The sequence below is a fragment of the Papio anubis genome, chromosome 6, assembly GCF_008728515.1.
Source record: "Papio anubis isolate 15944 chromosome 6, Panubis1.0, whole genome shotgun sequence".
Lineage (NCBI taxonomy): Eukaryota > Metazoa > Chordata > Mammalia > Primates > Cercopithecidae > Papio > Papio anubis.
The window spans coordinates 41,586,872-41,726,198 of record NC_044981.1 but is presented as its reverse complement, the minus strand read 5'-3'; the positions used below and the strand labels follow the sequence as shown (position 1 = coordinate 41,726,198).

The following is a 139,327-nucleotide window of genomic DNA, read 5'->3' as shown; positions in this document are numbered from 1 at the left end:
CAGGGCCTGCCCTTCTGCTCTCCCAGCCCCTGCTGCAGAGCTTCTGTGGAGGGCCTGCCTCCACTCCCACTTAGTTCTGGACCTGCTTCATGGGCATCTCTTCCTCCTGAAGACTGGTTGGGGCACTAGGGAGGAAGGAGTCGTGAGCAATGGTGGGATTTAATCCCCGAGCCTACCACCCCAGCCTGCCCCATCAGGGCTGTCCCAGGGCTCTCCCTAGTTTCTGATATACAAATCCCTATACAAGTGACTCACACACATGCTTGTGCACACCCCTGATGTGTAGGCATACTTGAGTGTGCACACATACACGTCTTCCTGAACAGCCTTATGTATTTGTGTTCATACACACATATGGACTCATGTACACATTTATGCTTGCAGTTTACATACCCCCCAATCATGCACCCTGAAACACTCACCTGTGCACACTCACATACATGCACCAAGTACATATGTGCATATATTTTCCTGTCTGAATCCTAAAGTGTTAGGTATCTGAGCACCTGCATCCATAAGAATGTGCTCACACGTACACAGACACAGTCCTGTGCACACACCTCTTTCTCTCCACGTCCTGGATGGTCTCTGGCAGCTGTGCCTGCCTCGTCTCTGGCAGCAGGAGGGCGGTGCCGGCAGCCAGCAGGGCGATCCCCCCATAAGCAAGCTTGGGCAGTGACAGCCACACTCCATCCAGCAAGGCCGCCAGTGGGGCCAAAGAGCCCCCCAGCCGGCCCACCAGTGCAGTCAGCCCCATCCCTGTCTGTCTGTTCAGAGAAAGAGGATGAGGGAGGCAGACAGTGTTCACACCTACCTGGGGTCATGCTCCACAGGGCTTCTCTCCAGGGTTGGCAGGCCCTGATACTCCCTTCTCCCCATATAGCTAAGAAAACTAGGACTTCTTTCAGTTGGTTTTCCCACCCACCTTCAGGCCAGGAAACCCCAAGCCAGCACCCACCAGAGGACAGGGCCCCCATTCTGACAGAGTACCAACCAGGTACCACTGAAAGAGAAGACAAGGCACCAGACTGGGATAAGGAAAGAGTGATGTGGAAAGAAGGTGGTCAGTAGTTTGTACAGGCCCTGCCATGACCAGATGCTTAGAAGTTTCCTTTTCCTACCTCCCAATAGCTAGCTGAAAGACCCCCCTGGGCCTTTCAAGGGGTTGCCCTTGGGACAGTCCTCAAGGGCATCTCTGCCTTCCAGGGGTGAATGGGATGGGGGTGGGCAGAATGGGGCTTCTTGGGGCTGTTTTCTTTTTATTATTATTCTTTATTTTAATTTTTTTAAATTTATGTGTTTATTTGAGACAGAGTTTCTCACCCAGGCTAGAGTGCAATGGCATGATCTCGGCTCACTGCAACCTCCATCTCCCAGGTTCAAGCGATTCTCCTGCCTCAGCCTCCCAAATAGCTAGGATTACAGGCATGCGCCACCACACCCAGCTAATTTTGTATTTTTAGCAGGGATGGGGTTTCACCATGTTGGTCAGGCTGGTCTCGAACTCCTGACCTTCAGTGATCCGCCCGCCTTGGCCTTCCAAAGTGCTGGGATTACAGGCCTGAGCCACAGTGCCCGGCCTTGGGGCTGTTTTCTTAAGGAGGCCCAGAAAGGATGTCTGATGTGGCTTAGGGTCACATAGTGCAGAAGATAAGATGCCCTGCCTTCTCCAAGACTAGGGCAAACACAGAAGGCCCTGATTAGTTCTGTATTCTGGGTGTAACGTGAAGAATGAGTGAGAGGCTGGGTGCAGTGGCTCATGCCTGTAATAGTGCCTGTAATACCAGCACTTTTGGAGGCTGAGGCGGGAGGATCGCTTGAGGCCAGGAGTTTGAGACCGGTCTGGGTAATATAACAAGACCCCATCTCTACCAAAAAAAAAAAAAAAGGACTGAGAGAGACCAGCCTGTGGCGTGTGTATGTAGAAGTGTTGGTTAAGACACGTGACTAACAAGCCCCATACCCCAGGTTGGTTGCAGGTTTCCTTACCTGAGCACCGTAGGGTACAACTCCGAAGTGAACAGGTAGACAGTGGTGAAGGCAGCTTCAGAAAAACCTTTCCCCATCACTGCCAGGACGGTGCTCCAGGACTTCATGTCTGGAGGGAAGCGGGTTCAGATAGTGAGAGGGCCTTGGAGGAGAGCCAGGGTGTTCTGGATAGGGTGCAGAGTCTCCAGAGTGGGCTGAACTTAAGTTGGAGTGAGTCTGAGCTCACTGGGTAAGAGTGGGGAGCTGTGGGGAGGAGTGGATTCTTGGCCAGGAGGTAGGTCTCTGGGGAGTGGGCAGGGTTCCTGGCCCAGCTTCTGGGGTGGGCAGAACCTATGGGACTGGGCTCACCGGAGGACACTAGCAGTCTAGTGCCAAGCGCCAGGGCCGTGCCCAGCAGTGTCCCGGCTTGCGTGAGGCGGCGTCCTGCGTGGCGCACCGACAGGTAGACCAGCAACTTGAAGGGCAATTCCACGGCCCCAAACAACAGCTGCGTCTGGTACACATTCAGCCCCAAGCCTGACACATCCAGACTCAGGCCGTAATAGGAGAAGTTCACTCCGAACCTGAAAGGAGTTGCAGTGCCACTCGGGGGACCCTCCTTCCCATCCCTCTTTGGCCTCTCTTCTTAGGAAGACTTGGCCTTTTATAAGGGCAATCTCCTTCCGTCTCCGTGACCCCCCTCCCACCACCAGGACCTTCCCTGACATCCATAATGCCCTCCGAGTGTGCAGCAGGCGCCAGTGGTCAAAGCGCCTTTACCCTAATTTTCACAGCAACCCTGACATGGAACTGACAACAGTCCGTTTTACAGAAGGGACACTGGGGCTCTGAGTGGCTAAGTGATCCATCCCTTTCCAAGTAAGGAAGTGGGAGTCTGAACTTGAACCCATGTGCCTCTGCTGCCTGCTTCATTTTCTGACTTCCCCGGGCAGATTGCCCACCGAGGCTTATCCTCCTGCCGTCCACCGTGACACTCTACTTGTCCCTCAGAGCCTTTCTCACACTCAGCACCAGCCTGGAGTTTGCTCCTCCCTCCTACCACACCCACACCAGCCTCCTCACCACACCACCATGCAGCACAGTGAGATGTGTCGGAGCCGTGGCGTGCGGAACAGGTCTAGGTATGAAGGTCTTCGGACCACCCGTTCCTCGGCAGCCACTTTGCTCACAGCCTGGTAGGGAAGGAGGTGAGGTTGTAATATCAGAGTTGGCTATGTGATCTCAATGGGATACAGTACTCTCCCCCCACCCCTCTCTATTCCTCCCATATGCAGTGGTAGGGGTGGAGATGCACATGGCAGCTGAGAAGAGTAGGTCTCAAATGATGGATGTGGCCCACCGGAGCCAGGTAGGACATCCTAAAGAGTTCGGAACTCTCCATGGGGGCTCAGGGGCTTTTCCTGCCATACATGGTGGGCTGTGGGAGGGGACACTTGACACAGCCCACCCCCCACACACACATACATGCATGCTCACAAACACATTCACCCTCACCTCCTGGCTGAGGCTGTCCTCACACACTGGCCGCCCATTGAGCCTGGCACAGTGGAGCAGGTACCTGTGGGCCTCTTTCACACGGCCCTGAGTTAGAAGCCAGCGTGCAGACTCAGGCACCCACCTAGGAATAGGCAGGAGGCCCTTCAGCCAGAAAGTCATGACCCTAAGCCACATGTTCCTGGACATACTACAGGCTCTCAACTTGCAGGGTCTTGCTCATGCAGTCTTCTCAGCCTGGAACATCAGCCCCTCCCCAAGCCCTCCACACTTGATGAGCTTTTATTCATCTTTCAATGCCCAATTTAAAAGCCACCTCTGGGCTGGGTGCAATGGCCCATGCCTGTAATCCCAACACTTTTGGAGGTCAAGGCAGGAGGGTGGGTTTGAGCCCAGGAGTTCAAGATCAGCCTGGGCATCATGGCAAGACTCTGTCTCTACAAAATATCAAAAAATAAATATTAGCCGGATGTGGTGGCACACGCCTGTAGTCCCAGCTACTCAGGCTAATGCAGGAGAATCACTTGAGCCTGGGAGGTTGCGACTTCAGTGAGCTGTGATTGTGCCACTGTACTCCAGCGACACAGCAAGACCTTATCTCAAAAATAAATAATAATAAAGACAATAAAACACCTCTTCCCACACTTTCTTGCCCAGGCCCAGGTCCTCCATAGCCTGGGAGTCCCTTACTCAACTGAATTGGCCTTACCCTCAAAACCAGCTCCCAGCACCAGCCACTCACTTCTCCCATGGGTGGCAGGAGGGAATAGGATGAAGGAGGGACAGACATGTAGACATATCCAGAAGGGTCACCCAAGGTCAAATCATCTTTGGGAGGCAATGTAGTACCCACGCTACCTGTCCTCCCACTCTCCTGCCTGAGTTCCCCACCCCCATGCTGGCCCTGCCCCTATCCCCAACTCTGCAAGATGCCAGCCTCAATTTATGTTTGGCTCTTTGTCTGTCTGTATCTATCTTGTTCTCTGCTTCTCACTGTTCCTTGCCATCTTCTTTCTGTTGATCTCTGTCTCTCTGTCTCCTTTTCTCTGTCTCTTTCTGTCTCTTGCTCACTTACTCTGTTTCTCTTTCCCTTCATCTCTCAATCTCTCTATCTTCAAATCTCAGGCTCTGATTAATCTCATCTTTGACTTCCTGTATCTCCCGCTCCTCAGCTGCCTGCAGTCCTCACCAGAGGCTGAGGATGCCTGGGGCACAAGGCAGGGTGACAGCTAGCAGAAGCCATCGCCAGTCCCGTATCAGGTACCCAACCAGTGCCAGCAGCATCACGCCCCCTGTCCAGAAGGTGCTGCTCAGGACTCCGGCCACAGTGCGGTGCTCCACATCCAGCCACTCCAGCTCTGGCCCAGGGCAGGAGACAGGAAGATGGTTAGTGAGGACCAGATGGGCTCAGTCTCACTCTGACAACTGCCTTCTTCCAGCCCTCTAGGTCCTGCCTGTTTCTTGCCTGCCTCACCCAGTGGCATCACGATGATGGTAAAACCAGCCAGGGCTGAGCCAGTGAGGGTGCGGGTGATGGCGAACATTACATAGCTGACGGAGGCTGCAGATGCCAGGCCCAGCACCAGGGTACTCACGTAGGCCACCAGCAGCAGACGCCTCCGCCCAAACCTGCAAAGGGGTCATGCAGGATCAGTTCCCTGTGGAAGGAGGTTCTAAGATATAGTAGACTAGGCTCATTCCCCAGCTAGTGGGAGAAAGTTCCCCCAGCCAGTTTCTTATTGGCCCAGTGCCTCACCCCACCTGTCAGACAGATATCCAAAGGCCACAGCCCCCACCAGCACACCGGCGAAGAAGAAAGTGGATGCAGCTCTGTTCAGGCCTTTCTGCTCACACACCAGATCCCACTGCAAGGACAGGCAGAAAGGGACCTGCTGTGAACATCAGCCCTCTCCAGCAGGTGCCAGCTCCTCCTCTCCAGACCCTGGAGCCTTCTGAGGCAAGCTCTGCCGTTCTGGTACCTCTGTGCCAGATAATAAACCTCCCAGCGATTCATGCCAGTTTGGGGAATAGGAAAGTTTGTCCCTCCCCAGTCCTGCAGCCTCAGCTTCTTCCCAAGGAAGGCCTTGACCTGCTGCCTCCCAGGGAGACTCTGCCTCCACCGACATTCCACCTCCAGATGGATTATGTAAATACCGACCCGGGACTGGAAAAGAGGAAGGGAGAAAAGAAGGCCTCTATTGTTTCTCCACCTCTTGCTACAGAAATCGCCTTCTCAGCTGTTTGTCCCAACTCTGTGAAGCCACTTTAGCCCTTCCCTGCCTTAATCACCTCCCAATTAATGATGATGATAACAGTTCTTGTGTAGGAGCCTGTTACTACAAGCCATGAACTAAAAGTGCCTTATATTCATAGCTCCCATCTACAGGTTGGTAAGCTGAGACTTTACAAGGTAAAGTAATACATCTAATGCCTATACAGTAACCACCCAAGGCAATGGCAGGGCTATCCCTCTCACATGTCTCTCAACTTCTGGGCTTAAGTACCTCAGTTGCAGTGGTAGAGGAGAACTCTGAGTGGTCGTACTCCCAGCCCTGAGAGCAGGGCACTGTGGCAGGTTCATCCTCCAGCTCCCCACGGCTCTGCCTTTCTTCCCCCAGCGTGGTGTTGGGGAGAGCCTGGGGGTAGGCAAAGCGGAGGCAGGAGCTAAGCGTGCCATCGGGCTCCCGGGGAATGTAGGCCTCCAGCCACGCATCCTGATGGCTGAAGTTGGCAGGGGCACCCGGCAGGGCACATCGGTGGGCAGGCACAGCAGCCAGGAAGATGGGCAGGAGGAAATGCAGTGGTAGCAGCACTCGGGGCAGGGCCAGCAGTGCCACATTCCGCAGTTGGAAGGGCCCAAAGCCGCCCACCTGCTCCAGCAGCTCCTCAAAACTCATGCTGCTCACCCACCAACCGTTTCAGGTGCAGTCTCCCTCTAGTATCCAGCCAGCTCAAACTGCCCACCGCATAGACCCTTGGACTCTGGAGGCGGGAGTGGATGGACTGAGTGGAGAGCCTGCAGCCAGAATCCAGCCCTCAGGGGCTGGCCCAGGACTGGGCCCTCCCCAGCCACCAGATCTCCAGGGACCCCTACCTGTCTTGCCTGGTGCCTGGGGGAAGGGGAAGCCATCCATTCAGAGGTCACTGGCTCGTGGCTCTGGGGCTTACCCATTAGTGTTCAAGGACCAAGGCTACCATGATGAGGTAACTGGGTGACAGCATAGGAGGTGAGCCCCTACCCCCTTGGTCAGCAGAGCTCCCAGGATCCCTAAGAAGAGGAGGCCCCTGGGGCCTGGGGCTAGCTCTCCCAGGGTGCCCTTTGTCCTATGAGACCTTAGATCAGCCTTGCCTATTTGCAGCTACAGCCATGGCCTGGCCGACAGCCCAGGATTCAGAGCTGAAAGCTGGATCCTAACCAGGTTTCCTTCTGCTGAGCCATGAGGCCTCCTCGCATCCCTCTCCCCCGCTGGGAGCTGATGCCTTGGCCTGAGACACACCTGTGATCACACTGGGCAACTTGACCTTTCTGAGGGCCCCACGCTCGTCCCATTCCCACTTCACTCAGGGACTCTCCCCATACATATGGTTCCAACTGCCTGTCCCATTCCCCTATTTCCAGCAGCTTCCTAAATTACCTTTTGGAGGGATAGGGAATGGCAGGGGGTGCATTGCCAAGGTCTTGCCATAGGTACCTGCAATGCCTAAGATTACCTTTTGGAGGGGTAGGGAATGGGGGAGGGGGTGTTACCAAGGTCTTGTCATAGGCACATGCAATACCTAAGACTCAATGTTCAATCTGACCTTCCCACTCAATTCTCAATCATGGTCCCTGCAGAAAAAGTACAGCAGAGACCAGCAATGTCCGATTTATTCTCATCTGATTCTCCAAACACTTGGCTGGCACACCCACTAGTTTAATCCAGTTCCTACTTTGAACAGGTCAGAAAACTAAAGACAGGGTGGGGACCTGCTGGGGTCACACAATGACTCAGCAGCAGAGCTGAAGAAAAGAGCGGGTCCCCTGACTCCAGACCAGGAATCTCACTTTTGATCCAAGCTGCTGAGCTGGTGATGTCCCAGTCTGCTCCAGGCTGGGCTCCCTGAGAAAGCTCTGGGAAAGGAGCTAAATCGATGGCATGGCATGTGTTAATGGGGGTGCTGACAGCCATGGAGTGAAGCAAGAGGCAGCTAATGGTGGTGACAGTGACAGGGGGTGACAATAAGAAGAGACGTTTGAGTCTCTAGTGCATCCTTGCCATTCTGAAGGGTACATAGATGCCTCAGACACAGTCCCTACCCTTAGGGAGCTTACAGGAGGGTTAAAATAAGCTACCCCTCCCTGTCTCCAGTGTCACCCCTTTCAACCCATTCTCCACACACTGGCCACAGTGAACATTTAAACACAGATCTAAGAGGGTCATATTCCTGTTTAAAACCTTTCACCAGATTCTACCGCCTGAGGGGGAAAGTCCAGCTCCTTCGCTTGGCCCTTATGACTTCCCTAGGACCAGATTCTCTCCCCCAGTCCACCCCTGACCCCTCTCCAACATGCCCCCTTCCCTCTAGTTCTCTGCACACACCAGCTCATTGGCATGTCACGCCTTAGTGTGGTCCCTTGGACAATGTGGCCTCCTCCTCATTCACCAAGTGAATGCCCAGGCCTCCCTGAAGACCAGCTCAAGGGGAGATACCTCCACCCCTCTCATCCCCACTCACATGTGACCTCACACTGTTGGCTCCTCCCTCATTTAGTACTATGTAATCATATTATTAATATAAAATGTATACAGCACCATAACACGTTGCAGCTCCTGAGAGGTAAGTTTTGTGGTCACCCCATCTCCATGTCCCATCCAGTGGCTCCACAGGGTAATATTCTGAAGTTTTTCCACAGCCAGAGAGGACAGCTAACGAGGCCAACCTCAGCCATTGGCTGTGACCCCTTAGTTTTCACAATGGGAATTTCTTTCCTGCTTTAATATCAGAAATAGCTGATAATCATACAGTGGTTACCTCTCCCCCTTGACATTGGCTCCTAGGAAACTCAAATCTAAATCTGCAGCCCCGGCCAGACACAGTGGCTCATGCCTGTAATTCCAGCACTTTGGGAGGCCAAGGCGGGTGGGTCACTTGAGGTCAGGAGTTTGAGATCAGCCTGGCCAACATGGCAAAACCCCGTCTCTACCAAAAATACAAAAAATTAGCTGGACATGGGGGCAAGCGCCTGTAATCTCAGCTACTCAGGAGGCTGAGGCAGGAGAATCACTTGAACCCGGGAGACGGAACGTTGTAGTGAGCCGAGATCGTGCGACTGCAGTCCAGCCTGGGCAACAGGAGCGGAATTCTGTCTCAAAAAATAAAAAATTAAAAAATCTGCAGCCTCTTTCCACAGAGAGTAATCTGGCATTAATTTTACTTCTGGCTCCATCTTATTCCCTGGCCCTACCCCATATGGAAGCTCTCGTCTCTAATGTCATTGAAGAATGATGGTGACAGTGACCATGATGGCTGATGATGGAGCTGGACAGGCAGGTATGAAATGCTGAGTCTAACCAGAGGATAGATAGATCAACTCCGAATCACCAGTTAAGAGCTGATTTTGATTGTATTTTAACCATCCTCCAACCCCTCCAACATGGGAATTCTAACCTGAGCTCAGAGGCCAAGGTAGAGACCTTCATTTATACCCAACTGGATGGAGAGGAGCCTTGTGCAATGGAAAAATAACAACTCCTGGCCAGGCATGGTGGCTCATGCCTGTAATCCCAGCACTTTGCGAGGCCAAGGCGGGTGGATCACTGGAGGTCGGGAGTTCGAGACCAGCCTGGCCAACATGGTGAAACCCCGAATCTACTGAAAATACAAAAATTAACCAGGCATAGTGGCTCATGCCTGTAATCCCAGCTACTCAGGAGGCTGAGGTAGGAGAATCGCTTGAACCCAGGAGGTGGAGGTTGCAGTGAGCTGAGATTGCACCACTGTACTCCAGCCTGAGTACAGTATAAGAATAAGACTTTGACTCAAAAAAAGAAAAGAAAAAGAAAAAATAACTCCTTAATTGGAATTATTACTAGAAATATTGGAGGGTTCAGGAAAAAATACATTCTTGGAATAACCAATTTGAGATTGCTTGCAATAGGGAATTCTTACACTTTAGGCCTTTTACTATTTTGCCCCCTCCCCATTAAGTGACCTCAGATGACCTACCCATCTTAACTGGAGCTTCAGTGACCATTAACCATTGCTGCAACCCATGTAATCATTTCCTACACTGTTGATGGTGGCAATGACAAAATCAATTGCAGTGGTAAGTACGGTGATGGATGGATGGTATAATAGTAAGGGAGGGTGGGGATCCTGGTGATGGAAGTGATGGTGACGGGGTGATTGAAGTAGAGATGAGAGGATGGGGCCAGGGCCACTGGTAAGTGATGTCGTCATGAGGGGTAGTGGTGCTGATGAGGATTATGTGACAGATGTGGTAATGCTGGTGACAGTGATCTGGTGATGGTGGTGATGACATGATGGTGGTAAGGATGGTGGTGGTGATGTGATGGTGGTAATGAGGGTGATGGTGATGTGGTGATGGTGGTAATGGTGGTGAGTGAATATCTGTCATGTAAATAAATAATGCATCGTCTCTCATGTCATTCTATCATGTCATGTCATAAATATTAAATATGTCTGTCATCATATGTCTCATCACTCACATCGTAAATAATATCTAAAATGTCCATCGTAAATAAATATCATAAAATAAATGTAAATAAATAAGTAATAAATATATAATAAATGCGTATGTCATAATAAAGTAATATAATAGTAAGTAAGTAATATATTATCGTAAAATATAATACTAATAAAAGTAATGTAATAAGTAATAATGTCAGTAAATGTCCCAATAATAAATATATAATAAAATGAATTATATGAAAGGTGATGGTTGTAATGCTGATGTGAGTGATGATGTGGTGATGGTGATAATGATGATGGTGGCGATGTGAGGGTGGTAATGATGGTGGTGGTGATGTGATGGTTGTAATGCTGATGGTGATGATGTGATGATGGTGATAATGATGGTGGTGGTGATGTGATGGTGGTAATGATGGTGGTGGTGATGTGAGGGTGGTAAAGATAAGGTGGTGGTGATGTGAGGGTAATAGTGGTGGTGGTGTGGTGATGGTGGTAATGGTGGTGGTGATGTGGTGATGGTCATCATGATGGTGTTGGGGATGTGATGATGGTGGTAATGATGGTGGTAATATGGTGATGGTGGTAATGGTGGTGATATGGTGATGTGGTGATGGTCGTCATGATGGTGTTGGGGATGTGATGATGGTGGTAATGATGGTGGTGGGGATGTGGTGATGGTGGTAATGATGGTGGGGATGGTGATGGTAATAATGATGGTGGTAATGATGGTGGTGGGGATGTGATGGTGATAATGATGGTGGTGGGGATGTGGTGATGGTGGAATGATGATGTTGGTGATGTGGTGATGGTGGTAATGATGGTGGGGGTGATGTGGTGATGGTGGTAATGATGGTGGTAATGATGATGTTGCTGATGTGGTGGTGATGGTGAAGGAGGTGATGATACTGTGTAAGCTCCCTGACAGCAAGGACCTTGTCTTTTGTTTATCATTATGTCTTCAAAGCCTAGTGGTGGTGATGGTATAGTTTGGGAGAAGAATGTCTATGATCTGAGCGAAGATGAAGCTAGTAATGGTGGATAATGAAGACAGAGGTGCGGACTATGGTAAAATTGGTGATGGTGATCATGGATGGTGTTACACCACTTCCGGTTTAAAGGTGAGGAGAAATGCAGAAGATGCCACCTGGAGTTGCTGAAAACGGGCTTACGTCATATTACCTCTAACCCATGACCATGCAGACACTCTCCTTCCATATCACCTCATCACCTTGGGCAATAAGCAGGCTCCTGAAACTCCTGAGGACTTAGAAAGATGGTTCTAAGTCCTTTAGCCTTGGGTTGGCCTCATCTCTTGTCCTGGCCTTGACTCATCAGTAGCCATGGGAAAATCTCAGCAGGCCCCAGTGTGATCTCTGATGGTGATCAGAGACACAAGACACAAGACCCTCCACATTCCCACCCCTGTCTCTTTTCTGAGGGGCCCCTCTCTATCAACAAAGGCTCATCTAAATGTCCCTGGTCTGTGGCTCCCATCTAGCCCCTGACAGAGCAACCTTGCTCAAGCCGTGTATTTCTCTGTGCCCCTTCCCTCACACCTCTCTTTGACCATGGGACAAAGAAATGTCTTTCTGTGGGGGAACAGGGAGAAGGTTTGCCAGGGACCAGGGAGGCCCTCACATGCAGAGCATCAGGTAGTCCCTGACAGCCAAGCTGGGCCTCGGGAAGTGAATGTGCCTGACAAGTCTCAGGCTGCTGGGGGCAAGAGGTAGGCAGAGTGTCTCTGCAATGCCTTAAAGCCTTGTTCCTTGGCACAGCCTGCCCTGGCTCCAAGCCTGGCCCTGCTCCCTTGTCACTCCTCTCTTCCAGTCCATGATTTATGCCTGTGACTCCCCACACTGAACTCCATGCAGTCTCGCCCCCCACACTTTGCCCATGCTGCTCCCCTGTCCCCCGGGAATGTTGTCTCCTCTCTCTGACCAGCTCCTGTTTGTTTGTCCTTCAAAATTCAGTCCAAGAGGCACATCTCTCTCTGGGGGTCTTCCTTGAGGCTCTCAGTCTGGGCTGGGAGTTCCTCCCTATGTATCAAGGCACATGCCAGATGCAAAATGAAAGTTAATTTCCAATCACTGGTTTTTTTTTTTTTAGAGACAGGGTCTTGCTCTGTCACCCAGGCTGGAGTACGGTGGCATGATCATAGCTCAGTACAGCATCGAACTCCTGGGCTCGGGTGATCCTCCTGCTCAGCCTCCTAAGCAGCTAGGACTGCCGGCGCATACCATCACACCCAGCCCCAGCCACCTCCTTGAGGGCATGCTGTGCTTCGTCTCAATGCCTGGTCAGTGCCCAACATCTGGCATAGCCTCTAGCACATGTTGGGCTCAGCAATAGTCTGCAGAATTAGTTAAATTAATGGGTTGGATGAATGAAAGATGGATTAAATAAATAATGAATGAATAATCCATGACATTCATTCATTCAATCTCAATAATCGAGAAAATTTAAAAATACAATAAGGTACCATTTTTATCTATTTAATTGTTTGGGGGGTTTCTCCTAGAATTAGACTTGAAGAAGTAAGATAGGTTGGAGCCAAGAAGTTCTAGCGCCAAGTTTAGCACTATTTGAAATAGTGAAAATAGTGAAAAGTCAGAAAGGTAATGAAAAATCAATATGGAGCTGGTTAAATAGATTATGGAACATTCATGCCATGGAATATGAGTAGCCTTTAAAAAGAACACAAGGATTCTCATCATTGCTGGTGGAAGTGTAAAATGATGTAGCAATTTTGGAAAAGTTTGGTAATTATTCAAAATGTTAAACATATCTGTACCATATGATCCAGCAGCAATTCCACTCCTAGGTATATACCCAAGAGAAGTGAATGCATACATCCACACAAAAACTTGTACACAAATGTTCATAGCAGCATTACTCATCATAGTCTAAAGCAGAAACAACCCAAAGTCCATCAACTGACAGATGGACAAACAAAATGTGGTATGTCCATATAGTAAAACATTATTTGGCAATAAAAAGGAATGAAGTACTGATAAATGCTACAATACGGCAGTACTTTGAAAACGTGCTAAGTGAAAGAAGATAGTCACCAAAACATCATATATATACATACATATGAAGGGAGGACCACCCGAGCCCAGGGCTGGGGAGGGGCGTCGAGGCTGCAGTGAGCCATGATTGTGCTGCTGCACTCCAGCCCGGGTGACAGAGTGAGACCCTGTCTCAAAAACAAAAACAAACAACAAACAAACAAAACAAAACATATTTCAGAATAGGTATAATATGTTCTTCTTTTTATTTATAATAAATATGTATATATAGACAGAAAGAGAGCTATTAATTACAAATAGGAAAAGGAAGGTCTGAAATGGTACACACCAAGCCATTTGCAAGAGTTACCTCTATGTGGTCAGCTTCGTGGATAGGGAGGGGGCTTTTGTTTTATAAGCCTTTAGCATTTGCCTTTTTACCATAAGTACGTCCTGCTTTTTTGACAGTTTCAACAAGAAGGAAAGTGAAATCATATGGAGATTCCACTGAAGGCTGATGAATCAGGGCCTAGAGCACACTGGCATCCACGCCAATGGAAAGAGTGTCCCAGGAGCCATGATGTTTCTCTAATGCCAGGGAGTGGCCTTCTTGGAGGGACAGCTGGACTTTGCGAGTGTGGGCCTTTTTCCCTTGGATCTCAGGCAAAGCCAGGAGCCTGGCCTGGAACCAAAGTTGTTTATATATTGACGAGGTGAAAGATTTACACCGAGTGAACCTAGGGTTCAAAATTCACAGACTCCTACAGTATGTACACTAGAGCAAAGCTTCCTTTCTGCCCAGCTCTCCTGCCCCACGGCGGCCAGACACCTCTCACTCATTTCACCTCCTTTCCGGATATAAAGTTGTACATTATATGTATGCTTCTTTTTCTTATTCTTGGTCTTGGAGACTGGTCCATAAGTATATACTATACAAAGAGACAACTCCTCATTTATTTTTTTAGAGAAAGAGGTCTCATTATGTTCCCCAGGCTGGACTCAATCTCCTGGGCTTAAACAATCCTCCTACCTCAGCCTCCCAAGTGGCTAGACTACAGACACACCACAGCACTCAGCTAGCCTCCTTCATCTTAGAGTCTCACATCACCCTGTGGTGGGGGCCCCATTTTATGGGTGGACCATGCTCTACTGAGCAGCCCCAGTTGGGCATTTAGATTTCTTCTGAACTTTTATAGGTCCATAGTCTCTTATCCAAACTGTTGGGATCAGAAGTACATACATGTACGGTTGACCTTTGAACAACATGGGTTTGAACTGCACTGGTCTGATTTTTCTCCATAAAAGTCACAAGTTTTGTGCCTGCCTCTCCTGCTCCCCTTCCATCTCTTCTACCCCTGCCGCCTCTGCCACCCCGAGACAGCAAGACCATTCCCTCCTCTTCTCCTCCTCAGCCTGCTCAATGTGAAGACAGCGAGGATGAAGACCTTTATGATGGTCCACTTCCACTTAATAATATATTTTCTCTTCCTCATGGTTTTTTAAATAACATTTTCTTTTCTTTAGCTCACCTTATTGTAAGAATACAGTATATAATATATATAAAACATATAAAATACGTGTTAATCGACTGTTTATTATTGGTAAGGCTTCTGGTCAACAGTAGGCTACTGATGAAGTCTTGGGGGAATCAAAAATTATATGCAGAGGTTCAACAGCAAGGGGCTCGGTGCCCCTAACCCCTGTGTTGTTCAAGGATCAACTATATATATATATATTCAGAAAGGCAATTTAGCACATATTCCATATATTATAAAATACCCTAATGGTGGGCTGGGCACGGTGGCTCAAGTCTGTAATCCCAGCACTTTGGGAGGCCGAGGCAGGCAGATCACCTGAGGTCAGGAGTTCAAGATCAGCCTGGCCAAAATGGTGAAACCCCGTCGCTACTAAAAATACAAAAATTAGCTGGGCGTGGTGGCAGGCACCTGTAACCCTAGCTACTGGGGAGGCTGAGGCAGGAGAATAGCTTGAACCTAGGAGACGGAGGTAGTAGTGAGCTGAGTCCACACCACTGCACTCCAGCCTGGGCAACAATAACAAAACTCCGTCTCAAAAAAATAAAAAATAATAAAATAAAATACCCTAATGGGACCTACCCCATCATCAAACATGTTAATGTTTCTATTGCAAATATGGATGATAAGTGGAATTAATAAACATTATAAATGGTCTTGTCAGTTTTTTGTTTTTTTTTTTTATAACAAGGGAGTGTGTGCCAATCTAATGGGAGAAATCCCAGTTTTCAGAACTTTCTGGGTTTCACAAGTGCAGATGAGGCTTTCTGGAGCCATACAAAGAAGACTGCAGTGAATAATTTTGGACGCATGTAATTTTGCAAGTGTACAAGTACATCCATAGGATGCATTTCTAAAGTAGAGAAGCTGGGACACAAGCTATGCTCATTTGTGATTTTGATAGATGTTTTCATAATAATAACGTTGCCTGTGAGCTGCTACACTGCGTGGTTTTCCAAACACTCTCACTTTTGTCTGTTAACTTTGGGGTAATGAAAATTCTTCCTCGAGAGTGGCAAGGAGGAAGAGAAGTGAATTAAAGGGTACAGGCAGGGTGTGGAGACTCACCCCTGTAATCCCAACACTTTGGGAGGTCGAGGCAGGCCGATCACATGAGGTCAGGAGTTCGAGACCAGTCTGGCCAACATGTTGAAACCCTGTCTCCAGTAAAAATACAAAAATTAGCTGGGCATGGTGGCGCCCATCTGTAATCCCAGCTACTTGGAAGGCTGAAGCACAAGAATCACTTGAACCTGGGAGGCGGAGGTTACAGTGAGCTGAGATCACGCCACTGAACCCCTGCCTGGGCAACAGAGCGAGACTCCCTCTCAAAAAATAAATAAATAAATAAAAATAAATAAGGGGTATAAACATACAGTTAGATAGAAGGAATAAATTCATTGTTCAAAAGCAGAGTAAGGTGACTATATTTAACCAAAATGTATTGTACTTGGGTAATGGATGCTGTAAACACCCTGGCTTGGTCACTACACATTATATACATGTAACAAAATTTCTCATGTACTCCATCAATTTGTACAAATAATTTAAAAAATTCTTCCTCCTGGCCTCTCTGCACAAAGCCAGACTCAGTCTCTGGCCCTCAGGAGAAGCATCCAGAGGGCTGTGAGAGTGTACGCTTTGCAGTCAGAATGACAGCAGGACAGTCCCCTTCTTCCTCTGTGACCCTGAGCAAGTTACCTGTGTCTGTCCTGAGCTTTCATTTCCTCCCCTGCCTCCAGGACAGTCCCTCTGCACTTGCCCACCAACCTGTGCTCCGCTTTCCTGCCCAGCCCCGGCCCCAGGAACTGGGTTTTGCCTGCCCTCCCGCAGGGAAGAAGAGTCCAGGCCAACAGAAAAAGGTCCACAGGCTTTTTAATGGTGTGATGGCTACTTCCCTTCCGAGACCCGATCTAATCATTGACAGTGGCTTCCAGGGTGTTGGGGTGGGGTGGACAGGTGCAGGATGGGCAGAGGCCATGCAGTGACTGGGAAGGGCTTGGGGAGGGGTGTTACATTCTGTTTGGCATGTAAACATTCTTAGGTGGCTTCCCGAGGGAGGGGAAGGGCAACTTCCTGCTCCCCACCCCATGCCCACCAGGGCTAGTCCCTGGAGTTGAGAAGACTGAGCAAACCAGGCCCCTGTGAGGAGCTGGGAAATGGGGAGCCTGGGGCACAGCCCCTCTCCTCTCCTGTGCCCCCTTCGTGCACGATGCGGCTGGGGAGGGAAGGCATGTGTTGGGGTGAGCAGACCCTGCATCTGAGTCAGTGACATAGGTTGTTCTGACAGGAAGTGCTGAGGGAGGTGGTGTGACACTTTTACAGAGGAAGGGCTCAGGACCTGGAGGCCTGGTGGAGAGAATGAATGCTCAGGGGGAAGAGGCTGCAGCTGGGGTTGGGGGCACTGGGAGATGTGGCTTCCTCTGCCCTGGATCCTTCCTGGGGAGAGGCACAGAGGCAGTCCCCTAGGTGACCCCCTCCCCACTGGCCCACTTTACCTCTCCCACCTCACCTGGTGACATTCAGAGACTCAGAGGCCTGAGGTCAGTTGGGAGCCCTAGGGTGGTTCGGAATCCCAAGGGAAGACTGGGTTTTGCGTCTCTGCCAGCTCCAATGCTGAGTGAAGCTGGGGGTAGAATGGACCTGGGGCTCTCTCAGGTCCCCCTCTTCCTCCCAGCTCCAAACCAGGGTGTTGTTGGTCCTGGGGCAGAGGTGAGGCTGGGGGCCCTACATTCACGGTTCGGTTGGTGGCAAGGAGCAGGCCCAGGGCCTGGGCACCAGGAGTCATGTCCTGGTCCCCACCTGGCACGAGCTGATTGTCATTCGGAGAAGCTCTAGGTGAGAGGCAGTGGTCCCTCCTCCACTCCCTCTGCTGGACCCAGAGGGCAGTAGAGGGCCTTGGGAGGGCCTCAAGTTGACAAGGAGGGCTCTGTCCGGAGAAGTTTCCTGAGTGTTCTGGGAGCTTCTGCATCAGCGTAGGGTGGATATCAAAGACTGTCCACCCAGGAGTCCTCCCCTCGGCTGGTCTGCAGAGAAGCCACCACCGTGGCCTGAAAGTGGCTGCCCAAGCTGCTGACTCTCCATGAGGGGGAGGGTGCTTTCAGGGTCAGCTGCCTCATGGGCATCCTTCTGGGTGATGGTGGCTGGATGCAGCCAGACCGCTGGGGCACACTAAGGCCTTTCTTCCTCTTTCCCTGGATGTCTTGGCTTGCTCTCTGTGACTCAGGGAAGGACAGAGAGGCTAGGCCAGGGGACAGAGGCTGCAGGGGCCTGTCCAGATAGGCAGGGCTGGCTGTCCCATCTGCAGCCGGTGTGCTGCTTGCCCCAGATGTAGGCAGTTGAGGCTCATGATGAGGTGGGGTGAGCTATGCAGGAGCCAGAACCCAGGAAGAGTCCCCACATCCATTCCTGGAGTAGAGCGGCTGCACAGGCTGGGGTCGGGGCAAGAAGGAACAGGCTGAAGGGTGAGCTGAGGGAAGAGTGGGCTTGGGCTGAGGACCCATCACTCAAGCATTCGATCTGGAAGTTAGAAGGGCCTTTCTGCCTCCAGGGGCCAGCTGTCTGTTGGTCGACCTCTCTCTGCTCTCTCTGCCCATTGCGGGAGACGATGCCTGAGCCAGCCCTCCCTCCCTCCCACAGAAGGGAGGACAGGGAGAGTGACTCCACCAGAACTGAGTCCTCGAATCTCCAAAGGGCCAGTGCAAAGATGGTAACCAGCCACTTTCCACCTGCATTGAACTCAGGAAAGAGCAGGTTGGCTGGAACTGCAGTAGACAGGACTGAGGTTAGATGACAGGAAGGAATTCCTGATGGTGAGGGGTCCTGAGCACTAGATCAGGGGAACAGGGGAGGGAGTAAAACTTTGTTAAAGCCCCCTCCAACATCCCACTGGGAAATACTTGCCCGGGAAGGCAGCCCACAGGCTTCCTATGGTTCCCACAGAGGCACCACCCAAATTTAGGAGGCAAGAGGTTTCTGCACCCCAGAGGTGCAGGGGAGCACATCCCCTGCCCACAGAATCACCTGCCCACCCATCTCCAAGATCACTTGCCCACTGCCTCCCACCGAGTTGTCCAGGATGGAGTCAACTTTGGGGCAGGTCAGACCTGCCCCCTCACACCTGAGTAGACCGATATCCCCTGGGTCCCCAACTCCAGCCTGGCAGTCCAGAGGCCATCCCTGGCCACAGTGGCTCCCAGAAGACTGTGGGGCTGGACCCTCGGGGGGAGGCTGGAGCCTCCACTTCTGGAATTTGAGGCTACTTCTCTGAAGGGGTAGGGGGACTTTGGCTGGAAAGGGGCCAGAGGAGGGCAAGGCGCCGCAGGAGGTGTAGGCAGAGGTTGCTGGGGGAGCATTGAGAGCAGCCTAGGCCTGGTGGGCGAACGAACCGGGCGTCCCCAGAAGTGGAGTCCTCGATGAAAAGTGGCTGAGCCTTCCCCGGGGCGGAGAGACTGATGTGAGGCTGGCCGGCCTGACGGGCGGCAGGAGGATGAGAGGACACAGGGCGAGGAAGGGGACGCAGACCCTCCCCGCGGCGCGGTGCCGCGTCCCCCACCGGCCCTGAGGGCCGGTGGGGCGCCGCGTGTGCTCGCGTGCGTCCTCGCGGGTGCAGGCGGAAAGCTGGGGCCAAGGGTGGCGCGCGTCGGGCGCGTAAGGCTGTGCTGGGAGCTGCTCCAGTGTGACCGGCTGCGGGTGGGGGGCCGGGGTGAGGGTGGGGGACCGCGGAGAGCCGCGGGCGTCATTATCTGGCCCCAGCCCGGCCCTCCGCGCCTCCTGCCCGGCCTTTGGTTGTTGCGCGCTGAGCCTGGAGTTTCCCTCTGGGTCCTTTCTTGGAGCCCCCAGGGGAGGGGGTGCCATCAGGCTGGGCCCGGGCCGACGGGACGCCCCGGGGCGGGGGGACCCCGGGCCGGGCCTGGTGCGAGGGGGAGGGGCTCTCTCTGCGGGACAGCGACTGGCTCCGGGGGGACGCGCTGGCATTGCGCGCGGCGGAAGTGGACGTGGGGAGGCCCGGGCTGCGCGGGGCTGGGGGCCTGGCTCCGGCTTGGGCTCGCCCTGGGCCCAGGCCGCGGCCAGGAGGTTGTTTGGGGCGGAGGTCAGCAGCAGTGGCCGACCCCGGGGGAGTCTGCAGCTGGAGCCTGCTTGAGAGCAGAAGGCGGGAGAAAAGAAGAGGGCAAAGAAACAAGACAAGGAGAAATATTTCAGAATCCTCCTGGGCACTGAGCACTGGAGTCCTGCATCCTCAGAGCTGAGACTGAGACCATGGCACAGATGGGTAAACTGAGGCCTGGCATTCTGTCCTCCAGGGCAGGACCTTGAGGGGCCACACGCTCCCAGGCTGCTGCTGGAATAGCCTGCTGCTGGCTTTCTTTAGGGTCCTCATTTCATCTTTAAAATTCTCATGGATTTTGCATTCTAATCTAGAATATACCTATGTTTATATTAATATGAAATGTTTTCTCCCAAGGAGTCAAAGCACTGGGCTTTATCCTTTGGCTTCCAATGCCCCATGGCATACCAGAGGCTGCGTGTGGACCCACTGGCCCCCATCAGCTTTTCCTAAGCCTGGTCTCTCTGGCACCCTCTCCACACATGCTTACTGAAGCCATTCCCCTGAGCCCAGTAACAGGGCTGGAACCCGAATCAGAGTGAGGCAGAGCACAGTTGGGAGGTGCTGGACCAGAGGTGTCACTGAGGGTCCCTCCTGATCTTCCATAGCCCCTGACCTTGGTTCTGGAGAAGCCCCTGCTGGTGGAGGCCTGTGGCCACCCTCTGCCCACCCTGGAGCTGGCAGTGGTTTCTCACCTGCTGGTGATGGCTGTGTCCGATGCTGGGGCCGCGCCGTGGGATTTGCTGGGGAGCTGCTGGGCTGCAGCAGGCATGGGCATGCGGAGGCCAATGGGGCGGGGAATCCGGCTCCGGGTGGCGGCTGCCCGCCCGGCCTTCCTGGGCAAGGCCACTGCCGGCTCAGAGGCGGGCGTGTCCTCCTCGGAGCCCGTGCCTGAGAGGGTCTCAGAGGCACGGCGCTGCTCCTCACTGGAGGAGGACGAGGCCCCTGAGGCCAGCCGCAACAGCAGGCGGCCCTGCCTCTTCTCCATCACCAGCCGCGCCAGGTCCTGCTGCAGCCGGGCCCGCTTGCTCCACCGCTCTTTGGCCGACAGTGAGCCTGAGGGCTCGGAGCCGGTGTCCTCCTCAGATAGTAGGATGGGGATACGGCTCCTGGGGCGAGAGCCTGGCATAGCATGGTGTCTGGGGGAGATGGTGGCCACTTTCTCAGGGCTGGGCTCCAGTGGGGACACCGGGGCTGGACTGTCTGCAAGGGCCGGGCCATTGGGCAGTGAGTTTGTGGCCATCGCTGAGGGGGTTTCCCCGGGGGGCCCAGACAGGGCACAGCCCTCTATCTCGGCCCTATTCAGTCCTGAGAGGGCGAGGCCGTTCTCCAGGGGCGCTGGGGCCCCCTCCTCCACAGTGCCCCCATCAGAGGCCAGCTCCAGACCCAGCTCGCCCCCAGTGCTGAACTCCTCAGGCCGCAAGGCTTGTCCACTGGAAGACATGACGTTGAGGTGGGTTTTCTCCGCAATGTGCACAAAGGTCCTCTCAACTTTGGTGAAGGGTGAGGAGGTGACTGCCACGCCCCCGGCCCCTGTGGTCACTGTCCCGGCCCCCGGCCCTGCCCCAGGCCCCGGGGGTTTGGGCTCAGACTTGAGGACAGAGGAGAGGGTGCCTGGCTCAGATACGTCCAGCTGGCTGCCCGTGGGCTGGGGCCGCTCATGCTGAGGAGTGAGGGCAGCCAGGGTGCCCAGGTCAGGGTCGGGGGCCAGTTCGGCAGTGACGGGCGACTTCTTCATGTCGCCAGGAGAGACGAGCACCAGCGTTTTGGAACCCTCCTCAGGCTCCAGGTCCCCATCGGCCATGGAAGCCCGGCCCCTGGACTCCTTTTGATCGTCTGCCAGCAACGTGGACGGGGCGCCCTCCTGGCTCCTGTCGGTGCTCCTCTCACTCCCCTCACTGCTGGAGCCACTGCAAGGCCCCAGCACCTCCCCCAAGGCAACTGCCGCCGCAGCCTCTTCCTCCTCCTCTTCCTCCTCCTCCTCCTCTTCTTCCTCCTCCTCTTCCTCTTCCTCGTCTTCCTCATCCTCTTCTTCCTCTTCCTCATCTTCCTCTTCCTCCTCCTCCTCTTCCTCCTTCCCATTAGCCTGAGGCTGAACAGGAGACAGCGGGACCTGGGGGGTGGTGAGCAGCATGTGGGAGAAGCCCACCCTCCGGACCCTGTTGAGCAACCGCGCCCGTTCTCGGTAATCGGAGAGGTCCCTCTTGAAGTCCTGGTAGGGCAGACTCAGAGGCACAGCTCTTGGGAGGCCATTCACCTCAAATGGGGGCGCCACGGAGAACACCTGCAAGGGGCACACACAGGGACCCTCTGAGGTCACCCACCCTCCTGGACCCAGGGAGACTTCAACTGCACCCACAAGCTAGGAGACTCACAGGCCTGAGTCATCTACCAGAGTGTGAGCTCCATAAAGGTAAGCACAGGCATTGGGTCTGTCTTGTTCACTGCTCTGTCCTCAGGGCCTAGAATGGTCTCTGGCACCTAGTGAGTGCTCAGCAAACCTCTGATGAATGACTGTCCATGCTCTAGGTCCCCTGAAGTCCCAGGCCCTGATCCTGGTGGCCTTTCTGCCTCCCAGCCTCTCCATGTCCCCAGCCCCTCTCATCGCCATGTGCATCCTTCACCTGAGTCAGCAACAATAACACAAAATGAAAACTGAAAGGAACCACGACCACCACGCAGCTCAGCCCTTCCTTTTACAGATGAGAAAGCCAGGCCCAGAGATGGGTGGCAGGTGTCTGCGCCACTTCCTGGATGGGCTGTGCCAAGCTGGCTCCTAGATGCCCTTAGTACCACCTCCGGGTGTGCAGTTTCTCTGTGGCCAGAGAGCTGGCTGCCCAGGGCCACCAGATCCTGTGCTGGACAAGGGCAAAGGTGTGGCTGTCCTCTACCCTTAAAAGTGCAGGCTGGGCCCCTGGACCTCCAGTCCATCCTCTCAGCCAGGAATTTGTCCAGCCCTCCACAGGTATACTTAAGCTCCATTCCGTTTTCCTCTTCAAAGCTTTGTGCAGAGCCTTTGGCAATGTGATGGCCAAACCAGTCCTTGGTTTTCTAGGCTCTTGCCATGTCCCCCTTAGCTTCCTTCCTTCCAGACTAGAAAGGTCTGACCACCTGCTCAGGACCTTGGCTGCTGCGTTTCCTTTGCTCTAGCTCCATCCACCCTGTTCAATACACAGACATCCCCAGGCACCTGCAATGCCCTGGGCCCATTAGGGCTGACACAGCTTTGTTCCATGGTGGGACGGTGCTGATGGTGTCCAGCACTTTGCTAGCGTTTTCTAACACACTGGGCTTCTGTCTGCCTGAGCTAGCAGAACACAGCCCATCCAGGCCAGAAGCCCTGGGGATATCCTGCCTCCCCACTTTCCTGCCTCCCCACTTTCCTGCCCATCCATGCTGCCAAGGAGTCCTGCCAAGCATCCTTCTTAAACCTTTCTGTGTCTGCTACCCCAGGCCCACGAGCACAGCCTTGCCCTCTCTGGTGGTTCCCCAGCCACCGGCCTGCTCCCTCCATCCTGTACTGCCATCCATCCTTTTTACATCTTCCTGAGTGATCTTCCTGAAACTTAATCTGATTCCATCTCTCTCTGCTTCAAATCTGCTATGGCTGCCACAGTCCTTAGGAGACAGTTCAGATCTTTTTTTTTTTTTTTGATACGGAGTCCTGCTCTGTCACCCAGGCTGGAGTGCGAGTGGCGCAATCTCGGCTCACTGGGCTCACTGCAACCTCTGCCTCCCGGGTTCAAGTGATTCTCCTGCCTCAGCCTCCCCAGTAGCTGGGATTACAGGTGCCCTCCACCACGCCCGGCTAATTTTTTTTTTTTTGTATTCTTAGTACAGACAGGGTTTTGCCATGTTGGCCAGGCTGGTCTCAAGCTACTGACCTCAGGTGATCACCTGCTTCGGCCTCCCAGAGTGCTGGGATTACAGGTGTGAGCCACCGCGCCTGGCCTAAGACAGTTCAGATCTTTAACTTGGCGCATGAATCCCCCACCCAACCCTATGACCTGCTCCTACCTGCTGCTGTGGCCTCACTTACTGCAACACCCTCGGTCCCCTGCCCCTGCCTACACTCCACCCATTCTGATGCTTCCAGAAGTTCCTAAGTGCATCTTCCAGCTCACACTTAGCCCAGGCAGTTTCCTTCACCTGGGGGTCCCTCTCACCCCCTCTCTGCACATGATAACTTGCTACCCTTCCTTCAAGACCAGCTCAAGCAGCTCCTGGTCTTAGCAAAGGAGAGACAAAGCCTTCCTGTCAACTTTCCTGTCCACCCACCAAGCAGATTTACTTACTCTCCCTTTTCTACTTGTTTTTCACATCTTTCCATGAGAGAATCTCCCACCTGTTGTTCTACATGCATTTATTTATAGGGTTCTCTCTCCTGTTACACAGAGATCCCTGAGGGCTTCTTCATTCACTCCTTCAAGACATTCAAAGTGGTCTTTGAATGTCTCTTGTCTTGGTCACCATGTTATAGTCTAAGAATCTGTGGATCAAGTATGAATGAGATAGAGATTGTCCTTAGTTTCTCTATATCAGGAAACTAAGTGGGGATATGCACATTCCACAAATGTTGTGATCATAAATGCGGTCATATAAGCAAAGGCATATAGCAGTTGCTCAATAAATGTTACCTTTCTCCCCACCTCACCTCCCACCTCCTGCTCTGCTCGCTTTGGTTTGAAGGTCATTGGCAGAAAAGCCTGGATGCCACACCTATGGGGAATAGGGTGTGGAGAAGGGAGGGGGCTCTGCTAGCTGAAGCCTCCATGCAAATAGCACAAAGCCAGGTGGAGAGAAAGGCAGAGACCTCCAATGCTGAGGGTCTGTCCAGGGCTGTGGCTGCTCCCCTTCCCAACTGCCATGATCTTCCCTGTAATCAGACCATCAGTGAGGGTTTGGTGGGGGTGATGCAAGAATATAGCTTCAGATTCCAACAGGACACCAGCAACCCTGTTTGGGCCAGGTAAGGAACTTTCTTAGAAAACTCTTCTTAGTCAGAAAGTTTTCTTAGAAAGCTTTCTCAGAAAGCTCCCTACCTGGCTCAAACAGGGTTGCTAGAGTTTCCTCAGCCTGGGGAACATGGCAAAATCCTGTTTCCACTAAAAATACAAAAATTAGCTGGGCGTGGTTGTGCACGCCTGTGGTCCCAGCTACTCGGGAGGCTGAGGAGATCAAAACTGCAGTGAGCTGTGATCACACTACTGCACTCCAGCCTGGGCAACAGAGCGACACTGTCTCAAAAAACACAAAAACAACAACAACAACAACAACAACAACAAAACTTTGTCCCCTCCACATATAGGCTGGAAGTGTCCAGAAGAATGTACTTTTTCTACACAATATTCGTTCTTATTAATCCATTCACTCATTTAGCAAACACTAAGCACCAACTCTGCGCCAGGCCTTGTGCTGGGACACTTTACCAGTCACCAATGTTACGGCTAGAGAAAATGGCTGGGTAGAGGTGGAGGGGCTGCTGTAAGCTCCCAGGTGAATGGGGACCATGGGGTGGGTGGGTGTTGGCACTGAGAGTCAGGGACAGGCAGACAGACAGAGAGCTCTGAGCATGTCTCTCTCCCAACCACCTCTGAACTCACCCAGCTGGCACCAGACACATCCCGCCCAGTAGGGATGGCCTTTAACTCCACCAGGCTACCCATTCTCCACAGAACCTTTGCCTGTTGTCCCTCTCTAATCCCTGGCACCTTGGTTAGAGACACCCTTTCCTTTGCTCTCTGGCCAGGTCCTGGATCTCTCTGAAAAGGCCGCATGGAGAGGATGGGATGCCCCCGCAACACAAACACACACACACACACACACACACACACACGGTGCTCACATTGGATGGTTGTAGGTGAAACCCTTTCTCCTGCCTCAAAGTCCTCCCCTCCTATTACCTGAGAGAGAGGAGGAATGAGAACTGGAAATCAATGATCAGTCATAAAATCAGACTGGGAAACTGAGGCACAGAGAAGGGCATGGATTTGGGCACTGGTCCAGGTTGTGAAGCACATCCACCAGGGTGGCCCAGGACCCAAAACTCTTTTCTTTTCTTTTTTTTTTTTTTTTTTTTGAGACGGAGTCTCGCTCTGTCGCCCAGGCTGGAGTGCAGTGGCCAGATCTCAGCTCACTGCAAGCTCTGCCTCCTGGGTTCACGCCATTCTTCTGCCTCAACCTCCCAAGTAGCTGGGACTACAGGCGCCCGCCACCTCGCCCGGCTAGTTTTTTGTATTTTTTAGTAGAGATGGGGTTTCACCGGGTTAGCCAGGATGGTCTCGATCTCCTGACCTCGTGATCCGCCCATCTCGGCCTCCCAAATTGCTGGGATTACAGGCTTGAGCCACCGCGCCCGGCCCCAAAACTCTTTCCAGTGTCTCCCACTCAGTCCCATGTGGGGATATCTGGAACCCTCTGCCTTTTGGGAGGAAGAGCCCTGAATCTCACGGTGAGGACAACTTTGCCCTAAAGATAACCGCCACCCCCACACCAACCTAGGCTTGCTGGCTTTTCGGTTCCAAAGTCCCTCTGCCCTTCCCCCATCTGGCTCTGTGCTGGGGAGGGGCAGAGCCTGGGCTCAAATTCCTCCCTCCTCAGAGAGTAGCCTAACCCTCTCCCTGCCTCTCCTGGATGCCCAGTGAATTATTCATCCATTTGCCCATTTGATCTTGAGTTCATTCACTCAGCCAGTGATCCACAGACACCTTCAGTGTGCCTGGCCCTTTAGCTGTCTGACAAAGTTCACACCTTCTTGCTTCCTTCTCAGGGCAGCAACCTTTATGATTCTCATCTGCTTATTGTGGTTCCCAGGCCTGGCTTGGCACAGCATTGTCCAGAGTTGCTTTTTAAAAATGCACAGTCCTGGGTCCTACCCCTAGATTCTGTAGGTCAGAGATGAGGCCCAGAAATCTGGCTGTTTTAAAGCTCCTTAGTGATTCAGAGTTCAGCCAAAGGCATATATGTGTTAAGGGTTGGGCTGTGGGGAGAGGAGGAGGACAGGTCAATCAAACCGATACCCTCAGAGAGAATGAAAGTCCCAGCCCTGCCCCTCCATCCACTGTGCTTTGTCTAGAGGGCTAGGCCTCACCAGCTCCAGAGCCCAGCCCAAGTCCATGTTTACTCCAGTCAGGAGGAAAAGTGAAGGGAGAGGATGGACCAGATTCTGAGCTTCAGTTGCCACCAACAAAACTGGGCTCTCATGCCCTTGGAGAAACTTTTCTGACACCAACACTGGAGACGGGGCTCCACATAGCCCCATCCTTAATCCCCACACAGGGTGCATGGAGCCACTCCTGTCTGGACCCCAGCCAGCTCCAGACTTCAGCACTGCACCCCAGCCCATGGTCCCGAAGTCAAAGATGCGGGGCTGGGAGGCGAAGTGTGGCGGAAGCAAGAGGGTGAGCCCTGGCTCCCCACTCCTCCCATGCTGAGCTGGGGGGCTTGTGCCTCTCACAGCAGTTCCTTCTCCTCTCTCAGAAACTGCCTCATGCACGCCTCCCATCCCCTCTCCTCCACTAAGGAAGAAGCACCCCCCACGCCCCTGTTCCACCTGTGAGGTGAGCTGTGCCTGCATCACCTCTGTCAGCTCCGCACTCAGCACCGCCTTTCCCAGACCCTACCTGCATTTGTCTGTCTGCGTCACCACTCTGCAAACGTCTCTGACAGGCCAAGAGCCCTCCCTCCACTTCACCCTACACCCAGGAGTGCTGCGGAAGGGGAAGGTGGCAGAAGGGGTAAGATGACCCAGGAACATGGCCACCTACTCTAGGTCTATGCAGAACTGCACACACTTGACCTCACATCTCTGTGTCCAAAACCCACCCTTGCCTGCCCCAGGGCAAGGAGCTGACAGCTTGTGGGGGGCATCTTCTAAATGCCCCGGGGCTTTGGGAATACAGCTGGAGCTTGCCCCTTTGCCTTCCTGTTTGTCAGTGTGCGGGGATGGGGTGGAGGCATGGGGGACTTCCTTTATTACATTGTCCTCCTCACCTTTCCCCTCTCTCTCCAGTCTCAGAAGTCTGCCATTATTTCCGTCCTAGTGCCCCACCCCTCCCGCTGACTGAGTTCTCCTTCAACCCACATTCCATCCCTGCACCCCCAACCCCAGCCTCTCACAGTCCATGCTCCAGTGTCCCTCCTTGGCGGACCACCCCCACCCTGGCACCCCCAAGGCCAGGGCTGCATCTCCCGTATTTCTCAGATCGCCTATCGTAGCAGAGGGCCAGGGGAGGCTCCTCAGTGCAGTGTCCTGTCACAGGCCTCTGGCATCCTGGCTTTCTAGTCCCACCAGACACTTGGTCTCAAAAGCCTGATCCCATAGAGAACTGATCACTGGGCCTGGTGGGTCCAGCCCCCTACTTCTACACACCCTCTATCCCCACCCGGAAGTTGGCAATTTGGAGTGGAGCCCCAGAGACCAGAGTCCACTCACCCCTTCCCTCCCAACCTGTTCAGTGAAAGGAGACTGCCAGCAGGGCGAGGGTGACTCAAGTCCAACTAGGCCCAAACCTCTGGGGTGCCCTCCTCACCCAGCTGCCTGGCTAAGGTGTGGACGAAGCTCATCCACTGACTTGGAACTTGCCCACCCCTCAGTCCCAGAGTCAGCAACAGACTAGCCCCTGCCCTCTGCCCAGCCGGGCGACCTCAGAGCCAGGGTCTACACTGAGAGTTGGGAAAAGAAGTGGGAGGGTGAAAGAAAGCAGGCGGAGGCGCAGGTTCCTGGAAGGCGTCTTTAATCAGGATTTGGTAGTACACAAGCTCTCCGGATTGTCTGCATTAACATACAGGGACTTAAAAAGGCACAAGATCCCTCGCACAGCGACGCGTGACGGCGGGGCGCCCCCTCCCCGCCCGTGCGCGGCCGTGTGCGCGTGGGTGCGTGTCCGTGTCCCACCCCCGTGGCGGCGCCGCGCGTGTGCGTGTCGGTTTCAAGTGTTGGATTTGTACAGTACTCGCAGTCTAGGGGCGGGGGTCTCAGTGCATGCTTTTCTACCCGGGCCTGGGGCCACCCCCCGACGCCGCTATGTACACTAAGGAGGACGCACCCCGGAGAGAGAGAGGAAGAAAAAAAGCGTCCCATCTTCGTGTGCGTGTGTGTGTGCGTGTGAGTGTGTGGTTTTGAGTTTTTCGTGCATGCTTCCGCTGGCCAGGGTCGGGGAATAGTGCAAGCGTATAATACAGTATTATTGCAGTACAAAAGGGAGGGTCGAGGGAAGAACTTACGATGGGAGGGGAAGGCTCAGGAATAAACCGACTGGGACTCAGGACCTCCGCGAGGGTCCTCTCGCTAATCCTCTTCCTATCCCTCCCCCACTCCGCCCCCACCCCCGCAATTAGAAAGCGTCTGCGGACGCCTGAAGGGGCTCAGCTAGGCCCCAGTGCTGAGTTTCTCTCTCCCACCAGTCCCAATTCTCGGGGGGCAGGGGCCAGCCCCTCTCCTCGCTAGACACTGAGAACTCTGAGGGCCCGGAGCCCCGTTCCCTCCCCCACGGAAGCCCCTCCGAGCGGGGGGCGGGGTCGACGGAGCAAGTGCAAAGGAAGCAGATGTTGGTCCCTGAGTTTTATTTTCGGGGGTGGGGGTGTGGGAAGAGCTGGAAATGGGGGGGGCATGTTTGGGGACCCCCAGGGCCCTCAGTGGTGGGATGGGGCAGGGGACGCGGACTGGGGCGTGGGCAAAAAGGGGGCTATTGGGTTGCTCTGAGAGACCTGGGCTCAAAGCTCTGCTCCCCCTCAACTCTGGGCTCTTTGGCATCCAATTGCAAGGCCAATTATTGGGGCGGGGGTAGGGGGCAACTCGACGGGCTGTGAGGTAACGGGAGTCAGGGGGGTGGCGCGACGGGGCCCTCCGAGCCTGGAGACCTAGCTGAACGCCTCCCCCCGCCCCCATCCGCACCCCAGCCTGGCAGCACTGAGGGGAGCCCCACTCCAGCCCGCCCCCGCCCCGGGGCCAGGGACCCAGAGGCCGCCAGCCAGCAGCACGGAAAAGCAAACGAAAACGGGCGCGAAGACGGGGGCGGCGGGGGCGGTGGGGGACGCGAACCCAGGGGAAGCCTCGGCGGCGGGGCGGGGCGGGAGCGCGGCGGGGCCGAAGTCCGGCGGGGGGTGCGGGGCGCTGTGTGGGGCGGGCCGTACATTCGTGGCGCTGGCCGCGGGGACGGGCGGGTGGACTGGGGCCCTGGTTTGGGGACCTGCGGGGGTCCGGCTGCGCAGTCCTCGTGCGCTCCGGGCCAGGGCTGCTAGTGCAGGGTCCGGAGAGTGGGCGAAGTGCGCGCAGCTACGGAGGGAGAGTGTGTGAGTGTGGCTGTGAGTGTGAGTGTGAGTGTGTGAGGGCCGGTTAATGATTGGCCATGTGGACCCCACTGCCCGCCCCCACAGCCTGTGCAGGGAGGGAGGGTGCGTGGTGGGACTGAAGGTGGAGCCGAGTGGAGGAGAGTCTAGGTAGGTTCTAGGAAGGAGTCCTGTGGGCTCCATTTCCCTCTCCTCTCCACCCCTTCCCCACCCCTCATTTGGAGGAAACGGGCACGCAGGCTCGGGGCCTCCCGGGCTATGACGCCCACTGGATGGCGTGTGGGGAACCAGAGAGATATTGGAGGGGTGTGGCCCTCAGACCTGGAGCCTCTCCCTTAGGAAGAAGGATGCGTGACATTTTCAGGGGCTGACTGTGTGGAGGGTGGGCTGGTTCCTGACTCTTGAGTTGAATGTGTCCCAGGTCTCAGTGGAGTTTGGGGTAGGGTGGGATGGGCCTCAGGCCCTCCTGAGAGATCTACACTTCCATCCCCAAGTACCACATCAACCCAAGGACAGCAGAGGATACAGCATTTTCCGAGCTCCCCACACACAACTGGACTTACCCCCACCCCCGGTCAGAGCCACACCCTCCCCAAGTATGGTCCCCTCCACTGCCCACTCCATATAGATACATTTACACAGCTCCTTCTGCCTATCCAGGGGCCCAAGGCTCCCCCCACCACTGCCTGAGCAAGACAGCACCACCCCTCCCCAGAAAAAGGGAACTAGGCAGGGCAGAAGAGAGAGCGAGTCCGAGTCCGGGGGTCCTGGGACCAGCATGGCTCAGAGGTGCCACCATCCCCCACCCACTGGGCAGGGAGGGCTGTGTCTGTTTTCCCCAAAACTGGAAATGCAAAGGGATATCATTGGGTTCAGGATGTTAGCGATTGGGATGAGAGTGTTCAGTGGTTATTGCTGTGACCCAAGCTGCCTTGAGTGTGTGGGGGATGTATATTAAGTTATCGAAAATTTACTAGCGCATTTGTCACAGACCCAGGGTCCCTCTCCCATGGAGAAAATACTAGTCCCACCAGGAGGCCCCCACTCACCACAAAAAGGTCCACTGGCCCCCGCACTCATTCAGGCACTTATGCACACCACATGCATACACACAGCACACACTACACATCCCCACTGGCCAGGTTCGAGTTCCTGGACAAGAACGCTGTCACCTTTGAGTGCTGCAGCCCTGGACAGAGGGTGGTGCGGGAAGTCCTCAGGCTCACAGTGGTTGCAAAATGAGTTTAGGTCACCTCTGCCTGTAAACCATTTTGGTTTGGTTCATACAGTGATTTTTCTTTTTAAAATTAGATGCCAACAATTAAAAATTGGGAGACTTCAAATAAAAATTAGAAGATAGTGGCAACAATTGGTTGAGCTGAGGACGGTAAGGGCGTGGGAGTTCCCCTGTTTACCACAGTCCCTGAACCTGCCACTTCCCTGACACTGTTTGGCTCTTGTTGATGTGTGAGTTGGTGACACCCATTCGGTGCCCACAGATGCCAGTGTCTTCCCATCTGTCAGCCTGACCCCTAGGACCTCACCAATCCCACTGAGGTCAGGTTTTGGAGCTCCTGCTTTCTCACACTAACTCCTCCTCTGCCCACCTGATCCCCAGAGCTGCTGTGGGCTGCTTGGGGCCATGTGGGACTGAGGGGTTGGAGGTCTCTGGAGAGACAGGGTTCAGCCATTTCAATCAACCCCAGTACTCTGGAGTGACTCCCATCTGGATGCCACCCCATGGCAAGGTGGGAATGGGAAAGGAAGGAAAATATGGCTTGCTGACAACTCCCCTCTTCTCTATAGACTGAGCAGGGAGCCCACCGCAAAGGACAATCAATCAACCAGCACACACAGACCAAGACGTTTCACAAACTCCTGTCAAACACGACCTCCAATTATTCGGCATGGGTGGGTTTTTTATATGTTCTGGTAAATAAAATATTCTGATTAATTTGTTAAATGCAGATAATACTGGGATCTACCTCATAAGCTATTATGAGGTTTAAATGAGTTAACGTTGTAAAGTGCTTAGATCACTGCCTGGCACATAATAAGCACTGTGTGCCAGTGGCTGTTGAATAAAATCACAAATAATTGTAAGCCACCACTAAATGCAGAGTGAGACTATCAAGTGCGAAAACACCACTTTCAAAATACAACAAAGACAGCTGTCTCTTTTCAAAGCTGACCCCGAAGAGGCTACGCACTTTCCCCAAGCAGGGTATCAATCTTGAAACGTTCTGGCCTCCTCTTGGGAAATGCTTCAGAAAACAAGAGTGACAATATGGCAGGCTCACAGCATCCCCACCTCGCCTGGGAACCGGAGACTGGCAACGCGACCCAAACCATGAGAAACTCTGCTGTGCTTCACGTGAACTTGATCCAACACAAGTGGCTTAGATGACCTTAACAATTTCCAAGAGTCAGAGCTACCCAGAAAAGATAATAATATTATTAAGATCACCTGTGAGCTCAGAGCTTTATGGCTTACAAAACACTCTCCCCTCCACCATGGAGGATAAACAAAAAGATGTCCCCCTAAAGGACAACATGCTTTGAACCATGGCCTTGCTTCAAAGGACACACCCTCTCCCACAGGTGTCAGTTCTGAGGTGGGGGGTGTCTATTTGAAAACTCAGCCACCTTCTCAATGCTGCAGGATCTCCCACTTCCAAAGGTGTTGGAAACAGTAATACGTACGTAATGCTAAAATGAGGCTGAAGCCAGTGCCATCATCTTTGATATATCACAAGGCACTTTGGGATCTTAGAGTACCTCAGGGTCACTGAGATGGAGCAGTGCTCAGGGTTGGGTAGTGGAACTCTCTAGAAGGGAATGCTGGATCACAGAGTGCTTGGTTTCATCCAACCCCAGATTGGGGGGGCGGGGGTCCCTGCCCACATTTCTACTGACTTACGGAGCAGATGGTGGGCAGGCTCCCTTCACTTCACCTCCTGCCACTACCTAGGGTGGATGGGAGGAGGGCAAGAGGACAGGGCTGGGGGAGGCAGTGCCAGCAGGAGGGGAGTGGGGCCACTGTTCAGCCTCACCCCCGCACCTTTGTGCTTTTTGTTTTCTGTCCCTTCTCAAAGGGTCCACCTTGACCCTCTCCTGCCTACTGCCTGAGCAGGGTGCAAAGCCGTCCAAAACAGCCTGGAGGGCAACAGAGGCTTGGGTTTGGGGAGATTCAAAAGTGAGCAGCTGAGATGGGGTGGGGGCGGGACACCAGTATTAGAACCCAAATCCGGCTTTTGTTGCCAGATGGAGAAGGTGCTCTTGGCCCAGACATCCTCAAAAATAAATAAATAAATAAATAAATAAATAAATAAGCAAATAAACAAATAAATAAAATGACTTACAAAGAAAGATTTTGGGGAAAAGAGTGTGTAGCTATGGAATGGCTTATGTGGATGGTGTGGATGAGCCATGGTGGTCCTCTGTGTGGACAGTTTGGCTCCAGGGCACTGCCCACCACACTTACAGCACCCCCAGGCTGGGGCCAGGGCCCTGAGGCCTCTACTCTAACCAGAGACATCTGGGGGATTGATGGGCCAAGCAGAAGTTATGGGGAGAGAGGGGTAGAAGAGTGAAGCTGGGATGAGAGTAGGTACATAGGAAACTACCAATGACTGCATAGACATCTTTCTGGCTCCCTAACACACACATGCATACACACACTCATACAGCACTGTGCAACTTGGGCACGTGCCAGTCATGTTGAGGTCTGCATAAATGGCACTTCCTGGAATTACACAGTGCACAGCCTGAGCATTCATCCATGGCAGCCCTTCCACATGCACAAACGCTCATTCGTAAGCACACTCTTAAGCACAAGTGTACGCGCATGCACACAAGCAAACATACAGACACAGTCTCACTGAAATAAACATTTTGCAAATCTTCGGGCCTCCTCCCCTCCCCATACAGGCACTGCCCTTTCTGGCATCCACTTCGCTACTACCCCATTCCCCAGGAAAACAAAGGTGCTGGCTGACATGGGCAGGATGAATAAAGGGAACCTTGGGCTCCCTGCAGTGACAGTTGGGGGCTGAGAAATGGGCAGAAGAGGCATGAGCAAGCTGACATCCTGACACTTCCCCACTCCCAAGTGTCCAGATCCCTATCCAACCTGCCTCTCTTCTGTTGTGTCTTCACTACCACCCTTGGGGGCTCACCGAGCACCTACAGGAAGGAGTCACCCTCTGAGAAGGGCAGAGGTGGGGCTGCTCCCGCCTGGGATTTGTCCTGAGACACTGGTTTTGCTGACAAGCACATACATGGTTTCTCGCCTCATCCTTAACAACCACCTTCGCTGCCACTGCTTCTAAGCTGGGTCTCCTCGTTGCTCAGTTCTAGCCTGCTTTGAGAGGTGGATCCCAGGTCCCTGTCGTCCATCCTCAGTTCCTGAGGAGCCGAGGACAGACATCCAATCCTACCAGGGAGTGATGGCACAGGTGTCTTTGGGGAGGGGCAGCCTACCATGGACTGAGCCTTCCTGGGGTAAGATGTGTGAGGAAGGAACTCTGTCCTCAATGACAATGGCCTAGGAAAGTCTCGCTAGGTCACAGGGCTGCCTCCCCCCATCGCTGAGCATTGAAACACTCCCCACCACATTCCAAACCTGGCTGCCCTGGTCTCCATCCCATACACAGAGCCGTGTGCACACACACACACACACACACACACACCCCCCACACAAGGAGGGTCTTGGTCTCCTGCCAGCCCCTCGGGGTGGATCAGACCCAGCCATGCCAAGAGATCACAAATTAAACAGAACAAAGCCCATGCCAGAGTGCCTCTGGCCCTGCAGGCCTCATCTCCCTGACACCTTACTTTCCACTGGACTCCGGACCCACCAGTGGCTCCAGCTGAGCGCCCCTGTCCTGGAAACTGTACCACCAGCCCCACCCCTCCCTGCACCATTTGGCTGGCACCTACAAAGGGAGCTGATGCGGGGGTGGGACGGAGACTCTGCTTGGGGTGGGAGTATTACAGTACCTTGGGCCAACGTTCTAGGGGGGCTGTATTGCATGATGGGGTGGGATGGGTGTGAGTGTGTGATTATTGCGTCCTGGGAAGGAACCATGGTCTCTGCCTGCTCCCCACCCCCCCCCCCCCTGCCCCCTCCAGGGGGGGGGGGGCCCAGCCTAGGTCTTGTGGGTGAACCGGGCCCACACCTGCTGCAGCTGGGACCGCGAGATGCGGAGCACCGAGGGCATGAGTCTGTGGTTGCCAGCAGCGAGGGGCGCGTGGCGCCGGTGGGGCGCCCGCACAGGGCTGCTCTCGGCCGAGCGGCTGCGCTGAATGAGGGAACCGGAGGAGCCCGAGGAGCCGCCGCCGCCGGGGTGAGGGTAATGCTCCGTCTCCAGCGTGGAGGAGGAGAACACGGAGGACGCCAGTCGTCGCAGGGGGCTGTACCGCGGGAGGGAGTGCCCCGAGAGTCTGTCCTCCTCCAACTGAAAGAGACCAAGAGAGTGGAGGGAAAAGAGGTGTCAGGCACAGACTCGACAGCTCCGTCTCCGGGGCCACCCACCGCTCACAGCCCCTGCGGCGCCGGCGTCCCGGGCAAGTGGGCGGGGTCAGGCAGGGTGGAGGAGGGTGCAAACCACCCGCCCCAAGGTCCTGCCTCAGAATCTAGGCTCTGGCCTCCAACGCCCTTCCCCCTCCTCCTCCTCTCTGGAACTTATCACACTATGGTCTCTGCAAGGAGACCATGGTCACTCACCTCCTCCGAGAAGCCTTCCCGGCTTAGTCCTACCTAGCTCAGGGTTGTTCTGTACTGGGGAACCCTTTCTCTTGGGAAGGTGGCTCTGTGCTCTGAGAGAGTTCCTTGCCATGTGTTGACAGCTGTGTGCTGCCTGTCTCCCCAGTTAGATTCCGTGCTACTCATTAGGTCTCAGAAACGTTCCCTGTACACCCTCCGCCTTGATACCCCCGTCCCATCACAGGGAAGTGTTGGGATCTGGGTGACAATGCGGCATAAGGTGGGACTCTAGAGCCCAATTACTCTGTTTGAATCCCAACTCCAACACTTAAAATCTGAGCAAGTTACTGCACCTCTCTGAGCCTCAGCTTCCTCCTCTGTAAAATGGGGGTCGTAATGGTGCCCACCTCAAAGGGTCGTCGTGAGGATTCAATGTTATAAGATGCAGCACTTGGAATAGCACCCGCCATAGAGTAAATGCTGCACTCTTCACTGAGCCATTTAGTAAATGCTGCACATCTTCACTGAGCCACTCTTCCAAATGAGGGAAGGGATGGACTCGTAGGAGGAGGGGCAAACTGAAGTATTTTCTTGAAAGTGGCTTTTCCCCTGCCCCCTCAAAGGCTGAGCCACCAGGCAGCCTGTGTACGGGGCTGGGCAGAGCTGCTTCCTCATCTCCTTCAGGAAGAATCCTGCCCTGTGTCCCCATGCCCTCCGAGTGAAGTGGATGTGTCCCAGATATGTGGGGGCAGAAATGGCACCCAGGGTGTTACCAGACCTCTCCCAGCCTGACCCTCTCTCTTCCTGAGACTGAGGCCAGTTGAAATAGCTTTTACAGTGGCAACAAGGACTGACTGGGCCAGCTCCTCCAGGAAGGAGGGGGCCTGCGACACTCAGCTCCAGCATCCCTTGCTGCTGTCAAGTGGGGGCACAAGGGACTTGGCATGGAGCCTCCAGCAGAGTAGGGAAGAGGGAGAACATTCTAATAGGACTGGCTTTGCTCCCACCTTGCTTTCCCTTTCATCCTCTTTTTGGCCAAGTCTAGGATCCTTCTGAGCTAGTCTCATCTGCACTAAAGTTTAGGGGTCTAAGGCCCACCCAGGGAGACCAAGGAACAGAGGCACCACTGTTGCCCAAAACCCCCTCTCACAGCACATGTGGGTGGCTTAACATTCCAGCCAGAGTTTGCTCAGCTGCCAGGCAGATTTTCATAGGATGGCATTGAATCCCAGAGTGCTCTTGCCCTTCAGACTGGGCACCACTTGTGGCCACCTGCTTGTCTTCACACCAGTTGAAATACCACCTGTGTGAGACCACTCCAGCTCCCTCCCCTGCAAGCTCCCAGCTTCTAGCAGATAAGAGTGCTCTGTTACCTCCCTGATGGACCTGGATTGTAAACATCTTTCTAGACCTTTGCACCTCCACCCTACCGCTTATGACCTTGAGCTCCAAAAGGGCAGGACTGGGCAGCTTTATTCATCTTTGTCCCCCAGCCCCTAGCACACTGTCCAGCACGTGGCAGGGAAATGCTTTGGTGCCTGCCGGGCAGTGTCTGTGTACTCAGGGCTTGCTGACCTGCTGTGCTATCGGCCAGAGACAACCGATAAAGGCAGGCAAACAGCCCTCCCCCAAATCACACACTTGCTAGCCTGCTTCACCCTTGCCCTAGCTTTTCCCACCACTCCTAATTTGCACCTTAAATTTCCTTGAGAAGAAAGCCAGGTGTGTGGGGAAAAAAAAAAAAAAACCCACACACACACACCATCACCAAAGAACAATAGATACTTTTAAATAGCCCCAATTGTGCCTGCTTTCACACTGTTTCCCTCCCCGTTCCCCACATGTGCAGGTGACAGAGTTGTAGGTGCTCATAGTTTAAATGATTGGTGTTACGAGGAAGTTCACACATCAGGCACTGAGAAAATTGAGCTAGGTCTAGAGAGGGCTCCTCCAAAAAGGTGGCGGGGAAGAGGGAATTCAGCAGAGAGTTCTTGCCTGCCCTAAGCCGCATAATCTCCGCCTGTGGGTGGAGAATCCCAAAAACTGTGATTCTAGGATGCAGCCAGATTTGGGAGGCCCTGCCATAGGCCCAGGCTGGGCTCACCACTTCCTTCAGGCCAGCCCAAAGACAGAAGAAAAAAGTAGGCTGGTCCATTTCTTCCTGCTCCTCTACCCTTGATGAAGGAAGATCTCTGCTTCACCCCGCTGTCCTGAAGTACTTGGCAAAACATGTTATACCCCATATGTTCATCCAGAGACACACACAGAGGCTGCCCTGCACACTGACATGCCCACAGGCACACCTGCTGATGTGGCCCAGACAGTGGGTATGCACACAACACACACACACACACACACACACACACACACACACACACACGCTCCAGGCTCTCTCTGATCCTGCACAAACCATCTGCTCTCTCTGGCCTGTATGCTTTCTGTTAAACTCACAGACCTCAGGCCAGGCGCAATGGCTCACGCTTGTAATCCCAGCACTTTGGGAGGCTGAGGCAGGGGGATCACCTAAGGTCAGGAGTTCGAGACCAGCCTCAACATGGAGAAACTCCGTCTCTACTAAAAATACAAAATTAGCCGGGCGTGGTGGTGCATGCCTGTAATCCCAGCTACTCGGGAGGCTGAGGCAGGAGAATTGCTTGAACTTGGGAGGCGGAGGTTGTGGTGAGCCGAGATCACGCCATTGCACTCCAGCCTGGGCAACAAGAGCCAAACTCCGTCTCAAAAAAAAAAAAAAAAAAAAAAAAAAACCTCACAGACCTCAGACGGAATGGCTCAGAGCTCAGATCTTGGAACGAACTGCCTGGGTTCAAGTTCTGGTGCTAACACTTACCAGCTGGTGCTCACCAGCTGGGCTAAAAACTTTGCTTCTATGAATCTTAGTTTTCTTACTTTTAAAATCAAGATTCCCTCTTCATAGTGTTGTTGTGAGGAATATACATATAAACATGAAAGTGCTTAGGACGGTGCTAACTATTGTTGTCATTATTAGAATTATTACTCCAATTGTTATCATCAATAGAAATGCCTTGACATTCTAGGCATCTGTGGTTCTGTACACACTTGCAGACCTGCTGCATATTCTACACAAATGCAGTAACATGTGCACCCACCTGCAGGCACATACATATGGACACATCCATCCACCAGTGCATGGCTCGAGCTCCACTGACACAAACGCACATGCGCAGGGGCAGAATGCTAACCAACCTTGATTCTGTACACTGTGGGGAACCTGAGACCCACAGACACCTCACCCCCAAAGACACACACAGCTCATCTCTTGCTGACACAGGTAGTGCCTGTCCCTGTCACAAGCAGGACCCAAGCCCAAGACTGACTGATTATAGAATCGGCCTGTGCTTCCCCATCCCACCAAATCTCTCTCTCCCCACCCTCTTGGCCAGAATTCCCCAAAGTGAGGATAAGTCCCAGGACACAGGTAGGAATCTGCAGGTAAGAAAAACTTTAGAGATGAACCTCAGAAGAACCTCAGCTCCCTCACCTGGAGACCCAGAAAGAGACACTGACTGGCCCTCAGTCACTGGGAAGGGAACGGCAGAGCCAGGTCCAGACCTCGGTCTCCTGACTTTAATTCTGGGCTTTCTCTCTTGACACTGTCTGTCACCCTCCCTAGACTCTGCACTTTCTGCGGGTACAACCTATTGTGCAAGTTGCCTCTGATGCCTGTGGTACATGGTACACAGTAAATGCTCAGTGAGTGTGGATGAATGAATGGGAGTGGAGCAAGGACCCCAAACACATTTTGCTCCCCCTCCTGCTGACTGGTGCTGGATGTGGTGGGATCAATGGCTAGTTACAACACAGTGGTACCAGCCCGCGTGACTGCCAGGTCTGCCAGGGCTGTGCCTCCAACTCAGGCCAGCTAGGGCCTCTCTGGGTGAGGACTCACGGGCCCCACTTTTTGAGCCCCCAGTTTCCAGTGTCCAGGCAAGGCCGGGATGCATATTCCCCAGGACCACAGCTCGGAGGTCCTTTCTTCTAGAAGGGACTTCTAGATAGGATGGGGTCTGAATGCAATCCTGCCCACAGCTGCTTTTCCCAGGGCACCCATGTGATCCCAAGCAAGGCCTCCTGATCTGAGCAAGTGGTAGAACTGGCCCCTGGCCCAACACCTGGGCACCTCCCAGAGCCACCAAGAGTGTACGCCCCCAACATGGGACCACTATGTGGAACGCGGCGCAGCCCCTGAGCCCCTTCCGGCATCCCCTCCATGACTCTCTCCAGCCCCTCTGCGGGTTCATGGACCCCATTTGGCACACAGTGCTAGAGTTTTCCTCCATTTCCCAGGTCAGAGGTCAGCCTCTGTCCCACAAGCGAAGCCTGGCCAGGCCAGTGGCTGTCTGCCTATTCTGACACCCTGTCCTGGTCAGAAGAAAATAACCCAAATAGCATGAGACATTTGCAATTTGGCCATCATCTGGCCCCTCCCTGCCCTTCCAGCCTTGTTCCTCAGTCCTCCCACACAAGGAGGTGCCATTGCAGCCAGACTGGGCCCTTCCAGGGCACCCAACACACCTGTCCCTGTGCTCAACTATAGTCTCTCTCGCCTTGGCTCCACTTCTCCCCATGGCCGTCCACCTGGCTCTCAGAGCTCACCTCCTCCATGAAACCTGCCCTGATCATGGAAACCCCTTCCCAGTCCTCCCCGCTGCCCTCCAGACATCTCCTGCCCTGATTTCGGGGACCTTCTCCCCCATGCTCCTCCCATGCTCCGACCTCTCCCTCTCACTCATCATGCAGAGCTCCTTCTCCTCTCATTCCCCCTAGATGTGAGCACCTCTCAGCTTCCACCCTCACTTTTGGGTTCCACACCCTGTACAGTCCTCTTGGGTAACATCACCCATTCCCATGGTTTCCCAAACCCCGAAATCTGTATTTCCAGCTGCGATCCCTCTCCTGAGCCTCAGGTACCTACACATGGAAATCCCTTAGATTCCATGAGGTCATTGTATTTTTTATTTTATTTTATTTTATTGTTTTTCTTTGTTTTTTGTTTTTTGTTTGTGAGACGGAGTCTCGCTCTGTCGCCCCGGCTGGAGTGCAGTGGCACGATATTGGCTCACTGCAAGCTCTGCCTCCCGAGTTCATGCCATTCTCCTGCCTCAGCCTCCCGAGTAGCTGGGACTACAGGTGCCTGCTACCACACCCAGCTAATTTTTTGTATTTTTAGTAGAGATGAGGTTTCACCATGTTAGCCAGGATGGTCTCGATCTCCTGACCTTGTGACCCACCCACCTCGGCCTCCCAAAGTGCTGGGATCACAGGCATGAGCCACCGAGCCTGGCCTATTTTATTTTATTTTTATTTTATTTTATTTTATTTTATTTTATTTTATTTTATTTTATTTTATTTTGAGTCAGGGTCTCGCTCTGTCACCCAGGCTGGAGTGCAATGGCACAATCTTGGCTCACTGCAACCTCTGCCTCCTGGGTTCAAGCAATTCTCGTGCCTCAGCCTCCCAAGTAGCTGGGATTACAGGCAGGCACCACCACGCCCGGCTAATTTTTTGTATTTTTAGTAAAGATGGGGTTTCACCATGTTGGCCAGGCTGGTCTCGAACTCCTGACCTCAGGTGATCTGCCCACCTTGGCCTCCCAAAGTGCTGGGATTACAGGCGTGAGTCACTGCACTGATCAGTTCATTGTATTTAAATCCAAATTCTCACTCCCTTCAAAACCACTCAGAGCATCAGCCGAGACACGAGAAGCCCTGGCCCCCACTCCATCACAGCCCTCTTGGCCTATCCCCAACACCCTTAGCACTATCCACCTTGCCCCGCATCCACAGCCCCACCCCAGCCCAAGCCACCGGGGCACTCTCTTGCCACTGTCTGCCACGTGGCCTGCCTGCATCTCGTTTCATGCCATTTCAATCCATTTTCCACACAGCAGCCCAAGGATCATTCAACAGTACCAATGTAATCATGTTGCACTCCTTTTTAAAAGCCTTCAGTGGCTCACCAAACCTGCAGCATCAAGCCCCGACCCCCTAGCGTAGCCCTGAAGGCCCTCTGTGGCGGGGCCCAGGGCTGACCTCGCAGCCTTGGCTGCTGCAGTGTGCCATCAGCTCAGTGCTCTCAGATCGCCCCCTCCCGGCCTGTGCAAAACACTGTACCCGTGGCCTGCGAGGCCCTTCTCCCGCCTTGTCACTTGGCTTAATTGCTCACAGTGCCAGACTCAACTCAGAACTGAGAGGGCACTTCCTCTGGGGAGCCTTGTCTGCCCCCTAAACATGGTTTCAGACCCTTAAGCCTGTCTACCTCCATCACGGCCCTGTGACTGCTGGGTTACTGGTCAGTAGTGCCAGCACATGTGGAGCACCCCAGGCCTACACACCAGGACTCTGGGCATCTGGAGATGGGAAGTGGGGTACAAGCCCAACCTTACCTGTCTCTGTGGGCCTGTGGGGTCCGACTCTCTCCGTCGAGGGCGGGGTCCCGAGTGCAGGGGTGAGTGGGAAGGGCTGCCAGGCGTGGGGGGCTGTGACGTCTCGGAACGGCCATCGGCCTGGCTCAGCTGGGGTGGCAGGGGCTGGGGCGGCAAATGCTGCAGGTCCTCCTCGGCCAGCACCTGCATGCTGCGTCCCCGGGGCCGGACGGTGGGCTCTGCCCCCAGCCGCCGCCGCTCTTCGCTCTCCTCGGGCAATGGCCGCAGCTCCTCCGGCTCCTCGTCCGTGGTGCCCGACGTGCTGGGTTCAGCCCCCGGAGGGAAGTCCTTGAGCTCCGTCTCCTTGTCAATGATGACCCACTCTTTGCTGTCGAAGTCCTCCTCCTCAGCCAGCGGCACCGAGCGGAAGGCATTGCTTAGGGCCTCCTGCTCCACAGAGGCTGACACGTCCATTCGGCCACTGGCCTGCCGGTCAGCGTGGCCTGTGTCCACTGACAGCATCTGGGCTGGCTGAGAGGAGCAGGCCTGGCGCGAGGGCGAGCCAGGCAGATCCATCCGTGACCTGCAAAGCCACCCCTCATGGGGCTCAATGCCCAGCCCCACTGGACCCCCAAGAACCCCATGCCAGTGGCAGGGTCGGGTGTGACTCCCGAAACCTGACCGCAGTACCCCTCCCACCTTGGGCCAGGCCAGTTACCTCTAGGTTGTCACCCTCCAACCTCACTTCCTATCAAGGCTTTGTTAGTTCGTTTGTTAGTTCATTCATTCATTCATTCATTCAACAAATGTTTTTGAATGCTTACCGTGCTCCAGGAATACAAACAAGCAGAAAATAAACTCGGGTTTCTGTGCAAGGAACGTTCTCTCCTGGGCCACCCTAGGGAAGCTAATCTTCCTCAGGCAAGCTTTGTTCTTGCCTCTCCAGTGCTCACAACCAGTGGTTGCTTCCTGCTGCTTCCAGGCAAACACACCCAACTGGCCCTTGAGTTTACAGAGGGCTTTCCAGCCTCTTCTGCCACCACCCTCCAGGCCTGCCTGGCTGGTTTCATCACTCCCAAGATGGCCTTGTTAGTCCCAACTCAACAAACTCCAGTGACTCCCCAGCCCCAACAACAAAGTCCACACTCCTTGGTCTATACTCTAGGCCTCTCACAGCCTGACTATGGCTGTCTCCCCATTTCCCTCGCCAGCCCCATCTTAGATTCCACCCTTACGGCCCACCCGGAACGTGGCCTCTCCCCATAGGACTTCTCCCCACACACAGCCTGTCCTTCTACCCTTTGCCGGCTGATACAGGTTGGTTGTTGCCTTGGGCAGGTAGCCTGCCTTTCCCATCCTGCAAGGATTAGTGCTCTGTATCTCTCTCTCATCACAGGGTGAACCTCATGTCTGTTCACAATCTGTCTCCCCAAGAGACTGTGAGCTCTGCTGGGCAGGGCCTGGGTCCCATCTGACTTTACCCCAAGGGCATTGATCCTGTCTTGGGACATCTCTTCTGTCGTTATCTTTTTTTTTTTTTCCTTTGAGACGGAATCTCTGTCACCCAGACTGGAGTACAGTAGCATGATCTTGGCTCACTGTAACTTCCACCTCCCAGGTTCAAGCTATTCTCCTGCCTCAGCCTCCTGAGGCTTACAGGTGCACACCACCACACCCTGCTAATTTTTGTATTTTTAGTAGAGACGGGGTTTCACCATTTTGGCCAGGCTGGTCTCAAACTCCTGACCTCAGGTGATCCACCCGCCTCGGCCTCCCAAAGTGCTGGGATTACAAGCATGAGCCACTGTGCCCGGCCTCATTATCTTGAACTGTGCCGTGAATCTCACATTACTTTCAGAGCTTCTCAACTTGGGGCCATGCCAACCCCAAGAGGAGGATATTTCTGGTTGTACAATAGTGTGTGGGAGGATGCTCCACAAGGAAGAATTGCCCTCTCCCGAATGCCAGGGTACCCACTGAGAACCACCACGGAGGCCTAACCTATCTTGGGTTTGTGCCACTGCCTCATGTTCAGGCTGTGGGCAGGGGGCTGACTTTCATTCTCCCCCAGCATCGAGCCTATGGTTCAATGGCTCTTCAGCTGCAGAGGCAGGGGTGCAGATCAGAACCGCCTGTGGGGCTTTCTCAAAATACTCCTGCCCCAGCCTGCGTGGGACCTGCCCAATCTGACTGTGCACAATATTTTTATTGACTTGTTAATAAAGACTTAAATAAAACATCCCTGAGAGAGGCCACCTAGGGTCTTATATTTATGCTCTCATGTAAATGGCTGATATCATTTCCTTTCTGAGGCACAGTTTGTTTTGATGGATGTAAAGCGGAGAAAGGGTGCCAAAGAAGGCTCAGGGCTAGTAGTGCTTGTGTGTGTGTGTGTGTGTGCACGCACGTGTGTGTTTGCATGTGTGTGCCTAGTGGGAGCTCAGACGAACGGTTAGAGACAGGAGGCAGTGGGGTGGGAAATCCGAATCCCAACTGCTTTGTACTGTCTCCTGCTCCCAAGTGCCCCAGAGCCCTAGAGCCCATCCAGAACCTCTGCTGTCTATGATATCCTGTTCAGCCCTCAACTTTCCCTACCATCCCTGCAACTGGGGTTCACTGTGAGCCAAACCAATTTGCTTCTTGTTCCCTAAAAGCAGGCAGCCCTTCAGGACTGTCTCATTCAAGGTATTTCCCACCTCTCTTCTCCATTTATACCCCTTCCCAAACTGCCTTTCCTCATTTCTCCGTCTCCAGGGAGAGGGACTCCAGGCTACCACAGACGAAAAGGGTGGTCTTCAGTCCCAGGTAAGCTAACCTGTGTGAGTGTGTAAGGACTGAGTTTGCTCACAAGGAGACACATGGAGTGGATGCCAGAAAGGATACCCCTCTTACCCCAGGACGGGGTCTTTGGAAGAGACCCCTTTTCTGGTGCAGAGAAGGCCCCAGTCCTACTGCGGAGTGAAGCCCCACTCAGAGGCCAAGGGAAGGTGGAAACATCTCTCAGGGGCCTCCCCACCTGATGTTGTCCCACCCACCACCAGTGCAGTGGGGACCGGGCCCTGGCCCATGTTGTCCACCCACCATCTGGGGTCAACAGATCACTCTCCCACCCTCCCACCTTCCCCTCCCAAAGGCTCACCTAGCTTCTAAATGCTCCTTTTCCCCAACTACGTTCCCCCTGGTCCCCTCCCCTCTATGACTTCAGATCCCTCAGCCCTAACCCCCAAAACTTGCCCTGCCCTCTCTTCCAGCAATTGCCAGGCCCTCTCCCCCAAAGCTGAAGACAGTCTACCTCGGCTGCACTTGAAGCATCTATAATTAGTCTCTAGAAGAGGTTCTGGAAGCACACACACCTACCAACCAACTCACCCCTCACCCTTCCTGGGCCCAGGCACCTAGCCTGTCCCTCCTGCAGCCTGCACTCCCCCAATTCCCTTTCCTGGCATGAGCTGGGACCTCTCTGGATCCCCTACTGGCTTTCCCAGGCCCTGTCTCTGGCCCCAACTGAGTCTGACCCCAGGGCCACGCATAACCCTCTCAGCACTTCCCAGGGTCTGCCCACCTCCGCCACACATCTGACTTTTCCTCCAGACCAGCCATGTGAAGGCGGAGGGGGCCTTGGGCCCCAACCATGCCCCTGGTCCCAGACCCACCTCCTCTCAGGTAGTTCCACTCGCCCGTCCGCCGTGGACAGCCTCTCTGACTCAGGGCTGTTCACCCTCCGGTAGCGCAGAGAACGGACTGGGGTTGTGGGGGAGTCTGGGGGTGCACGCACGGGGGAGCTGGGGACCCCCATGCCTCGGCTCTGTTCCTCCTCCACACAGGGGCTCTGCAGGAGAGGGGAGTGTCATGAGCTGGGGTTGATGAGGCAGCTGTGGGCGAATGGTCTCCTCAGGGTAAAGGAGACAGAGGACGATGATGATGGGAGACGCAGGGAGGCTAGGGCGGGAAGGGACCAGGAAACAGAGGCAGGACAAGCAGGCAGATGGTTGGGGACAGGGTGCTCAGGAGGAACAGGGCGGGGACCCAAGGCTGGGAATCGGGGTAAGAGAAAAGGCCACCCACGCCCTTCGCCCTGGCTGCAGTTACTTTGCCAATGTTGATCCGGAGTTTGTTCCGGTTGACATCTGTCTCCTCCCAGACTTCAGCCTCAGGACCCCCGGGGTGGGGGACAAGGTGGGGACTGGGGCCCAGCCCCTCAGAGGGCCTCCCGGGCAAAATTGGGGGTGCATTCTCCTGGTCACTCAGGTGCTCTCCCTGTAGCACATCCTCGGTGTTCTCCCGGAGCAGGTCCCCGGGTACTGGCGTCACATTGACCACCCTGGAGAGGACAGGAGGGAGCCATGAGCAAGGCTGGTAGGGGTGCCCTCTCCTCCCATGGCCCTCTCCTACCAGCACAGACCTGGAGACCACCCCTAGGAGCAGGCACAGAGGCGGTCCCGTCAGGGGTAAGAGTGTCCCTAGACCCATCACCATTGCTGGCCCACAAAGCCTCTGAGACCAGACCACCCTCAAGTTGGCAGGGGCCGCAAGGAGATGTTGCCATCTAGCTCTGTTGGCTTAGTGGATCCTACTGTCGTTCAAGAACCTGCCAGATTTCCATTGGCATTCACTGTCCGGCTTCCTCCTTTAGACCCAGGAATGGGTCTAAAAAGGAGAATCACTTTGGAGTTCCTTTTAAAATTAGTTTTCTTTTATTACTATTTTGCAGTCTGGGAGCATAGATGGAAGTTGCCCTGAATATACACTTAAATTTTTTTTTATTTAATCTTCTTTGATGATTAAACTTTAGAGTTCTTTAAGCAATGTCTGGGCACCGTAATGTGCTACCACGTCCTGTTAAGTCTCCTCCCTAAACATGTCCCCTGAAGCCCCTGCCCACTTCTCTCCTTGGCTCGCTCCTGGGGCTGGGTGGAGAGTCCCTTCTAACTCCAGCTCCTCCCTGGACCACCTGTGTCTTTGTGCCCATTACATGGTTCTGAAATTGCTGACCCATCGATTTCAAACATCCCAGACTCAGCTGAGAGTGCTTTGAGGAAAGGAGCTGTAACTTTCAGGGGTATGGCCTCAAGACACGGCCGTTAAATTCATGCATATGCATGATAAGAAAGAGATAAACTGTGGGCCTCAGTTAATTTCACTTGGGGTTCCCTGCTCTCCCAGGGACCCACTGAGGAAGACGCCCACTATATGATCAGATTGAGGGTGGAGATGTGGCAGAGTTTCCCGAAGTCCCGAACTCCACTAAGGATAGGAAAGACAGCCAAGCGAGTCCAGGTAGGAAGACAGGAGAGGAGAGGACCGCCTGCCCTCTTAGGTAACAGCTCCAGGCAGTGGCTGGTGGCTCCCCTTCCTGAGACTCACCCAAACATGGCTGCCGTCTGCCGGGTGTTCTGCTGGGGTGGGGTAGAGGTGCTCGTGGACAGGAGGGCATCGGTGCCTGCCTTCTCCCAGTCAAAGGCCTCATTCTCAGCAATGCCCCGTTCCTTCATGCTGTTCTCAAACACCGACATGATCAACTGCAGGGGGTGAGGGTGGTGGGAGGACAAAGAGGTGACCCGGGGGCTAGCCAGGAGGAAGGGGCAATTGCTGGGATCATAGGGGGGAGACAGGAACCTTCCAGGACAGGAATGGGCCTGGAGGGGGCATTGGAAGGAGAAGGGCACATTGATTTTAAATGAAAACATGCACATGATATGCAAATCAACATGCAAATTATCATCTTGGATTAAGCCCCACTGACTGGACATGAACCCTCTGAGATCTGTCCCCTGGTTACCATCTCCAAACCTCCTCTGCCATTTCCAGCATGTCGGCAACCCTAAACCACTGGGAGTTCCCAAACCCACGCATGGGTGCTGCCTCTACACAGACTGCCCCTCTGCTGGGGCGCCTCTCCCACTCATCCTCTCCTCTCTGCAGCTTCCCTTCTCTTCACCATATATTCTCTCCACCATACAGCTGCCCTACAGGGCACAGTGCATCCATTTGAATTGTCCACATGCCTATCTGTCAACTCTACATCCCCGGCAGCCAGCACAGGGCCCCAGCCTGGGGGGTGCTTGCAGCTGTGTGGCCTTGGGGATCCCATGAGGCTAAGCCAAGATCAAGGGGCATCTCTGCGAAGCTCTGGGTTCAGGAGGTGGCAGACAGCTATAGACCCTCTGAGGTCCCCAGAACACTCCACTTCTGGCTTGGCTGTCTCCAGAGCACAAGGCAGGTTCTCTCTGCTGACAGGACCCGCTTGATTGTGTGCATCCTGTGTGCCTGAGGCTGTCTCTGCTCCCACAGTGCGCAGCAGCGTGCCTGGTACATAGTGGATCCCAGGCAGAACACTGCTGATGTTTTCCCCATTCTGTGATCAGGGTCAATGGGTCCCATGGGGTGTGGTGATGGAGGCTTGGAAAGAGCACTGGATTCGGAGTCAGAAGATGTGCCTGAGCCCAGCCCTGCTCCTAACCACAATATTAGGCCTCAGTTCCCTCATCTATGAAATGGGCATGATCATCCCACTTGCCTCCCGCAGAGTTGTCATGTAAAGTACTTAAAAGCATTTGGCTTCATTAATTGTTTTTGTTTATTTGTTTGTTTGTTTGAGATGAAGTCTTGCTCTGTCACCCAGGCAGGAGTGCTGTGGTTTAATCGTAGCTCACTGCAACCTCCACCTCCCAAGTTCAAGTGATTCTTATACCTCAGCATACTGAGTAGGTGGGATTACAGGTACCCACCATCTCGCCCAGCTAATTTTTGTATTTTTAGTAGAAACAGGGTTTCACCATGTTGGCCAGGCTGGTCTTGAACTCCTGATCTCAAGTGACCCACCTGCCTCGGTCTCCCAAAGTGCTGGGATTACAGGTGTGAACCACTGCACCAGCCAGCTTCATTAATTGTTAAGAGCTGGGGCTGGGCACAGTGGCTCACGCCTGTAATCCCAGCACCTTGTGGGGCTGAGGCAGGTGGATCACAAGGTCAGGAGCTCGAGTTCATCTGGCCAACATGGTAAAACCCCATCTCAACTAAAACTACAAAAATTAGCCGGGCGTGGTGGCACATGCCTATAGTCCCAGCTATTCGGGAGGCTGAGGCAGGAGAATTGCTTGAACCTGGGAGGTGGAGGCTGCAGTGAGCAGAGGTCGCACCACTGTGCTCCAGTCTGGGTGATAGAGCAAGACTCTGTCCCAGAAAAAAAAAAAGAGAGCTGGAATAAAAATATAAGGAGCATTCATTATCATCAAAGTCTTGCTTGGAAGCTTAAATGAGTTAACACATGAAAAGCACTAAGAACAGGGTAAGCTCTTGATAAATCTTGGCTGTGACTAGTTTACAAGAGCATCCGTGCCTTTAGTGCAGTTAGAAGACCAGGAGGAGAGGCTTGGGGACAAGACGGAGCCATGGAACCTCAGCAGGAGCGAGGTCTGCTGGGGGCAGTCACCTACAGAGTGGTGTCTAGGGAGCAGGGGCAGGGTAGCAGACTCCCACCTGGTAGTCGGGCTTGGTAAAGTAGTCGAGGCTGGCAATGTGGTCCAGGAAGAGGTGGAACTCTGATGGCATGTGCTTCAGCAGCATCCGGTGCTCATACTTCTCCTTGATCATCCCTACCTGCTCCTAGAGGCAAGAGGCCACGGGGAGATGGAGCCCTAGCTGCCCCCAAACCCCTTCTGCCACTTCGGACCCAGCTGCCCGGGGCTCACCTTGTCCTTGATCTTCCTCCAGGGCAGCTGGCCCACCGCAAACTCCACCAGCATGTAGAATAGGGACCACAGGTCATCGTGGCGGCCCATCTCCTGGAGGTGGGGGGAGGGAGTCACCCGCAGCTCTCAGGTCCTTCCCTGGGAATGGACGGCTGACCCTTCTCTGAGGGGCATCTGTCAGGGAGGCCTGACACCCAGTCCCCTAAGGACAGAACTGGGGTCTCCCCAAGGCCACAGCTCCATATCCAACCCTCCAACACACACAAGAGTTCCACAGCCAAAACTACCGCATGTGCTTCCTCACCCGACAGGGGTCTGTAGTGAGAACAGAGAGGATGGGGTTCCCGAAACAAATGAAGAAGGGGATGCTGAGTCTGCCACAGAGGGGCCTTCCTCCAACCCAGGGTCTCTGGGGTGGCAGAGTGCAGCCCCCGCCCCACTCTCCTCTCCCCACCCCTCCCCAGCAGCACACTGCACCCTGACCTTGCCCCTCCCACCTCCACATCCCGCAGCCCGGTCTTTGCCACTCACCCGGTTCTTGTGGGCATTGACCGAGGCATAGCGAACAGTTCCTCGAAACCCGGCCACATTCCGAGGCTGCAGAAGGGACACCAAGAACGTCACCCACTATGCCCTCATCTCAGCCACCTCTCAACCCTGCCACCAAGTCTAACTCTTCACCCTGACCACCTCCCCTGGCTGAGGAGGCGGGCTTGCTCTCTGACCTTCCAGTCCTAAACCCGCCTGCTGACCCTGCTCCCTGCCCAGAGGGGGCAGGAAAATCACAAGGTATGGATGTGGCATCCCCCAAGAGTACAGGCTAACAGAGAGAGGGGACAGGCCAAGTGTGGACCCCAGAGCTGGGTGGTGCTGACACTGAACACAAGGCCAGGCCAGCTTAGGTAGACGCAAGAAAAGTGGGTGAAGGGTCCCCAGATCTGGGAGTAAGGGGGAGTCCTCCACTGTCCTCCCCGCCCCGACGGTACTCACGGGCCGCACATCCCCCGTGGTGTTGGTGTACTGCCGGGCCAGCCCGAAGTCCAGCATATAGCACTTCCTGTAGGTGGAGGGCAGCCTGCCCATGGCAAAGTTTGACTAGGGGAGACAGCAGCTGTGAGCCCTGGGGGCCCCAACCCCAGCTGGGCAACCTCAAGGGGCACCAAGAAACAGCTCTGCAGCTGGTGAAGGGCCTTCAGCCCCACATTCACTCGCCCACAAGGAAACGTCAGTATTCACATGTGTGCACCAGGTCACAGCCTCTCATCTGAGGGGTGGGGGTGATCATCCCCATTATAGAGATGAGGAAACTGAAGGTCAAAGGGCTTGGGGAGCATCTCTGAGACCACACAGCAAGTGGTGACTCAGCCAAGTCTGTCCAGCTCCACATTTTTGGGACTCCCCAGCAGGGCAGTGTGATTTGGTGTAACTGGTGTGGCTGCCCAAGGCAGCAGGCCTGCTGGGTGACCTTGCGCCATTCAACTAACCTTTCTGGGCCTCAGTTTTCATCTCTTTAAGTAGATTTTTCCTAGCACAAAGATTCAAGATGCCACAAAATCAGCTACTTGGAACTCCTTGTCAAGTCCCAGCCCCTCAGTCCCCTTCCCTCGATCCCTCCATCCTTTTCCAGCCCCCTTCACCTTCCTAGGTTCCAGGACTCTCAGGTCAGGGGCAAGGGATAAGGAACAGAAGGGAAGAACAGAGGAGAGGCCTGGGCATGGCTGAGGGGCAGGCAGGGGTGCATGCTCCTGGGAAGCAGGGGAGAGGAAGAGATGGGGCCTGGGAAGGAGAGCAGGAGGGGCTTGGGGAGAAGAGTCTGTCCCATCACAAGTCCCAACCAAGGTTTCAGAGGAGAAACCAGGAGGCCCAGGGAGAGATGTGGGGGTGTGTTCTGGAGGAGGGAACAGAGAGGCGTGTTGGGGCAGTGCTCACAGGCTTGATGTCACGATGCAGGAAGCCCACAGAGTGGATGGCCTCGATGGACTCCAAGATCTGCTTGCCCAGCCGCAACGTGGTGCTCAGCGTGAAGGTGCCTCGCGGCTGGCTGCGGCGCAGGTCGGCCAGGTTCCGGCCCTGCATTGGGGTGGAGGTGGGGTGTAGACTCACCCTCAGCCGCCATCCCAGACACCACCATTGTGATACTCTTCCCAGCCACACCCCAAAGGGTCGTGCCCACTCCCCTCTCCCAGGGCCACAGTCTCCCTTCCCTTCCCCTACCCTGGAGTCACAGCCCAAGCTCTTAGAGAGGGGAGGGAGGATGGGCCATGGGGACTCACCTGGAGCTGCATCACTACATAGTTAAACTTCTCGTTCCTGCCACAGCCAATGAACCTGCACACATGGTCCTTCCCTGAGGGGCAAAGACACAGATCTTCCAGCTGTTACTCTTTCTTCCTCACTTCCAACCCTAAGATGGGTTCCTAGTGCACTCTTGATTCCTGGTCCCTCTTGATTCCTGGCCCTGTGAGTGCCTCTCTTGCCACCTCCCTGGCCCTAGCCTCATCATGTCTCCTAGACTCCAGCTTCATCACTTCTTTGATCACCAACCTGGCCTTCTGCCCCATCACTCTCTTAGACCCTGGTCCCATCTCTCTTAGACTCTGGCTCCATCACCTCCCCCTTAGCTCCTGGCTCCATCCGCTCTTCCCTCTACCACCCCACATCTCCTCCCTCACCCTAGCTTCTGATCTCATCACCTCTCTTGGCCCCTGCCTTCATCATCTCTTCCCTCCCATTCCCCTGCCCAAGGCCCGAACCTTGCAGCTTCTTCAGCACGGCCACCTCCATCTTGAGGACCTGCTTGGGCTGCTGGGCTGACTCCACCTTGAGGGCCACATTCTCCCTGGTCAGCAGGTCCATGGCCTCGTAGATCTCACCAAAGCCCCCGCCCCCGATCTTTTTCAGCTATGAAGATGAGGGGATAGGGTGTTCAGGGATCAGTCTGAACAGCTCCTCATCCCACCCGCTGCTGAGTTGCATCCTTCATTGGTGGGGAAGGGGTGTATCTTTTTTTTGTCTTTTTTTTTTGAGATGGAGTCTCACTTTGTTGCCCAGTCTGGAGTGCAGTGGTGCAATCTCGGCTCACTGCAACCTCTGCCTCCCGTGTTCAAGCAATTCTCATCCCCAAGTCTCCTGAGAAGCTGGGACCACAGGTGCCTGCCACCACGCCGTCCTAATTTTTTATATTTTCAGTAGAGACAGGGTTTCACCATGTTGGCCAGGCTGGTCTCAAACTCCTGACCTCAGGTGATCCAGCCGCCTTGGCCTCCCAAAGTGCTGGGATTACAGGCATGAGCCACCACGCCTGGCCAGAAGGAGATATCTTTGAAGGGGAGAACCTCATGTCTCTCTTCTTTACCCCACCCCATCAGCACCCCACTCCTCTCCTAGTGCCCTGGGACAGACACCTCAGCTCCTGAGCAACCACACACACACACACACACACACACACACAGGGCCAGATGTCAGAGTGGGTAGTAGGAAAGGGTAAAAGACCTGTGACATCATATAGATATGGAGAAAGCCTAATGTAGGATTCTGAGGGGACCCTGGACTGCCCTTGACCTTTTCTTCTCTAGAAGGACAACAAATATTATGTTCCCCCATCCCCTGTGTAGACTGAGCAACCCCTATCCAGAAGGAAAACCAATTTCAGGACCTCCTATCCTCAGGGCGGATTGATTACCTGGGGAAGCAGGCACTTCCTGGGGTTGGCAGCCCCCCGAGAGTCACAAGAAGGAGAGAGTATTTGGGCAAGGGGATTCAGCAAAGGGTGTTCGTGGCCCATGCTCACTGTGGAAGCTCACATCACTCCCTAGGTCAGATGCCCACAACCAGAATGAGCCTCCTCTCCAGGGCAGGGGGTACTGTGGGAGCGTGGTGGGACCGGGGCCTAGAGGGAATGGAGCAGTGGTCTGACCCTCTTGGCCTCTCACTCCAGCCTCCCAAAGCAGGCATGAGAAAGGCGGGGAGGAGAACCGAAATAAAGTGAAGGAAGAGCTGGCAGGGAGCCGAGCAAAGCTGAGTTCTGGGGAGGGTCTCAAAATCATTTCAGCTCAGAGGCCCGGGGGTCCTGGAGGGTGAGGGATCTGCTGGCAGGCATGGGGAGCAGGGAGAAGGTGCTGATTTCCAAGCTGAGACTGGTTTGGTTTAAGAAAGATGTACATGACCTCAGAGGAGGTCCACTGAAAAAAAAAGAAAGAAGGATGGAGAGCTTGATGCTCACCCCCTCGGGGAGCTGCCTCAATGGGGGCCTGTCCGCTCTGTGCACCTTCCCAAACTCTCATTCTGTCCTGCTGGCTTATAACTCTGATCAACCTGCAGACTCTGGCCGCTCAGCCTCCTGCATCTCTGAACCTGCCCCAAACATCTGTTCAGCCCTCAGATGCCTTGTGATTGTTTAGTGGTGGTTGACACTGAGGAATGGAGGGAGGAAGACCGACTAGGCAGAGCTGGAGGGCTGGGAGTTCCCAGGTTACCACTGAACTCACTCCAGAAAGAGACAGGAGCAGGAAGGAAAGATTTGGAAAAGAAGCAGAATGCTGGGTGGGAACTTCAAGGTGCCTGTGTCTGGGAAGGAGACAGGGAAAGAGGAAGGAGGAAGAACAGTGAGAAACCAGAGTTCCTGTCTCCTGGAGACGAAATTTAAAGGCAGGATTTCAGAGCCAGGAGGGGACAGACAGACTCACGGGAAACAACAGCTTGTCTGCCTCTGGGGTACTTTAAACTCTGGGGAGATGCGAATATCTTCTAGATTCCTTTATGGTTTGCTTGTGCGAGAACAGAGGAAAGGGCAAAGAGGAAGGGACAACCACATATTTTTCTCACTGATGTCATCTCAGTTAATCCCCAAAGGCTCCTGGCAACACAGGTGATGAAGGTCATGTGATTCCCCATTTTGCACAAAAGGAAAACCAAGGCACGGGAAGTGCAATACCTTTTCCCACGTCACACTGCTAGTTAATAGCAAAGGCAGGTCCAAGCGCGGTGGCTCATGCCTGTAATCTCAACACTTTGGGAGGCTGAAGCGGGTGGATCACCTGAGGCCAGGAGTTTGAGCCCAGCCTGGCCAACATGTCGAAACCCCATCTCTATCTAAAACTACAAAACATTAGCGGGGCGTGGTGGTGGGCACCTGTAATCCTAGCTACCTGGGAAGCTGAGGCAGAAGAATCGCTTGAACCTGGGAGGCGGAGGCTGCAGTGAGCCGAGATCGCACCATTGCACTCCAGCCTGTGCAACAAGAGAGAAACTCCGTCTCAAAAAAAAAAAAAAAAAAAAAAAAGCAATGCCAAGTTTCATTTAAACCCAGGCAATCAAATGCAGAATCCATAATGTTGCAGAATCCATAATGTTGCAGAATCCATAATGTTACAGAAACTGTGGACCCATCAACATTAAAAGTGTGAGTGCTGAGATTCAAGCCCAGATCTGCCAGGCTCTGAAATCATTGCTAGAGATAAGTCAGGAAGGCTCGGGACAGCCAAGACATTTATGACACCTACTTCCCAATTTCCCAGGGTGCCCTGGGGTATTTCTCTACCACCTTCGTTTCCCAGCAGAGCCTATTTCTCCTTTTTTACTCCCCTCCTTCCCCACCCACCCCCCACCCATTATGGAACTTCCATAAGACAGGGAACTGGGTGTCTTCACCACCCACTCCACCAACATCCCTTCTCCTTTTCACCACAGCTAGGGCAGACTTATACATGAGACACAGTGACTAGGCCCCTGATACCTCTAGGGGGTCCATGAAAATGTTTTAATTTCTTTTAAAATCATAAAGGAGGCCTCATGGTGCCTCATGCCTGCAATCCCAGTTCTTTAGGAGGATGAGGAGGGTGGATTACTTGAGGTCACGAGTTTGAGACCAGCCTGGCCAACATGGGGAAACCCCATCTCTACTAAAAATACAAAAATTAGCCTGATGTGGTGGCAGGTGTCTGTAATCCCAACTACTCAAGAGGCTGAGGCATAAGAATTGCTTGAATCTGGGAGGCAGAGGTTGCAGTGAGCCGAGATCTCATCACTACACTCAAGCCTGGGCGACAGAGTGAGACCCTGTCTCAAAAAAATAAAATAAAATAAAAAATCATCAGGGGAAAAAAATGAACCTTTAGGTCAAAGAGAACAATCTAGTATATAATATTAATATATTCATCTTTATACCAATGCAGTCATAAAATACAATTTTAAGTACTTTCTTATGGAGGAAGGGGCCCAAGAAAGTCACAATGTGGCCTGCCCACAGTCCAGTAATAGGAATATTCTCTCAATCTCCCTTTTCTTCACTCCTGCTAAATTTTACATGATCCCAGGCCCTGCTGAAGGACCTCCCTAAACTAGAGGAGAAATATGACACAATAGAATCAGCATTGGTCCTCGGGAGGAAGAAGACCTGGTTTCTTGGGCAGCTCTGGGTGGCCTGGGGTGAGTTTCATAAACTCTCTGAGCCTCCACTCTTCCTCCTCTGTAAAATGAAGAGAGTTGGACTAGAATTGGTCACAAAGGTTTCTTTGGCTCAGTGGTCCTGATTCTTGGATGGGCTGATTCTTGTCAGACAGACCTAGTCATGGAGACTTGGCAAATTAGCTAAGCAATTTCCTCAGTTTCCACACCTGTGAAATGGGATTAATAAATGGGAATACAAATCTACTTGGTAAGTTCTTGAGACAATGCACATAAGGCATTTTGCACAGTGCCTGAAAACAGTGAATGCTCAAAGCAAATACTAAGTCATTATTACTATTATTGTTTGCTATTCTGATTCTGAGAAGCACCCCTCAAGATGAATAAAATGTTATTATTTTATTTTATGTTTTTAGAGACAGGTTAACCAAGCTGGATTTGAACTCCTGGGCTCAAGCGATCCTCCTGCTTCAGCCTGCCAAGTATTGAGGATTTATTTATTTATTTATTTAGAGGCAGAGTCTCGCTCTGTCGCCCAGGCTGGAGTACAATGGCATGATCTCAGCTCACTGCAACCTCTGCCTCCCAGGTTCAAGTGATTCTCCTGCCTCAGCCTCCCGGGTAGCTGGGATTACAGGCGCCTGCAGCCTGGCCTGGCTAATTTTTGTATTTTTAGTAGAGATGAGGTTTCACCATGTTGGCCAGCCTGGTCTCAAACTCGTGACCGCAAGTGATCCTCCCACCTCGGACTCCCAAAGTGCTGGGATTACAGGTGTGGGCCACCATGCCTGGTCCCCATATTTATTTTTAAATGCCACATCTAGTGCCACCGACCCCCATTTTCTCCTGGCCACCGAGATCTATGGGCAGTTTGCCTTGGTTCTTGAGCTCTGCCTCCCACCTCAGTGCCATCCTCACCGGGAACAGGTTGAAGGGAAGCATGTGGCCCCTCACCCTCTCTAACTCTCCAGAGGCGGGGGTCGGCGGTGAGGAGAGGTCGGCATGCTTGCCCTCCCCCCAGCTACCCGCTCCATTTCGCTCCCCACTCATCTTCCATGCCTTCCCTCAGAAATCCAAAAAAGTTCTAGCCTAAACTCACATGTGTGTAAAAACTGTCTTTCCCTCACCACTTCGGTGTAAATGTCATTCTACCTCCAATCCGCCAGAAACTAAGCTCGGGTGCCAGAGGCCCTGAGGTCTCGGAGGAACACTCCTCTCTTTGCCAGATCCTCGTTCCTTTTATTACCTCCCTGGCTCTTCCTCCCCCATTTCTGTACTCTCCCTCTCAGGAAGTCCCCCCTCTGGGACAGAAACAGCCCATTTCCTCACCCTTTGAGGACCCCTAGAAGTCTCCTCCTCTTCACCCCTTCCACTCCCAACCCCCAGTCCCAGAGACATCTCTGAAAACGCCGCCACCGCTGCCTCTTTCTAGGCTTCTAGGGGACCTGCACGGCCGATGGCTGTTGCCGTGGAGACCCGCCTGCACCCGGGCCTCACCCTCCTCTCCAACCCCGCACTCCCGTGAGCTGAGCCTCCCCCCACTAAAGCACGCGGGCGCGCACACTCGCAAGCACACACGCACACACACACACGCACATACACACGACTCGGAGTGTACCTGACCTCTGTTGCTCTCCCTCCCCTCCTCCTGGCTTCCCACTCCGGTGCAGTCCCACAGGCTCACACACGGGTTCCCCCACACTGCCGCCCACAGTTCGCCCCACATTATCCTGCTCCCACAATAAGAGGACACCAGAGCGCTATTAAGTGACGGAAAAGGGGGAGTGATTTACAGTAGGTCTCCCTCCCCAAACGCTATCATTCCCCCAGCCCTCACGCGCCCCCTCCTAGGCAGGCCTGCTTCCCGAGGAGGCTGAGACTACAACTCCCAGCAGGCCCAGCAGCCCGAAGCCCTGGGCTGGAGGAGCAGGGCACGCCGGGAGATGGAGTCTCGCCGTGCTGCACCTGCCGCAGGACCCGGCGAGGGGAGGAGGCTGGATGGAGAAGATGGAGTGCGGGTGCGGCGGGAGCAGCCTTCAGGGCCTCTTTCCCCAAACACAAGCCTTTCCGTCCTCTGCGGAAGCGGAGGGACACATGTTCGTCCACTGTCCTTCTCCAAGGTCCGTCAGAGAAAAAGCTCCCTCCCCCACCGCTCTTCCTCCTCCCCACACTGGCCTCTGCAGCTCCTGCATCCAACCAGGAGTTGTTCCAGGCTTGGCCTGACCAACGTGACCTAGCGGGGAGAGGGGTGATAGAGGGCGGGGCTGGAGAGAGGGCACTGGGAGAAAGCTATTGTCCACATGTGGTGGCAAAAATAATGACCTGCAAGCAGTATGCAAATGAGCTTAGAGGCACCTCCCTCTTAGGGTAGGGGAGCGGAGGGCACTGGTTTTAACAAGTCTTCAGGTCCTCGCCTCCCTCCCCGCTACCCTCCCTCTGCCCCCGCCGGGTCACTCACTCACCACCTTCCAGCGATCCTTGACCACGTAGTTGGCCGGCAGGATGTCGGCCTGCTCCCCTCCCCCACTCATGTTGGTTTCGTCCTTAAGGGCTGCCGCTAGGCACTGCATCCGCCAGCCAGAGGGAGGGGTGTCCGCAGGGCCTGCCCTGAGGGGGCCATCTACCTAGGGGAGTGCGGAGGGGCTGTGAGGGCGGGCTGCGGACCCAGGACCACCTGGCAGATAATGGAGGAGAGGAGCTCCACTCCTGCCCCGCATTCTTCCTGGTCCCGCTGGACAGATGCTCCAGGAGTTACCAGAGGAAAGATTGTATAAAGGCCAGTGCAAGGGAGGTACAGACTACGAACTGGAGATGGTAAAGTCAGCAACAGGACACACATGTTGACCAATGAAGAAGAGGAAAATGACAGTGAACAGGCTGAGGGGAAAGAGAGATATGCTAACTGATGCCAGGAAGACTGGCTGACCAACGGAGCATACCAGACTGGGATCCTCTCCCTTGTAGGGGAGGCCTAGGCCTTGGCTCCCCCTTAGGGGAGTCCCTGTGTCACAAAATGTCCATGGAGTTGTGCAACGGAGGCTTAGTGAAAAGGGAAGACCTGCCACCCAAGGGGTGACCCATGGGACACCCACACCAACGTGACCTGCTAATCAGCCCTGAGAGATGTGGTAATCAAGAAAATGAGGGAAGGCACTAAAGCCCCTTGAGGGTGGTGCTAACTGAAGGGAATGCAGGTGCTGAGAGGCACACACCGTTCTCAGGGTGAGCTGAACCCACTGACACAACCATGGTGTTGGGAGGTCAGGATATGAGAGATGAGGTGAACACAAGTGACAGATTCAAGACATGGATGTCAGATGGACAACAGCCTTGTGGCCACTCCAGAGGGACAGAGGTGGGCTGAATTGGGAAGGGCAGGAAAATGGGAGGGTCCTAGCAGAAAGCAGGAGGAGTGAAAGGGAACAGCAGGTCTGGGTGGGCATGGGGTGAGAGAGCCTCTGACCACACCTTTCTGTGTCTGCTTAGGAATCAACAAGAAAGAACACAGCTCTCCTCGAATTAGGACAGGTAGAAGTTGGATATCAGGGAGAGTTTCCCAGTGACAGGGGTTGGGAGAGCCAGGCACATGTTACCGGAGAAATGCCCATGTATGCATGTGTGTATGTCTGTATGTGTATCTGTGCATGTATCCTTCTGTGTGTGTATGTGCCTTTGTGTGTCTTTCTTTGTCTATCTTTTCTGTGTGTCTGTCTGCTTTTCTACATGTATCTATGTGTCTGTGTGTGCTTGTGTGTGTTTTGTGTCTGTCTGTGTGTGATGTGCATGTGTGTAGGCAAGGGGCCAGAAGACATGACTTTCTGAGATCTCTGCCAACCCAGGACAGAATTTGGAACCAGGATATTTTCCTCTTCTCTTTCCCTCACATTTTTTAGAAGCACACTACTGTGCCCTCACAATGACCCTGGAGAGTCACAAATAGAGAAAGAGGGAAGTTACTTAGGCTGGGGTTTGGGGGTTGTGGGTGGGGGGAGGAAGGTGGCTAAAGAGATCCATAGATGGGGTAGAAACTACACAAACCCCCCTTTCCTTGGGATGAAATAACTTCCCAGGGCTCCTGCATCTAGACATCCTACCATAGGGGACGGGGTGGGACGTGGAGGTGTGGAAACCACCTTCCAATTCATGATGTGCCACTGTGGACATATGGAGAAGGGATCTTCATGGGGAGGGACGCTGCCACTCCTTTTCTCTTTCTTCAAATGACTAAGCTGAGCTGTTTCCTCCAATCCTTACAACTTCAGAGCATCAGGACTTCCCTCCTTCTGCCAAAGTGGGATATGGGGCATCAGGAATTTGAAGGGCAGTGAGGGCAATGGCAGGATGAAGGGAGAGGTAGGGATGGGGCTTCTGGAAAAAAGGTGGAGGAGACAGGTTGAGGACAAGACTGAAGAAGCAATTGAACTGGTGGGAGGGAGCCTTCAGAAATTGAACTGGGTGAACTCTGATGGGCTTTCCAGTCCTAGGACAGTGGATCTCTTAGGTTGATAAGGAAAATTTGTGTCCTGCTCCCATTTTATAGATGAGCAAACCAAAAAGAAAGAGATGAGGCAAGAGAAGGAAGAGTGGAGCTGGGAAGATAAATGAGGGTTACCTGCCTCTCCCTCTCCACTATCCTTCTCTCTGTGTCTGAGGACTACGCTCAGCAGAGACCGGGTTGGATAATACAAACACGGGACACTTGGTTGCCCCATTACTGCCGCCTCAGGCCCCTGTGTGCGCATGGGAGCATGGGCGCATGGTGAAGAGGAGGGCTTGTGCAGTTTGTATGAATATCTGTCAGAGAGTGCAGGTAGGATCATGTGGGGCCAGTGATGGTACATAGGGGTATGTGGAAGTAGTGGGAGCTCATCATGGCCTGTAGATACAAGTGTTGATGTGTAACTCTGCAAGGTGTCAGCAGGTGTGTGTGGGAATCTGGAAGCCCAGGTAAGGAGAGGTGATGGAGACCAGCGAGAGGTGATGGGGACAGGTGAAAGAGGTGTGGAGGGAGGCAGAGGGGAATGTCAGGGATGAGGAGCAACAGGATTAGAGGAGGGGAGTGGGTAGGATAGAGACTGGTGAGAGATAATGATGACAGGCAAAGAAGAGATAGGACCATGGGAGGGATTTCTGGGCACAGCTGAGGAGGGGAGGAAGTAGGTAAGAAGACAGGTGGGAGGCATGGAGAGACTGAGGACAGGGAGGGAGGTTATGGAGACAGCCGAATGACTCGTCAGGGGTGACAGGAGAGCCAGGGGTGAAGCCATGGGGACAAGGGACGGAGGTGAGTGGGGAGGAGCAAAGTGCCGGGACGACGGGTTGGGGAGGGAGGTCTGTGTGCTGGGGACAGGGAGCGGCTCCAGGCCTCGGTGCGGCCCAGGCGGTGTAGGCCAGCGTCCCAGCCCAGCGGGCGGCGACAGCAGCGCGGAGGGGAGCCCAAGAAGGCTGCGCTGGGAGGCGAGCCAGGCGGAGCCCCCTGAGCCCACTAAGGAGCCCCCGCCCCGACCCCGGCCCGCCCCGCCCCGCCTCACCTGCTCTGTGCCCGCTGCGGCTGCGGCTGCGGCGGCGGTGGAGGCAGCGGCTCGGGGCGGCGCATCCCCCGGGGCCGGGGCGGGGCGGGGGCGGCTCAGTGCGGCGTTGGGCGACCCGCTCCCTCCGGCGGCGGCGGCGGCGGCGGCCTTCCGACCGGGACCATCCCGGCCCGGCCCGGCCCCGATCCTCCTAGGGCGACGGCGGCGGCAGCGGCGGAGCGGGGAGCTGCCCACAATGCACCGCGCCGCCAGCATCAGCACCAGCCCTGACATCACCGCCGGCTGCCCGCTCTGACATCACCGCTCCTCCTCTGACATCACGTTCTGCCGGCCCCGCTCCGCTCTCCTCCAGCCCTGGGATTCTCTGGCTGTCCCGCTCCAGCTCTCAGGTTCTCCTTACCGCTCTCTGCCACTCACTTGACTCCATCTCCCAGCACAGCCCCATCACTCCTTACCTGCTCCCATAAAACTCACCTGTCTCCATCACCCTTTATCTTCCCCACTCCCAGTATGTCTCTAAGCTTCCTCACCTGACCCATCAGTGTCGCCTGATTCCCCACTCCATCCTCTACATGTTTATATCTCCTTCCTCTAAACTCATCCCCCTCTCCTGTACCCATCCTCCCATACGTCCCCATCACCCACCTCTTCTGGGGCCATCCCACACTCTCACCCACCACCTATCACGTGTAATTCTCACCTCACCACCTATATGCTTTATCTTTTGGCTCAACCTGTGTCTCTCTTTCTTTGGCCCTTTCTTTCATTTGTGGACAAATACTGCCATTGGTTTTTACTGCTTACCAAATAAGATGCATACTCTTTACTGTAACATCAAAACACCTTCCCAACATGGACCCATAAGGCCATTACTCCCCTTCTGACATGTTGGATTACTCAACAACTCAACAATCCAACATTCCTTGAACAACACACTCTGCATGCCGCCTGTCTCTTTCAGTTTCTTCCTTTTTTTTTTTTTTTTTTTTTTTTTTGAGACAGGGTCTCATTCTGCTGCCCAGGCTGGAGTGTAGTGGCACAGTCTCAGTTCATTGCAACCTCTGCTTCCTGGACTCAAGCGATTCTGCAGCCTCAGTCCCCCAAGTACTTGAGACTACAGGTGTGAGCCACTATCTCTGGCTAATTTTTGTATTTTTTTGTAGAGACGGGGTTTCACCATGTTCCCCCAGGCTGGTCTTGAATTCCTGAGCTCAAAGCCATCTGCCCACCTTGGCCTCCCAAAGTGCTGGGATTACAGGCATGAGCTATTGTGCCCAGCCAGCCAGTTCCTTCCTTCCTTAATGCCTTCAACAAATGCACACAGAGCAACTTCAATAATAATAACAACAACAACAATGGGCCAGGTGCAATGGCTCATGCCTATAATCCCAACACTTCAGGATACCAAGGCAACAGGATCGCTTGAGCCCGGGAGTTCAAGACCAGCCTGGGCAACATAGTGAGACCTCATCTATACAAAAAAATCTAAAAATTAGCTGGGTGTGGTGGTGTGCACCTGCAGTCCCAGCTACTCGGTAGGCTGAGGGGGAAGGATTTCTTGAGCCCAGGAGGTCAACACTGCAGTGAGTCGTGATTATGCTACTGCGTGCCAGGCTGGATGACAGAGCAAGACTCTGTCTCAATAATAACAACAACAACAGCAACAATTGCATCAGTTATTTACTTCTGCCAGATACTACTCTGACTTTACATATGTTAACTAATTTAATCCTGATGACAACCCTATAAGGTAAGAGTACTATTGTTATCCCTTGTTTTATAGACGAGGAAACTAAGATACAGAGAGGTTAGGTAATATGCATTCGGTTACACAGCTAGCAAGTGGCAGAGCTAGAATTCAGTCCCTGGCCCTGGAGTTCACGGTTCTAATCACCACGTTGGGAGGAAGGATCATTGAGCCTGCAAGAGTAATCAGGGAAGGCTTCTTGGAGGAGGCACATTCAACTGTAATTTGAAGAATTAGTAGAATTAGTAGAAGTTTGCCAACAGAGAAGTGGGGCCAGGGCAGAGGATGAAAGAGACTTCCAGGCTGAGAAGACAGCATGAGATGAGGCTGGGGTGGGTGTGTGCAAGATCATGAAGGATCTTGTGTGCAGTGCTAAGATTAGATTTTACCCATTTGGTTTTTGGAAGTGTAGTGGATACTGTGGAGAGCCATTCAGATCTCCCTTCAGAATCTAGGTGCGTATTCTCCCAGATATGAGATGTTGAAGGCTGACTGCTTTCAGCTGACCTGTTCTCTGGGAATTGCCTTTGGCCAAGGGAGCTGCCTCATTCAAGATCATGCCCCCTTCCTGGGACATCCCACATCCAATCGATGAGTATAAAGGCCTGGCCCCCTTACTTCAATTGGGAACACCTCCTAAGGGACATCCCATTTTCAAAACTAATAGGGACAGCTGAGGCTTCTATTGAGACTACATCAGAGCTCAACTCCCCGTTCCACGCAACCTTGCCTTCTTCAGTCCTCCACAGAGGTTGATCACCAGAGCACGTCCCAATAAACTTACTGCATGATCGTCTCTGTCTCAGAGGCAGTGTTCTGGGGAGCCTGATTTTCAGATAGGAAACCACTGAGGAATTTTGAGCAAAGACGAGACATGGTCCGATCTGAGTGTTGGGTTAGAATTCTAGTTTCTTTTTCATTTTTGTTTTCAGTACTTTAAAAATGTTGCTCTATTGTCTTCTAACTTGCATTTTTTTCTGATGAGAAATTTGCAATTATCCTATCTCTGTTCCTTTGCATGAAATCTATGCCTTTTATGCGTCTGTTTTTTTAATTTGTTCTGTTTTGTCTTTTGAGACGGAGTCTCGCTCTGTCACCCAGACTGCTGGAGTGCAGTGGCACTATCTAGGTTCAAGTGATTCTCCTGTCTCAGCTTCCCAAGTAGCTGAGATTACAGGCATGCACCACCATGCCCAGCTAATTTTTTGTATTTTTAGTAAAGACAGGGTTTCACCATGTTGGTCATGCTGATCTCAAACTCCTGACCTCAAATGATCTGCCTGCCTCAGCCTCCCAAAGTGCTGGGATAGGCATGAGCCACCACGCCCAGACCAAGGCTTCTGGTTTCTTTTAAGATTTTCTCTTTGTCACTGGATTTAGCTGTTTAAGCTATTTGATTATGATGTGTCTTTTTTACATAGTTTTATTCATGTTTCTTGTGCTTGGGGTTGTTGAGATTCTCGTATCTGTGCATATATAGTTTTCATCAAATTGGGAAATTTTTCAGCCATTATTTTCTTAAATATTTTTTCTGCCCTCCCCTTTCCTTCAGGGACTCCAATTACCCTGTATATTAGGCCATTTGAACTTGTCCCACAACCCACTGATGCTTTACTTTTTCCCAGCCTTTTTTCTTGCTGTGTTTCATTTTGGATAGTTTCTATTGCTATGTATTCAAGTTCATTAATCTTTTCTTTTACAGCATCTTATCTAGTGTTAATTCCATCCAATGTATTTTTCACTGTTGTTTACAATTCTGGAAGTTCGATCTGGGTCTTTTAAAATTTTCCATATCTCTACTCATTTTTTTCTTCTAACTTCTTAAACATATGGAATTATTATAATGACTGCTTTAATACACTTTTCTACTAATTCTATCTAAACAATTTCTGGATTTGTTTCAACAGATTTTTATTCCTACTATGGGTCATATTTTCTGCTTCTTTCCATGTCTAGTAATTTTTTACTGGATGCCAAATACTGTGAATTTTACCTTGCTGAGTCTTGTATATTTTTATATTTCAGTGAATATGATTCAGCTTTGTTCTGGATTGCAGTTAATATTTAAGAAGTAAAAAAACAGACTGGGCATTGTGGTTTATGCCTGTGAATCTCAACATTTTGGGAGACAAATGCAGGAGGACTGCTTGAGCCCAGGAGCTCAAGACCAGCCTGGGCAACATGGAGAGACCCTGTCTCCACAGAAAAAAAAAAAAAAAAAATCAAAACTTAGCCAGTCGTAGTAGCATGCATCTGTGGTCCCAGCCACTTGGGAGGCTGAGGCAGGAGGATCGCTTGAGTCCAGGATGTCAACGCTGCAGTGAGCCATGATCATGCCACTATACTCCAACCTGGGTGAACGAGCAAAACGCTGTCTCAGAAAAAGAAAAGAAACAGAGAGACAGACAGAGAGAAACAGAGAGACGGGGAGAGAGAGAGAGAGAGAGAGAGAGAGAGAGAGAGAGAGAGAGAGAGAGAAAGAAAGAAAAACCAGTTTGGGCCGGGCGCGGTGGCTCACACCTGTAATCCCAGCACTTTGGGAGGACAAGGTCAGGAGATCGAGACCATCCTGGCTAACACGGTGAAACCCCATCTCTATTAAAAATGCAAAAAATTAGCCAGGCATGGTGGTGGGCGCCTGTAGTCCCAGTTACTCGGGAGGCTGAGGCAGGAGAATGGCGAGCCAAGATCGTGCAACTGCACTCCAGCCTGGGCGACAGAATGAGACTCTGTCTCAAAAAAAAAAAAAGAAAAAGAAAAAAGAGAAACCAGTTTGATCCTTTTGAAGTTTACTTTTAAGTTTTATTAGGTTAGATCAGAGCAGCCTCCAGTCTAGGGCTAATATTTCTCTGATGCTAAGACAAAACCTAATTTTTTTCGCCACTAAGGCAAAGCCCTATGAATTTTCCATATGAGCCAGTAGGAACAGGCACTAGTTCCATCCCTGTGTGAGCTCAAAAATTGTTCACTCTGCTGCTTTCAGATGTTTTTCCCCACCACAGACAGTTCCCTCATACACATGTGCTGATCAGTCCTCAGCTATCTATTCATGGAACCCTCTGAACCTCTCCAGAGCTCTCTCTCCTGTCCTGTACTCTCTCCTGCAAACTAGAGGCCTTGGCCTCCCTGGACTCCCAGCTCTATCTCCTCCATCAAAGAGACAGCCAGGCTCAGCCTGGGTTCCTCCATCCTGCAGCCTGGTAACCTCACAGGCAATAAGCTGGGGCAAATGTAAAGCTCATCTACTTTGTTTTCAGTCTTTCAGCGATTACAGTACTGTTCTGTGCTGCCTGATGGCCAATGTTCAAACATTATTGCTCTATATTCATATATTCTGTCCAGTTTTTTAGTTGTTAAAGACGGGAGGGTAAATCTAGGTCTTGCTACTTCTTGGCCAGAAGAAGACATTTGATCTGGGTGTTACATGGCAGGAGTGTGAGGATAGACTGGAAGAGCTCCTCCAGATGCTTGATTTCTGCCTTCCTTAAGTCACTACAGCCCTTTGCACATTACTGCATGGCGTTAACCTGATTTCTCCTATTCTTGAGCTAAGGCTGGCTCCTCCCAAAGCCAAATGGAGTCTAAAGTCTCAGATGCTCTCCTTTACTCCTTTTTGTAGCTCTGTTAGTGCCCATTGAATGTCTCACACAAAATAAATGCTTTTAAAATGTGTCCCCAACCTGTACATTAAAAGGAATTTAAGGCTGGGCACAGTGGCTCATGCCCGTAATCCCAGCATTTTGGGAGGCTAAGGCAGGAGGATTGCTTGAGCCCAGGAGTTCCAGACAAGCCTGGGCAACCTAGTGAGACCTCCTCTCTCTGGAAAATAAAAATAAATTTAACAAAAATTAGCCAGGTGTGGTGGCGTGCTCCTGTGGCCCCAGCTACTCAGGAAGCTGAGGTGAGAGGATCGCTTGAGCCTAGGAGGTTGAGGCTACAGTGAGTCATGATCATGCCACTGCATGCCAGTGTGCCAGAGCAAGATCCTGTCTCAAAAAAATAAATAAAAGGGACTTAAAAGATAAATAAAAATAGGTAAGGTTAAACTATATTGTCTAAAAATGCACATTTGGGTGATAAAACCATAATGAAATACAAGGAAGTTTAATGATGTCCTTCCTTTTTGTCCTCACTATAAAAGTAAGGGCAGTGGTTACTTCTGGAGGGAGTAAGGGGGCTGTTTGGGATGGTGCACATGGAAACTACTTCTAGGTAGTTGAAGATCTATTTTGAGATGAGATGGGTGGGAATCACAAGAGTGTTTGTCTTATAATAATTCATTTGTTTAGGTGGTTTTCTGTAGCTGAGTTTGATTTTATAATGAAAGTATAATTTTATTGGTACGCCTCTGCATGAATGAATGAATGATAAATGATAAATACATCTGGGCATTGAGTATCAATGGTTGCTCACATCAAAACAGAGAGACATCCAGACACTATGTGCCCATGTTAGGATTACACAACACCCCTTGTGAAATAGCCAAATTCTACCTGAATCTGATTAAGTCTCTGCATCCAACTCCAATGTACAGGAAATAAGGAATATAGAGGAACATATTCAGTGACATCACAGGGATATAATTGGCAAACTTCAGACTGAAGGAAACTGCAGGATGAGAGAGAGAAAGAGAGAATATACGGGGGAAATGTATATATTATAGACTTAAAAGGCATGTCAACCAATCATAATATGTGGATCTTGATTTTAAACAAATAAATTACAAAATTTTAAGACAAGAAATTTGAACACGAATGGAATATTTGATGATATTAAGAAAATCTTGTTAAATTTTTTAGCTATGATATGATAATAATATTTTAGTTCGTTTTTTTAATAAGATGGTGTCTCACTATGATGGCCAGGTTGGTCTTCAACTCTTGGCCTCAAGCAATCCTCCCACAGTACTAGGGATTACAGGCGTGAGCCCACCATGCCCAGCCTTGGTTACATTTTTAGTAAAAAAGAGTTATCTTTTACAGACATATATAAAAATATTTATAAATGAAAAATGTAATCTGAAATTTGCATCAAAATAGTACAGTGAGGAAATTTAGTATGAATACAGATGAAACAAGACTGGCCATAAACTGATAATTATTAAATCTCATACTATTTTCTCTACTTTATATTTTGCTTTGTTAAGAACAGTTTTACTGTTGCAAATGGCAGAATTTCCTTCTTTTTTTTTTTTTTTTTTTTTTGAGACAGAGTCTCGCTCTGTCGCCCAGGCTGGAGTGCAGTGGCTGGATCTCAGCTCACTGCAAGCTCCACCTCCCGAGTTCACGCCATTCTCCTGCCTCAGCCTCCCGAGTAGCTGGGACTACAGGCGCCTCCCACCTCGCCCGACTAGTTTTTTGTATTTTTTAGTAGAGACGGGGTTTCACCGTGTCAGCCAGGATGGTCTTGATCTCCTGACCTCGTGATCCGCCTGTCTCGGCCTCCCAAAGTGCTGGGATTACAGGCTTGAGCCACAGCGCCCGGCCTCCTTCTTTTTAAAGACTGTTTAATATTCCATTATACACACACACACACACACAAACATACACACACATAGTGCCACCACATCCAGCTAATTTTTTAAATTTTTTGTAGAGGTGGGGTCCTCCTTGTTGCCCAGGCTGGTCTCAAACTGCTGGGCTCAATCAATCCTCCCACCTCAGCCTCCCAAAGTGCTGTGATTAAAGGCATGAGCCACAGTGCCCGGCCTACTGTAGCTTAATAATATATTTTGAAATCAGACATGAATGAACCTGGAGGGCATTATGGGGAAATAAGCCTGTCACAGAAGGACAAAACTCATATGAAGGATGTATAATGGGCAAACTCATAGAAGCACCCAAGCCTGCCAACAAAACTTGGCCAGGTGTGGTGGCACCTGCCTGTAGTCCCAGCTACTTCGGAGGCTGAGGTGGGAGGATCACTTGAGGGGTCGAGGCTGTAGTGAGCTGTGATGCCATGATGGTGCCACTGCACTCTAGCCTGGGTAACAGAGTGAAACCCTGTCTCAAAAAAATAAAAAGAACCCTTCTGTCACTCCCAGAATGTTTTCTCGTGCCCTCTGCAGGCAATTCCTGCTCCCACCCCCAGCCTTAGGCAACAACTGGTCTGCTTTCTGTCTCACCAAACATGCCTTTTCTAGACATGTCAAATAGAATCATATGATATGTAGTCTTTAGCTATTCTCTGTATCAGCATAGAAATTTGACATTTTCCATAATAAAATATTTTTTGTTTAATTGAACAATGACTTACATTTGTATAGCACTTTATTTTTAAAAGGACTTTATTTTTTAGAGCAGTTTTAGGTTCACAGCAATACCGAGCAGAAGGTACAGAGAGTTCCCACACACCTCTGCTTCCACAAATGCACAGCCTCCGCCATTATCAACATCCCCACTGAAGCGGTACATTTGTTAGACTGATGAACCTACATTGACCATCATTATCACACAAAGTCCATAGACTACATTAGGGTTCACTTTTCATGTTGTACACTCTATGGGTTTGGATAAATATATAATGACATGTACCCACCATTATAGGATCATACAGGGTAATTTCACCACCCTAAAAACTCCCTGAGTACTTTGTGTTTTCTTTTTTCTTTTTTTTTTTTTCAGACGAGTTTTGCTGTTGTCGCCCAGGCTGGAGTGCAGTGGCGCTATCTCACTCACTCCACCTGCCTTGGCCTCCCAAAGTGCTGGAATTACAGGTGTGAGCCACCGCACCTAGCCTATATTTTCTAATGTGCCTTCACATGCTTCACTGCACCATGCTCAAATCAGGTGAGTAAGGCAGGATAACATTTCTTACCAATTTCATAAACGAGGAAACAGACTTGGAGAGTTTAAGGGACCTGACCAAGGTCACAGAGATAGTAACGGAATTGAGACTGGCCTCCTGGGGCCAGGCACAGTGGCTTATGCCTGCAATCCCAGCACTTTGGGTGAAACCCCGTCTCTACTAAAAATACAAAAATTAGCCGGGCGTGGTGGCACATACCTGTAATCCCAGCTACTTGGAGGCTAAGGCAGGAGAATTGCTTGAACCCAGGAGGCGGAGGTTGCTGTGAGCCGAGATCGCACCACTGTACTCCAGCCTGGGCAACAAGAGTGAAACTCTCTTTCTCAAAAAAAAAAAAAAAAGATACAGAGGCAGAAACAAGATGGGGTGTGTGTGTGTGTGTGTCTGTGCATGTGTGTTCCTTGTCTTTGGGGGGAACTGGAGGGAAGGTGTGAGTGAGGATAAGGAGTGTTGGGGAGGTTGCCTATCAAGTCTGCTGGCCCCTGAGGCCTCCTTCCTAATCTGTGTATGCATGTTTGTGCGTGCGTGAGAGAGGGCACCCGGTGGGGGAGGGACAGGTGTGCAGCTATGTCTTCATGTTTGCCCCATGGTCTGTGTATACATAGCTGGGCCCAGCACAGCAGTGGGCAGAAATACTCTGAAATCTCTGTCTCCCCTTTGTATCTTAGCATTAAAAATGTACATATTGCTGCATCTTCTCTGCAATGGCACACTTCAGTACTTTAATAGTTATCTTTCAGGAAGAATACGGAAGAAAACACTGATGGAGCTTTCCTCTGGTGAGTGGGGCTGGGGTCTCAGGACTTTCTTTCCACTGCATACTATCTCATTCCATTTGAAGGTTTTGTCATATATTTGTGATTGTCATAATAAAATGAGAGTGAAATCAGTATTGGTGAACAATGAGTGCTTGCCTGTCTCCCTGAATATACCGCCTCTATCAACCTGCTTACTATAGGGCTGAGCAGACTACGAAGTGCTGTGAAATTCATCCTCTCATTTAAACCACTCATTCATTTAACAAACGTTTAATAAATGTTTCTTATGTGCCAGGCATAGTTCTAGAAACTGGGGATAGGCTAGGCACAGTGGCTCACACCTGTAATCCCAGTACTTTGGGAGGCTGAGGTGGGAGGATCACTTGAGCCCAGGAGTTTAAGATAAGCCTGGGCAACATAGTGAGACCCCATTTCTACAAAAAATTAGCCAGGCATGGTGGCACTCGCCTGTAGTCCCAGCTATTCAGGAGGATGAGAAGGGAGCATTGCTTGAGCCCAAGAGTTGGAGGCTGCAGTGAGCTGTGACCATGACACTGCACTCAAGCCTGGGTGATAGAGCAAGACACCATCTCTTAATAAAGAAAAGGAAAGAAAGAAAGGAAAGAAAGAGAAGAAAGAAAAAAAGGAAGAAAGAAAGAAGGGAGGGAGGGAGGGAGGAAGGAAGGAAGGAAGAGAGAAAGAAAGAAAAAAGAAAAAAAGAAAGAGAAAAGAGAGAGGGAGGGAAGGAAAGGAAGAGAGAGAGAGAGAGGAAGGAAGAAAGGAAGGAAAAGAAAGAAAGAAAAGAAAAGAAAAGAAAGAAGGAAAGGAAGGAAGGAAGAAGAAAGAAGGAAAGAAAGAAAGAAAGAAGAGAAAGAGAACGAATGCAGGAATACAGCAGTGAACAACCTTCTACTGGGTATAGAAAAACATGCAACATAATTAATAAGTTATATGGTGCATGAGAAGGAGAAAAGGCAAGGCAGGGAAGGGTGATAGAGAGAACTGGGGGATGGAGGGCTGCCATATTGAATAGGGTGGTCAGGGAAGGTAAAGTGTCAACAAAGACTTGAAGGAAATGAGGAGTGAGCCAGGAAGCTACCTGGGAGAACAGGGTTCCAGGCAGAGGGAACAGCAAATGCAAAGACTCTGACGCAAGGGCATGGCTGACATGCTTAAGGAACAGCCAGGAAGCCAGTGAGGTGGCAGAGAAGTGAATGAAAATAATAGGAACTGGAGTTAGGGAGGTAAGAGGGTGATAGGATCATCTGGAGCCTTGTGAGCTGCTGTGGGGTTTTCAGTTTTTACCCCAAGTGAGATGGGAACCATCGGAGGGTTTTGAGCAGAGGAAGGTCTTGACCTACATCACTCTAGCTGCTGAGTGGAGAGCAGACTGTAGCAGGGAAGGGTAAGGGAGGTGTATAGAGAACCCTTGACATAAGTCATTCCATCTTAGAAAAAGACTCCATCACTGGGCGCATTCGCTCATGCCTGTAATCCCAGCACTTTGGGAGGCTGAGGTGGGGGATTGTTTGGGCCTAGGAGTTTTGAGACCAGTCCTAGAAACATAGTAAGACCTCATCGCTACACTTTTTTTTTTTTTTTTTGAGATGGAGTCTCACTCTGTTGCCCAGGCTGGAGTGCAGTGGTGTGATCTCGGCTCACTGCAACCTCTGCCTCCCGGGTTCAAGCGATTCTCCAGCCTCAGACTCTGGGGTAGCTGGCACTATAGGTGTGTGCCATCATGCCCAGCTAACTTTTTGTATTTTTAGTAGAGATGGGGTTTCACTGCGTTAGCCAGGATGGTTTCGATCTCCTGACCTCGTGATCTGCCCATGTCGGCCTCCCAGAGTGCTGGGATTACAGGCGTGAGCCACAGTGCTTGGCCAATTTTTTTTTTTTTAATTAGCTCAGCATGGTGGTATGTGCCTGTAGTCCTAGCTACTCAGGAAGCTGAGGTGGGAGGATTCCTTGAACCCACGAGTTTGGGGCTACAGTGAGCAATGATCGTGAGACTGCAGTGAGCAATGATTGTGCCTCTGCACTCCAGTGTGGGCGACAGGCACCTTGTCCCAAAAAATAATAAATAAATAAAGTTTTAAAAAACTCCATCTTGGCCGGGCGCGGTGGCTCAAGCCTGTAATCCCAGCACTTTGGGAGGCCGAGACGGGCGGATCACGAGGTCAGGAGATCGAGACCATCCTGGCTAACATGGTGAAACCCCGTCTCTACTAAAAAATACAAAAAACTAGCCGGGCGAGGTGGCGGGCGCCTGTGGTCCCAGCTACTCGGGAGGCTGAGGCAGGAGAATGGCGTAAACCCGGGAGGCGGAGCTTGCAGTGAGCTGAGATCCGGCCACTGCACTCCAGCCTGGGCGACAGCACCAGACTCCGTCTCAAAAAAAAAAAAATAAATAAAAAACTCCATCTTACATTTCAAAAGGCATCAAGCCAACAGGGTCCAGATGTTCACCTAACCAACGGAGACAACACCCAACCAGATAAAGGCATCGCCCTTTACTATAAGTCCTCCATAAAATGAGCAGGACTTAAGCAGCTAGACACCGCCACCTTAACAGACTGAGTCTTGCTATCACTTGTGACCAGCACCTGGTGTCTGCCTCTGAAGGCTCTGCTCAAATCAAGGACTGTTCCTTGCAAGCCCTTGACGACTATCCCCATCAGGCCAGGACTCTGTCCATAACACTCTCCTTGGACTGGTTCGTTAACCCCTTTTCTCTTGATGTTAAATGTTCCTGTGTTTGATGTGAAATTTTCATCTGTAACATTTATATCCTTATATCCTTACATATAATACTATGTGTGGTTTGCAAGACAGTCTGACCTGTGGAGTGGCTCCAGCCTGCATGCCCACGGCTCTGACTACCAAGTGAACAGGTGGTCTTAAGAAGAACTGCCTTCTTGGGAACTCCATGTGGTGCTTAACTTTTGTGATTGAAATAGCATCAATAAAAACCCGACCTTATGGGTAGACACAAAGGTGGGTGGACCTGGTTCTGTATGACGTTGGGCAGCTCGGGACATGGGGAGACCTGTTAGGAGGCTGCGGAGAGCCAGGAGGAGGCTTAGACCATGGTAGTGGCCCTGTAGGTGGTCGTGGGATTTCAGATTTAGAAGGAGGAATCTACACGAGTTGCCAATGGATGGGACGCAGAGTTTGAGAGAAAGGGAACGATCCAGATGACTCCGAGGGTCTTGGGCCTGAGCAGCTGGGAGGATGCAACTGGGAAAGACGGCGGGGAGGCGGGGAGCAGAAGCTGGTGAGGTAGGGAAGTTCTGCTTGGACAAGGTCAAGTTAAGGTGCGTATTAGGCATCCGAACGTCAAGTCCCGGAAGGGTGTGTTTCAGAGAGGGTCCCGGTTGGATCCTCCCAGTTCGTCTTCCCCATTCCACAGGTGTGGACTCAGCAGCCGATCTCTGCGCTGGGCCGGGCGGGGTCACGTGGCCGCAGGCTGGCGCCCCCTGGCGCGGGAGAGCGCGGGCGGCTGGGGAATGGCTGCTGCCAGGGTGCGGGGGCGCAGCAAGAGTGGGGAGCTGGGGGAGTCTGGCCGCCCGGCCCTGTACTTCTGCGGGAGCATTCGCGGCGGACGCGAGGACAGGACGCTGTACGAGCGGATCGTGTCTCGGCTGCGGCGATTCGGAACAGTGCTCACCGAGCACGTGGCGGCCGCCGAGCTGGGCGCGCGCGGTGAGGCCCTGGGGACGCGGGCTGCGGGGACGCGGGCGGGAGCCTGGCTGGGCTGGCGGGGTCCCGGCCTGATACCGCGGCAGCTGCGCTCCCGGTGCCAGGAGCCCGCCCTCCTACCCCGGTGCTCCATCCAGCGCCCCAGTCCGAGAAGGAAACTGGCCGGGGCTCGGACTGCGTGGGTCCCAGCAAGCCTGCGAGTGTGAGGCATTCTCAGCATTATCTTGACCTTTGGTTCCTTCTTGGAGAACTCTGTCTTCAGCTGCTTTCAGAGCGTTTGTAGGGTGCAACAGAAAGAAGGTGGATTGGGCTGCTTTGCCTGGGCTCAGTTCCCACTTCACCCGCTGGAATCTTTTCCACCACCCAACACGAAAGGTATCCTCCTGCCTCCCCACCAAGTTTTTATTTGTTTTGTTTTGTTTTTGAGACGGAATCTCACTCTGTCGCCCAGGCTGGAGTGCAGTTGAACGATCTCCTCCCGGGTTTAAGCGATTCTCTTGCCTCAGCCTCCCGAGTAGCTGGGACTACAGGAACGCACCACCACACCCGGCTACTTTTTGTACTTTTAGTAGAGACGGGGTTTCACCATATTGGACAGGCTCGTTTCGAAGTCCTGACCTCAGGTGATCCGCCCTCCTCAGCTTCCCAAAGTGCTGGGATTACAGGCATGAGCCACCGCCCAGCGCCTGCCTCTCCTTTTTCTGTGAAGACATCAGCACTCTCTTAGACCCGGCTGACCCCAGTTCTCGCTATTACTCTCACGTTTTTGTTTTGTTGATACAAGGGCCTCTCTGCCGCCTAGGCTGGAGTGCAGTGGTGTGATCATAGCTCACTGCAGCCTCGGCCTCCTAGACTCACGATCCTCCAGCCTCAGCCTCCTATTAGCAAGGGCTGCAGGGGCATGACACCATGCCTGGCTAATTTTCAAAATTTTTCTGTAGAGATCAGGAGTCTCACTGTGTTACCCAGTCTGGTCCTGACCTCCGAGCCTCAAGTGATCCTCCTGCCTCGGGCCTTCTGAAGTGCTAGCACTATAGGTGTGAGCCCCCACGCTGGCCTCATGTTCTCTTTCAGGCTGTTATTGTGTTCTGCTCCTGGCTGCTGGGTTTTTCTTTTTCCTTTTTTCTATTTATTTATTTATTTGGAAACAGTCTTGTTCCATTACCCATGCTGGAGTGCAGTGGCAAAATCTCAGCTCACTGCCAACCTCTGCCTCCCAGGTTTGAGTGATCCTCCCACCTCAGCCTCCCAAGTAGCTGGGACTACAGGTGTGCGCCACCACACCTGGTTAATTTCTGTATTTTTATAGGGACGGGATTTTGCCATGTTGGCCAGGCTGGTCTTGAACTCCTAAGCCCAAGTGATCTGCCTGCCTTGGCCTCCCAAAGTGTTGGGATTACAGACATGAGCCACTGAGTCTGGCTGGATTTCTCTAAAGCATACTTTGATGTGCTGGTCTGGAATCTTGCAGGTCCTTCTAGTTTGAAAATTGTGTCTTGAATGCTTGTGCTTCTGCTAAGAAAACCTTAAGTGGTTTCCACTTACCCTACCCAAGAGCAGACCCACAATTTGTGGGACCTCATGCAGTTCTGGGAGACCTCTTTAAAAAGACAAAACTCACAATACAAAGTTGCTGATGGTTTGGAAAGGGCCTGTGCAAGTGGAGGACCCTGAAGCTTATAGCTCATTAGTTCATGGTATATCCAGACTGCCTGGTGGCTCTCCAGGTCTTTAGTGTTATCTGAGGGAGCCTGTTAAAAATGCAGGTTCTGATCATCTGGGATAAAGCCTTCGAATCTGTACTTTCTTTTCCCCCCCAAGACAACAGTCTTGCTGTGTCGCCTAGGCTGGAGTGCAGTGGAGTGATCTCCGCTCACTGCAACCTCCACCTCCCAGGTTCAAGCAATTCTCCTGCCTCAGCCTCCCAAGTAGCTGGTATTACAGGTACCTGCCACCACGCCTGGCTAATTTTTTAATTTTTAGTAGAGATGGGGTTTCACCATGTTGGCCAGACTGGTCTCGAACTCCTGACCTTGTGAGCCTACTGCCTTGGCCTCCCAAAGTGCCAGGATTACAGGCGTGAGCCACTGCACCCGGCCCGAATCTGTACTTTTTTTTTTTTTTTTTTTTTTTTTTGAGACAGAGTTTTGCTCTTTGCCCAGGCTGGAGTGCAGTGGTGTAATCTCGGCTCATTGCAACCTCCGCCTCCTGGGTTCAAATGATTCTCCTGCTCCAGCCTCCCGAGTTGCTGGGATTACAGGTGTGCACCACCATGCCCAGCTAATTTTTCTATGTTTAGTAGAGACGGGGTTTCACCATGTTGACCAGGCTGGTCTTGAACTCCTGACCTCAAGTGATCCACCCGCTTCAGCCTCCCAAAGTGCTGGGATTGCAGGCATGAGCCACCATGCCCGGCCCTGGAATCTGTACTTCTAACAAGCTTCCCAGTGGTCCTAACCTGATGTGGTGGGCTGAGCCTCACCGTCCTGGAAGATAACATTTAATCAAGCTAGGACCTGAGATCCCTACCTTCTGGGCCCAGGATGCCTCTCCTACTTTTGGCTAAGTGCCCATGCACCTTTCCCTAATCATTCTCATGTGCTGCCCATGTTCTCATTTGGCCCTAATCACACACATCCCACCTTGCACAGGGCTGAATTTTTCTTTTTGTGGCTATTTCATTTCCTCGCTGCTTTGACGAGATCGTCATGTTGGGTCAGGTCATCTAGCACAAGGCTCTCGCCCTCCCTAAGCAGAGTGGGTATAGACATGCAAGGGCATAGGAGTTACGAGGAGCCAGCATGAGGCATGTCCCTGACCAGCTTTCCCTCAACACAGGGGAAGAGGCTGCTGGGGGTGACAGGCTCATCCATGAGCGGGACCTGGCGTGGCTGCAGCAGGCAGATGGTGAGTGGCGCTCCCTCCTTCCAGCACCTAACTCCTCTGGAGTGCTGGGTTCCCCTGGACATCCCAGCCTCCACACCTAGAAGGGACTCCCAGAGTTCCCTCCTCACCACAGCCACATCGCCATCTTCCTTATGAACCCCAAGTGCCCCCAATGCTGAGGCTTCCTCTCGTCTTTCTTCCCAGTGGTCGTGGCAGAAGTGACACAGCCATCCCTGGGTGTAGGCTACGAGCTGGGCCGGGCTGTGGCCTTCAACAAGCGGATCCTATGCCTGTTCCGCCCGCAGTCTGGCCGTGGTGAGCACCCCAAGCCTCCCTCCTGGCTTTCTGTGGACCCAGCCCTCAGCTCCTTCCCTGGTGGGCTCTGAGCACCGAGCCTCCCTCAACAGGGAAGGGGGAAGGGAGCTGTGAGGGTGGGGATGGGAGGCAGCTCCACCTTTCCCTGCTCTTTCCAGTGCTTTCGGCCATGATCCGGGGAGCAGCAGATGGCTCTCGGTTCCAGGTGTGGGACTATGAGGAGGGAGAGGTGGAGGCGCTGCTGGATCGATACTTCGAGGCTGATCCTCCAGGGCAGGTGGCTGCCTCCCCTGACCCACTCACTTGACTTAATCTCACTTTCTTAAATTCTTCTGTTCTCAGACACTGCTCTAAGTACCATTCCTTCCTCTTAGCCCCAGGAGCAAATTAAAAGGTACAGTTAAAATCCTAACTTTCTGTCTGAGTCCTGCCACACTTCACTTCAAGATAGATGCTTTAGAAATCTCTAGGCCGAGAGGAGGAAAACTCCAAATGCCCTCAAGCCCCTTCCTCCCCAGGAACACTTAAGAATTGGGAGGAGGGTCGGGCGTGGTGGCTCACGCCTGTGATCCTAGTACTTTGGGAGGTTGAAGTGGGCGGATCACAAGCAGGAGATCGAGACCATCCTGGCTAACACGGTAAAACCCCGTCTCTACTAAAAATGCAAAAAATTAGCCAGGCGTGGTGGCGGGTGCCTGTAGTCCCAGCTATTCGGGAGGCTGAGGCAGGAGAATGGCGTGAACCCACGAGGTGGAGCTTGCAGTGAGCCAAGAGTTGGGAGGAAAGGCTGGGTGCAGTGGCTCACGCCTGTAATCCCAACACTTTGAGAGGCCGAGGCGGGCGGATCACGTGAGCTCAAGAGTTTGAGACCAGCCTGGCCAACATGGGAAACCCCATCTCTACTAAAAATACAAAAATTAGATGGGCATGGTGATGCATGGCTGTAATCCCAGCTACTCAGGAGGCTGAGGCAGGAGAATCGCTTGAACCCGGGAGGCGGAGGCTGCAGTGAGCCAAGATCAAGCCATTGCGCTCCAGCCTGGGGGACAAAAGCAAAACTCCATCTCAGAACCAAAAAAAAAAAAAGAGTTGGGAGGAAGGTTGTTCCTGGGGGTGGCCACCCCGCTCTGTCTCCTCTGAACTGGGCTGGGGCTGCACCTGGCCCTTTCCATGCCAACCTTCACTTCCCTTTATCAGCTTAGGTCAGATGAGTCTGCTCTGAGCCTTCTCGGAGGATAGAAGAGTCCAGAGGTCTAAAGGAAACAGTAAAGATTAGGGGTGTGGGTGGATGTGGGGCCAGGGCAGTGGCAACTGATTGGCCCCCGGTGAAGCTGTCAGCCTGCTCCGAGACGTGTGTGAGAAAGAGGCCTTTATTCAATAAACAGAAAGAGGCACTGCAGACGCTGGGAATCCCCTCCCCATGACAAACAGGGGCAGCTCCTGCCCCCGCAGCCCCGTGACTCTGGGGCGGCTCTAGGTGTTTCCTGCATTTGCCCCCTCAGTCATAGGCCTCATCTTCATCCTCCTCCTCATCACCAAAGAAGAAAGTCTCTTGGTCCAGGTTCTCAGACTCATCATAGGAGAAGCTGTCATTGTCCAGCTCCTCATCAAACTCATCCTGCTGCCACTCGGGCACATCATCCTCATCGTCTTCCTCCTCCTCTTCCGCCTCTGGCCCTGAGGAGGTCTGGGGCCTAGGGAAAGCCACCACACTCAGCCCGGAGGAGGCTGCCATGTCCCACTGCCTCCTCCATGGCTCTACCCACCCCACTTACTGACTGCTGGGCACGTTGGGTCCTTTTGTCTCCCAGGCCTCTACTGATGGACTCTGAAGACCAACCCGGAAATCCTGGTGAGCAGACAGAAGGATTTGGGAAGTAGGAGGTAGAGGGCATGGGGCCTTTGGACCCAGCATTCCTGCCACTGATGCTCTGTGAGGGTCAAGCTCTTGCTAGGACTCCTCCCCTCCCAGCACAGCACTTCATGAACCACTGACTTTGTGAGTTCACTCACAGATGGTCTCCAGAGATACGGGGTACCAGGGTGAGGCACACCACCCTGTGCTTAAAGAGCTTACAGAATCTATGTATGTCTTTTCTGCCCACGTGACTTACTAGTCAGTAAGCAACCAGAGGACAGGATTCAGTTTAGACTCAGCATCAGTGCATTAGAGCTGGAGAGAGCCTGGGAGAGCCCTTGCTCCAGTGACCCCAATCCCCTGATGCCCACTCCTAGGATTTCAAATCCATATCTGGGAAGTATAGTCTGGAAAAGTTCCCCAAGTGATTCTGATAGGCACCTGACCAAATACCCTTGATGTGGGCTAGCCAACTCCTTTATTTTGTAGGAATCCCCAGGAGGTGAAGTGATAGGGTCCAGCAGCATCAGGCAGGTTGGCCTAGGAGCCAGGATGTGCACCCAGGTCTCCTAACATCCATTCACCCACTTTGCTGCCTTTCCTTCTGGACTCGCCCCAGGGCAGGGGCTGTGCTGGGACAGGAGGACCACAACTCCCGCAGAACGCAGGAGCAGAAGGGGTCTGGGCCAGGGAGTACCTGGGCGGAATGCTGCAGGATGGCAAGCAGCCTCTCCTGGATCCGTCGGAGCAGCTCCATGCCCGTGCTGAGGCAGTCAGCCCGCAGGAGTCGCAGGGAGGAGGCCAGGTCTCTGCACCGCAGCAGGGTCTCCTCTGCAGAGGGAGCAGACAGAGAGGCTCCCTCCCTTCTCATTCTCATCCATTCTTTCCTCCAACAAACACCTATGGAACATCTACCAAGCGCCAGGTGCAGCTCTAGACATTCTCATGAAGCTCCCTAGGGGAGCAGGGTAGAGACCGGAAACCAAGAAACATCCGCAAACATCTGCGCCCTTGGGCACCTTACAATGGAGGCTTTCGACCTGAACTTTAACAGCCAGGCAGTGAGAAGGCCGTGAAGAATGAAGAGGAAGAGGAGAGAGGGAAGGTGGGGCTGCGGCTTGACCTGTTTGGGAGGGGCTGGGCTGTGCAGCAGAGGGGAGGAGGCAGGAGGAGGGCCTGGCTGGCAGGGGTGGCTCACCCAGGAGGATCTGCAGGGCATTGGTGTGCAACTCCAGGTTCTCCGTCTGCTGCTCCACCACGTCCATGTACTCTGCGTCCTGGCTGTAGAAGCTGTACACGCAGGCATAGGCCAGCACCTGCAAGGGCTCCCGTCAGCTCTCCCGCCTGCCCTCTCCTCATTCCCTTCATCCAGGCAAGTCCCATGAAAGCAGCCAAGCTCCCCAGACCCCTTTGGCACACCCCTCCCCTGCCCTCCTCCCCCACCCACTACCACCTTCCGAGCCTGCTCCAGTCCCTGGCAGGCATCATTGAGGAAGGTGAAGGATCTGGGCGGGGGCACTTCATGGATGGCAGACACCCGGTTCCGCAAGTTCACAGCAAATTCCTGTGTGGAGGAAGGTGTATCAGCACCAGCACAGGTGGCGTGGCACCACCTGCCTGGTCAGACCTTCAGCCCACCCGCCTCCACCCCGCCACCCCACCCTGCTTCTGCAGGCATCTACCCGCTGTTTCCTCCCGGCTCACCCGCGCCTGGTGATGGAAAGTGCACCTCTCGTTATAGTCCTGAAACCGCTTCTCCTGGCGAGCTGCCTTGCTTACCTAGCAAGGATATGTTGAGTGGGCTATTGGGTGTTTTGTTTGGACAGGAAGGAGTTAATAAGTGGAAAAGCCAACATTCATGGAGGCCTTTCTATACCTCCCCTGGTTATCTTCATTCAGTCCTTAAGACTGTGTGGGGTAGGTCATATTATTCACCCCTTTTGCAGAGGCTGTTGAGGTTTGGAGAAGCAAATGAACTTGCTCAAAGCCACATGCTAAGCAGCACAGCCAGGCTCTGACTGCAGGGTCCCTGCTCTTTCCTGCTCTGCCCTGCTGCCTCCTGAGAGTGTCTGGCCCTCCCCAGCCTTTCTGTAGCCACCTCGGTATGAGAAGTCCTGTTCTGGAGCTGAAGTTCCCTATGAACAGACTTTCCAGCATCTGCAGGCCCAGGTGGCTGTCTTCCCTGCACTGAGCCTCTGTCCCAACAGCCAGAACGCTGCACTGTGCACGGAGCCTGGTCTGCCCAGGACCTGGTAACAGCACCCCTCCCCAACGGCTCTGGGTCTCTGCCCTCCCCCAGTGCCCAACGCCTTACCATGGCAGAGCAGTTGTAATAGTCTTTGTGATTTGGCTTCCAGGACTTGAGGCAGCGCCAGCAGAATCCATGGTTACATTTGGCACAGGTCATGCTATGGAGGAAGCTGGCTGGTCAGGGACTCCTGCCTCTGGGCAGGGGCGTGCCAGGAATGCCAAGGGCCCAGATGCACCGCTGCTGATGCTGTGGCCTCTGCTCCTGCCCTGATAAGTCTCCTTAGTCATACCCAGCCCTGCTGAATGCACCCCTGCTCAGTGTGGACTTACGAGTGGGAAAAGGAACGTTAAGATCCAGGAAGCCACTGTGGAGGCTGCCACATGAGGGGCGGCTGAGGAACCACCCTCTTTTGCTGAGCTTTACACTAAGCCCGTTCCTCCCTCCTTCTGCCAGGTTTCCTCCTTCCCCTTGCCCTCTGGCTCCCCACAGTACCCCCCTTCTTACTGCAGGCACCCCTCGTTCTTCTCGATGGGAGCCTGACAGCTGGGACAGCGCTTGGAGATGAGCTTGGCCAGGTGCTTGCTCTGTGCCTCCACGCTCATGCCGTCATAGTAGCCGCCATCATCAACCCACTGAGACATGTGGCCACAGCTAGCAGGGTAGTGTGCCTAGGGCAAGAGGGCGTGGTAGGGACACAGCTAAGTCCCGAGGACAGCACGGCTGGTGTGCACAGGAGAGGGGGGAGCAGGCACAGGTCACATTTGGAGGGCTCCAGGAAGAGGAACAGGGCTCAACTGGGAGGCAGAGGCTGAGGAAGGACAAGTCACAGTCTGTGTGTGTGGCAGGGAGGGGGTCTTAAGCAGGGAAGGAGTGTGAATCCTTGCTCAGGGTCAGGGCCAGTGTGGGACTCCCACCTCAGGGAAGCTACAGTTGAAGCAGGAGGCCCAGCCACACTTGGAGCAGGTGGTCCCACAGCCCAGGCCCTGGCGGCACAGGATGCGGTCGCAGCCCTGGGGGTTGGTGCACCAGGTCAGGTTGGAGCAGCTCTCCACATAGCCACGCAGGAGCGCCTTCTCATACTGTGGAGACGCAGGTGCCACAAGGTGAGGGTATGGCTCTCCAGGATGCCACACCTCCAGGCCCCCAGACCCCGTAGCTCGGCCCACTCCCTGGGGCACACTCCTTTGGCTCTGCACTGGAGCCTCTCTCAGACGAGAGAGGATACCTTGGAGATGACCTCTGGCGAGGAGACGATGGCACGAATGAAGGCTCCGGTGGGCTGGGCGGGGCAGTCGGCAATGGGGCAGGTGCAATTCAAAACAAGGTTCTGCTCTATCCGAGTTGTCAGGTACTCATTCCAGCAAGACTGGGAGGGACAAAAGGAGGGGCTGCTCAGAGACAGTGTGGGAGCAGCACAGGGGGAGTGTCCTGGTAACTAAGGTAGCATCCCTCCTTCCCTTCCCCTCCACTACAACGTGGAAGCCCAGAGACAAGCCTGCCTCTACATCAAACAATGCTGACTCCTCTCTCCGGCTTCACTGAGACTGGCCCAAATTACAGTTGTCTTTGAGGATGGGGTAGGCTGTGTATTTGCCTAATCATAATTACTATTGGGATGGACACGGAGAGAATGGGTAAAAATAATCAAGAAAAAGGAGAATGATTCAAATTCTAAGAAAGATATGCAGAGAGCAGGAAGGTCCGAGAGAAAGGAGGCCTGGGAAATGGGTCGCCTGGGTGGCTGACAACACAGCTCTGGTCTCTCCTCCCAACTCCAGTGGCTTATCTCCAATAACTGTCTGGATGCTCCTGTCTCCGACTCACGTCTCCAACAGACCCAGCCTCTTCTCTGCAAAACTGACTTGCCCATTGCGTTTCCCCCAAACCCTGATCAACTTGCACCACCGTCCCCCTCGTCACCAGTGTCGGAACCTTCATATCGTTCTCTTGCTCCCATGTCACTCCCCCATCCTAAATCAGGCCATTATCCCCTCATCCCTAAACCACTGTGAGAGCCTGTTCTGATCCATGGTCTCCTCTCCCGGTCTCTCCCCACACCATCCATTTGGTCTATGCACGAGCAGCCGTCACAGCCGTCTGAGCCTCCTACAATACTCCATGAACGACCCCTGCCTCTCACACTGCCTATGGCCATGCTTTCCAAAATGATGGGTCTAAACCCTCAGGAGACCGTGTGTCTGTCATATCAAAGCTGCAGCATAAATGTGAAGCACCTAACTAGATCGTTTTTACTCAAAGTACCAGACCAAAGTAAACAAAACCCTTTCTGCATTGAAACAAACCCAGACAAGGCTGGGAAATTGAATGCAAATTCTTGCATTTTTGAGATAGAACAGGGAAAATTTTCTCTGAATTCAGATCCTACTCTTATAGGCACACTGGTGCCTCAGGATCCCCCTCTGACCTGGCATCTCAGTCTGGGGACCCCCAGCCGCTCTCATGACTATTGTCCAACCCAAGTGGTGGGGCTCACCCTGGGAGCTGTCCTGCTGCTTCTCTTGCATTGCTGCTGTGCCGCTCAGCTGTGACTAATGCTGCACGGGCTCCTCCTCAGCAGGGGCTTTTCAATCAGCCTGTTCATCTGCCTGGTTTTCAGGCCCCTTGTCTGTCTGTCTGTCTGTCTCTCTCTCTCTCTCTCTTTTTTTAGACAGGGTCTCGCTTTGTCACCCACACTGGAGGATAGTGGCACAATCATGGCTCACCGCAGCCTCAATCTCCTGGACTCAAGCAATCCTCCCACCTCAGCCTCCTGAGTAGGTAGGACTATAGGTGTGCACCACCATGCCTGGGTACATTTTTTTTCTATTTTTTGTATTGACAGGGTCTTGCTATGTTGTCTAGGCTGGTCTCAAACTCCTGCGACCCCCCATCTCTATATCTCTACAAGCTTGGTACCCTTTCTCTGCTTCTTTCTCCTTGGGTAAGGCCTGCCAGGCCTCTCCGCTTCATTCCAAATTCAAAAATCCACTGTCTACCTGCCAGTTCCACACAGGTGTCCAACAAGAAGCTCAAATTTCACAGGGCCACAACAGAGTAAAGACGACACATGCCATCCACCCAGATGCTCAAGTCAAAAGCACAGGAACCATCCTTGATTCCCCTCTCTGAAGCCCCTAAATCTAACCCCACCAAATCCCATCAGCTTCACTTCCAAATGTGTCCCAATCTGCCCTCTCTCATCGCCACTGCCCCTAGTCCAAACTACCACCATCTCTTGCCTCTAGTACGACAGTCACCAAATGGGCATCTCTGCTTCCACTCTTGCTCCATCCAAGCCTTTTCTCCATATAACAGCAGAAGCAATCTTTTAAAAACTGTAGGGCCAGGCGCAGTGGCTCAAGCCTGTAATCCCAGCACTTTGGGAGGCCGAGGCGGATAGATCACGAGGTCAGGAGATCGAGACCATCCTGGCTAACACTGTGAAACCCCGTCTCTACTAAAAATACAAAAAATTAGCTGGGTATGGTGGCAGGCACCTATAGTCCCAGCTACTCAGGAGGCTGAGGCAGAAGAATCGCTTGAACCTAGGAGGCGGAAGTTGCAGTGAGCTGAGATCGCGCCCCTGCACGCTAGCCTGGGTGACAGAGTGAGACTCCATCTCAAAAAATAATAATAAAATAAAAATAAATAAATAAATAAATAAAATATAAATATAAACCAGATCATATCACTATTCTGCTTAAACCCACCATGGCTTCTCATAAAATAAAATCCACTATCAGGCTGGGTGTGGTGGCTTATGCCTGTAATTCCAGCACTTTGGGAGATCAAGACGGGAGGATTGCTTGAGACTACCAAAATTCAAATCCTGACCTTTGGCAAATTACTTTACCTCCAAGTGTCTCCCTCTGTCATGAAAAATGGCAGTAACAAAAATACCTACCTCATATAACTAGTATGAGAATTAAGTAAAATAATGCATGTAAACAGCACAATGCCTGGCTCAGAGTGAGCTCCCATCAATATTATTAGCTCTCTGGTCATTTCTTGCTGGGATTTTTTTCAATATCTCATTTAGCACCCAGTGCTACACACATAAGTCCATGAGAAATATTTGTTGAATGAAAAAATGGAAGTGTAAAGGAAATAATTAAGAACCTGGGGAAAAGGGAGCATAAGCAACTATGTGAGAGGAGGAGCCAGAAGCAGAGCCAAAGGGAAAGAGAAAAGGAGAATACACACACACACACAGGCATGCATGTGCACACAAGCATATGCAGACACGTCTATCACCCACTACTGGGGAAACGCTGTTGGGAGAAGCAGCTGGAATTCATGGCAACCAGGAGTGCCCCTCCTGCTAAGCTGATGTGTTTGGGCTTGGCACCAGTTCTAAAGAGCTGTGAGGCAGGGAATATCGGACTCGGTGCTCCAGGTTCTCTGTACCTCAGCCCCACTTTTTTTTACTTTTGAAGATGACTCACTCCCCATCTGCAAGCTTCTCTGTGTCCGCTGTACAGAAGCAAGCCTATACAGCAAGAAGACCCTACGGCAGGGTCTCACTCTGTCCTCCAGGCTGGAGTGCAGTGGTGAGATATCGGCTCACTGCAGCCTCCGCCTCCCAGGCTCAGGTGATCCTCCCACCTCAGCCTCCCGAGTAGCTGAGACTATAGGTGTGCACCACCATGCCCAGCTTATTTTTGTGTTTTTTGTAGAGACGAGGTCTTGCCGTGTTGCCCAGGCTGGTCTCGAACTCCTGAGCTCAAGCAATCTGCCCACATCGGCCTCCCAAAGTAAGGTGATTACAGGCGTGCACACTACCTCACCAGGCCCATTTAAAAAAAATTTTTTGTATTAAGTGAGAGTGTATGATAAAAGTAGTGATAGTGCCCTGAGATGAGGGGACTTAAATGGTGATAAGGGCAACCACAAACTAGAGTTATCGCCAATCTACTAACACTTTTGCAAACACTTCACAAAGTGCCTTGACATCTATTTTACACATATATCTCTTATTCTAACTTGGCTGACAATGGGAATCCCGTGAGGATGCTTTAAAACTTCCTCCAGATTTCTCACCTCCAGAGATTCTGATTTAATTAGTCTGAGGTATTGTCTGGGCATTAAGACTTATAAAAGCTTCCAGTGATTATAATATGAAGCTGAGCTGGAGAACCATTGATACATATCGCTAGATCCTAACCACCACCCTTTAGAGTGTCAAGGCAGGTGGTACCATTTACAGATGATAAAACTAGTTTAAGAGGGACTAAGAGACTAAATCCGCTATTGCCCCAGTGATGAAAATGGCAGTGCTGGGCTAGAACCCAAGAATTCCCAAGGAATTTTGTTAGGGTAGGGCAGAAAGCCAGGGGCAGGAGCAATGCTGGCGGGGCCTCACCTTACAGCAATAGTGCATGCAGCAGAGAGAGGGCAAGTCGTCGTCACACCCCAGAGGGCTCACGCAGACAGGGCAGTGGTCAGGCCGTGCGGGTACAGCCTGGGCCTGGGGTACGCACAGCCCAGCTGCCAGCAGCAGTGGCTCAGGGTCCTCACTGTAGCTCTGCAGCAGCTGTTCGGCGCCCCAGTGGCAATGAGCCAAAAGGTGCTGAGCGACATCTGGCTCTAAGTTCAGAGTCTCCTGCACCTGACACACCGTCTGCTTCATCAACCCTTCCACTTCCTGGGGGCTCATGGTGCGGCCTGCAGGCAACTGTAGAGATGCCAGGGTAGCCACAGCTTCTGGGCTTGTGGGGAGGGAAGAAACAGAAGTCAGTATTCCTGCCCTGTTATCCAGCCTACTAACTGAACCCCACCTGGCCCCCAGCTCCCTACTTGAGCATACTTGCTCGCTTGCCTAACCAGCCTCAGGATAACCACCCAAACCAACCGTCAGAGTAGGTCCTCCACAGAAGCACTTGTAAATGTCAGGGTGGGGCTGGCTGTTGCAATGACTGGGGAAAAATAGGTATCTAGGGGTCAGGGTGCTAAAAGACCAATAGCTGATGGGACAGTCCCACTGTAGGTCTCACCCCAAATGGTGGCAGCACCTGTAGTGAGAACAGCAATCTCCATCCTTACTGCTCAAGTGTGGTCTGTGGACCAGCAGCACAGGCATCACAGAGAGCTCTGCTGTTAAATCTGCATTTTAACACTAGCTCCTTGTTGAGGTTTGAGAAAGATTACTCGAGATAATTCACTTTACACATGATGCAAACAGCATGATACAAAAAGCAGGGCCATAACAGCTTCTAAAGAACATTAAAAAGCTTTAGGGGTGCTGGCTGATTAGTGAAATCCTATGGCAAATTCCTCTGTAGAACAAACTTCCTGAAAGTTTGTATATTTAACTGAGTAGAGTACATAGTTAGCAATCAATACATATTTGCAGGCCCCAGTTGGAAAGGGGTGGTGGTGCTGGGAGGGTCAATAAAAACTATCAAAGTTAGGGAAATAATAGGGATAGGGAAAAGGGGATTAGACAAAGAAAGAAGGGAAGTGTTTCTCCACAAGGGATATTGGTTTTGGCATGACAACCTCTCCCACCTCACTGCAAGGGGTCAGGTGGGGTGGCTACCTAGGCTTGGAGGTTTTGCTCTGGCTGCCACAGAAAGGGACATCTGCCTGACCCCGGCAGGGCCCCATGGGCTCTGGAGCAGCATACATCAGGATCTGGGGCTGGTCATCACGCCGTTTCACGTAGCCCTGGCCTAAGAGGTGCAGGATGCAAGAGAGGACATCTGTACTGGTACAGGCCACGCCCCCAGCAACAGTGTGGCCCAGGGTTCCAGGAGGATTTGGACCCTTCTGCCAGGCCTCCAGCACCTGGATAGGAGGAAAGAAACAATAAGGCCACTTTTACCTAGGAAGTAGGCTGCTGGGCTCAATGCCCAGCTCTGCCACTTATTCCCCCGCCTCTTTTTTTTTTAAGAGACAGTCTTGCTCTGTCACCCAGGCCAGGGTGCAGTGGCATGATCATAGCTCACTGCACCCTCAAACTCTGGACTCAAGTGATCCTCCCACATGAGCCACGGTGTCTGGCGGCTCTGCCACTTACTAGCTGTGTGATTGTAGATTAGTTACTAAGTTTCTCTCTCTCTCTCTTTTTTTTCCAACAGAGTCTCGTTCTGTTGCCCAGGCTGGAGTGCAGTGGCACCATCTCTCACTGCAACCTCTGCCTCCTGGATTCTCCTGCCTCAGCCTCCCAAGTAGCTGGGACTACAGGTGTGCACCACCACACCCAGCTAATTTTTGTACTTTTAGTAGAGATGGGGTTTCACCATGTTGGCCAGACTGGTCACGAATTCCTGACCTCAAGTGATCCACCCACCTCAGCCTCCCAAAGTGCTAGGATTACAGGCGTGAGCCACAGCGCCTGGCCACTACTAAGTTTCTCATACTTCACTGTTCTTATCTGTCAAATGAAATAAAATAACATTTATAGGATTGTTGTGAGGATTAAATGATGACTTTTTTTCTTTTTGAGACAGAGTCTTGCTCTGTTGCCCAGGCTGGAGTACAGTGGCACAATCTTGGCTCACCTCCACCTCCACCTCCTGGGTTCAAGCGATTCTCATGCCTTGGCCTCCCAAGTAGCTGGGATTACAGGCATGTGCCACCATGCCCAGCTAATTTTTATATTTTTGGTAGACACAGGGTTTCGTCTTGTTGGCCAAGCTGGTCTCAAACTCCTGGCCTCAAGTGATCCGCCCGCCTTGGCCTCCCAAAGTGCTGGGATTACAGATATGAGCCACTGTGCCTGGCTGGATTAAATGACTTAATCATGCAAACTCTTAGAATAGGGCCTGGCACATGGTAAACACTCATGCCTTATCTTTATCTCCTATCTGTTCTGTCAGGCACAGAAAACCCAGATGGAAATGTCACCCTACAGAAGTCTTATATTGAAAGAGTTCACTGTGTTCATCCCCAATCCCAAGCATGATTCCCTCCCTCCCCCAACTTCATGGTCCCCTCTCTGCCTACCAGACAAACCAGCTGATCAATGTGGAGGCCCTTTTCCCCATGGGCTTTGAGAATACGAACAAGAAGACAGCTCAAGAGATTCCTCTTCTGTTCCAGGGTTCGGCCCTCATCCTTCTCTACGTTCAGGTATGCCTGGGGAGGTATCAGCCACAGGGCCTCCCCACTGCGCTGGCGCCCAGGCTCATGAAGCCGCAGCACACCTGGAACCCACTCCCAGTCAGGTACCGGAGGAGGCAGAGGGACAGATGAATGGGGACTAAGATGACCCCATTCTCACCCCTACTACAGTCCCTCCATCCTGAGGGCGACCCCCTGACCAGCAGCAGAGGCTCAGCCCGGTCCCCAGTGACCTACCCCTGTGTGGAAAGTCCTGGCCCTCATGCAGGGTCAAAGGGCCATTCCCCGAGGTGAGGGGCACGAGTGCCTGGAGCAGCAGCTCTGGGGAGAGGGCAGAATCCTTCAGCAAGGTCTCTACTGACACCTCCTGATGAGGAGAAATGCCCAGTCAGTAGTCAAAGGAAAGAAAAGAAGAGGGGAGGAAGGATGAAAGGAGGAACAGGGTTTAGGAGGAGAAGAGCGACAGACAAGGTGGCAGAGAAGACAGAGAGAGGCTAAGGGCTGAAGCACCTCTGTATGATTGAAATTCAGCAGCAGCCACATCTGCACGGTGGACACATGCAGTGTCTGGTTCCCAAACTGCAGCTCAGCCCGGCCCAGCCACGTCCACTGCAGTCGCCGATGTGGTCCCATGTCCAGGACTGGATGGTTCTGACCTAGGCAAGTGTCAAGGAGAAGGGTGGAGACACGGAATGGGCGAAACGAGGGGTTTAGGGGTTGAGGTGTCAAGCTTTGCTCCTGCTAGTCCCTGCGGGGAGGAGGGTCCCAGCATTTTCAGACAGATACCTTGTCAAGCTTCCAGATCTCAGCCTTCTCTGCGCTTGCCTCCCTGGTGAGCCACAGGTAACTAGGAGCCCATCTCTAGACCCAGAGCCTAGCCCTGAGCCAGGCAGGTTCCATGCAAAAACACCAGAGAGAAAGCACTTGCATTCTGCCCTCAAGGAGCTCACAGTTTTAAAGACCCACTAAGCTGGATCTCTTCCTCCTCCTGTTTCACAGCTCAGGCAGGGTGAGCTTGAGACATCTGTTCATACTGGAAAGCAAGGAAGCTGTCAAAGGGGGAGTATTAAAGGGACCAACAGCCTACCTGAGAGATGCTCTCTGACCAAAGACGGGACAATTAGAGCATCAAAAAAAAAAAAAAAAAAAAAAAAATCTGCAATGTGTGATGGAACCACATAAAATATTTTAAAATCTATGAGTTCATAATGATATATTTTTAAAAGACCCCATTGGTTATATTTAAAACATACTAGAGAACCAACACATTATTTTTAAAACTAGTTAAAAATAATTGGAAGAGGAAACCATCAAGCCTTTCCTGAATAAACCGGACTTCAGGGTAAATAAACAGTTGGTGAAAGGAAGTTTCTCTTGAAAGCATTCCAGCTAATACATGAAGAAGGAATGACAGAACTAGATATAACTATTTCATAACCCCTAATGAAATGATAGACCTAAGCAATGGTAGAAACGCCTGCCTGGTGAAAAGCTGATGGAAAATTACATGTAATGTATAGACATGACTGACACACTGAAATCCGTTGATTCTTCTCAACATCACAAAGGGAGACAGGCTGAACCTGCCTCCTGGTGGAAGGACACATACCACCACTGAAGCGTTCTTGCCCGAGAAATCAAACCCAAATCTGGATAAGCCTCTACACCTACAAATCAGTTTTCAGGAAATAAAGGAGACAGAGAAATATGCTTGAAGACACCATGTGAATGCAATCAGGAAAATCCAGCCTGTGAATGAATAACCCACTTTCCTCCAGAAATAACTGCAAGGAGGATAAAACGGGAGATGGAAACCTATAGAGTAAGGGAGATGTAAGATAATGCAACCAAATGCAATGCATGGACCTTGTTTGGATCCTCACTAAACAAAATAACTAACAAAAAACTCCAAGGCAATCAGGGAAATATGAGCAATGACTGTATACTTGATACAAATTGCAAATTTCTAAATATTTGATAATTGTAGTATCCTTTTCTTAAAAAAAAAAAAAAGAAAGAGCACTTATCTTTTAAATTTTGGGGGGGGAATAGATGGGAGTACAGATTGAAGCAAGATTGGCCATGAGCTGATATATGTTGGAGTTTAGTCTGTCTACATTTGTATATGCTTGAAATTTATAATACAAAGACTTTTTAAATGAGGGTGAAAATAACCCTTCTCAGACAAATAAAAAAACTGGTAGGGTTTTCCACCAAACTCCTCAATGAAGACACCTTTTTTTTTTTTTGAGACGGAGTTTTACTCTGTCCCCCAGACTGGAGTGCAGTGACATGATCTCGGCTCACTGCAACCTCCGCCTCCCAGGTTCAAGCAATTCTCCTGCCTCAGTCTCCCGAGTGGCTGGGATTACAGGCGTGTACCACCATGCCTGGCTAATTTTTGTATTTTGAGTAGAGACAGGGTTTTGCCATCTTGGCCAGGCTGGTCTCAAACTCCTGACCTCAGGTGATCTGCCTGCCTCAGCCTCCCAAAGTGCTGGGATTACAGGCATCAGCCACCATGGCCGGCCTGAAGGCACTTCTAGCAGATGTATTTTAAAAAGAAGAAGGATCAAGAGGCAAAGGAAATGGTGGCTAAAGCAATTGGCATGGTGGCAAATGTAAATATCCCTGAATAAATCATAATAATGACAATGTTGGAGGTTAAAAAAAGATAATTCTAAAATATGGAACAACAGTAATAAGTAATATGGGAATTAGAGCTGGAGTTAAGATTTTCTAAGATCCTTTTATTGTTCAGAAAGGTAGGAAGTGATATTAGCTAATCAAGGATACAGGTTAAAAATACAAGGGTATTCAATTATAAAAATAGAATGCCTAAGTTCTAAAACTGATATAGACAAAAAATAAAATTTTTAAAAACGATCAATCAATCCAAAAGAAGAAAAAAGACAGCACAAAAACCTAGGGTAGAATCATATGTACATAGGTGCTCAATTTATTCTTCTTTAAATACAAGAAGAGTAAACAAAAACACAAAATAAGAAGTTAGAAACAGCCAATTAATTAATGAATAATAAATGAATTCATTATGAGTTTATTATTTATGAATTTATTACGAATTTGTTACTCATAATGGGCTAAAATTGACATCTTAAAAAGAGATTGTCAGGTTGAACAAAAAACAAATTCTAGGTTTTTATAAGACATGTGCCTAAAACACTAAGGGTATGGCAAAGTTAAAAGCAAAACAATCCCAGGGGAAATTCTAACAAAAGTAGAATACTGGCATGATTTTAAAGTATCTTCCCTGACAGACCGCTCATTAATTATAGCAAGGAGAAAAAATATTAACTATATGAGTGGAGAAAGCAAACAACCTCTTGGCCAGGTTGACAAAATTAACCTCATAAAGAAGGGGCAGATGAAAACTGTGTGCTTCAGGGTGTAAAGCCTTGAGAAGTACATGCCTGCCACATACTTAATATTTTGCCTGGGAATGCATAACCTGAATCTAATCATGAAGAAATATACCAACTTAAAATGAGGAACCATTTTTAAAAAGTAGGCCAGGAATGTGGCTCACGCCTGTAGTCCCAGACTTTGGGAGTCCAAGGTGGGCAGTTTACAAGGTCAGGAGTTCGAGACTGGACTGGCCAATATGGTGAAACTCCATCTCTACCAAAAATACAAAAATTATCCGGGTGTGGTGGTGGGCACCTATAATCCCAGCTACTCAGGAGGCTGAGGCAGGAGAACTGCTTGAGCCCAGGAGGCGGAGGTTGCAGTGAGCTGAGATTGCACCATTGTACTCCAGCCTGGGCAACAGAGCAAGACTCCATCTCCAAAATAAATAAATAAATAAATAAATAAATAAATAAATAAAAATATAAAAGGGGTCGGACGCGGTGGCTCATGCCTGTAATCCCAGCACTTTGGGAGGCCAAGGCAGGCAGACCATGAGGTCAGGAGTTTGAGAACGGCCTGGCCAATATGGTGAAACCTTGTCTCTACTAAAAGTACAAAAAAATTAGCCATGCGTGGTGGCGTGCGCCTGTGGTCCCAGTTGCTCTGGAGGCTGAGGCAGAAGAACCACTTGAACCCAGGAGGCAGAGGTTGCAATAAGCTGGGATCGTGCCACTGCACTCCAATCTGGGCGACAGAGCAAGGCTCTGTCTCAAAACAAACAAACAAACAAAAAAGTAAAAGGACCGTATTCTCCAGAAATGTCAGTGTCATAAAAGGCAAAGGATGGCGGATGGGGAACTATTCCAGACTAAAGGAGACTAAAGAGACATGCCAACTAAATGGTACAGGTGATACTAGACTGATCCCTTCCCGGACAAAAAAATGAAGTCATAGAAGACATGATGGGTCAGTTGAAACAATTAGAATGGCCAGGCGCGGTGGCTCACGCCTGTAATCCCAGCACTTTGGGAGGCTGAGGCGGGCAGATCACGAGGTCAGGAGATCGAGACCATCCTAACATGGTGAAAACCCCATCTCTACCAAAAATACAGAAACAAAATTAGCTGGGCGTGGTGGCGGGCACCTGTAGTCCCAGCTACTCGGGAGGCTGAGGTGGGAGAATGGCGTGAACCTGGGAGGTGGAGCTTGCAGTGAGCCGAGATCACGCCACTGCACTCCAGCCTGGGCTACAGAGTGATACTCTGTCTCCAAAAAAGAAAAGAAAAGAAAAGAAAAGAAAAATTAGAATATGGAGGCTGGGCGCGGTGGCTCATGTCTGTAATCCCAGCACTTTGGGAGGCTGAGGCAGGAGTTTGAGGCCAGCCTGGCCAACATGGTGAAACTCCGTCTCTACTAAAAGCACAAAAATTAGCCAGGCGTGGTGGTGGGTGCCTGTAATCCCCGCTACTCAGGAGCCTCAGGCAGCAGAATCACTTGAACTTGGGAGGCGAAGGTTGCAGTGAGCTGAGATAGCACTACTGCACTCCAGCCTGGGGGACAGAGTGAGACTCCGTCTCAAAAAAAAAAAAAAAAATAGAATATGGAAAATAGATCACAATACTTATACCAGAGTTAAATTTTTGAAATTGATAAATGAACTGTGGTTATATAAGAGAAGACCTTTATTCTTAGGAAATATGTACTAAAGTACTTAGGGGCAAAGGGCCAGCATATACGCAATTTATTCTCAAAGGTTCAGAAAAATAAAAGTCTCTCTATACATACATATATACACACATATACACAAACAAAGGGCAAATGGTAAAAGCAAACGTTAACAAAATGTTAACAAAAGGTAAACTTGGATAAAGAGTATGTAGGTATTCTTTGTATTATTCTTGTAATTTTTCTGTAAATTTGAAATTATTTCCAAAGAAATTTTTTTAAGTAAAGGAATAAGCCAGGTGCGGTATACACAGAAATATACACGAAGAAAAAAAATCTGAACCTGATGAAACCTCTAGATCTAACTTTCATTATTAAAAAGTTTAAGGAAGCCAGGTACGGTGGCTCACACCTGTAATCCCAGCACTTTGGGAGGCTGAGGCGGGAGGATCGCTTGAGTCCAGGAGTTCGAGATCAGCCTGGCCAACATGGCAAAACTGTGTTTCTACAAAAAATACAAAAATTAGCTGGGAGTGGTGGTGCACAGCTATAGTCCCAGCTACTTGGGAGACTGAGATGGGAGAATCACTTGAGCCTGGGAGGCGGAGGTTGCAGTGAGCCACCCGAGATCGTCACACTGCACTCCAGCCTGGGTGACAGAGTGACACCCCCTCTCAAAAAATACAAGTAAAAGGACAAATTGCATACTTTGAATGGTTAAAATGGCAAATATTATGCTAGTTATATTTTACCACAATTTAAAAAAAAGGTATGCAAAAGATTAAGAACTTCTCTCCATGCAAAAACAAAAAGCTAAAAATAGAAAAAGATAAACTGGAAAGACAACCAAAGAAAGTTGGTATACTATTAATACCAGAAAAAAACAGACTTCTAGACAAAAAGCTTTATTAGAAAGAAAGTCACTTCATAATAATGTTTCATTGACTCTGGAATTTCTAAACCTGCATGGTCCATCATAGTAGCCATCAGCCACATGTAACTATTTAAATTTAAACTGATGATGACTGAGCGCAGTGGCTCACGCCTGTAATCCCAGCAATTTGGGAGGCCAAGGCAGCTGGATCACCTGAGGCCAGGAGTTCGAGACTAGTCTGGCCAACATGGTGAAAGCTCGTCTCTACTAAAAATGCAAAAATTAGCCGGGCATAGTGGTGCACACCTGTAATCCCAGCTAATCAGGAGGCTGAGTGAGGTAGGAGAATCGCTTGAATCCAGGATGCGGAGGTTGCAGTGAGCCAAGATCAAGCCATTGTATTCCAGCCTGGGTGAGAGAGCGAGACTCTCTCTGTCTCAAAAAAATTAAAATAAAATAAAATAATAAACTGATTACAATTAAATGAAATTATTTAGTTCATCGGTTATATTAGCCACATTCCAAGTACTTAATTTCCATCAATGACTATCATACTGAATAGTGCAGAAAATAATTTTTCCATCATTGTAGAAAGTTCTACTGGATGGCACTGTTAAACTATTTTAACCTTCTAACAAAATAGCCAAAAAATATATATACAGTAAAACCAGTATGATTAGCAATTTTGAAAAATTCACCATCATAGTGGTAATTTTAGCACACCTCTCTCAGTAGTAGATCAAGTAGACAAAAACTACTAACTTTACAGAAGATGTAAACAAAACAATTAACAAGGTCAATTTGGTGAAATATGTAGAATCCAGTTAAGAATACACATTCTTCTTAATCACACATGAAACAGGTAAAATATGACCATCTACTAGGCCATAAAGAAGTCTCAATAAACTGCAAAGATTCAGAATCATAGAAACCATGCTCTTTGGCCACAGGGGAATGAGGGTAGAAATATAAAACAAAAAAATAACTGAAGAAAAACTTGTTTGGAAATTAAAAATATATTCTTCTGAAAAACAAAATAAAGAAAAAATAATAGAAATTTAAAAATTCTTAGAACTAAACAATAATAAAAATAATACATAATAAAAACTTATGGAACATCCCAAATGTCCATCAACAGCAGAAAGGGTAAATACATCCATACAATGGAATATGACTCAGCAAAAGATATGAATAAACGAATGATACCCCTGACAACTTGGATCACTCCCACGGACAGTATGTTTCGTGAAAGACATCAGACACAGCAGAATACTGTATGATTCCATTTACATGATGTTCAAATACAGGCACAAATCTATGGTGATAAAGGTTAAAAATAATGATTTCTCCTGGAAGAAGACATTGACCGGAAAGGGGGCGTGAAGGAGAGAGCCTTCCACAGTGCTGGAAATGTTCTATATCTTGATGGGGGTGTGAAGGAGGTAGATACATGGGTGTATATTAATATAATAATTTATGAAGCCTTATAATTAAGAATTGTGTACTTTACTGAATACTAGTTATATCCCAATCTGAAAAATCTTTTTGGCCAGGCACAGTGGCTCACCGAGGTGGGTAGATCACCTGAGGTCAGGAGTTCGAGAGCAGCCTGGCTAACATGGTGAAACCCCGTCTCTACTAAAAATACACAAATAGCCGGGTGTGGTGGTACACGCCTGTAGTCCCAGCTACTCGGGAGGTTGAGACAGGAGAATCACCTGAACCCAGGAGGCAGAGGCTGCAGTGAGCCAAGATCACACCACTGCACTCCAGTCTGGATGACAGAGTGAGACTTCATCTCAGAAAAAAAAAAAGAAAAATCTTTTAAAACTTTATAGGATGCCACTAAAGCAGTATTGAGGGGAAATGAAGTCTTAAAAACTTTTATTTGGAAAAAAGTCTGAAAAGACTAAAAATCAATGTTAGAAAAAGAAAACAGAACAAATTCATAGAAAGTCAAAGGAACTGATGAGAGCAGAAATTAATGAAACGACAACCCATGCTTTCTCATCCCTCCGCAGGAGCTGATATTTTTCTTCATATCTATATCCTGTCCAAAGGTCCTCTCCTCTTCCTTTCTTGCCACCCCCAGTCTCACCCCGATCTCCAATTTCCTCTCCCTAGTTCCTCACTCTGGCTGTAGAAACTGGAGAAACGGTCAAGGGCATCACAGAATTCTGTGGGAAGGCACTTTCTGGGATGGTACAGGTAGCAGAGTGGGGAGACCGGCCAGCAGCGTGGTGACAGGACCAGTATAGAAATGGCTGGACTTGGATCTTCAATAAATAATTCTTTCTCAGCTTCCTCTTCCTCCTCTTCCTCCTGAAGGACATAAGGATTTCAAGGGCCCTTGGGCTCCCTTCTTTGGTCTAGTCTTCTCTCACTCTCCTATTCTCCCTGCTCTTACCTCCTCTTCCTCTAGTCTCTTTTCCTCCTCGTCTTCCTGCTCCAAGAACAACTTGTCAAGCCGCTGGAGCTGGAAGAGGTGGAACTGGCGCTGTAGCTCCTCAGAGGTACTCAGGCTCTGCAGCATCAGCTGGGGGAGGCGGTTGGGAAAACAGAGGCCAATCTCCTCCAGCACGGCCCCCTCCAGCCAGCTCGAGCCAAAGCTCAGGAGACGGTCCGCCATATAATGCCTGCAGCACACACAGCCCGGGCCAAGCCTCAGTGTGGGTGGCAGCATGGCCCAGCCTCCCCCTCGAGAATGTAGGTCCCTCGGTCCCTCTGCCTGAGTCACACACCCTACCTCACCTCTTCTCTCCCACTCCCTTTCCACCAATGCATGACCACCTCCACTTTTTTCTTTTTTTTTTTTTGAGACAAAGTCTCGCTCTTGTCACCCAGGCTGAAATGCAATGACGCAGTCTTGGCTCACTGTAACCTCCACCTCCCGGGTTCAAGCAATTCACCTGCCTTACCCTCCCGAGTAGCTGGGATTACAGGTGCCCGCCACCACGCCACCACTCCTGGCTAATTTTTGTACTTTTAGGAGAGACAGGGTTTCACTATGTTGGTCAGGCTGATCTTGAACTCCTGACCTCAGGTGATGTGCCCACCTCGGCCTCCCAGAGTGCTGGGATTACACGCGTGAGCCACCGCACCTGGCCAGCCATCTACATCTTTCTCTCTCCTCTGCACAGCCTCTTTTCTCATCTCCCCTATAAGACTCAATCTGTCCACTCTCCAGATCTAGGCCTCCCATCCCCTACCCCTCCAGACCTGCACTCACTGATAGAAGTGCTCAAAAGTTGTGGCCAGTTCCAGACCAGAAAGGACCATAATGGGTTCCAGGTGCCGCTGAAGCTGCCCCAGCATTTCCACTCCAGGGGCTCCACCAATCAGGCCACCCTGGATCTGCTGGTCAATGTACCTGGCAAACTGCTCACTCATCTGGGGGCAGTGGAAAGGGCATGGGCAAACCATGAATGAGGGAGTGGAGGAGACTGGGGAGCGAAAGGAGGTGAAAGGGCAGAACAGAAAGAGATGAACTTGGGACATGACCTTATAGCCCTGTGGGGAGCTGGTGGGACTCACGTGAGCAGCAGTGAGGAAGGACTGCTGCAGCAAGGCGCCAGAGAAGCCACTGCGCAGAGCCAGCGTGAAGGCTGCCCGAGGCCCAAACAGCTCGGAGCCTGCTCTCTGCAAGTGCTCATAGAGTTTACAGTAACGAGGCACAAAGTCTGGGGCCCCCCAAGCTGCAGCCAGGAATCTGCCGACCTGAGGAGAAAGGCAAGAAATGACATAAAAGGAGCAGCCCCTCCCCTCCGCAGACTTCTGCTTGCTTCTGCCCACCTGCTCCTGCACCACGCTCAGCCAGCATTGGGTTATGTTCCTCAGGCTGCTACTTGGAAGCACTGGCAAAGGCGCCGGGCTCCGGTCCCGACCCTTACTGTTCTTGCTGACTGTAGAGACAGAGGGAGAAGGAAGAGGTTTCATCTCAGCCTCTAGGTGAGTACATCGGTCTTGGGTAGTGATCTCCTGGAAAGGCCAGGAAGTCTCAGGGGCCTGGAAAGGCTGGTAGCAAAGCAGCAAGAGTAAGATCCAGGGAGAAGGGAGCCAGATACACCACTGCCCGCAGTCCAAGCTCTATTGGCCACGGTTGGGACTTACAGGGCCGAGTGGATGGCTCAGGAGAAGGCCCAGGAGGAGGCTCCACATGCACCAGCAAGTGGCAAAGGCGACGAACTCGAGAGGCAAAGGACGCTGCTCGACTCAGGGGGTTCTGAGAGCTCTCTCTCTGTTCTAAGTACTGATCCAGCAGCCATCCCAGGGCACTCACACCTTCCGCATCTGAAAGAAGACAGGTCAGGAACAGGTCTCCATGGGAGATGGGAAAACAGACAGCCCAGGGCAGAGGAGGGAGAAAGATCAATTGTACAAAAAGGCTTGAGGGGTAGTGGGGCCCTAGTCCTCCCCTCACCAAGGTTTGCTTCAGCTGGAGTCAGGGGAGATGGTAACAGGGCGGGGATGGGGTAGTGGGGAAGATTCAAATACCAGAGTCTCAGGGAGCAGTGCCTGGGGCAGGAAGGAGAGAGGAACATTGAGGTGACAGGCCTTCAGGGACAAAGACAGGAACCAAAAGAACCAAGAGCATTAACTCAGGTGATCCCTGGGAATAAGGACAAGGAACTGGTTAGTGGGGCCAGGTGTCAGCATGGTTACCGGGAGAGGTGATGTTCTGCACCAGGGGGCTGACCAGGGCCTCCCAGCAGGTCTTGCCCAGTGCTTGGGCGGCCTCATCATCAGGGAGGAAACGGTCGGCAAAATTCTGCTCGTGGCGCAAAACCCTGTTCAGTCTGGGAACAAACAGTGCACAGTGGAGGATTAAAGGCACTGATTTCCCAGAGGCCTCCATTCAAGTGCAGATCAGCTCCCAATCACCCCTGTTAGGTCCCTGACCCAACTTGTCCCAATCAACACAAACTTATCACCTATGTTCAACTTCCCCCTCATGTCCTGGCTGCAGCTTTCCCTTCCAGACTCCCACAGAAGCATCCCTCCTACTTCTTAGTGCTCTGTTCCCTTACCCATCTTCCTTCCTCAGGCCCCACCCACCTGGGACAGAGCTGGAGGAGGCGCCGACGGTCCTCTGCTATGTCCCGGCTCCAGGCTTGTGCCCGAATTGTGTAGAAGAGACATGTTCGGCGACACAGCTGCTCCCGGAACAGTGGCCAGAATGTGGGCTTAGGGCCCAGGACCTCCACACCCCGAACCCGGGTGTCAATGCCGCCCTGGAACATGCACAGACTTATCTGTCACCTAAGCCTCTTGAGCCACTAAGTACTACCAAAGCCAAGCCTCCTGCCCTGAGCTCCCTAGAACTGCTCAGGACATCCCCACATCTCTGGGACTCAACAGGTCCCTGGGCCATCTCCCAAGCAGATCAAGGAGAAACCTTGGCTAAAGCCCTGGCCTCTAGATGTTAGAGAATGCAGCCACTCTGGAGACCCTGTGCCACCTCCTCCTCCTCAGCCCTGGCTAATGCCCTGGCACCACCTGCTGGCAGCGCTTTATGCGGATCTGGATGATAGGCCAGAAGCGGTTCAGATTCTCCAGGAGGATCACCCGGCTGGCAGAGGGCATCACATTCACCTGGCAGGGCAAGGGAGAAGAGGGAAAGGAGAGAGCTGTCACCTCCAGAAACAGGGCTGGAAAAACTGTTGACAGTAACCAAGTTGGTCATGGTGTGTGCCCTTCACTTCTCCTGCAGAGCCCAGGGATGGACGTGGCTCTGCATCCCTAATCCCACTCTCACTGCTTACAAGGCAATGCCTTGCCAGGAGGAAGGGATGTCACCATTCCCCAGGGACTAGGTCCTTCCCACAGGCACTGGGACAAAAAGAAGGACGTGGAGCAAGGTGAAGGGGGGCACAAGGGTTCCCACCGTGTTGAGCTCAGTGCTGATGCAGCCGGTGCTGTCACCCCCAAACACCACCACCCTGGCTGGCATGTAGCTTGAGTCCTCACTGGCCACCAACAAAGTGAGCTGCCTGGGAGAGAAGAAAGGAAACAGTCAAAGCTTGGCCTCTGGACATGGTGGCTCACACCTGTAATCCCAACATTTTGGAAGGCTGAGGTGGGAGGACTGCTTGAGGCTAGGAGTTTAAGATCAATCTGGGCCATACTGCAAGACCCCACCTCTACAAAATAAAAATCAAAAGAAAGAAATAAAAAGGCCAGAGCCCTGGTTTTAGTTCAAAACTATTTCAAGCCACCACTTCTTTCTCGGGCACCTGTTCCTCTGCTGGCTCCTGACACAGCTGTCCCCGCAAGACCCTCTGCTCTTCCCTTTATATTCCGCCAAAGTGACTTAATTTAAACCCACGGTTTCAACTGAAAATTAATACACAGAGGACTCCAAATCCACATCTCTATCCCAGACCACTCTCCTGAGCTTTCATGCTGTGTCCCCAACAGGTCATGTAATGTCCCATAGGTGCCTCAAAGTCAACATGCCCAAATGAAATGATCATCTGTCCACGTAAACTTGTCCCGCTTCCTATTTCTCCCCTGGGAAATAAAACTTCTGTGCACCCAGTACTCAACTAGAATACTGTCACTGTGGCCTTCACCTTCTCATGGCTTCCCTCACAAAAGGCAAGCCTTGTGGACTCCACCTCTGAGGATTTCCCAGTCCATTCCCACTCCTGCTGTCTAACTGAACACATGGATCCTTTCTCTACTAGACCACTGCATAAACCTTCCATCTCTTTCTTCTGATCTCCAACCCTAATTCCCACAATTGCCAGAGTGAGCTTCCTCAATAAAAAAATCTAGTTTTCGGCTGGGCGTGATGGCTCACGCCTGTAATCTCAGCACTTTGGGAGGCCGAGACGGGTGAATCACGAGGTCGGGAGACAGACCATCCCGGCTAACACGGTGAAACCCTGCCTCTATTAAAAATACAAAAAATTAGCCGGGCGTGGCAGCCGGCGCCTGTAGTTCCAGCTACTCAGGAGGTTGAGGCAGGAGAATGGCGTGAACCCGGGAGGCGGAGCTTGCAGTGAGTCGAGATCGTGCCACTGCACTGCAGCCTGGGCCACAGAGCAAGATTCTGTCTCGAAAAAAGAAAAAGAAAAAAAAATCTAGTTTTCTCTCTTCCCTTCTTAAAATCTTCTAATGGCTTTCCAAGTTTTGGAATAAAGTTCAAACTGCTTAGCTCACAAAACACTTTGTGATCTGCCTTTGCCTACTTTTCTGGCCTGTATCTTCTGCCACTTAGATATACAGTTTTCATTGCAGCCAAACATGACTACTAAAGTCCTTCCAAATACAGTTTCTTACTTCCATTTCGCACATATGCTGTCCTTGTGCCTAGAATATTGCCCCCTCTTTATCTACCTAATTTCAATGTCAAAACCCAGCTCAGTCACCCCCTCCTTCCAGAAGGAAGTCTGCTCTGTTGCCTGTCAGTCTCAGGTCCACATGTGGACAGCAATGCTTTTTCTTACTCTGTGCTCTTACTTGATTTTCTAGTGTAGCTCCCCAGCTGGAATGTAGGTACCATATCTTATTGCGCTTCTATTTCCAGACCCTTGCACAGTGCCTGACACAAATGCCTGGCATTAAACAAATGCCCACAGGAGAAATGGATAAGTGAGCTGTTGATCTCCCTCAACACTAAGCACAGGGCAGTGCCATCTGTACCTGTTGGGGTACAGGTCACCAGATTCCAGGAGTGAGGGGAAGTCTACACTCAGCACAGCAAAGGCAGGTCAATGTGTCTATGTGTTCACTGCACAAAATAGGTTTGAGTGTGTCCCTCAGGCCTGTGGGTTATAGCTGGGGTTGTGTGTATCTGGGTGCTTTGGCGAAGTATCCTGGGGCACAGCAGAACATTCATATATGTGTGTTCACACCTAACAAGAACACCACGGTGCATGTGCAGGGTGATGTAGTGGGAGCCGGTGCTGCCGTTGGACTCCCAGTAGGTCTTGGGGTTGTGGTCCGTCAGCTTGCTGGCCCGGTGTGGGTTGGAGGACACCTCCACCTTCTCCCAGCACTTGTCCTCCTTCACTTCCACACTGGAGCCTGGGGGCAAGTGGGAAGGGGTGGCAGTCACAGCCAGGTTAGTTGAGAGAGGGAAAAGGAAAAGGTCTAGGGAGCAGGAAGGGAAGGGGAGAACAGACACTGGATGGGAGCCAGAAGAAAGCAGATGAGGGCACTAACCCTGGCAGAGATGCCTGAGGAACACATCAAAGAAGGGGATATTGATGGGTTGGTGGGTTCGTCTGTGGTCTTCGATCTGGCCCAGCACCATCTGCAGCCGGAACATCAGGGAGAATGAGGAAGGGGAGAGGGAGGAACACAGAGAAACACCCAGAAACAGGTCGACAGAAAAAGTAAAGGGTCAATGGTACACTCAACTCCTCTCTCCCCACATTTTGACAGAACCATGTAGAGTCAAGGTTAGGAAACAAGTGCCCCAGATTTGCTACAACCTGTGCCAAACAGGGATACCAAAGAGGAACACAGTGAATCCCCTTCCCCTGCTTCTGACTTGCATTCTCTCAGCTGCATACCCACAGCCGCTCCTCACCTGAATGCAGCCAGCCAGGATGCTAGAGGTGAGGTTGCTACAGAGCTGTGCGTACTTCTCACACTCTGTCACCAGGTCCCGAAGCTCACAGCCCAGCAGCAGCTGAGCTGAGTGCTTGTCCAGGACTTTGGAGAGGACCTCTTTTGCTCCCAGGCAGCAGAGCACCACAGCATAGTCCTTATGCATCAAGGCCAGGCGATGTAGGAAGCAGGTCAGCTCCTGAACAATCTGAGTCCAGAGCCACATAGATTCATTTACAGGAAACAAGAGGTAGGACATGTAAGGATTGAGAAGAGGGTTCAGTAGAGGAAGTGTTATGGCTGAGATTGCGGAGACATGCCAACGCCCAGGGAAACAAGAGTGCCAAAGTCAGGGTGGAGTTAAATAGAGGAGTGCTGGGACTCCAGAGTGAGTTGGCAGAACAGAACTTCGGCATAGCTTTCCAGGCTGCTTCCTGCCAGGCCAAGCTATGTTAACCCTGGGGACTGAGCCTCGCTCTCCAATGCACAAACCCTGAAGGGAGGAGAGCTGTTTGGATTGGTGAATGTGGGCTTCTCCTTAGTCCAGAATTTAACATCCAAATCTAAAATCATCAAAATGGTTTATACTTCAAAGATCCCAGTTCTGGAGACTCTTAGATTACATTACCCTTCCTCTTCCTACACCCATCCCAGTGCCCCAAGATCCATTCAGAAAGGCTCTGCTGTGCCCTCCAGAGCCTCACAAGGAAGTTGGTGCCCCAGATGCTGCCCATCCCTCCCTTCCCCTTACCAGGGTTCTAGTACCTCAGAGTCACTGCTAGGGCCACTCAGGCAGTTGAGGCAGGGCTCCAAGACCTCGTGCCAAGGGAGGACCATTGCCTCAGGGAAATCCAGCAGTCGGGTTATGACCCTGGTGAGGGGATAGAAACGAGTAAAGTCAGGCCAGGCGCAGTGGCTCATGCCTGTAATCCCAGCACTTTGGGAGGCTGAGGCGGGCAGATCACCTGAGGTCGGGAGTTTGAGACCAGCCTGACCAACATGGAGAAACCCAATCTCTACTAAAAATACAAAAGTAGCTGGGCATGGTGGCGCATGCCTGTAATCTCAGCTACTCGGGAGGCTAAGGCAGGAGAATCGCTTGAACCTGGGAGGCAGAGGTTGCAGTGTGCTGAGATCGCGCCATTGCACTCCAGCCTGGGCAACAAGAGTGAAACTCCGTCTCAAAAAAAAAAAGAAAAGAAAAGAAACAAGTCAAGTCCCTGAAGTCTGCCAGTTTCCCTCGTCCCAATGCATGGTGCCTCAACAGGCCTCTCACCTCAGCACAGACAGCAGCAGAGTCTTGTTGGGCCCCGGAGCATCCAGAGTCCGCAGCAACAGGAGGAAAGGCTGGGTCTCCTGCTGGAGGCGCTTGAGGAGGGGCCTCACGGCACCCCCGGGGCTGCCCTCACGGCACAGCACACGCTCCAAGTCCAGGAGTAGTTCTGCAGATGGGCCCCCAACCAGGGATCGAATCAGTAGCTCAGGGGACCCATCCTGACCCTGGATGATGGGGGTCTCTAGTGCTGCAGCCAGACACACCGGAGGGAAAAATGTGGATGAACAGTCTTAACAGTTTGCCAAACTGAGAACTGGGGAGGTCCAGAAAATCACCCCAAAATTTTCTTTCTATATTGAGGATGTCTACAGTTTTTAACCAAACTATGGGGGACTTTCTTTCCTGATCCCAAATACAAACCTAATCACATTTGAAAAAAAAACCTAGTATAGCAAGCATTGTCAAGTTAAACACAAGACATTTTAAATCTCTTATAGTCGTATTATTAAATGTTAGTTATAGTAAATATTAACTATGATGATTACATTCCTGTACTACCTGCATGGTGGCTTTAGGTACACAGACTAAAAGATACATACATATTTCCTATTTTTCTTTTTTTTTTTTTTTGGAAATGGAGTCTCACTCTGTCACCCAGGCTGGAATGCAGTGGCGTGATCTCAGCTCACTGTGACCTCCACCTCCTGCACTTAAGCGATTCTCCTGCCTCAGCCTCCCAAGTAGCTGGGATTACAGGCACCCACCACCGTGCCTGGGTAATTTTTGTATTTTTAGTAGGGACGGGGTTTCACCATATTGGTCAGGCTGGTCTCAAACTTCTGATCTCAAGTGATCTGCCTGCCTCAGCCTCCCAAAGTGCTGGGATTAAAGGCGTTAGCTATTGCATCCGGCCACATATTTCCTATTTCAATATCCCTCCGTACTTCTAGGTTTTCACTTGTTTTTCAATCACAAAGGGTTTCTTCCCCAGTATGAATATTTAATGTTTCCAGGCACAAGCGTTCTGTACCACAAATTATAATTCCTCTTAAGAAGGCCTCCCTATTCTGTGAAGAGAAAGTCAAACTTAGGCCAGGCACAGTGGCTCACGCCTGTAATCCCAGTACTTTGGGAGGCCAAGGCGGGCAGATCATGAGGTCAGGAGTTCGAGACCAGCCTGACCAACACGGTGAAACTCTGTCTCTACTAAATACACAAAAATTAGCCAGGCATGGTGGCATGCACCTGTAATGCCAGCTACTCAGGAGGCTGGGGCAGGATAATTCCTTGAACCCGGGAGGCGGAGGTTGCAGTGAGCTGAGATCGTGCCACTGTACTTCAGCCTGGGCAACAGCAATTTCCTTGCACATATTCCACAGTCTCCCTCTTCTTGGTTGGGAAATTCTACTTAAGACCTAACTTGAGCACCACAATGCTCACTCATTTCCTGAAGTCTCCTTGTATCTTTCCAGTAAGGAGCTGATATGTAAACCTTAGCCTTCATGGTCACTGGCTGGCACTGTGTGATTCCTCTGCAAAACCACCCCTCCACAATGATACCTGCATGCTCAGGGCTGCCCGGCGGCTCTGAGTAGCGATTGAGAAGCATCATGAGGATGGTGCGTGTGGTAGGCATAGGTTCTGTCCCTGGTGCTATCCCTGAGTGCCTAAACAACGTGTCTCTCAGCTCTCTGGTTATAATCTGGTCTCCCAGAGTGTGGTGGTTGCACAAAAGCAGGTTGAGCAGGAGCAAGCCATTTCTCGCTGCAGAAGAGCACCTGGGAGGAGGGAGGTGACCAGGAAGAACCTTAGAGACCATGAATGCAATGGAAGCAGCAAAGCAAGCACAGAGGGCTGGGCAGCTAGGGAGCAAAGGGCTCCAGTGGGCTCTCTGAGCCAGGACATCTGATCCCCTGACCTCAGGCCACTCCTCCCAAACCCATAAAGGGAGGTCAGTGTGTCTCTGCCCTCTCTGAGAATCTCCCTATCCCCAATCCACTTGCATTCTCTTCCAACAACAATTGCTTAATCCAGAGGTGACAACACGAGGGGAATTTCTGTGGAGAACATGAGCCTGGAGCATAGGAGTAGCAGGGTTTGGGACTAAGCAGGAGCCTGGAGTTGGGAGGGTAACGCCCTGACCCCTCAGTGTTCAGCATCAGGATCACGGCTGCAGGGATAGTGAGGAGCAGGCTCTCAGAGCCCGGGCGTGTAGCTGAGTCGATGCTGGCGAAGATCTCTCTGGTCATCTGAGCATCAAACAAAGAGTGGATAGAATCTCGGCCAGTAACAAAAGTGGGGATCTCCGAGGAGCTGGCGATGGCCAGCATCTTCAGTGCCTGTGAGGGGGATGTGAGAGCAGAGTGAGGAGGGGGCAAAGCCACCATGAGGAAAGGGAAGCCTCATTCTAGACCTCAAACTTTGGGGCACCTGAGCTATTTGCAAATAGGTAGAATAGGAGACAGAAATGGAAGAGGTAGTGATGGGATATCAAACACTACAAAGAGAGGGAAGGAGGCAGGGAGGAAGGAAAAGAAAAAAGAAACTAAACAACAAAAAACCCTGAGACTGGATGGTAAAATCAGCCTTCCACTCCTCTCGGCCCCCAGGCTCGCAGCACCAAGGCTACCGGAGTGGGACAGCCACCCCTCCTGTATCTTCCCCTCAGGATGGTGCCCCTCCCAGCATCTAGTTGTCTTCAGGGGCTTCTCACAGTTGTCTCCCATCTCACTTGCACTCCTTCCTTTGCAAAATCTCTCTTCCCTTGAGCTCCATGACTTCACATCCTCCTGGCATTTCTCCTACCTCTCTGGTGTTCCTTTGCCCCAAGGAACTGAGGTTCCTTGTCCCCTTTCTCTGGACTCTGCACTCACCCACACTGAGGCAACCAGGTTCATTCCCATTGCTTCAATTACCACCTATACGCCAAGTCTCCAAAACCTGTGTCTCCTGGCCTTAGCCAGTATCCAGCCCTTCTAGACAAGACTTCTTGGTTGTCTCACAGGCAGTGGTTGGCATTATAGGAAAAATTATTGTAACGTGTAAACTTGTTTGCTGGGACTATAGAGAAAAATTAAATTAAAATAGATACTGCACAATCACAGCGGAAATTGTCTCTCCTGGTGAAAGGGTTGATTCTCTACAAGAAACCCACGAGAGATGGACTGGGCTAGAAATAATTCTCAGGACAATCCCTCTTGTAAGGCCTGGACCCTCCAAGCAACTTCTACTTCTCAATGAAGATTTCTCCCTGTAGTTACACCACCCTGCCCCAGTTAGCTGAGTTCTGTAGACTTTAAGTTATTAACAAGATGACATAATTTTATTTCAGGGCAAGATTTTTTTGAGATGAAGTCTCACTCTGTCACCCAGGCTGGAGTGCAATGGCGCAATCTCAGCTCACAGCAACCTCCCTGTCCTGGGTTCAAGCAATTCTCCCGCCTCAGTCTCCCAAGTAGCTGGAATTACAGGCATGCACCACCATGCCCGGCTAATTTTGTATTTTTAGTAGAGACAGGGTTTTACCATGTTGGCCAGGCTGGTCTTGAACTCCAGACCTCAGGTGTTCCACCCGTCTTGGTCTCCCAAAGCGCTGGAATTACAGGCATGAGCCACCATGCCCAGCCATTTTTATTTTTATTTTTTTGCCATGATCTATAGTGGATGACAATTGCTATGTTTTGGTCATGTAATTTGAGAGGATCAGGGAATTCTTTGAGCATGATGGTCTAGACTATGAATGCCTGGCTGCTCTTGGTCCCATAAAGAAAAGTACCCCCAGGCTGGATGTGGTGGCTCACACCTGTAATCCCAGCACTTTGGGAGACCGAGGCGGGAGGATCATGAGCTCAGGAGAGCAAGACATCCTGGCCAACATGGTGAAACCCCGTCTCTACTAAAAATACAAAAAATTAAGCTGGGCATGGTGGCACGCACCTGTAATCCCTGCTACTCAGGAGGCTGAGGTGGGAGAATTGCTTGAACCCGGGAGGCAGAGGTTGCAGTGAGCTAAGATCGCACCACTGTACTCTAGCCTGGGCAACAGCGCAACACTCCGTTAAAAAAAAAAAGAAGGAAAGGAAGGAAGGAAGGAAGGGAGGGAGGGAGGGAGGGAGGGAGGGAGAGAGGGAGGAGGAGGGGAGGGGAGGGAGGAGACAGGAGGAGAGAGGATGGGAGGGGAGGGGACAGGAGGAGAGGGAACAGGAGGGAAGGTAATGGAAGGGAGACTCCTGGCCTCTCCCAGGACAGCCTGCTCTAAGAGGACACGTGCTCCCGTTCATGCTGCTGCCATTATACTACTAGAATACATTCTCAGAACTGCTCTGGCCAAAGCCGGCCTGTCTCCCTCAGGAACCCTCAGGCTATACAGAGCTCTTCTGCCTGCACCACCCTACCTGCCAGCACTTCTGTCTGGAGTAACCAGTAAGCCAATTCTTCTGTAAGCTACTCTGGATAAGGGCCTTCCTTCCCGATTCTCTGGGCAATGGCAATGCTGGCTTTGTTTTACCCAAATCTAGTAACAGAGTATTTTCTACATAAGGGTGCCACTTGGATAAAAGAGGAAAAAAAAAACTTTTTGGTCACATCTAGAAAATTAGTTTTTAACCAGACACCTAATCATAACTAAAAAGGCAGGAACACTCAACAAACCTGAAAACTCAACTCCTGACCTTCTCCCCATATCCCCTCCTCCTGCCACATTCTCTCTCAGTAAACAGCCACTTCATGCAACCCTGCTGCTTAATTTTACACCTGGGAGTAATTCTTTTTTTTTTTTTTTTTTTTGAGACGGAGTCTTGCTCTGTCGCCCAGGCTGGAGTGCTGTGGCTGGATCTCAGCTCACTGCAAGCTCCGCCTCCCGGGTTCACACCATTCTCCTGCCTCAGCCTCCCGAGTAGCTGGGACTACAGGTGCCCGCCACCTCATCCGGCTAGTTTTTTGTAATTTTTTTTAGTAGAGACAGGGTTTCACTGTGTTCGCCAGGATGGTCTCGATCTCCTGACCTTGTGATCCGCCCGTCTCGGCCTCCCAAAGTGCTGGGATTACAGGCTTGAGCCACCGCGCCCGGCCCTTGGGAGTCATTCTTAACCCTGGCCTGGGCCGGGCTTGGTGGCTCATGCCTGTAATCCCAGGAGGCTGAGGCAAGAGAATCACTTGAACCCAGGAGGTGGAGGTTGTAGTGAGCTGAGACAGCGCCACTGTACTCCAGCCTAGGCAACAGAGAGAAACTCCGTCACAAACAAACAAACAAACAAAAAGCCTCCTGGCCTGGCACAGTGGCTCATGCCTATAATCTCAGCACTTTGGGAGGCTGAGGTGGGAGGATCACTTGAGCTCAGGAGTTCAAGATCAGAATTGCCTATGGGCAACATAGCAAGATCCTGTCTCCACCAAAAATAACTCCAAAACTCCCTTTTTCCTTTTTCCAAACACTCAATCCCCAAGAATGTCCGGATCAAACTCTTAAATCCATCTCCATCTTTCCATTCCAAAATCTACTCACTGGTCTGAAGCACCAAAGTATTCCCTCAAGATCAGTAGTCCCCAATCTGCCTGTCTTGCCCATTGTTCTCTCCCGCCAGGCCCAATGTACTCACCGCCAGCCCAGCCTGCTGCACCAAGACAGAAGTCTTATATTCTTGCATGCAGACCAGTACAGCATAGATGCCACCCTCCCTGGCAAAGAGCGGTCGCCACTCGTGCTTGGTCATGAGCAGGTAAAGGAGGCGCAGGGCCTGCACCACCACCATCTTCTCTCCCACCTGGTTGGTCAGCAGCTCCACCAGCATCTTCACTAGCTTCTCTCTGACAAGAGAAGAGACGTTGGGGCTCCCCATCCCAAGGAGTCTTGCCTGACCTCCCAGCCATGGCATCATAGGACTCCCTGACCGATCCCATCCACCAAGAGCTAGTCCATCCTCTCTGCCCCATCCAAACCTGCTCTCCTTGCTCCAGTCTCACCCCAATCCCCTCCCCTCTGCAGCCAAACTGCCTGTGGCTCCTCAACTAATGAAGGAGGCAGTAGAAAAAATGTTTACAAACTCTGGCTCATCTTTTCAAATAAATCTATAAATTCAAAGTGATGCTAATCAAAATGCCTAAAAGGTGGTTTTGTTTGTTTTTGAGATGGAGTCTTGCTCTGTTGCCAGGCTGGAGTGCAGTGGCGCAATCTCAGCTCACTGCAACCTCCACCTCCCAGGTTCAAGTGATTCTCAAGCCTCAGCCTCTCGAGTAGCTGGGACTACAGGTGCGTGTTACCACATCCTGCTAATTTTTTGTATTGTTTTTCAGTAGAGACGGGGTTTCGCTATGTTGGCCAGATTGGTCTCGAACTCCTGGCCTCAAGCAGTCTACTTGCCTTGGCCTCCCAAAGTGCTGGCCTAAAAGGTTTTTTAAAACACCGTGACAGGCAGATCCAGGCCTTGGAAATGCTCAGAAAAAAATAGTGGTAGCCAGGCGCAGGAGCTCATGCCTGTACTCCCAGCACTTTGGGAGGCTGAGGTGGGCGAATCGTTTGAGCCCATGGCTTTTGCCATGGGCAACATGGCAAAACTCCATCTCTACAAAAAATTATCTGGCATAGTGGCCTGTGCCTGTAGTCTCAGCTACTTGTGAGGCTGAGGTGGGAGGATCACCTGAGCCTAGGAGGTCAAGGCAGCAGCAAGCTGTGATCATGTCACTGTACTCCAGCATGGTTGACAGAGTGAGACCTTGTCTCAAAAAAAAAAAAAAAAAGTGGTAGACTTGCCTATTATTATCAAAATATAAATATAAACTTGTAATAACTGCAACCCTGGAACTGATATAGGGTAGCTAAATAGATCAGTAGATGAGAAGAGAGATAAGGGTGGTATACAAGCCAGTAAAAAAAAAAGGAAAAACCATTTAAAATATAATGTTGTGGCCGGGCGCGGTGGCTCACGCCTGTAATCCCAGCACTTTGGGAGGCCGAGGCGGGCGGATCACAAGGTCAGGAGATCGAGACCACAGTGAAACCCCGTCTCTACTAAAAATACAAAAAATTAGCCGGGCGCGGTGGCGGGCGCCTGTAGTCCCAGCTACTCAGGAGGCTGAGGCAGGAGAATGGCGTGAACCCGGGAGGCGGAGCTTGCAGTGAGCCGAGATCGCGCCACTGCACTCCAGCCTGGGCGACAGCGCGAGACTCCGTCTCAAAAAAAAAAAAACAGATCAGTAGATGAGAAAAAAAAAATATAATGTTGTGTGGGCACAGTGACACACACCTGTAATCCCAGCACTTTGGGAAGCTGAGGTAGTGGGATCATTTGAGGCCAGGAGTTCGAGACCAACCTGGCCAACATGGTGAAACCCCATCTCTTACTAAAAATACAAAATTTAGCCAGGCATGGTGGCGTGGGGCTGTAATCCCAGCTATTCTGGAGGCTGAGGCAGGAGAATCGCTCGAACCCAGGAGGCGGAGGTTGCAGTGAGCCGAGACGAGAATTGCACCGCTGCACTCCAGTCTGGGCGACAAAGCAAGACTCTGTCTCAAAATAACTAATTAAACAAAATGTAATGTTGAATGAGGTGGGAGGATTGATTGAGGCCAAGAGTTTGAAACCAGCCTGGGCAACAAGTGAGACTCCATCTCTACAAAAAAAAAAAAAATTAGCTGGGTGTGGTGGCTCATTCCTGTAGTCCCAGCTACTTGGGAGGATAAGGAAGGAGGTTTGTTAGAGGCTAAGAGTTTGAGGCTGTGTGAGCTATGTGATCTTGCTACTGCACTCCAGCCTGGTCAACAGACTGAGACTCTGTCTCTAAAAAAAACAAAACAAAACACACATACACACACACACACACAATGCAATTTAGAGATACCTGGCTATCCATATGAAAATAATGAAGCTGGAGCTCTACTTCACAACATTTGCAAAAATAAACTGCAAATGAATTTTTAAATGAATTTTAAAAATACAAAATCATGGGTATTTTTGGAAAATATAGGGAAATATTTTTATAATCCTGGAACAGAATAGATCTTTTTAAGTAGGACACAAAATCTAGAAGCCATAAAAAAGCTGAAAAATGTAGCAACAAACAGTCTGAAACTCTAGCATGATGAAAAAAACACTATACACAAAATTACGAGACAAGCGCAGGAGCTAGACAAAGGTGCCAGTGGAAATGCTGATCTAAGACGAGGAAGAAGTGCCTCTAGAGTCCCTAGATCAGGGTGAGGGTCAGGAGAGAAAATAGCAGGTATTGACTGTTGCTTAACAGTGACAGTGACGCCAACTGAGGAGGTGGCTTGGGAACTATGAGGGGAAAAAACACAGAAGGAGAACTTCTGGGAAAGAAGGCAAATAAAGGTACTGAGAAAGTTCTGCTTTTAATCTATCTTTTCTAAGAAGTTTTATAATGACAACAGTGTGAAATAGGCTTTAAATACATATCCCCTTCCATGGCCATGATTTCTTATATACTAGACAATATACATGGGTAATACATATGAATAGATACAGAAATATGTAAGGATGTTTACCCACATGTTAACAGTGATTGTCTCTGCCTTAATGGCTTTCAGATTTTTTTTCTGTCAATCTCACTTGAATATGATCAGATAATTTTTATTTTAATAATTTTCTAATTTTTTTACTGTATGTATTATTCTATAACCACAAAATAAAGCTAATATGATTTTTAAAAAGACAAGCAAAATATTTGGAACATAAATAACAAAGGAATAACCAAAATTCCTATAAATACATTAAAAAAGGCAAAGATCCAATTAAAAAGTGGGCAAAGGATAAGAACAGAATATTTATAGGAAAAAAAAAAAAAAAAACCAGAACAAATGTATGCAAATATGCCTAACTTTACCAGAACTAGGTAACTAAAACAAAGAGATACCAATCATTTAAAATGCTGCCAATTAGACAGATTAAAAAAGAAGACAATATTCAGTGTTGGCAGATGTTAAGGAAAAACAGACCCGTTAGAACACTGCACTTGAAATTGGAGAAAACCACACTGCAGGGTCCTATGCAGCAGTAAACATAATGAGGCAGCTCCACGCAGACTGATATGGAAAGCCCTCTAAGGCACTGAGTGGGGGCAAAAAAAAAAAGTTGTAGAAACATGTAGAATGTGATTACATAGACTAAAGCACAGACTCAGAAAATGCTCTATTTCCAAACACACAATTACAAATGCAAATCTATAGGATATAGTAGACTGATAACAGTGGTGAGAAAGGACTTCGGCCTTCCTATGTTCTTTTACATTCTTCAGATCTTTTTTTTTTTTTTTTTTTGAGACGGAGTCTTGCTCTGTCGCCCAGGCTGGAGTGCAGTGGCGCGATCTCGGCTCACTGCAAGCTCCGCCTCCTGGGTTCACGCCATTCTCCTGCCTCAGCCTCTGGAGTAGCTGGGACTACAGGCGCCCGCCACCTCGCCCGGCTAGTTTTTTCGTATTTTTTAGTAGAGACGGGGTTTCACCGCGTTAGCCAGGATGGTCTCGATCTCCTGACCTCGTGATCCACCCGTCTCGGCCTCCCAAAGTGCTGGGATTACAGGCTTGAGCCACCGCGCCCGGCCCATTCTTCAGATCTTTTAAAACAAGAATCCAGCTGGGCATGGTGGCTCACACCTGTAATCCCAGCACTTTGGGAGGCTGGATCATCTGAGGTCAGGAGTTCGAGACCAGCCTGGCCAACATGGTGAAACCTCGTCTCTACTAAAATACAAAAATTAGCTAGGCATGGTGGCAGGCACCTGTAATCCCAGCTACTTGGGAGGCTGAGACATAAGAACTGCTTGAACCCAGGAGGCAAAGGTTGCAGTGAGCCAAGATCACACTATTGCACTCTAGCCTGGGTGACAGAGTGAGACTCTGTTTCAAAAACAAGTAAATAAATAAAAATAAATAAATAAATAAAATGAGAATACGTTGCGTGTTATTTGTATAATTTAAAAGTAGAGGGCTGGACGTGGTGGCTCACGCCTGTAATCCCAACACTTTGGGAGGCCAAGGCGGGCAGATGATGAGGTCAGGAGATTGAGACCACCCTGGCCAACATGGTGAAACCCCGTCTCTACTAAAAGTACAAAAATTAGCTGGGGATGGTGGCACGTGCTTGTAACCCCAGCTACTCAGGAGGCTGAGGCAGGAGAATCCCTCGAACCCAGGAGGCAGAGGTTGCAGTGAGCCAAGATCGCACCACTGCACTCCAGCATGACGACATAGCAAGACTCCATCTCAAAAATAAATTAATAAATTAATTAAATAAATAAAAGTAGAAAAAACTTTTAAAATAAAGTAGGTTTTAAGGTCTAATGTGTTAAAAAAAAAAAAATAAGTAGGGACAGAAAAAAAAGAAAAAGAAAGAGAAAAAACTCCAGTTCTAGAGCCAAAAAGACCTAGGTTTAAATCCTGGCTCTGCTATCTGTAAAACTCTAAGCAAGTTACTTACATTCTCTAAGCTTCAGTTTCCTCACCCATACAATAGGATAAATATTACCAACGTTTCCTCCGATGTTAGGTGGATTTAATGAGAGAATGCACGTAAAATACTAGCATTGGCCGGGCGCGGTGGCTCAAGCCTGTAATCCCAGCACTTTGGGGGCCAAGACGGGCGGATCACGAGGTCATGAGATCGAGACCATCCTGGCTAACACGGTGAAACCCCGTCTCTACTAAAAAATACAAAAAACTAGCCGGGCAAGGTGGTGGGTGCCTGTAGTCCCAGCTAAGGCAGGAGAATGGCGTAAACCCGGGAGGCGGAGCTTGCAGTGAGCTGAGATCCGGCCACTGCATTCCAGCCTGGGTGACAGAGCAAGACTACGTTTCAAAAAAAAAAAAAAAAATACTAGCATAGTGCCTGGCATAACAGAAGTGCTCCAAGAATATGAGCCATTAAAACATCCAACCTTCCTGCTCGGCTGCTCCTCAGGCTGAGCCTTCCCTCATCCCCAGCTTTTCTAATTCGTGATCTCAAAGCTCCTTCCCCTCTACCACCATCCTTTGCCTACAGCTTCAACCAAAACCTCTTCCCTCCCCAATATGCTAACCTCAGTGATCTGTCAGGACGGACCAGAGGGTGATCCCGCTCAGTGACCTCCTCCACAGCCTGAGAGAGGGCACAGAGCCCTGCAAGCTGCAGGTTTGTGTCCAAGCTGGATATCTGCACAGTGGCCACGACGGCTGCCACATGTTGATCCAGGGAGCTGCGAGGACCAGGACCCCGCAAGGCTCTGGCCATTTCTGAAATTGGTGGGAAAAGGCAATGGCTAAAAGAACTGTGGCACCTTGAAGTTAGAAGTCTTTAAAGTCAAGCCCAGTTATCCTACCAATATTTAAATACATTATCGGCTACTGCAGCTTGCATAGTTTTCCAATTCTGTGTCAGGGATCTAATGATCAAACAAAGGAGATGAAGACACCACAGAAAAAGGACCCTCCTTTTCCAGAGATACTGAAGGGAGCGCTGGTTAATTAAATACAATCAAGGTCAAAAGGAAGAAGATGGACACATGGTTCCAAGGCATTTTCCCCTGCAAAAATGACCTTCTTCCATGGTTTTCCTTCAATCCTGACTATCCATTTCTTCTACTGAGACCACCCAGGACCTGTTCCAATTGCTTCCTCCCAGAACCTGACTCACCACTGGCTGACTCCTTCATCTCAGTGGGCAGGGTCATCCCCTCAGTCACCAGAAGCTGGTTAAACAGCTGCGAATCACTCTGTGCCATGGGGGGCTCAGTCCTTGTCTTGGTGGGCTCGGCCTCTGTCTTAGGGGCCTCGGCCTTTGCTTTGGGGGACTCAGTCTCTTCCTCTGAGAAGTTGGCCTCCGACTTGGACTCCTCTTCTGGATCTGGGGTACAGGAGTGACTTCGTGAAGTAGACGAGCTGCTTCGTTCATCAGACAGCAGCCCATACTTGGTGTAGATCTGGGAGTTGAGCAGGTCATTGAGAGTGCTGCCCTCAAATCGACTACTGAGAACCTGCAGCAGACTCTCAGCCATCTCCACGGACACAGAGATCTCACCTAGGGCCTTTTCACCCAGGGTCTGTCAACAGAAGGGGTATACGTTTAAGAGATAAGCAGACACAAAGGTCTTGGGGTCAGTAACGGGAAGGGTGATCACTCCCCACCACGCCCCCACACCTTCTACATACTAAACCCTCACAGCACTTGCCTCCGCCCCCCAGCAGGACTTCTCCTAACTCTAACCTCTAGCTCCAGCCTCCCCCTAGTGGTATCCCCTGTCTGAAACTCCTTCTAGAGAATCCCACCTCTAACCCTACTAGAAAATCCCCAGGTATCTCAGGCCTATAATACCTCATCCACGTTCTTCCAAAGATTCTGGAAAATTGGCTGCTGCTCACACAAGTCCAACTTTTTGATAAAGAAAAGCAGCTCCCACCATTCAGCCTGGGTCAGATATCCCACTCTCTCATTCTTCTGAGGTTCGGGCTGGAGGTACGGCAAAGGGTAGAGCCCATCCATAGGATTCCAGTCCCAGGAGGGAAATGCTGAGGACACAGGCATGGTGGGGATCAGCACCCCTCAGGAATGGGGTCCGTTTCTGGACCCCTAGGACTGCTCCTGGTCAGAAGTGGCTTCATCCCAGTCACTACTCCTCTGTTCAGAGACATGCTATCCATGTCCCCTCTTAGGCTCACCTGTGCCCAACACAGTAGCCCCTGCCCCCTTCTCCACAGCTGCTGAACTCTTATCCTCAGTGGCTTCCTCAGGGCCCAGGATCTCCAGCATGTGCCAGTGCACCCAGTAAGTGCGGCCTGTCGACTGCCAGAAAACCTGGTATGAGGGAGGAAGAAAGAGGGCAGAATAGAGAAGGCTCAACCATCTGAGCCTTGGCCTGTGAAGGCTTGAAAGGACATGCCCAAGCATAGATTTGGGGCGCACCCTCACATACACAGCTGGCTAAGCCTGGAAAAACCCCCATATGGCAAAAGGCTTCCTTCCCTTATCAGGAGTGGGCCCTGCCTCTTCTTAACCATGATGTTCTCTGCTTCCACATTCCTTCCTAGCCTCTTCCACTGGTGGTGGTGGGGAGGTATCTCCATTTATCAGTTCTGCTTCCTGGGTGAGTCTCCCATGAACTTACAGTCCACCCACACCCCACACCCCTGCCAGATTTTCTCAGCCCTCCAAATGCACCCCCCGCAAATGCCAACCCCCTTGTATCATTCCAATTCCCCAAGGGGGTTTCTTCTTGGGTGGCCTGCAGGAGTCCGCTGGATGAAGTCCCAGCTATACCCCACCCCAAATAAACTCCCAACAGTGTCTCACCACCACGTGCTGCCCACCTGCACAGGGGGAATGCCGTTGTTGCTCTGCCGGAACTCGCCCTCGTCCCCAGCACTGATCTCCTCATAATCATCCAGCATCCGCACTCGCATCCCCGGCTGCAGCGTCTGCTGCACATATTCTCCATAGCCACTACGGCTGGAGAATTCAGAGCGCTGGCGGAAGACCCACCCTTGTCTTCTGGGGGTGGTGACAATGGTGGGGAATAAAAGGCTGGGGCCTGAAATGTAGGGCTGAAAGATGGACCGGGTTGGCCGGGGAGGTGACATGCCCTGTTCGCTGAGGTTCCGGGCCCAGCCCATGCTCCGCACAAGCTCAGAGATGAGATTGCCCACAGCCATGCTGAACTCCAGCTCCCGCTGTCCCCGGCTTTTCTCTCTTGTGGCACATGAGGAGCTTTGGTCTCCAGCTCCCAGCTCTGGACTGTTATTCAGCTGATCCAGGAGGGAGGTGACACAAAGGTAGCGCTTCACCAAGGAGAAGAGCAGCTTTCCTGGGATCTGTAAGGCACAATACTTGGGACAGGTTCATCTCTTCCTGGCTTTAGCCTCTCCCTTTCCCCCCAGTATCCTCCTCTACAGAAAAATATAAAGGCCTTCTCCCCAGGCCTGTAGTTCTCCAACTTTGATTTGTGTAAGAAAGGCACAGGGAGTGTCTTAAGACACAGATTTCTAGGTTCTCATCTCAGAAATTCTGAATGGAGAGGGGCTGAGAGGGAGGACATGAGCCTTCATGTTAACAAGTTCCCAGGTGGCTCTGGTGCTAACATTCAGTCCTGAACCATGTTTTCAGAAATAATGCCTCAGCCCTTGTACACAGCATTTCCCTACAGCTGGTAGTGTACCTGAGGCAGATGAATGCCCTCAAAGGCCATGCAGTGTTCTTCAGAGGATGTGGTTTCTGCAAACAGCTCCAGCAATGTATAGCGACTGTCAAAATCCATGTGCTGCTCGATGCCATCTTGCTGGCTCAGTGACAGAAGGACGTGAGCCCGACTCCCTGTAATCCATACCCAATCCATAACTTCTCCTCAATCCCCAGTACTTTCTCCCTGCCTTTCCTAGATTCTATCTCCTATCCCAGAGGCTTTCAAACTTTGTTACTAAGACTCACAGCAAGAAATATGTTTTACATGGTAACCTGTTACAAACATACATACATATAACTGAAATATATTTTATGGTACAAAATTTACCCCTACTAAGTGCTACACACTAATGACAAGTTTTTTAAAAAATGTTGGTTGTAACCCACCAAATTGATTTCAAAACCAACTAATAAATCTCAATCCAGTTTCAAAAATACAGATAAATCCTATTCTCTTCTCTGGTCAATGCACTGAGAATGAACAGATAAGCCAGAGGCTATCATTTTAGCCTTTTTATATACCTGAAATAGCCTATGAATCTGTATTTTTCCTTTGCATCAAATTGATATTCACCAAATACTAGGTGTTCTTACAGAGCTAGGAAATCTCTCCTCTTTCTGTTCTTACTCCCTGTGGCCCCATTTTCTCCATTGTTTTCCTTCTTCCCTGGCTGTCTCTTACCAGCATCGTGGGCTGCCAGAGCCTGCAGCATTTTGCCTGCACTCCGGCGGATCTGAGGCTCAGGATTGCACAACATGTGCATAAGCAGGTCCAGGGCTCCTGTCTCCCTGAAGACACCAGTGAGGGGCCCGATGCTGGCGTAGGCACTGAGCACATGGATGGTGTGGAGCACAGCAGCCGTGAGGCTTGGGGTCCCACTTTCTGCCAGCTGCCTGGCTGCCCTGCGTACCAGCGCCTGCACATCAGCCTCCATCTCTCCCATTGCCACTTCATCCGGGCCTCCTGGATCTCGAGGAAAGCTTCCTGAAACCCCAGCTGGTTCGTGCTGAGGTCCCTTAGATAGTGCCCGCTCACCTAACAGCCCAGGGCAGTTGGCGTAGACCTCAGGAGCTGACAGCCACATGAGGATGTGCTCTGCTTTGCCTTCTTCCACACCCACTTTGCCCACTTCCCCACACTTCAGGACACTCCATCGGATCAGGTATTCAGGATGCCCATCATGTCCAGGCCTCTGTCGAATGAGTTCTTCAGGATATGCCTGCAGCCGAGGCCCTAAAGGCACCATGAGGTCCCCAGCATGCCGTTCCCCGACCATCCTGACCTCCTGGGATATATAAGGAGAAAGATAAGGCAGTATGAGAAAATAAAAAAAATACAGAGGGGGTGGAATCTTGAGACACAGAGAAGGTGGGTGGTGATCGGTAGGCTGCATGGTAGAATTTAGGAGGCCAAACAGAAAAGGCAAAAAATAGGATGGAATAAATAGCTGAACATACTTTGGGATTTATAACAGAAGGAGAATGGAGTGAAGACAGTGAGGGGATGAAGAGATTTAAGAAATGGAAGAGTTGGCTGGGCCCGGTGGCTCACGCCTATAATCCCAGCACTTTGGGAGGCCAAGGTGGGCAGATCACCAGGTCAGGAGTTCAAGACCAGCCTGGTCAACACAGTGAAACCCCATCTCTACTAAAAATACAAAAATTAGCCGGGTGTGGTGGCATATGCTACTCAGGAGAATCACTTGAACCCAGGAGGCGGAGGTTGCAGTGAGCCAAGACCGCACCACTGCATTCCAGCCTGGGCAACAGAGCGAGATTTTGTCAAAAAAGAAAGGAAGAAAGGAAGGGAGGAAGGGAGGAAGGGAGGAAGGGGAGTTTACAAAAAGATAATGAAAAGAATAATAGGCAAGGTAACAATAAACAGTGACAGTTAAGCAAGATAGTTTAGGCAGGATAGCAGGGTGGCTGAGGGTTACAGATTAGGACTTAGAAGGATGACATGGGTGGACAGGAAGCACAGCAGCATGAGAGGCAGTGGGGTCAGAACATGTGAGGAAAAGTAGGACAGCGGAGGGGCACGACAAGGAGCATAAATGACAGAGTAAAGCTGCAAGATGGATGTAAAGGGTGGGCCATGGCAGATACAGAGAACGGAGATGACAAAAGGCTGGGATATTGGGGCAAATGACTGGATAGGAAAAGTGTTTTCGAGTCTTGTGAAAGGGGGAGGGCCCTAGGGACCAGACAAAATTATGGGAAAGATGACCAGGTCCCACCCTGCACTTATGCTGTATGTATGGTAAGGATCTAAGTAAGTCAGGTAGATAAGATAGAGGTGGCAATCACTGGGTTAAAGGTAGGAAATGAGGTCAGGAGAGAAGCAATATTCAGAGATTTTAGTGTCAGATAAATGTGACTCTGAATTCTGGCTCTTTGTCTCACTGTCTGCATAGTCTGGAACAAATTACTTAACCTCTGAGCTTGTTTCCTCTTCTGCAAGATGGTAGTAATATTCATAGTTACTTCATGAATTTAAAAAAGATCATGTATGTAAAGCACTTGGAACAGCATCGAGCACATGAGTGTTCAGTAAACATAATCTATTATTATTCTTAGATGGAGAAGGTAGGGGAGTCATCAAATAAATGCAAAGTTATTAAGACCGATTATAAATGGGAGTGGAATGATCAGGAAAGATATGAGTGATATGAAGCAGTGCAGGAGCAACAGGGAATAGTGAGAATAAGAATGGAAGAAGGTAAACCCAGATGAAGATATGGGTGGTCAGGGCAGGGGTCATGTTGGGGTACAGGGACAGAAGATTAGAGTAGAAGTGAAGAGGAGGGAGAAAGAAGGATGTGGACCTCAATGGAAGTAGGGGTCCACTTAGGATGGGGGGCAAGCCTGGATGGTAACCAGCGATGTGCCAGCGGGCAACTGATTAGCAGCAGGGGGAAGTAAAACAATCGGATAGGAGGAGGTGGGGGGATGTAATGTGGGCCTAGGAGAGCAACAGTGAACTGAGGTGTGGGGGTGAGGTCTGGACGCAGGGATGAGACCAGCAGATAGCAAGGTCAAGCCCAAGCTTGCAGAGCCGTGGAGGAGGCCAGCACTGCAGAGGGAACAGGTTGGGGGGAGGGGGGAGGATGTTTGGGGGCGCGGCCCAAAGAAGCTGAAAAGATCCAGTGAATCTCAGAGAGCAAGACCTCGTTCCCTTCGTCAGCCCCATGGACAGTGGCTAAAGAACCGGGGAGGAGACAGGAGAAGGGGAGGGACCGGGTCGGCGCAGAACTCTCCTCTCACCTCCCACCGCCCGGCTCAGCCCTCGCTGGGACCCAGCGGCCGATCCCGCCGTCCTGGCCCCGCCTCTTCAGAGCTCCCTTCCGGGTCACACGGCGACTGCACGCACGGCCAGGCACCTACGGGTCCCATCGCGGCCCACGCCGAGCGTGGCGGAACAGCGCGCGAGTGGAGCATGCGTGCTACCGCGGCGGCTGCATGGGGAGAGGGTCGTGGGGGCGTGCTCCCGGCGGAGCCCGGGATCGAGGTCACGTTGCTCCTCTCTTAGCAGCAGGAAGAAGCCCCCTCCTCTTCACTGGGTCGGCTCTCCTAATCCTCCCTCATCACAGCGATCATGCTGATGAAACATAGTAACGCACACTCCCACCTTAAGGCTGTCCTTTTTGACTTTTCAGTAGGTCACGTGCCCATGAGTTTCCCAAACCCTTCAGCAATGCTTTGGATTAGTTGTGTCACTTTTCCTGTTAATTATAATTGCTCCTCTGCGTTGGCCTTAACACCTAGCAAAACCACGCACAGGGAGAAGGTCCGCGGCCCCCCGCAAAACATTCCTTAAATTAAATCGTATAGAATTAAACTGCCCAAAGCACACCTTAGCATTACCGTTCTCATCAAGCAGCCCAGATCGCTACTCAGAGCAGCAATTTTAGGAGTTTGCCTCGCGTTCATACCCCCGTCCCTCCCTAAGTAGAAAAACAGAGCCAAAGACCCCACAGTCTGTGCACAAAAATGATACATTTATTGAAAGAGTATTTTTTTTTTAATACAAAAGAAAGCTCTGTACATAGGACTGTGACCATGTCCACTATTCCTGGGTCAGCATCCCAGGGGAAGTAGAAACCACTGACATACACACTCACATTCACGCACACACACTCAGGCACACACACACACAGATACCCCAGAGCCACCGAGGAAGGGAAACACCAAGGGTCGCTGCACATAAAAATGCCACCTCAACTCATCCCTGACACACGTATGTCCTCCCAAGGCCACGCTCACACAACACACATTATAAGCACTTTGCCTGATTCACTCACGGGGTCTGTCTTTTGTGGGAAGGAGAGGAAGAATTCATCAAAGGTCTCCTCCCATGGGTGGGGGAGTAGGGAGTGAGTGAGTGGTGGTGGAGTGAAACAAGAGCAGAGAAAAGGGGCTGGGCAGTTACAGACCTGAGTCCCAAGCTCCCCTGCTCTCTGGCCCCTGATTTGCCATGCCCCAGCCTTGAAAGCCACCCATAAGCCCCAGCTATCTCCAGGAGAAAGCCCAGAAAGGTGACTTCCATCTTGGCACCCCAAACTGGGGCAAGACAGCAATGAGGGTTAGAGGTTAGGGGGTTCTCAAACATGTCGGCAAATCATCCCCTTGATAACTAGGCTGTGCGTAAAATCTTCCCCCACCCCTTCACCTAATCACAGAAGCCAGCTTGTTCCTACTGAAGGCAGTCTTGGGGTTAAGAAAATTTCACCCCACTGCTGCCCCGTTTCTGAAAAAGCTCCCTTTCTGGATATAGGTGGTGAAGGTAGGCTCTGACACAGGGTAAAAGACCCTCCCCCCTATGCTGGCCCACCCTCAAGGTCTACCCCAAAGGGGGAGGAGGGGGGTGGGGCATGGCCCCTGTACAAATTACATAAATACTGAGGTTACACTTAGAAAAATAAATTCATTTTCTTCAAGGCTTTTTGTCTTAATTTAAAAAAGTTACAGTAGCTGCTCACTCCCTGGGAGAGCTGCCCATTTCTGGCTCCCCTTTGGCTGCATTCAGCCCAAGAGCTGCTCCCACTTCTTCTGACCCCCATTCCTGCCTCTCACCCCCTCCCAGACCCCACCCTGCTCACTGCAACTTGGGCCCCAGGCAGCTGCAGGCCTGGGACAGCACAAGGCTGCAATGCCCATGCGTGTGGCACAAATGAAGTCGGTTGCCTCCGCCTGACACCCTCCCACCCCCACCCCAACATTTGGTCTCCCTCTTCCCTCTCCCTAGCAACAGCCCTAAAGGGCAAAAAGAGGCCCAGAGCTGTGGGTCACCCTCCCCACCCCGTTGGGGCATGGCCTGAGGGCCCCTCCCCCGGCTTTCTCCTGGAAACAACCCAGGACTGGGCAAACCCAGAATCTCCCCCACACACTGGCGGACCCCGAGCTCGTGGGGTGGCTCTGTCCCCAGGGGCCCAGCCAGTTCTGGGGAGCCCTTGGGCTCCCCAGGGAAGGGGAGTTTGGGCAGGGAGGGGGACGAGAAAAACGCCATAAAAAAAAGTTAAATATTTTAAAAATATATATTTATAGATTTGTTTTCACTTCGTCTCCTCAAATAAAAAGTTCAAAATCAACTTTAAGTAAAGCAGCTGGGAGGAGAGGGGGGAAGACAAGGGGGAGAAGGGAACGCTGGTGGTTCCCTCCAACCCAGGATCCCCTGGAGGTCCAAGGGGAGCGGCAAGGCAGGGCAGGCAGCCCCAGGAACCTGCCCAGTGCACAGGCCCAGCTACTCAGGAACTGAAGGGGCAGAGGGCAGCAGTGTGAGGGAAGAAGCCCCCTGTCTCCCCAGCTGGCCCCCTGAGGGGCAGGGGCAGGGCTCTTTTGACCCAGCCTGTGGCAGACACAGGGCTGACCTGGGGTCAGCAAGGAGGCTAGCAAGAGGGCCCCAACTGCTTCTTTAGAGGAGGACACAGTGCCCAGCCCCACAGAAGGCCTGTGTGTGGGGAGGCGGGGCACGGTCCCATTGGGTAAGCTAATACTCATGGCAAACATCGAGCCAAGCTGGCGAGGGGGTCCCAGGAAGGAGGACGGCCCCTCCAGCAACAGAAATGGGAGGTGGGGCGGGAAGAAGGGGAGGCTGAGGGAGGACGGATGGAGGCAGGCAGGCCCATTTCTTTGGCTGGAGTGAGAGGGCTCAGTCCTGTGGCTGCCCGTTCCTCCTCCCCGCCTCCCTCCTGCGGCCCGTCAACGTGTATATAAAGAAAACGTGAAAAGGCAACAATAAATAAGTGGTGCCGTCCCTTGGGCCATCTGTCCAGGGCGGCGGGCGGATCATTCACTCTTGGTGCTGTGGGCGGTGTCCAGGTTCACCACCTGTAGCTCGGTGAGGTTGCTGCTGCTCCCGGCCTGCTGCCCTATCACAGCCATCTGGAGGGAAGGGGGTGAATGAGGAGAGGCAGGGACTGGCCAGCCGGCTCAGGCTCCCCTGGCTTCCCTGCCTGCCAACCACAGGCCTGAGCAGAAAAGCAGATGGGCTTCCAGGCTAGGGATTTTGGCTTTGATGAACAGGATCCCCCAAGGTCAAGACAAAGAAGTGGCTATCTGGGATGGGGTGAAAGATGTCCCTGCCTACCTGGTGGAGCTGAACTGCTGAAACAGGGATCTGCACTGTCCCAGATGATGCTGTCAGGAACACCTGGGGGACGCCACCTACATTGGAAAACCACAGGAGATACTCAAATTGTTTGTTGAAACTTCCAGATATTAGAGGAGTGGTGACAAATGCACAAGTGACCGGGGGAGTCTCAGATGTAAGAGCCCAAGGGAAAGGGTGCCAGTGTCTGAGGGTGCATGTGGGTGTGAGTGTTCAAGTGTGCATGGGTATCTAAATGTGTATGTAAGCATCCAAGTCTGTGTTGTATTTGGGTAGAAATATTTGTAGGCATCAGTGCATACATGTGTGTGTGCATGTGTGTGTGTGTATAAGGAAGGAAACGGTCCTCCTTTCCTTAGCCCTGTTCCTCTACTCACCTGGCTCCTGGACCTGGCTGTGGGACACCTGCATGGTAGATGGTGCCTGGGAGAAGGCATTCAACACGGTGAGGCTGCCATCACCCAGGCCTGAGGTGGGGGCATACATCACCGCATGCGGGCTAGGGTACATCATGTGGCCACCCACAGTTGTGGGCACGGATGACGTCATGATGGTGGCGGGCAGCGTCACTGGCAAACACAGACATGTGTCAGCTCGGTACTGGTCCCTACTGATATCTCCCATTCCCTAGGAGTTCCAGGCCCCCAGAGCCCTCTTGCCATTTCCCAGGTCAGAAGCTAGACACGACTATTCCTCCGCTCCATCATCAACTAAGAAAAGCCTATTTTTTCTTGAACACAACAGCATCAATCTTTAATTGTATCCTATCACACTGTACTATTCAACTGTCTATCTGCTGAATTCTCTAAGTCCCAAATCTTAGGAAAAACAAAGATTATGACTGACCTACTCTCAGAAAACTCAGATACTCCCCTTTTAGGGAACTCTAACATCTTATTTTTTATTTGTTTTCATTCTCCCTCCTTCTTAATGCACAGCTAACAAATTCATCTTTCAAACAAGCACTTCTCAAATGTTAATGTGCATTATATGGGAATCTTGTTAAAACACAGACTCTGGGCTGGGCGCAGTGGATCACACCTGTAATCCCAGCACTCTGAGAGGCCAAGGCAGGCGGATCATGAGGTCAGGAGATCGAGACCATCCTGGCTAACACAGTGAAACCCCGTCTCTACCAAAAATATAAACAAATTAGCTGGGGATGGTGGCGGGCGCCTTTAAGTCCCAGCTCTTGGAAGGCTGAGGCAGCAAAATGGCGTGAACCCGGGATGCAGAGCTTGTGGTGAGCCAAGATCGTGCCACTGCACTCCAGCCTGGGCGACAGAGAGAGACTCTGTCTCAAAAAAAAATAAAAAAACACGGACTCTGATTCAGTAGGTTTGGGGTAAGACTCAATATTCTGTATTTCCAACAAGCTCCCAGGTAATGCTGGGTGTTCCCAGTCCACAGGCCACACTTTGAGTAATAAGGTTATAAATAATAAGAACTTAAAATTAACTTTATTGTCAGAGTATCTCATCATTTCTAAAATGTCTAGAGATACCTGAGGGTAACTGTGGCTACTCAAAACCTGTAAGACCCTCACACAAAGAGAAAATTGCTCTCTAAGTCCTTCTTGATAATTAAGCAAACGTGTCTTTGAGCAAGTAACTTCTTATTTCTTTTTTTTTTTTTTTTTTTTTTTTTTTTGAGACAGAGTCTTGCTGTGTCGCCCAGGCTGGAGTGCAGTGGCCGGATCTCAGCTCACTGCAAGCTCCGCCTCCCGGGTTTTTACGCCATTCTCCTGCCTCAGCCTCCCGAGTAGCCGGGACTACAGGCGCCCGCCACCTCGCCCGGCTAGTTTTTCGTATTTTTTTTAGTAGAGACGGGGTTTCACCGTGTTAGCCAGGATGGTCTCGAACTCCTGACCTCGTGATCCGCCCGTCTCGGCCTCCCAAAGTGCTGGGATTACAGGCTTGAGCCACCGCGCCCGGCAACTTCTTATTTCTAGGCCTCAGGCTCCTCATCTGAATGAGGAGGTAGCATCAATGGTCCCTAATTTTCTTCTGGAATCCACAGCCCACTGCAGGGCGGGATTCAAAACTCAGTCATCCTCACCTGACTTTCCCATAATTATTAGGCCAAAAGCCTCAATCTCCACTTTAAGAAATCCCTTGACTTTAGTTATAGGAGGGTTACTGTTGGGCACCTACTGCTAGGCCGCGTGGGGGAAGGCAGGGAGGGAGGGTGACAGGGCTGCGAGCTATACCTGTCCCGCTGGAGGAGGTCTGCGTGAGGTCTGTGCTGCTGTCACGGGAGGGAGACGCCTGCTGTGGGGCCTGGTGCACTTGAATGGCCTGCACTGGGACCTGCTGGGCCACTGCCCCACCTGCAAAACACAGAGTCTTATTTGTGCTCTGTCCCACCCAATTGCCACCTCCACCAAGTACCCATGGACACCCCAGTCCCAGGGTCTGGCACACTGGTCCCCAACTCCCATCACTATCTTTCCTGGAAGCCAAAGAGGCCCTTCATGCCCGAATCTCCCCTCTGGGTGCTTCCACACTCTGCTCTTGCCCATCCCTCCTCCTCCTGCCCTGGGCCTTGCCTCTCTTTTCTTCAGTTGACCCAAGAGCTGGCAATAACCCATCAAGGACATGATCTGCCTTCCAGTCAAGGCAGGAAGTGGTGAAACGTCTACTGCCCTGTGGCAATAGGGGCACAGGGCTGGGGTAGCTAGACAGGGCCAGAATATATGGTTGAAACTTACTGACAAGGACAGCAGGGGTCTCAGTGGGCAGAGGTATGCCTGCCAACGGGACATAAGAGGCTTCTCTCAGGCTCTGGCCCCTATTCACCTTCCTTCTGAGCAGGGAAAGAGGTTCTCTTGGTGCCAGCCCTAAACACACTCTTAGCATGCTTGATTTGCCCCAGAGAGGACGAATCTCTCCCTTCCCCTCGTGACTCACCAGGCATGAGGGTGAAGCTGGTAGGCAGCTGCATAAGGCCCCCAGAGGAGACAGGGCCGCTGCCTGTACTCTTCAGCACAGTCCCATTGGCACTGCTGACAGCACTGGGGCTGACACTAGCAGACACTGGTGCCAGGTAGTTGGTGATGGGAAAGGAGGGGCCGCTGCTGACTTGCATGGTGGTAGAGGTGCTAGGTGCTGTTTGGATGGTAGAGGTTGTACCCGGCAGGTTGGTGACTGTGAACGCCGGCTTCAGTGTGTCCTATACCCAGAGTAAAGATGAAGCAATGAGCCTCTACCAGACCCTGCCTTTGCAGAAGTTTTGTGTGGACTGAGAACCCAGACTGAAACCAGTGAACTTGGGTTCAAATCCCAACGCCACATTTACCTGATGCCTCACTCTTGGGTAAGTTATTGATATACTCAGCTACAGTTTTCTATCGGTAAAAGGAGGATAATACCTACCCCTTAGGTTGCTGTAAGGATTAAGTAGGTTAGCATACGTAAATCACTTAGAAAACTACCTGGCACATAAAAAAATAAATAAATATTTGCTGCTCTTATGATGATGATTATCATTTCCATCATTATAATCCCCTGAGTCCTCTGCTCCAGTGGACTGTGGTAATCTCATTGGCTGGGGAGTCAGGACACCAAAGTCTGTTCCTAGCTCTGGTAATGACCATCTAAGTGACCCTGAAATAACCACTCCCCTTTTCTGAACCTCGGTTTTCTTCTTCTATCAGCATAAGGGGGCTGGGCTGCTATGTTTTCTTTAAGAGTTCTTCCAGTTCTAATTTGTCAGGCTTCTGAGATATGAACTGAGAGTTTCTCGGGGAACTTAGAGTTTGAGAGAGATCTTGAGGGTCTGGCAATGACACACTATATGTCAAACACCCAAGATGTAAACTACCAAAAGAATGTACTCATCCAACAAAATTTCCTGGGAATAAATGAGCCCTACTGTTATAAAAGTTTAAAAATTATTACAGATGATATGCCACTAAGAGAGCGGGGAGCCTACAGCACTGACTCTCTCCTCAGGAAGACTTCCTTCTTAGAAGGGGAAGGAGGAAACTGAGAACCAAGCCACTAAGCCCAGACCCGAACTGAGTCAACCAGAAGCTCAAAGGCTTGGGGGGTGGGTCAGCACGAGACGTTTGCTAAGCAGCTGGGCCCAAGACCCTTGATTGGCGGAGGCGTTGCTAAGGCAAACAGTACCGCTTCCTCCCATTGGCCAGTCAGTTAAGTGCCACCCAGAAGGTGGAGCTCCCCAGACAGCAAGGGAGGAAGCCCCACCCCCTCTCCTTACCGGGAAAAGGAAGGGGGAGGAGTAACAGCGCAGGCATCCCTAGCAGCAGGCAAATGCGTTCCCTAACTGCCCAGGCCCCCAACACCCTGAAGGGGCAGGCGGCTGGCTTGTAAGGTAGTCCCCGGTCCAGTCAGCTAGCCCGCCTGCTAAGAGTGCTGGGTTCTCAGGACCCCGGAACCGGAGTGCTCCCTTTCTACTCCCTGGCGACCAAGCCCGGAGGGCCGGGCTAAGCTACACCCCCGCCCCTAGCGGGGAGACAGCTGGCGGGAGGAATGCAAAGGCCCTGCCAGGCAGGCGGGCTGCGGGCGGGAGGCCGGCGTGGAGCCCGAGCCGGCCTTATATGGGCACGGAGGCCGCCCGCTTATCTAGGGGGCCGGTCTTCTATCAGGAAAGTGAGGATGGACACCTGTCCCCTAGGACAAGGGTCGTTAATCAGGCTCCACTCCACATCAGTGGGTACCTATCCACCTGCCCTGGGCCAGAAAGAGAGAGGGACCCCCCTCCCTTCCCTCCTCTCACATAGGCAACCCAAACACACCTTGGTCTCCCCACTGCTGTCAGACTCCGACACCTGGTAGGTGAGATCTGTCTCTTCAAAGCCAGTGGCACTCATTCTCTGGTCTGTTGTGGGGTCTGAGCGGGGTGGAGAGTCTGGAGAGTTGAGGCAGGTCTGAATCAGTGCCTTGCCGGTCTCACTGGTGATCATGGGCTGCAGTTTTCGTGTGGCAAAGGTATACACATGGCCTGTCTCACTGGCCACCAGCAACAGCACCTGTGTCCCTGTCAGCGTGGACAGCTCATAGGCCTGAGGGGTGAGGACGGAGATGGGCAGGTCAGCAAACTTTTTATCTCTACCTTCTTTGAGAAGTTGGAAAAAGAATTATATAGTGATGTCATTCCCCCATTCCCATAATGACCTTCGTCTCTAGTGATTCTGGGGGCAGGGTGTCCTATCAGGATCTCTGGAAGCAGCAAAACTACCAATGCTCCTCCTTTGAGGAGCAGCCCCATTGACCTGAAGATACCCCAAGCAAACAGTAATAGCCTCCCAGTGATGGAACATATAACCTCAGGGGATACGGAAGGACTCAGCTATAGCTGCTCCCCAACGCAGCTTAGTGCCTGGAAAGTCCCAGAGCCTCAACCATTCTCACTGTCACAGGGACCAGGATGGATCCCTACCTATCACACTGGAATTTGCACATTAGTGATAAGGGACCACTTAAGCTCCAACTGTCCCATGTTTCTTTCCAGAAACTGCACAGGCTCCAACTTGTTGCCATAGCCTAGTTTCTCCTGTTGTCCTGTAATACTTTACTGCCTTTTTTACTTTGTCTTGGGAAGAAGCTTATGGAAGGGGAGAAGAGAATTTTCCTTCATTAATTACCTCCCCCCACAACCTTCTCCACTGATGATCAAGTGACAAGGGACATTGATACAACAGTGTCTGGAGTGAGGGGAGACGAGACCTAGATTAGCACTAAACATCCTGCCATGAGCCCAGGAAGGGGACCTTCAAGGATGGCCCTACAGATGCCATACTCTCCCAACAAAGTTCTACGAACCACCTTGGGAGCAGCTCTGGTTTCTACATGGGACAGAAATAAATACCAGCCAATGTTCCCAAGGATCCAGCTACTTGTCTCCCAGTTCTTCTGCTTTCATCCCTTCCCTTATCATCTACACCCCAAAATGACTCTTTTCCTCACCACTTTTCACTGGCTGGCAGAAGAGGAATTCCTAGGTACCTCTGCAAGCCTCCCTGATTTGCCCCAAACCCCATCCATGCATAGATTCTCCCTAGGGCTGGAAACCCCACTTGTCCTAACGGCAGGAGATTCTGCAGCGGGTCCTGCCAGGAGCAGCATGTGGTTCCCAGCGGATGCCATGGAACACTCACGGCCGGCGCGGGACTAGGTTCCTGCTGCTCAGGGCAGCACCAGTTCTCCTGCCCGGCTCCCTTACCTGGTCCCTAACCCTGCCTGTCCTTCCAACCAGCACTACTCTCGTGGTGCCCATTTCCTCCCACACATGCTCGCTCATTGTTGTCATGCAGCTCCAGCCTCCTCACCTCCATACCTTCTCGTTTGCTCCCTGCTTTTCCGGCGCCCTCCTCCGAACACCGGAGTGCACTGGACCTACTGATCCCGGCTTCTCATTATCCACCTCCCTGGCAGCTTCGCAGCCTCCCATGACCGCTCCTCAAACCTCCACTCAGCAAGGGCCCTCCTTCCTCTCTCGCGCCGGTCACTCCCACCTCTGCGCCTTTCCCCAAGGTTCCCGGCGTTCGCGGGATCTCCCCTCTCCCCACATTTCCCCGGCGGCCCCTCCCCTTCGTCCCTCCCCGGGCAGGAGCCATCCCCTCCCACACACCTCCTGCGGACTCGCCGCCTCTCACCTCCGCCTTGGCTCTGCCGTCCTCCTGGGCTCCCCTTGCGCATCCCCACCCTTCCCGGGCCCCGGGGCCAGCCAGCCCGCCGGCTTGGTACCTTCTTCATGATGCCCGTCTTCCTCTTGCTGAAGGTCGTGTAGCGCCGCAGCTTGTTGTCGATGAACTCCATCTTGATCTTCACGCGGCCCCGGGTCTTCTTACCCGGCTTGGCCCCGCTCACCGCGCCGCTCACCGGCCCGTAGCCCCCGGTGGCCGCCGCCGACGCCTCGGGCCCACCGACTACCATACCGATCTCCATCTCGCTCAGGCTCCGCTTCATGCCGCGCCGCTCGGCGCCCAGCTCCTCCTCCTCGCCCGACTCCGAGTCGCCCTCGCTGCCGCTGTAGAGGGCCCCCGCGGTGGGCGCCGGGGTGGTTGCCGCCGCTGCCGCAGCCTCCCGCTCCAGGCGGCCGGGCCCGAGCCCCGCGCCATTCCCGGGGACCCGGCCCCCGTTAGCCCCACGAGTCCCGCCGCCGCTGCCCGGCCGCCCCGTCGGGGTCCGGTTCAGGCTGCCCCCCAGGGCCGAGCCCCGGCCCAGAGCCGCCGCGGCCCCAGCTTGGCTCGGTAACATGGCGCTCGATGCAGGAGGGCGGACGGGCAGTCAGCGAGGAATCGGAGCCGCAGCCGCCGCCATCGGCTTCCCGGCTCAACCCGGCACTCCCGCTGCTGCTAGTGCCGCTATCGCTGCCGCGGCCGCCGCTGCGAACCCGGGGCCCCTGCACGCCCGGGCCGACCTGGGCCCTCACTTTCCTGCCCCTGTGGCCCGGGTTGCCCCAGGCCGCGCGCAGCGCCCCCTGTCCGTCTGCTAGGGCGGCGCGCCCGGCGGCCGTCAGCGTCCCCCGGGGGGCAGGGGCTGCTGGCCGCGGCCGAGACGGCGGGTGGAGGGGGCCGGGACCACGCGCTGGCGGCGGAGGGATCCCCCGACCCTTCCCCCCATATAAAGAGATACAATGTTTCCTTTTATGGCGAGGCCGCTCCTTATATGGTGAGCCCCAGCGCCCCCGCCCCATTGGTCCATGGTTCCGGCACCTCCGCTCCCCATTGGCCCGCAGGGGAGCGCTTATTTGCATAGACATACCGAACTCGTTCCTGTCCTCTCGCGTCAGACCGCGACTCCGAGAGGGGTGGAGCCGACGCCTCTTAAAGGAACCGGAGAGCAGGCGCGACTCCGCCTCCCTGAACCCGAGAATGATAGAACGGTTTGGGAGGCACCCGCGGAGAAGTAGCCTGGGACTGGAGCGCAGTCTTGCGGAAGAGAGGGAGCAGCACTAGGAAATGGGCTCCAGCACCGGGACCGCTGGAGACAAACACTGGAGAAACCCCTGGGTGGATTGTGGGGTTTGCAGTCAATTAAAAAAATACAGCCCCAATTCCAAGGGAGGAGTGCAGGGATTGATTGGAGCATTTCCTCACGCCTTCCTAAGGGAGGCACAGTTATTGGCTGAGCGGAGGGAGCTTGCATCCCCGGTGTCCAGACTCGTAGCACCCCAGCCGCTCAGCTCTAACTTTTCCCCTCCCCCCAACTTCCCCTCCCTTTCCCTTGCTTTTGTAAGCGACGACACTTTCCCACCAGGCTGGCTCGCGGGTCCTCATTCATCATCCTCTGCACTGGGGGGGTCTTTGGCAGACATACATCTGGAAAAGGCGGGTGGAGGGGAGGGCGAGAGACAGAGATCGGTCTCCCAGTCCCGAGGCGGGCAGGGAGGAGAGACGGAGATCATTGAAGACTTCCAGCTGCAGGCTGGGCTGGGGGAGGGGGGCGTCCCGAGGATAAAGCCCACCCTACAGCCAGTGCAAAGACGGGAAATTGTGGCCCGACAGAAAGTTTAAGCAAGCAAACACGCTCACGCACACACACTCACCTACACACCCTTCTCTGGAAAGCCCTTTGGAGAAAGAAAAAAAAAGTTTCAGACAGGGTATCGCTCAGTCGCCCAACCTGGAGTGCAGTGGTGTGATCTGAGCTCATTGCAACCTCCGCCTCCCGGGTTCAAGCGATTCTCCCACCTCCGCCTCTCACGTAGCTGGGACTACAGGTGCGCGCCACCACTCGGGCCTAATTTTTGTATTTTTTGTAGAGATGGGGTTTTGCCATGTTGCCCAGACTGGTCTCGAACTCCTGGCATCAAGCTATCCTTCACCCTCGGCTTCCCAAAGTGCCGGGATTATAGGCATGAACCACTGAGCCTTGCAGAAAAAAAAAAAATTTCTTAAAGAATAGAACTGGGGCCGGGCGCGGTGGCTCAAGCCTGTAATCCCAGCACTTTGGGAGGCCGAGATGGGCGGATCACGAGGTCAGGAGATCGAGACCATCCTGGCTAACACGGTGAAACCCCGTCTCTACTAAGAAATACAAAAAATAGCCGGGCGAGGTGGCAGCGCCTGTAGTCCCAGCTACTCGGGAGGCTGAGGCCGGAGAATGGCGTGAACCCGGGAGGCGGAGCTTGCAGTGAGCTGAGATCCGGCCACTGCACTCCAGCCTGGGCGACAGCGCGAGACTCCGTCTCAAAAAAAAAAAAAAAAAAAAAAAAAAAATTTCTTAAAGAATAGAACTGGGGTGCTGCAAAGTGAGGTTCAAGCTCTGGGTCTGGATCTTTTCTCCAAAGCAGTGAAAATAGCATGGACTTTGCTGTTACCGAATTATTTAAATCTGGAATCTGCCTCTTGGTAAGCCCTGTGCCTGGAAACAAGTGACAAGTGATCTGATCACTCCAAACGCAATATTAATCAATGTTGCTATCCATTCCATGAGATTTTTTTTTCTTTTTCTTTTTCTTTTCTTTTTTTTTTTTTTTCTTTTTCTTTATTTTTGAGACAGAGTCTCACTCTGTCACCCAGGCTGGAGTGCACTGGCACGATCTCGACTCACTGCAACTTCTGCCTCTCCAGTTCAAGCGATTCTCCTGCTGCCTCACCTTCCCAAATAGCTGGGATTACAGGTGCCCGCCATCACACCCGACTATTTTGTATTTTTAGTAGAAATGGGGTTTCGCCATGTTGTCCAGGCTGGTCTCGAACTGCTGACCTCAAGTGATCCACCCACCTCGGCCTCCCAAAGTGCTGGGATTACAGAAGTGATCCTGCCTGGCCTATTCCATGAAATTCTCAATGCAGATTTAATGAGATAAAGGTTTTCCTAAAGGTTTTCCGCCATCTTTCCGCACCGCCACAATGGTGCGCATGAATGTCCTGGCTGATGCTCTCAAGAGCACCAACAATGCCGAAAAGAGAGGCAAACTCCAGGTGCTTATTAGGCCGTGCTCCAAAGTCATCGTCTGGTTTCTCACTGGATGATGAAGCATGGTTACATTGGCGAATTTGAAATCATTGATGATCACAGAGCTGGGAAAATTGCTGTGAACTTCACAGGCAGGCTAAACAAGTGTGGAGTGATCAGCCCCAGATTTGATGTGCAACTCAAAGATCTAGAAAAATGGCAGAATAATCTGTTTCCATCCCGCCAGTTTGGTTTCATTGTACTGACAACCTCAGCTGGCATCATGGACCATGAAGAAGCAAGACGAAAACACACAGGAGGGAAAATCCTGGGATTCTTTTTCTAGGGATGTAATACATATATTTACAAATAAAATGCCTCATGGACTCTGAAAAAAAAAAAAAAAAGACTAAAAGGCAGAGTAATTGGTCAGTGGTTAGGCAATAGGAGTTACCTGGAGTAAGTTGCCTCATCCTAGGGATAAAGCATCTTGGCGTGTTTAAGGGGATGGGAGGGAGTGATTATTCCTGCCTGAAAAATTATGAAGATCAAATAAAGCAGTTGATTGTAACCTAGTCATTACTGGTAGTGGTAGTGATATCAATTCAGCATACTACAATCAACATTTAAAAGAATAAATTAATGAGTATCACAAAAAGCAAGGGCAAATATTGTTACATAAAATGTTTGTTTGCATTATATATAGGTTGAACCCTACAAAATTGCCATTTTATAGGTCAAGAAGGTGAGATATTGTCAATTTCTTATAATTCAGTGTATGTGTGTAATGGATGACAATATCAACTGCATTTCTTACTGCGAGTCACAATCCAAAAACTTTGAGAAATACTGAAATAAAATATGTGCAAGTGATCAGTAAAATATAGTGTGTATAGTGAATAAAATATAGTGTGTATTTTTTGTCATATAGAGATGAGGTCTCCCTATGTTGCCCAGGCTGGTCTCAAACTTCTCAGCTCAAGCGATTCGCAGCCTCCCAAATTGCTGGGATTAAAGGCCTGAGCCACTGCGCCCAGCCCCCAATAGTTTTAAAGAGGTCACCCCTCCCCCCACTAATTTACTCTTTACAACAGGTACTTAAACATATGGAATGTGTTAGCCCAAGAGGAAGAACAGGTCAAACAGATAAATAGGTTCCAGAAGGGTTTTAGGGACCACAAATGATGCCTGGGGTCATGTTTTGTCTAAGCACCATAATATTACAGCCAAAGCCCTGGGATTTCATTCCCACCTGCCCTCTAAAGACCTTTTGAGTCCCCTAGTTTAGACACATGCAGGGGTGACATCCCTCAGCAGGGACAACTGCTCTCTGCCACATCTATAGGGGAGCGTGTCTGGGAAGAACGCAGTCCTTAGCTTCCCTCCAAATAGGCTGCCCTCTCTCCAACTTCTCCCAACTCCTGGGTCATTGCACACCAGTGTTAGTGTCACAGCTTCTCTGTCCGCTTGAGATGACCCATCTTCCTGTCCTTTGTCACCACAGGGAGTCAGGAGGAGACCAATACCCACACTATCAGATTACTGCAGGTTCCAGAGCCAAAAGTATTGCTAGGGATAAAGTCAAAATCAAAAACTGTCTCATAGAGGTGTTTTATTTGGACCTTATAACATTTAAAAATCATGAGAGTTTACATAAAAATCTGAATATCTGGCCGGGCGTGGTGGCTCACACCTGTAATCCCAGCACTTTGGGAGGCTGAGGCGGGTGGATCACTTGAGGTCAGGAGTTCAAGACCAGCCTGGCCAACATGGCAAAAAGCCATCTCTACTAAAAAAAAAAAAAAAAAAAAATTAGCCAGGCATAGTGGCACACACCTGTAATCCCAGTTACACGACAGGCCGAGGCTCAACCTGGGAGGCAGAGGTTGCAGTAAGCCGAGATGGGGCCACTGCACTCCAGCCTGGGCTACAGAGTGAGACTCCTTCTCAAAAAAAAAAAAAAAGAAAGAAAAGAAAATCTGAAGGCCGGGCGCGGTGGCTCAAGCCTGTAATCCCAGCACTTTGGGAGGCCGAGACGGGCGGATCACAAGGTCAGGAGATCGAGACCATCCTGGCTAACACGGTGAAACCCCGTCTCTACTAAAAAATACAAAAAACTAGCCGGGCGCAGTGGCGGGCGCCTGTAGTCCCAGCTACTCGGGAGGCTGAGGCAGGAGAATGGCGTGAACCCGGGAGGCGGAGCTTGCAGTGAGCTGAGATCCGGCCACTGCACTCCAGCCTGGGCGGCAGAGCGAGACTCCGTCTCAAAAAAAAAAAAAAAAAAAAAAAAAAAAAAAAAAGAAAATCTGAATATCCGACCTCTCTCAAAAAAAAATCAGAATTTTTGGTAACACTAGGCCTAGGTACCCACTGGAGCACTATAACCTGGAGCTGATGACAGCCACAGAACAGGCATCTGCTCTCCACTTTACCATAGACCCCATGCAGCCTATTGAGCCCAGGCAAGCTCCCGCCTGGCTGCTCTGAAATGTGAAGTTGAAATGTTCCTCCAAAAAGGCCTGATCAGAGTAGCCCCTTGCAACAGATGGGAGCTCATGTCCACCCCAGACCATGAAGGGCCTCTGGAAGTGCATGGGAATTTCAGCCAGATCTCTCACACCACACAGATTCCACCCCGACCTTTCTTTCTTTCGTCTGATTTTTATCACCCAACTAATAACAAAACAAAAATTAAGGATTGCTTTTAA

The 139,327-nt window shown here is 51.6% G+C and overlaps 5 protein-coding genes and 1 pseudogene across 16 annotated transcripts in view; 2 read left to right on the top strand and 4 right to left on the bottom strand.

Annotated features, from left to right (window-relative positions):
* SLC22A7 (solute carrier family 22 member 7) overlaps window positions 1-6,631 on the bottom strand; it is a 7,373-nt gene extending 742 nt beyond the window's left edge. Inside the window, exons 1-11 of one of the 2 annotated variants that reach the window (XM_017957877.3) lie at window positions 5,988-6,631; window positions 5,573-5,647; window positions 5,245-5,348; window positions 4,958-5,112; window positions 4,673-4,841; window positions 3,484-3,607; window positions 3,052-3,161; window positions 2,338-2,552; window positions 1,990-2,098; window positions 561-767; window positions 1-125 (exon numbers count right to left, since the gene is read on the bottom strand). The exon at window positions 1-125 is cut by the window's left edge and continues 742 nt beyond it. In XM_017957877.3, the coding sequence (XP_017813366.1) occupies window positions 71-125; window positions 561-767; window positions 1,990-2,098; window positions 2,338-2,552; window positions 3,052-3,161; window positions 3,484-3,607; window positions 4,673-4,841; window positions 4,958-5,112; window positions 5,245-5,348; window positions 5,573-5,647; window positions 5,988-6,380 (1,716 nt within the window). In that variant the 5' untranslated portion in view covers window positions 6,381-6,631 and the 3' untranslated portion in view covers window positions 1-70. The remainder of the gene's footprint in view (window positions 126-560; window positions 768-1,989; window positions 2,099-2,337; window positions 2,553-3,051; window positions 3,162-3,483; window positions 3,608-4,672; window positions 4,842-4,957; window positions 5,113-5,244; window positions 5,349-5,572; window positions 5,648-5,987) is intronic. The other variant, XM_003897632.5, reaches the window with a different exon arrangement.
* A 9,945-nt stretch (window positions 6,632-16,576) lies between these two features.
* Window positions 16,577-62,480, bottom strand: TTBK1 (tau tubulin kinase 1). Of its 5 annotated transcripts, none has more exons than XR_002521559.2 (16): window positions 61,855-61,927; window positions 58,786-58,947; window positions 52,672-52,819; window positions 52,192-52,265; window positions 51,848-51,988; window positions 50,909-51,013; window positions 50,450-50,515; window positions 49,919-50,011; window positions 49,707-49,832; window positions 47,592-47,746; window positions 46,317-46,548; window positions 45,881-46,056; window positions 42,249-42,810; window positions 20,522-22,110; window positions 18,840-19,857; window positions 16,577-18,548 (listed from the first exon to the last, which is right to left on the bottom strand). XR_002521559.2 is itself a non-coding variant. In XM_003897629.5 (15 exons), exons 1-15 carry the CDS (start codon window positions 62,125-62,127, stop codon window positions 19,461-19,463), a joined length of 4,296 nt encoding a protein of 1,431 aa, XP_003897678.4. In that variant the 5' UTR covers window positions 62,128-62,480; the 3' UTR covers window positions 16,577-19,460. The 5 variants fall into 5 exon arrangements, 3 of the variants coding, with proteins under 3 accessions (XP_003897678.4, XP_021793005.1, XP_021793006.1); XR_002521558.2 differs by having other exon boundaries at window positions 19,108-19,857; XM_003897629.5 differs by having other exon boundaries at window positions 16,577-19,854; window positions 61,855-62,480.
* An 11,129-nt stretch (window positions 62,481-73,609) lies between these two features.
* DNPH1 (2'-deoxynucleoside 5'-phosphate N-hydrolase 1) lies at window positions 73,610-78,481 on the top strand. Its single transcript, XM_009205223.3, has 4 exons — window positions 73,610-74,871; window positions 77,707-77,775; window positions 77,959-78,069; window positions 78,228-78,481. The coding sequence occupies exons 1-4, from the start codon at window positions 74,676-74,678 to the stop codon at window positions 78,374-78,376; spliced, it is 525 nt and encodes a 174-aa protein (XP_009203487.1). The 5' UTR covers window positions 73,610-74,675; the 3' UTR covers window positions 78,377-78,481.
* Window positions 78,482-79,421: 940 nt separating this feature from the next.
* On the bottom strand, window positions 79,422-123,526 carry CUL9 (cullin 9). 6 transcript variants are annotated; one of them, XM_021937311.2, is made up of 41 exons: window positions 123,408-123,525; window positions 120,826-121,429; window positions 120,121-120,275; window positions 119,276-119,776; window positions 118,628-118,763; window positions 118,284-118,477; window positions 117,606-118,011; window positions 117,013-117,205; window positions 111,583-111,790; window positions 108,128-108,324; window positions 107,546-107,763; window positions 105,986-106,232; window positions 105,475-105,580; window positions 104,690-104,917; window positions 104,320-104,410; window positions 104,010-104,181; window positions 102,035-102,140; window positions 101,647-101,742; window positions 101,206-101,381; window positions 100,813-100,946; window positions 100,261-100,440; window positions 99,943-100,052; window positions 99,685-99,867; window positions 99,380-99,540; window positions 98,558-98,786; window positions 98,283-98,472; window positions 90,753-90,898; window positions 90,480-90,609; window positions 90,126-90,325; window positions 88,717-88,964; window positions 87,541-87,886; window positions 83,404-83,544; window positions 83,093-83,257; window positions 82,683-82,846; window positions 82,242-82,335; window positions 81,632-81,706; window positions 81,381-81,491; window positions 81,126-81,243; window positions 80,625-80,758; window positions 79,845-79,918; window positions 79,422-79,763 (listed from the first exon to the last, which is right to left on the bottom strand). In XM_021937311.2, the coding sequence occupies exons 2-41, from the start codon at window positions 121,418-121,420 to the stop codon at window positions 79,568-79,570; spliced, it is 7,554 nt and encodes a 2,517-aa protein (XP_021793003.1). In that variant the 5' UTR covers window positions 121,421-121,429; window positions 123,408-123,525; the 3' UTR covers window positions 79,422-79,567. The 6 variants fall into 6 exon arrangements, 4 of the variants coding, with proteins under 4 accessions (XP_021793003.1, XP_021793001.1, XP_021793002.1 ...); XM_021937309.2 differs by having other exon boundaries at window positions 99,380-99,867; XM_021937310.2 differs by lacking the exon at window positions 81,632-81,706 and having other exon boundaries at window positions 99,380-99,867.
* Window positions 123,527-124,120: 594 nt separating this feature from the next.
* Window positions 124,121-134,539, bottom strand: SRF (serum response factor). The gene is made up of 7 exons (XM_003897627.3): window positions 133,461-134,539; window positions 131,510-131,776; window positions 129,660-129,921; window positions 128,960-129,079; window positions 127,128-127,319; window positions 126,730-126,806; window positions 124,121-126,524 (listed from the first exon to the last, which is right to left on the bottom strand). Exons 1-7 carry the CDS (start codon window positions 133,971-133,973, stop codon window positions 126,429-126,431), a joined length of 1,527 nt encoding a protein of 508 aa, XP_003897676.1. The 5' UTR covers window positions 133,974-134,539; the 3' UTR covers window positions 124,121-126,428.
* Window positions 134,540-136,533: 1,994 nt separating this feature from the next.
* LOC116275279 lies at window positions 136,534-137,026 on the top strand (annotated as a pseudogene). The gene has a single exon (XR_004184277.1). The product of XR_004184277.1 is annotated as a 40S ribosomal protein S15a pseudogene (transcript).
* Window positions 137,027-139,327: the final 2,301 nt, after the last annotated feature.

Bases quoted from the DNA above. Each gene is read 5' to 3' on its own strand.
- CUL9 (XM_021937309.2), bottom strand. From the start codon at position 121,420: ATGGTCGGGGAACGGCATGCTGGGGACCTCATGGTGCCTTTAGGGCCT. The intron at 119,777-120,120 runs GTACACTACCAG...TGTGCCTTACAG, and splicing joins AGGGCATTCATCTGCCTCAG to ATCCCAGGAAAGCTGCTCTT. The intron at 83,258-83,403 runs GTATCCTCTCTC...GCGTCTCCACAG, and splicing joins CGCCAGAGGTCATCTCCAAG to TATGAGAAGGCGCTCCTGCG.
- TTBK1 (XM_003897629.5), bottom strand. From the start codon at position 62,127: ATGTCAGGGCTGGTGCTGATGCTGGCGGCGCGGTGCATTGTGGGCAGC. The intron at 49,833-49,918 runs GTGAGCCCCGGG...TCTTGCCTCTAG, and splicing joins GGAGGAAGATCAAGGACAAG to GAGCAGGTAGGGATGATCAA. The intron at 19,855-20,521 runs GTGAGAAACCAC...GCTCTCAAGCAG, and splicing joins GACACAGCCATCACCAGCAG to GCTCCAGCTGCAGACTCCCC.
- DNPH1 (XM_009205223.3), top strand. From the start codon at position 74,676: ATGGCTGCTGCCAGGGTGCGGGGGCGCAGCAAGAGTGGGGAGCTGGGG. The intron at 74,872-77,706 runs GTGAGGCCCTGG...CCCTCAACACAG, and splicing joins CGCCGAGCTGGGCGCGCGCG to GGGAAGAGGCTGCTGGGGGT. The intron at 78,070-78,227 runs GTGAGCACCCCA...TGCTCTTTCCAG, and splicing joins CCGCCCGCAGTCTGGCCGTG to TGCTTTCGGCCATGATCCGG.
- SRF (XM_003897627.3), bottom strand. From the start codon at position 133,973: ATGTTACCGAGCCAAGCTGGGGCCGCGGCGGCTCTGGGCCGGGGCTCG. The intron at 126,807-127,127 runs GTGAGTAGAGGA...TTTCCAATGTAG, and splicing joins CAGCCAGGTCCAGGAGCCAG to GTGGCGTCCCCCAGGTGTTC. The intron at 126,525-126,729 runs GTAGGCAGGGAC...CCTTCCCTCCAG, and splicing joins CAGCAGTTCAGCTCCACCAG to ATGGCTGTGATAGGGCAGCA.